This window comes from Xenopus laevis, chromosome 1L, assembly GCF_017654675.1.
Source record: "Xenopus laevis strain J_2021 chromosome 1L, Xenopus_laevis_v10.1, whole genome shotgun sequence".
In the NCBI taxonomy this organism is placed as follows: Eukaryota; Metazoa; Chordata; class Amphibia; order Anura; family Pipidae; genus Xenopus; species Xenopus laevis.
In genome coordinates this window covers 37,201,691-37,345,869 of record NC_054371.1, presented here as the reverse complement: position 1 = coordinate 37,345,869, position 144,179 = coordinate 37,201,691, and the positions used below count along the sequence as shown (strand labels likewise).

The 144,179-nt window shown below is 39.0% G+C and overlaps 4 protein-coding genes across 8 annotated transcripts in view; 2 read left to right on the top strand and 2 right to left on the bottom strand.

Annotated features, from left to right (window-relative positions):
* The window catches only part of rpl9.L (ribosomal protein L9 L homeolog), a 15,017-nt gene extending 12,671 nt beyond the window's left edge, over positions 1-2,346 (top strand). For all 5 annotated transcript variants that reach the window (NM_001087300.1, XM_041564840.1, XM_018225626.1 and 2 more), the window contains 2 exon segments: positions 346-455; positions 2,294-2,346. In NM_001087300.1, the coding sequence (NP_001080769.1) occupies positions 346-452 (107 nt within the window). In that variant the 3' untranslated portion in view covers positions 453-455; positions 2,294-2,346.
* A 17,177-nt stretch (positions 2,347-19,523) lies between these two features.
* On the bottom strand, positions 19,524-41,252 carry klb.L (klotho beta L homeolog). Its single transcript, XM_018229173.2, has 5 exons — positions 40,217-41,252; positions 29,676-30,156; positions 26,065-26,333; positions 22,250-23,378; positions 19,524-20,393 (listed from the first exon to the last, which is right to left on the bottom strand). The coding sequence occupies exons 1-5, from the start codon at positions 40,964-40,966 to the stop codon at positions 19,996-19,998; spliced, it is 3,027 nt and encodes a 1,008-aa protein (XP_018084662.1). The 5' UTR covers positions 40,967-41,252; the 3' UTR covers positions 19,524-19,995.
* A 16,172-nt stretch (positions 41,253-57,424) lies between these two features.
* rfc1.L (replication factor C subunit 1 L homeolog) lies at positions 57,425-100,014 on the top strand. Its single transcript, XM_018229167.2, has 25 exons — positions 57,425-57,591; positions 63,576-63,692; positions 64,341-64,416; positions 65,127-65,246; positions 72,398-72,615; positions 74,904-74,981; positions 78,061-78,132; positions 79,829-79,925; positions 81,124-81,416; positions 81,629-81,733; positions 83,844-84,023; positions 85,781-85,885; positions 86,443-86,848; positions 88,247-88,356; positions 89,265-89,379; positions 89,469-89,557; positions 90,505-90,642; positions 91,565-91,660; positions 92,773-92,871; positions 93,315-93,469; positions 93,551-93,668; positions 94,425-94,570; positions 96,630-96,843; positions 98,356-98,550; positions 99,576-100,014. Exons 1-25 carry the CDS (start codon positions 57,589-57,591, stop codon positions 99,672-99,674), a joined length of 3,444 nt encoding a protein of 1,147 aa, XP_018084656.1. The 5' UTR covers positions 57,425-57,588; the 3' UTR covers positions 99,675-100,014.
* Positions 100,015-101,882: 1,868 nt separating this feature from the next.
* On the bottom strand, positions 101,883-138,631 carry wdr19.L (WD repeat domain 19 L homeolog). Its single transcript, XM_018229159.2, has 37 exons — positions 138,525-138,631; positions 137,462-137,553; positions 135,871-135,936; positions 135,579-135,704; positions 133,790-133,905; positions 133,274-133,389; positions 132,506-132,586; positions 132,074-132,186; positions 131,724-131,897; positions 131,316-131,386; positions 130,527-130,699; positions 128,660-128,774; positions 126,709-126,815; positions 126,323-126,445; positions 124,904-125,053; positions 123,445-123,592; positions 121,406-121,610; positions 120,056-120,215; positions 119,623-119,733; positions 119,264-119,373; positions 118,526-118,583; positions 117,786-117,932; positions 116,566-116,648; positions 116,164-116,247; positions 114,980-115,126; positions 114,649-114,773; positions 113,620-113,732; positions 113,035-113,103; positions 112,686-112,763; positions 112,033-112,129; positions 111,012-111,136; positions 109,744-109,825; positions 107,381-107,531; positions 107,170-107,293; positions 105,240-105,316; positions 102,634-102,763; positions 101,883-102,098 (listed from the first exon to the last, which is right to left on the bottom strand). The coding sequence occupies exons 1-36, from the start codon at positions 138,528-138,530 to the stop codon at positions 102,652-102,654; spliced, it is 4,035 nt and encodes a 1,344-aa protein (XP_018084648.1). The 5' UTR covers positions 138,531-138,631; the 3' UTR covers positions 101,883-102,098; positions 102,634-102,651.
* Between the last annotated feature and the right edge of the window lie 5,548 nt (positions 138,632-144,179).

Below are 144,179 nucleotides of genomic sequence, written 5' to 3'. Positions count from 1 at the left end.
TTTGGTGTTGCCAGGCGTAGATGTGTTGTGCAGCAGGTTGGATTAGGAAAAACTACAATGGAATATATTGGTCTTTGGATTCCTATCAAAGCCTGTTAAACGCCTCAGTTAATCAACCTTGCTCTGCATTAAGACACAGATCAAGCCATGCTTCTTTCTGATCAAACTTGAAAATTGTTCAAGCTTGGAATATTAAATCACTCAAGTATGATCTTACTGAAATGTGACTGGTTAACATTAGACATTAATGTGTGGATCAGAATCCATGTGAGTTTTTAATCGGTAAAATCATATTTAGCCTTTCGTTGGATTTGTCTTATGCTACTTTTTTTTTTTTTTTTTAAGCTGCCTTGATCCAGCAAGCCACCACAGTAAAGAATAAGGATATCAGAAAATTCTTGGATGGTATCTATGTGTCTGAAAAGGGTACAGTCCAGCAGCTTGAAGAGTAAAAGGTTGGTGTTTGAACACTCAAAGGGCAAGTGTTATGTCTCCTACCTGATTGCGTTTGATTTTACTAATTTATCTACCCGAATGTGTCAGCTGCATAAAACCAGATAAAAATAGATACACCACTATGCGCATCTTGTAAATAAAAGCTTGGACATTGTGGTTTGTTGCAGATTATGGTATCCGCCATCGAGTATCCTTCATCTACAAATCAAAGCACACACTTGGTGGTTTGTGAGAAACCCTGCTGCTTTGAAACAGGCCTTTATAAAGGGGATTTTAGTGTGTCAGCTTAGTAATGGTGGCCATACACGGGCAGATAAAGCTGCCGATATCGGTCGTTTAGACAGATTTGACAGCTTATCTGCCCGTGTATGGGGGCTTCGGACGGGTCTTCCCGATCGATATCTGGCCACGATATCGATCCGGAAGGTTGGATTTTTACCCGACCGACCAGTCGGAGCCGCATAGCGCATCGTAATTCGATCGTTCGGCCATATGGCCGAACGTTCGAATTACCCCCGATATAGCCATGCAGTTTAGTGGCATATTGGGGAAAGTTCCGCTTGTTTGGCGATGTCGCCAAACGAGCGGATCTTGGAGTCTATGGCCACCTTAAGGAACATACTCTTTGAAACAATGTAAACAGCCAATGCTCTGTTTTCTTACACTTGCTTGTATTCTTCATTAATAGTATAGGTGACTAATTTCCTAGTCTTGTCAGTGGCATAAAAGGTCCGTTGCAAGTAGTCACCTACTTCTTGTTCATACAAGCAGTCAAAACAAATACGGATTTGTCGTGAAGTGCACTTAAACAGGTTGTAATGAAAGGGAGGGGCTTCTCGGACTGCTGACTTGTTTTGATTGTGCTCGTACAAACCAGGAAGTAACATATGACATTCAATATTTGTTTCAGCACAAGTCCAATTCACTAAGCTAAGCTATTTTTCTTGGGCAAATATATTTACTTGTGCTCTTCTGAAAGCAGATCCAACTTTTAACCCTTCCGCGCTACGTTTTGGACATTTTGTGCTCTCTATTTAGGCGTCTTTCCTGAGTGGGGGCTTAGTTTACCTAGGAAATAGTTCATCATTGATTCAATAGGTGAAAAACTCCCAGCAGTACACTACCAAATTTCCAAAGCACCAATCCAAAAAAAGCGCACATTCTGACATGTAAAAAAAACTCCCACCTGCTATACGTTCCTAACTCTAGCAGCTTAGTCAAACATTTAGAAAATATCAGCTCAAAGCTTGTACTTTACAAGCAAGATAAGATACTAAATATGAATGCCAGTGTATATATAAATGTAACAAGTATGTGGCATGTAAAGACTTGTCTGCTGCAGGGCAGTCCTCCCCCAAGACTTCTTGTTCCCCCACTGTGTTTTGCCTAGTATAAAAAGTGTAAAGTCTTTTCCATTATTTAACCACAAGCGGTCATAACATTTACAATCTACTGCAGATAAGTGGTTCATCCCAGTGTTTTATAGTAAAAGTATCAGGCCTGTTATCCAAACTGCTCAGGACCTGTGGTTTTGCTCTTTCCAGAATTTGCATCTTCATACCTTAAGTCTACTAGAAAATCATGTAAACATTAAATAAACCAATAGGCTGGTTTTGCTTCTAATAAAGATTAATTATACCTTAGTTGCGATCAAGTACAAGCTACTGGTTTATTACAGAGGAAAGGGAAATCATTTGGATTATAGTGGAGTCTATGGGAGACGGCCTTTCCGTAATTCAGAACTTTTTGGATAACCAATCCCATACCACCTTGTATAGTATTATTAATGGGCTTTGAACTGCTGTATACTAATATGTATATTTTTATTTTTTTACAGCCTGCAAAAGCCTGGTTCCTGTGCTGCTTTCAAAATAAAGTCCCTTTATCTAATTTCCTGACTTGTTGTTTTTATTGATTTAAATATTCATTTAATGACTACTTTGGGGATTAGATAAAGCATTAAACATGCAAGGGTTAATCATTAACTTTGTAAGTGCAAAATTTTCAGAAGCTGGCGTTGTTCTATATGGTAACACTAATACATGGAGTTTGACTGTGCCGCTGGTCATATTTTAAATGTCCATAGCTTTTCACATGCATGCCCACTTGCAAATGTTTAGACTGATTACAGCTTCAGTATATAGGAGGTGGTGTCAGACTCACACAGTGGATAAGTCCATCATTAAAGTGAGTTTTGGCTGCTACAACAAATTGTGAAAGAAGTACTATGAATATGATCATTGCTTGTCGTCTATCCTTGTGTTTTCAGAATAAACTTCTAAAAGTTCATATATTTAACGAAAAAAATCTGTTCTAAGTTATAAATTTTACAGGTTGCTAAACCACAGTACCTATATCACGTTTACATTGGTTAACGATGAATGACAGTTTGTTTGCATGTTAACCATTTGTGTGGATCAGAGGCAGCAGAAATACCCTTATTCAGTGCTGTCCATCTATTGTGCTGGAATTTTTCTGGCCTTTGTGGTGGAGGGCTGAAAATAGAAGCTGATGTTAACCGCTCCCTGTTAAAACCACACCCATGTCACCACAAGAATTTAAAGTAACATGAAAATAACTGCGTAAATAGGCTGTGCACAGGCCCAGATTTGTGGAAAGGCCATCTAGGCCTGCACCGGGGGCGGCATGCTGCCCAACCACACCCACATTGGTTCAAAAACACTGGGGATGTCCTGGAGATATAATAAATGTTTACATTTCCTGTGTGCCAATGAAAATTTGCATAAAATAAAGGGTAGGGTTCAGGGGCGACAAACGGTAATGGGCCTAGGGGCGCCCACAATGTAAATCTGGCCCTGGCTGTGCAAAAGAAAAAATGTTACTAATATAGTTAGGGAAAAATGTAATGTATAAAGGCTGGAGTGACTGGATATCTAATATAATAGCCAGAACACTACTTCCTGCTTTTCAGCTTTATAACTTAAGTTAGTCAGTGACTTGAAGGGGGGCCACATGGTACATACCTGTTCAGTGAGTTTGCAATTGATCCTCCGCATTCAGCTCAGAAAGCAATAAAATGACCCATGTGGCCCTCCCTCAAGTCACTGATTAGGTTACTATCTGGTAACCAGTCGTGTAAACCAAGAGAGTTGAAAAGCAGGAAGTAGTGTTCTGACTATTATGTTAGACATCCAGTCACTCCAGCCTTTATACATTATATTTTTGGCTAACTAACTATATTAGATAAAATTATTTTGCACAGCTTATCTATTTACCAGTTTTAATTTTTTACATTGAGCAATTTCTTTAAGAGCATGTCCACATTAATGGTGTTTGCACACTGCAAGGGTAGCCATATTAAAACATACCCTTAAATCCATATGCCTCCTCGTCCCCTGTGGATAACAGCCCCCCCCCCCAAGCACATGACTAAACACCTTGGTTCCAAATGCTAATAAACCCTACTGGGCTCATGTCCCAAAAAGTACATAGGCAGAATATGGCGCACACACAGGGAGCATAGGGCAGGCAGAATATGGCACACACGGAGCATAGGGCAGACAGTATGGCACACAGGGAGCGTAGGGCAGGCAGAGTATGGCACATACAGGGAGCATAGGGCAGGCAGAGCATGGAGCACAAGTTGCATAGGGTAGGCAGTATGGCCCACATAGGGAGCATAAGGCAGGCAGAGTATCACATGGGGAGCATAGGGCAGGCAGAGTATGGCACACACTGAGCATAGGGCAGGCAGGGTATGACACACGGGGAGCATAGGGAAGGCAGAGTGTGACACACACACGGAGCATAGGGCAGGCAGAATAAAGCAGGAGACAGCAAAACTTGGTACCACTCTAATGAACAGTTCATACTTTGCTACATACAGTGACAATGCTGGTGCCCCTCAAGCAATTTGTATGAGGTGTGAACAATGTCGGCACTTTCAGTCTGGGGTGTGAACAAAAGAGGTGTTACAGGTGGAACATTGCAGGAGAATTCTGCCTGAATTTGAGGTGTAAACAATGCAGTGGTGAGTTAATCTCAGTATTGATACCTTTTATAGATCACACAAGGTAACGTGTCACTGTCATGTTGGGGGGGTCACACAAGGGAGGGGGGGGTCACAGGCTGGATGTGGCCCGTGGGTGAACAACACTGCCCTAACATTTCAGTCAGTTATGGGGCCAGGTAATCTCAGGTTTTGTGCCAAATAACTCTTGTAGGGCCATTAGATGCCCAGCTCTGCTCAGTCAGCCCAGTATGGATAGGGTACTAACAGCAACAGAAAGGACTGGTTGTCCTTTCAAACGAAATGTTCCATAAATGTACAGTGAACCAGCAAGCTCAGGGTCTTTTTTTTGGGGGGGGGGGGGTTGTTAATACATATGTTGAATCAAGTGCATATCCTCTAGATAGAATAGAATGTTAGTTATACCATATGCCTTTCAAGTGTTTTTGTTAATAAGGCTAATCACTTGTTATGTGATCTTATGACATCATGTCACTCCCTAATGCTGTTTGGCCAATCAGTTACTAGTTAAGGTGGCTTAAATGACATGATTCCTAACAGGCGGTCAGGAGGGTCCAATGGACGCTGGTTTATCTTTCAGCTAAATTGATTGGGTTTCCTGATCAGTAAGAACAGAAAAGACACTAGTTGGGTACTAACCATTATTTGAGTCCCATGCTTCTCATTTGTGGATGTGCTCCAAGCAGTTTCTCATGTGACTGTAGTATAGAGGTATGGGCAGAAGAATAGATTCATATTTTGTATGTTTTTAAGTGGTGTGAATATAACATATGCTTTACATTAAACCAATATCTTGGCTCATACTCCTTATGCAATGCACTCATTACTCATCTGAAGCATGTGTGCCTAAGATCTTAATAAAAGTGCTTCTCTTACCTGTATAATCCAGCCATGTAGTTAGCTTTTTTAGTAGAAACCCATGGTTTTTGCAAACTAAATATCATTAAGGTGGAGTGATGGGGGAATAGTACAGCCACCTAAATGCTTAAGTTTTAATGAGCACACAGTTTATGCACAGGAAAAGGAAGCTTTGTAAATTACACTGAATTATAATTGCCAATTTCCTTGTGCTAAATCCTCCAAAGACGTTTATGATTTCTCAACCTTGTACATACAGAATCTTCATTAGCGTGCAGGATGTTAATTTTCTGCTATTTTGTGGATGGATTTGTGTGTGTGTGTGTGTGTGTGTATCTGTGTATATATATGTATGTATATGTATATACAGACGAGCAAAAAATAGTAGCGCACTCCTGGGTTTTCTCATATAAAAAATTAATTTATTAAGTCATGATTAAAAATGGTCAGCAATCGACGTTTCGGCTCGTGTCCAGAGCCTTTATCAAGATTGAATTGAATCTTGATAAAGCCTCTGGACACGAGCCGAAACGTCGATTGCTGACCATTTTTAATCATGACTTAATAAATTAATTTTTTATATGAGAAAACCCAGGAGTGCACTACTATTTTTTGCTCGTCTGCGTCTACTTTTTCCCAGGAGCAGCACCCGGGTAGATGCAAGTAATTGCCAGGAGGAGTGCGGATCAGTAATTTGTGATTGTATATGTATATATATGTATATGTATATGTATATATATATATATATATATATATATATATATATATATATATAGTCAAACACAAGAGTCCTCTGCACTCAACCCATTATCAATATATTAAAGACAGCGACATTTTGTGCATACTGCTACTAAAAAATGCCTTACCCTTTAAACAAAACAGGGATTGTTTGTCCATATATTGCAATATATTTAAGCTGGCCAACTACGTCAAAGTCATCCCATATCTGGCCAGTCCTATGCTTAGTTTTCATCTGATTCATTAAGAATTCTATTGCTTCATTATACATTTTACAAAGGGACTAGGTTTTACCTGCAACTTACTAGCTGCTTTCAAAGTAAACCTCCATACTTGGCTGCCCTTTTATTAGACACCAGTGGGATCACCTGACTATAGCTGGGAAGGGTGGGAGCTACAACATGGAGCTGGTCACTGCTCCTGTATAAACTATAACAAACAAGGGAAAGTTGTGCTCACCACTATTTTTTAAAACCATTAGGCGGGGGTGCAATGAGGCTGTGACCACAAAATACATATAGTCAAACACAAGAGTCCTCTGCACTCAACCCATTATCAATTTATTAAAGACAGCGACATTTTGTGCATACTGCTACTAAAAAATGCCTTTTTAAAAAATAGTGGTTTGCATATGCAAATTAGGATTAGGTATTCGGACGAATCTTTCACAAAGGATTCAGGGATTCGGTCGAATCCCAAATAGTGGATTCGGTGCATCCTTAATTTAAGGGAATTTTGTCATTTTTATGGTATAGTTTTTATTACTAAATTACACTGTGTACATGGCACATGTCATTCTACCATATAAAATTTTAGTCTTGAATCAGTCTCAGGGTGAACGCCTCCTTTTCATTTCTCTTCTTTCTGTACAATGTTTTTGTTTTATCTGAGAAAAAGAAAGTAAACCAAATAAAAGAATATGTAAAAAAAAAAAACACATTTTTAGTCTTGAACATTACATTTTTTTTTCGTTGTCATTTTGGTGTGTAGGCAGCTATCCCAGGTCATTTTGCCTGGTCTTGCTTTCAGAAAGAGCCAGAACTTCACATTAGAACTGCTTTCAGATAAGGTATTGTTTTTCCTACTTGATGTAACTGTAGGAGTTGCGATATGGGTTAACCAGACTTGGACTTTTGCTATTGAGTGCTGTTCTCTTATCTTCCACTAAGTGGGACATGGGAATCTTTTGTTTTTCAGCAATGCACTTCCCATTGTTCTGCTGTGGGGAAATCACATGACTAGGGAACCTGGGAAAATAACATGTTTCTTACCTGTGAATTGTCTTTTCTTCAGGTCCCCTCAGGCAGCACACAAAAGAGAGATAGGCCCTCCTCCTAGGGACAGGAAACAACATAAAAACACCTTCCCCTCCCACTGTTCCCCTGTGTTAGTTAACAAGATCCAAACACACAGAGGCTGCTTTAAAAGAAATGTAATCAAGGGGAGGGAAAAATGGTGCTGCCTGAGGGGACCTGAAGAAAAGACAATTTACATGTAAGAAATTCTAATCTTTCTTCAGGTCCCCAGGCAGCTCACCAAAGAGATATTGAAAAGATCAAGGGGAGGGAACAAACGCTGCCTGTAAAACTTTCTGACCAAAAGCAGCCTCCCTTGAAGAATATACGTCCAGCTTGTAATGCTTGGAGAACGTAAGCATCGACGTCCATGTTGCAGCTTAACAAATTTGTTCTGCCGATGCCTCAGCTCTATGTGCCCAAGTCGTCGCCACTGATCTGGTTGAATGTGGTTTAATTCTGGCTGGAGGGGAAAGATTCCTAGACTCATAAGCCAAAACAATAACTTGCTTGATCCATCTTGAAATTGGCCGCCAGCCCTCTAGATGGACCTGAAAAATTGAGGAAGAGGTTATTTGACTTCATGAATTGTGCTGATCTGGATAGATAGTAAACTAGGCACCGTCTAACATTCAACTCGTGAAGCTTGCGTTCTTTATCCCCCACTGGATGCGGAAAAAACGAAGGGAGCACAGTCTCCTGTGATGCATGAAAAGTAGAAACCACCTTAGGAAAAATGTGGATGGAAGTCTCATTACCACCCAGGAAATATCTGAAGATAAGGATCCTCCATAGAAAGCCTTTGTATTTCGCCAACCCTCCAAGCCAAAGTTAGTGCCACCAAAATTACAGTCTTTAGCGTTAGTAGCTTAATTTGTATTGAAGAAATTGGTTCAAATGGATCTTCTGACAGGACCGACGAGAAGATTGAGATCCCGTGGTGGGCAAACATCTCTAATAGTAGGTTTCAATCTACTTGTTGCTTTGATGAATTGCTTAACAAGAAGATTCTCCCCCAAAGCCATGCCCTTCACTGCTCCTAGGGAACTGCTGATGTCCCCCCCAAATAGGAATATGAAGGTAGGCATCCTGAAGATCGATCGTGCCAAGAAAACTCCTTGCAAATTTGAAACTGCCGATCTGACACCTTCCATTCTGAAACTAATCTTTTTCATGAAAGTATTCAAATAAACCAGATTGATTATCATTTGAAATTTCCCTGACCATTTGGGGACCAAAAAACTGAAGAATAGATTCCTTTCTTTGTCTCAAGGAACAGGAACTAAAACGCGGGACTGAATAAATTCTTGAATTCCCTTGAGAAGAAATGTATTCTTCACAAACTCTCTGGGAACTCTTGTGCAAAGAAAACGAGATTTCAGGTAAGAGGCCAACTCTAGTCTGTACCCTTCCTTGATTATACTTAGAACCCAAGGACCGCTGGTGATCTTTGTCCACTCGTGAAAAAAATAACAAAGTCTTCCCCCTACCGGTCCGAATGACCTGGCGACAGAACTTATCTGTCTTGTGAGATTCTGCCACACGAAAAAGGTCTTCTTCCTATCTTTCGATCCTTTGTACTGATTTGATGGACGAAAAAAATTCCTCTAAGGAAAAAAAGTCTATCCTGAGGCAAAAATGTCTTTGTTTCTCCTAATTTAGAAACCAGAGCCTCTAACTCCTTCCCAAACAGAAAAGGACCCTCAAAGGGCATAGCACGAAGCCTGTTTTTCGATGCCAAATCCGCTGCCCAATGTTTAAGCCACAGAGCTCGCCTTCCACCTACTGCTAATGCAGAAGATCTAGCTGCCATCCTAATGCTTTCTACTGAAGCATCACACAAATAATCTGTAGCCATTTTAATAATCTCTAACAAAGTCTTCATATCTTCCCTAGAAACACTATCTTCCATGTCTTGATCCAGCTGGGTAAGCCAAAGTCTAATCGAACGAATAACACAATCTGTGGCCACACCTGGCCTAAACCCTCAAGCCGCACAAGAACGGAGGAGAGAGGTGGCACCGACGACAGCTTAGAGTAGGTAATAGACAGACCCAACACCCTTCCTCCCCCCAGCACCCGCTACCTGCAACGCTGAAGTGCGTTCAAGGGGGGAGGGAGAGAGAGGAGCAAGCAGACTCCATGCCTCTCTAAAGTAAAATACACAGGATCCTCAGCACAGCACAAACTATGCTGACAAGCCGAAAACCCCCTCCTGCCCTGCAGCCCCAGCTAGAGCGCGATATAGATAGAGGGGAATAAATACTGTGAGCCCACAGCTAGGGGTGAACGGTCTACAGGACAACAACCTTGTCCTACCCACCGTCAGGCCATATATTAGGAATCCAGCTGGATCCCAATATACTTCCCTGGGACAGGAAATAAAAATGGAGGGAAACAGTGGGAGGGGAGGGTGTTTGTATTTTGTTTACTGTCCCTAGGAGGAGGGCCTATCTCTCTTTGGTGTGCTGCCTTGGGACCTGAAGAAAATGAATGCAGGCAGGGGCCCCCAAACTTTTTTTTACATGTGAGCCACATTCAAGTTTAAAAATAGTCAGGGAGCAACACAAGCATGAAAAAAATCCATGGGGGTGCCAAAAAAGTTCTCAGATTGGCCATTTGGTATACCATATGTGGACTGGCAGCCTACAGGAGACTCTGTTTGGCAGTACCCCTGGTTTTTATGCAATTAAAACTTTCCTTCAAGCCTGGAATTCAAAACTAAGCACCTGCTTGAGACCACTGGGATCACTGATATAGGGCAACAAATCTTAATTTTCACCATACAAGAATCCAATATTGTACCCTTGGTAGAGGCTACTGCCTCTGCTGGCTTTTGTAATGACCCAGTTGAAGACATGAATTTTTGTTTTTTTGCAATAAAATATAATGCTTTATTTTTATAGTGATTACACGTCCCAGTGGAGTTTATAATCTAAGGACCCTGTTACATTTACACACAATATGGTTTGTTTTTTTATTTTTAAGAAGCCAGTTAACCTGCCTGTATGTTTGTGAAAGTGGGAAGTGGAGTGTGGAAGGATATTGGATGAAAACCAACACAGAATTAGGCAGAGTAGATAATGTCCCTACTGGAATCAAATAGGCCCCCAGCACTGTGAGCTATTGCACCACCACAGTCACAATTATCTGTTACTTTGTTTAACTTTTTTTTTTTAAATCAAGTCAAGTTTTATTGTCATCTCAACTGTATACAAGTACGCAGTGACTACTAGAGACAATATACATTAAGCATTTCAACATACAATATACAAAAAAAACAGATACCATTCAGTGCCATTTGAGAGCAGTGTGCAAAACAGGGAGCATCCTTAATGCATACAAACATATTTATAATGGTGGTACAGTTTTACTCAGATGATTGGGATGTTGACGGCGCACATTAATTCTCTTCCCTATTTATTCCACCATATATTTCTTCTGTGCTATCATTCCCCAATAGCACTACCCGATGAAGTAACAGACAATGATACATATACTAAAATTAACCCCACAGGAGCTCCCCAACTACATGTCAGTTTCTATAACGAACATTCTGGCTTCCAGGTTTCACTGTTCTGATATGTTTTCTGATTACTCCTCCATTAAGCTCTAGAACAGTGATCCCCAACCAGTAGCTCGTGAGCAACATGTTGCTCTCCAACCCCTTGGATGTTGCTCTCAGTGGCCTCAAAGCAGGCGCTTATTTTTGAATTCCAGGCTTGGAAGCAGATTTTAATTACATAAAAAGGAAGTATACTGCCAACAGAGTCCCTTGTAGACTGCCAGTCCACATAGGGGCTACCAAATAACCAATCACGGCCCTTATTTGGCACCCCAAGGGACTTTTTAATGCTTGTGTTGCTCCCCAACTCTTTTTACATTTGAATGTGGCTCACGGGTAAAAAAGGTTGGTGACCCCTGCTCTAGAACTAGCACTAGAATACATCAACATGAACTGAGTGTCTAGAAACACGTGTTGCCACAGTTCAGAAAAGTCAGGGAGTAGTTTCTTTGTTTAACTTTATAACAACTGACCAATTATGGATTTAAAAAAAAAAAAATCTCTGAAAAAGGCAATGTCCATATTAATCGCTTGGTGAATCCAAAGTCACATTATGGCATGTTCATGATTACTTTGCCACCAGGGGGCTCTGTATCATTGTTTGAATGTGTTTGTGATCAGAGCAACAATAGCTGCCCCAACATATACCCATTAACAAATGTACACAATTAAGCAGAGTATTCATTCTGCTTAATATATATTTGCATAAAATGTGTTTATTAAAAAAAAATTAGGATATGCTTGTACTGGGCAGGGACACCCTTTCTCCTATGTTTCAGCACATGGCACGTTTGCAGCTCCATATATTTGTTTATTGCAGTTTTGTCCTTTCTGTTTGTATGTTTTTTCTACTGTAAAAATGTAAAGCATTGCGTATTATAATAGTGCTACATACATGAATTACTTTTTATACCCGCCACCAATATAAGTACATAAATGTTCCTTTAATATTATTAAAACACATTTGTGAGAAATGTGTAAATAACAATAATCTTTGTTACCAGAGGGATGGTTAAAATGTGCATGTGACTGGCTTCTTGCATTCTCTTGTCATTATGTGTCTAGAAGGCATGTGGAGGGGCAGCTAGAAGCTATGTACGCAGGGTGATAGCATCTTAAGTGGCAAATAAATCACTTAGTTTCTTTTGTGTGCAAAGTGTTGAATAATCACAAAGATACAAGATAGGACTTTCTCTTTCATGTTGGATTTGCCTGCTGATAAAAACTTGCACTGAATAACAAAAGTAAATAACAGCAGTAAACACACATTAGCCCAGAGCATGGGGCTCAGATGGAAATGCATGGACTCCAGCTATCACAGGAAAATATTTGGGATTTTCCAGTGACCTGGGGTCAACACACACCATGTTAAGAATGCCTGCCTGAACCCATCTTTAGGGCAGAGACAGATTCGGGGAGATTAGTCATCCGGCGATAAATCTCCTCTTCTTCAGGGCGACTCATCTCCCCCGAACCGCCTACTACGCCGGCTAGAATGTAAATCGCCGGCAGGATGGCACTTGGAGTGCTTCATTTTCCCGAAGTCACCCGAAGGAAACTTCAGGCAACTTCGGAAAACGAAGCACTCCGAGTGCAGGAAGAAAAGGGGATTTGTAGCCGGGACGACTAATCTCCCCGAATCTGACCGTGTGTCTCTGCCCTTTCCAAGAAAGATCGTTCATTTCAATACACACGTGTAGAGCTGAATTGTCAGATATACAGGTAGAAACAATAGAATTCTACCTGTATCTGACAATGCAGCACTAGCAATGGCTGATCTTTGGGTGCCTTCAAAGGAGCCCGATCAAAATTTTTCATCCAGCCCAATTGATGAGCCGACCGATATCCAAGTCTTCTGCCGATACCAGTTGCTCTTTTTCCACCATACACACACCGAATATTGTATGAAAATTTGTGTTGTACGATAGGGCACACGCTAAGACTCGGGGAGATTTAGTCGCCCGGCGACAAATCGAAAAGCCTTCTGCCGGCTAGAATCTAAATCGCTGGCGGGATGGCACTTGATGCACTTCATTTTCTGAAGTCATCTGAAGTTGCCTTGCTTCGAGTGCCATCCCGCCGGTGACTTAGATTCTAGCTGGTGGTAAGGTTTTTTGGGGAGATTAGTTGCCCAAAGAAGAGGTGATTTGTCGCCGGGCGACTAAATCTCCCCGAATCTTAGTGTGTGGCCTTACCCTTAGGCTTATTTTATACATGCCATTTTGGTCTTATCTCTTCTTTCCAAAAGATCTAGCTAAAACAACAGGTACAGAAAAGTGCCCAGTGTGACTTTATTGTAGAAGGCAGGTATTTGTCTCATTGTGTACAATATCCACAAGAAAGTCACCAGTATGCACTGCTTAAACTAAAATGTTAAAATGGCTAAAACAACAGAAACAAACAATGGGACCAAGCTTGGCTGGCTGAAGCATCATCAGTGATATTCCCAGGGCTTGCTTACAACTTTGGGCGACTGCGATATGTTGGTTTTACTGCCAGTGATTTCCGTTATTTCCTATGGAGATGCATTTTCGGGACATTTGTTGCTCGCAGTCCTGTATAAATAATCAGAGGAGATAAATCTTCCTGTCGGCCACTGCCCTTCAACGTGTCACCACCAGAGCAAATTACAGTAGATTGGATGGATAACATCAGACCATCAATTCAATGCTCTATGCTCCTTAAAGTAACAGTTCAGAGGAAAATTGGGTAAACAAATGTGCAAAAATATATTGTATAAAGGCTGGAGTGACTGGATGTCTCATATAATAGCCAGAACATTACTTCCTGCTTTCCAGCTGTAAAACTCCTAAGGTGGCCGTAGACACACCGATAATAAAGTACGAAACAAGTACGATATTTGGTGTGTGTATGATGGGAAACGAGACGACCGATATCGGCAGAAGATTTGGGTATCGGTCGGCTTGTCAATCAGACTGGCCGGAAAAGTTTACTCGGGCTCCTTTGAAGGCACCCCAACAGCGGCCACTGTTTGTACTGAATCGTCAGTTACAGGTAGAATTCTATTGTTTCTACCTGTATATCTGACAATTCAGCTCTAACGTCTGTATTGAAAACGAACAAAAAGGTGGTATAAAGGGGATTCCTTTATTGGCTAACTAAGATAATCATAGCAAGCTTTCAGAACCTTTTAGTTCATTTTTTAAGCTGAATGTCATTCATTCAGCTCGAAAAAGGAACTAAAATGTTCTGATTATCTTAGTTAGCCAATAAAGGAATCCCCTTTATACTAACTTTTTGTTTTTTTGTCCTATGACTTGCTAACACGGTACAAGAACTTTACCTAGTATTGAAAACCGCAATTCTTTCAATGATCGCAGGAAGATTGTGTCAGGAGCGCCCGATGGTGCTCCCGTCTCCGGCGGCGGCGCATCCAAGATGGCGGCGCCCATGAACCATGTGGGCTGATGCCGACGTGATGATGTCATGCGCCCATCGCAAAAATCAAAATAAAAGGATGCCAAGGACACCGGTTCGATGCCTGATTGTAGGTTTTGTTTTGAACATTCCTGGGTATTTGTTAAATCCTGTTATATTGATTCCTGGACTTTTGACCCTGCCTGAACCTCGACTTTGATATTGTTCTGCCTGCCTTTTGGTCTTTTGCCTGGACTTTGAGTACGATTTCGCCAGATGCTATCGTTCTGCAAACTTGGACTTTAACCCCTGAAGCTTCCTCCTTGGTCCTGACTACTCTCGCTGGGAGCCGATTGGCCCTGTGACAGATTGTTACATCTATGGCCACCTTTAGTCAGTTAGCGACAGGAAGGGGGGCCACATGGGACATAACTGTCCAGTTAGTTTGCTCCTTAGCATGCAGCTCAGATTCAAAAACAAACTAACTAAACAGTTATGTCCCAAGTGACCCCCCTTCCAAGTCATTGATTGGTTACTCACTGGTAACAAATTAGAGAGGTATTATGTATGATATCCATTCACTCCTGCTTATACACAGGCCTAGACAGTCCCGTGTGGCACTAAATGTTTCATTGGGCAATGCCAAACATAACAATTGGACAAAATGAAACATTATATAATATCAAAAACAAGAGTAAGGTTCCATTATACTCATTTGTATGAAATACTAAGAGGTTGATTGATGAAAAATAATTTTAAAAAAATGTAATTATTTTTTTTTTAATTGAAAGTACTTTCAAATTATTTTCTTCGGCCTATGTGGATATGTTTATTATAAGTACCAAGTTTCATGCCTTCAGTAGCTCATTTTCCATTTTTTTTTAATGTATCTTTAATCCAGTGTTGGATAAGTTTCATACCTAATGCTGCTTTGAGCCGTGGTGCCTCAGGTAAAGTCAGCATTGCCTCAAAGGTTTTTATTGTTTGTCTAGATTCATATTATACCAACGGATATGTTGTCTAGATTAGAACTGATCCATGGGACTACTTTCCCTAGATGAAAGTATATTTTCCAGCAGGTTAATCCTTTCCCCATCTAGAATTTCATATGTCATTAATCCTATTCTTAGGTTTATATTCAAGAAAATCCCACCAGTTTTACCTGGTGGAAATTGAGGATTTACAAAGTTCTTTTGTAATTATTAACTTCATATTAGAAGGATTATTCTCCTAATTAGGATTTTTCATTTTAAACCTATTCTTTTGAGTCCGTTGTAATCATACATGACAATGACAATATTCTTATTCATTCTCTCCCATACTTCTCAATTAATTAGCAGCTTATTATGACATTGGGCTTTTGTCTTCTTGATTTCATTTTCTCAAACCCTAAAGTTTTCAGATTTTATTACTTACTACTATTACTGTTAGCACTCGGTTATTAGTAGATGTCTTTTTTTTTCTGATGACTATTATTATTTTACTCAATTTATCCAATATACAGCTGTATGTATATATGAAAATAGAACTATAATACATTAAAAAAAATAATAATAATGTCATTGTCATTCATAACGGGAAACATCTAAAATTTGAATATAGCTGAGCAGTTTGTGGACAGTGCTCTAAGGCCGTATATTACCAGATTAGAATTTGCAAGGTGGAGCAGGATCCTGCATTGGGCAACCCTACACTCTAGGTTAAGTTGAGATGGCAGATATAATTAACACATTCTCTATTTTCTTGCCTGGAAACAAAGCCTACAGACCATATGGTGATGAAAGCTGTAATCACTGAAGTTGTTTATCAGTTGTGGACATCAGCAGATGCCCAGTTAGTTTATAAATGTGCAGAAGGCTCTGATGGCTTGGAGCTTATAATTCCTGTGTTATCTTTCAGTGCTGACTGAACATTAGCATGTTAAACCCCCTCATCTCTGCCATGCCTGGGATAACGCATTCACTTCAAACAAATTCCACTACAAAACTCCTAAAAAAACAAAAGAAGCAATACCTGAAGTACATGTTGCCTGATTTCTTATGTGATTTCTTCTGTTTGCAACCTTAATTTGAAAAAGAAGATTCAACTACTCAAGACATACAGTAAATATATATTCTGCTGCTATGGCTGTTGCATTTCCTATTATCCCTACACTAAGGGGCAGATTTACATATGGTCGAATATCGAGGGTTAATTAACCCTCGATATTCGACTGCCGAATGTAAATCCTTCGACTTCGAATATCGAAGTTGAAGGATTTACTGCAAATAGTTTGATCGAACGAAAAATGGATGGATTTTAATCCATCGATCAAACGATTTTTCTTCGACCAAAAAATAGTTAGAAAGCCTATGGGGACCTTTCCCATTGACATTGCACCTCGGTAGGTTTTAGGTGGCAAAGTTTTTTTTAAAGAGACAGTACTTCGACTATCGAATGGTCGAATATTCGAACGATTTTTAGTTCGAATCGTTCGATTCGAAGTCGTAGTCGAAGGTCGAAGTAGCCAATTCGATGGTCGAAGTAGCCAAAAAAAACCATTAGAAATTTGAAGTTTTTTTTATTCTATTCCTTCACTCGAGCAAAGTAAATGGGCCCCTAAATGGTGGATTGATCTCATGGCTATTATCTTAACTGAACAATAAATCACTTTGTGATGTTGGGGGTTAGGGATTAAATGTGGGGTATTTTATGGCCTGGTCTGTGCTTTGAAGTTTTGTGGAAAAAAACAGGAACATAAACCAACCCCCATTAATGATTTTCTGGCAGACATTCTCTTTTGATTTGTTTACAAGACATCAGGAGGCTGCAGATTTTCAACAAGGCCACACATACATGGGCTGGATTTCCATTGACATGCTCTACATATTGAATGGATAAGGTGATCAATTGGGTCACTCGGTTAAATTTCAGCAAAATATCTGTCCTGGAGGCAGTCGGGAAGGGCCTATACACAGGTAGATAAACTTGCTGACTTAGGCTTTGGCCACAGGCGTCCGATACCAAGAATCTTCTCCTCTGCTGCTACCCTATTGCACCTGGAAACATTACCTCCACTCGGGTGCAGGCAGACGCAAAATTCTAATTCTCTGTAGGCCGAGATTGAACTCATGTGACCCTAGCATTAGTCTGAAGGGGCTGAATCTGCATGTTCAGTCTGTGTTTTGTATGAGGCCTTAATCTTTTATCACATCTCAAAGGAGATTTACATAAATGACCTCACATTTAGGAATCTCCCTGCTCATCTCAGATGCACCAAAAATTAAGGAGTTAAAATAAACTATTTCTGGCGTATTATTATTTACAATTGTGACATAGTTGGATATGAACCTTTGCCTTGGTTTAACTGGACCTTTGCAGAGATATCAGATAGACCTGTGTCATGAGGAAGACAATCACCCCCTCCTGGTTTTTTTAGGCCTGAAATCCTATTCACACTAAGGGGCAGATTTATCAAAGGTCGAAATTCGACCATCGAATGGCTATACTTCGACTTCGAATATCGAAGTTTTTTCTACCGAATATGACCGTTTTGCGGTCAAAGTAAAATCATTCGATCGAACGATTAAATCGCTCGAATCTAACGATTCAAACAATTTCAGCGATCGATCGAACGATTTTACTTCGACTACAAAAAACTTAGAAAAATGCATTAGAAGGTCCCCATAGGCTAACATAGCACTTCGGGAGGTTTAATTTGGCGAACTATTGAAGTCAAAGTTTTTTTTAAAGAGACCGTACTTCGATTATCAAATATTCAAACTATTTTACTTTGAATTTGAAATAAATTCCAAGTCGTGGTATCCTATTCGATGGTCGAAGTATCCAAAGAATTACTTTGAATTTCGAATTTTTATTCCCTCAAATTCACTTCGACCCTTGACGAATCTGCCCCTAAATTATAACATGAAATAGGGTCTGAAAAATACCCAGAGTAGAGAATTATCTCCATTATGACATTGAATGAGTTTACGTCTGTAGGACTGCAATCACACCAATGTCAATTGAGTATTAGTGAGTAGGAGACCAAATATCATCTGTCCTGAAATTGGGCCTCCTTTTAAAATAATTGCAAAAACAAATGACAATTTTACTTATTTTATTTAACACAAGATGCAAACAACAGCGATTACTCCGATTTCGTTGGCCAACGTCAAAAAAATAGACACTATTTTCATAATATAATTTTTTTTTTTACATATTTAACAATCTACAAAACAGACAACGACAACAGCGTTTTCTTTTATATAAATAATATAATAATATTACAGTAGAATTTGCATATAAATTAAATTCTATGCACACCTTCTGTTTCCGTTGCAGTATGTCTGTAGTCAGGTGATACAGATGCGCCAGGTTTAGGCAAATAAGCTGAGAAACCAGTGCCAGTCAGGAAGCAGTGGAGATTTCTTGAGGCAAAGGAAATTATACATGCAGGACCCCCATAATACATTCGGGGGCCTGATACTACTTAGTTAGCAGTGCCCTCTCCTCTAACTAAGTAGAATGGGACCCCAATTAAAAAAAAATTCAAAACAATGGGCAACAAAATAACACTTCCACTTTCACCCCTAATCTGCCTCAGATGTACCCCCACTATGCCCAGAACCTGCTCAAACTCCATTCCTGTGCCCATAATCGACACCCTCTTGGTCATCTGCTGATTTTGGGCCCACCATTGTCATGGGGCCCCTGACTACACTTCTTCTGAACCCCCTGAATTCATGCCCCCCATGTATAGTTAAAGACCAAGGATTCATGGGTATGATGGGAAGATTAAAGGGGAACTATCATGAAAATGTATTATTAGTTTCAGCACACTGAAATAAGAAACATTCTAAATACAGTGAATTAAAAATTCTGTATAGTTTCGGAAATAATCAAGTTTATCTTCACTATTCCTCTCTCAGCATCTGTTTCTCCTCATTTTTTCTTCATTCAGGATTTGGATGTCAGATGAGTGATCCAATACATCTTATAGAGGGGCCCCTTTTGCCTAGAAGATGTATTAGAGCTCACTCTATTAAAATCACCAGAAATTCTGTCTCTCTACATGCAGAACTTGTGCAAAAGGCAGTTTGTACTGGAATCAGTTATTTGAGTGAGCTCTAATACATCTGCTAGGAAAAGGAGCCTCCCTATAAAATATATTGGATCTATCTGTAAATGAATATCTGACACCCAACTGCTGCATCTAGAAAGAATGAAGAGAAACAGATGCTGAGAGAGGGATAGTGAAGATAAACTTGATTATTTCAGAAACAATGCAAAATTTTTAATTGATTGTATTTAGACGATTTAGACGATTTCTCATTTTAGCATGAGGAAGCTCATATTAAATTTTCATTTTCGTGATAGATCCAAGCGAGGACGAGCAGATACCTATTGTCTTATATGCAGACTGAGAATGGCCAAGAAACTAATAACATCTAATAATTATTGCACAAACTGCCATAATGCAATGTTTCATTATGACAAATGCATTCATACCCAAGCTTAGGTTTAGGGGCCAGTGAGATTGTCCCACTGCCTTTCCTGCCCCATGGTGAGGTTTATATCCAAATCTACATTCTACAATGAGATCCGGTAATGATATTTTGATTGCAAATTAGCCGAGAAAACATATTTAACGAGGCAAAGTCCCGAATCATATAAAGTACTAGAACAAATGGAGTGAATTGGGAGATATACATTAGTTCCATTGAGGCTTGTGCTCAGTAGTGGCTGAAACTGTCTTTCCTTCTGGGTAGAACAAAGACCAACTGCTTTCTCTTCTCTGCACGCAGTTTTCTGCGTCTCTTTTTGTATTTCCGTGTAATGGTAACAGTCAGTAGAAGGACAGTGGTGGAAAAGAGGCAACAGCAGAAGAATATTAGGGCTTTCCTCTGTTCCAAAAACTCACAGAATGAACATTGAGCTCCACTGCTAGTCTTTACACATTTGTTATAGGACGGATCCAGTAGAAAGCCATTCCTGCTGATTATTGCACTATAAGCGTCCACGGAAGGCTTGGCTTTCATTGTAGAGCTGTAAAAGCCGTAACGCGGTACTGCAGAATCAGTCAGTTTAAAGGCATAGTAACCTCTCAGGTTTATATTTTCTTCACGGTAGGCTGTAGGAAATGAATGGAAATAAAAACATTAGCCTGATAACATTAGCCTTAGTAACAAAAACTTTTTAAAGGGGTTGTTCACCTTTGAGATAACTTTTAGTATGATGTAGAGCGCGATATTCGGAGACAATTTGCAATTAGTTTACATTTTTGATTATTTGTGGTTTTTGACTTATTTAGCTTTTTATTCGGCAGCTCTTCAATTTGGCAATCTGGTAACTAGGGTCCAAATGACCATAGCAACCATGCATCAATATGAATACGAGACTGGAATATGAATAGGACAGGGCCTGAATAGAAAGATGAGAAATAAAAAGTAACAATAACAACAAATGTGTAGCCTAACAGAGCATTTGGGGTTTTTTTTAGAAGGGGTCAACGACGGCCATTTGAAAGCTGCAAAGAGTCATAAGAAAAAGGCAAATAATTATAAAACCATAAAAAATAAGTAAAAAATAAGTAATTAAAACCAATTTTTAGAATTGGCCATTCTATAACATAAAGTTGATCCACCCCTTTAAGTAATAAAAATGGTAATTTCCTATAGAGTTAATATATTATAAGGGATATTATAAGTGAATGCAAAGGCTGCCAATGAGAATGTACACTGCACAAGGGGTGGTCTGTGACAAAGTGACGGGGTAATTATGCCAAGGTCAAATTGGGATCTGATTTGGTAAATAGCAATGGCATAACTATAAAGGAATCAGACCCCGCAGTCGCAGGGGGGCCCGGACTGGTCTGCTTCCTCTATAGCTAACAGGAGGGAGGATGGGAAACGGAGTGTGCTGGACCCCTCTGAAGATTTTTTTGCAGGGGGACCTGGCGCACTCTAGTTATGCCACTGGTAAATAGGGCAGGTGTTGTGAAAGAGGGGGAACTTGGACAGGAAATTGGGGTGGATCAGAAGTGTGGAGTGGTGGATGGACTAGCTATTGCAAATTTACATTTGTAATACCTCCCTGCCTTGGTTGGTTGGCAGCTATGCTAATTAGGGATACACTGAATCCGAATCCTAATTTGCATATGCAAATGAGTGGAGGGAAATCGCCTGACCTTTTTGTCACAAAAAATGATTTAAAAAAATGATTTCCCCTTCCCACCCCTAATTTGCATATGCAAATTAGGATTCGGTTCGGTATTCGGACGAATCTTTCACAAAGGATTAGGTGCATCCCTAACGGTAAAGCAATACCTCCCTGGTAGCAACCCTACTAGTTCTAGTTCTAAAAAAATTTTTTTAACTTAATAAATACGTTATATAAAGTAATAATTCAAGTTTGTGAGTTTTAGTGCAAAAAACTCAAATCACACTAAAAACCCAAATTTGAATGTTTAAAAAGCAGCCCCTTAAGGTTTGGAGATCCAAATTATGGAAATACTCCTCAGCATTGTGAATAACAGGTCCTATACTTGTCAGGCCCGGATTTGTGGAGAGGCCACCAAGGCCTGGGCCTAGGGCGGCAGGATTTTAGGGGGCGGCATGCTGCCCAACCACACCCACATTGGTTCAGAAAAATTGGGGATGAGCAGGGCATACAACAGTTTTTTAAATCTCCCATGCACCAATCCCCATTGCTCCGGTCCCGATGATGAAAATTTGAGCGAATAAAAGGGAGGGGATGGGGGCGACAACAGCGGGCCTAGGGGTGTCCACTATGTAAATCCGACCCTGATACCTGTGCAAGCAACTGCACACTTCACCCCTAATTCAAGGATCTGTTCCCCTAATTGTTACGCCTCTTGCCAGCTAATATATCAAAGGCCTTGGAGTAGCTTGGAACTAATGTATAACAATATACAGATTTGCTATCCTAATGTAAAAAGCACAAGAGCAGTTAAACAAAACTATTTACCTTGTAACAAATGTCTGCTGTATTGTTGCAGATAATATATTCGTATCTCATCATTCTCGGGTGCATGGTCGTCAATTCCATTTGCTGTGATATAGATTGGGGTGTCTCCATAATTTCTTTTTATCCATTTCAGTAGCTTTGTCATCCCAGAGGGAACGACTGCCAGTTTGCCTGGAGAATGTAAACATGTCACGTCAGTAAAAGGTTTGATGTCTTGGTCGAAATCGATGAGGGGCTGATGGCGCACCAGCCACGAGGTGAAATGATTAAGGGCAAAGAAATCAGCCGATCCTTTAACCAGGAGCTTTTCTTCTTGTGTGAAGTGAGGCAAGAAAGAACTGGACAGTCCCCTTTGTCTCTTGGCGTTTATGTACTGCCTCATGTGAACTGGATAGTCACCAGAGCCAAAAATCGGTTCTGCCAGCCAGGCAATATTAAAATCTAGGAATCTTTCTGCAGCTTCAGAATGGGATTTGATGAAGGGGTTAGCCGGTTCGGCCCAGTCTGCATGAAGAGCTACTGAAACGTAGCCATGTTGAATGGATCTATACTTTTTGTCATATGTGTGCCAAGCCATAGCGTGAGCTATGAGTACATTGTGCACAGCCTGGTAAGACATATTACTACTTCTGTATAACTGCCCCAGCTTGCTTGGCTCATTAACAGTGATCCATTGCTTTACCAAGTCCCCCATTTCCCGAAAGCAAAGCTCAGCATAGTCAGCGAATGCTTGAGTTATGGTTTTGTTTAACCATCCTCCATTTTGCAGTAAAGGTCCTGGAAGGTTCAAAGAATTATGAGTTGGGTAGTAAAGCATGACCATAGTCTTGATCCCATGAAGGTATGCCTCTTCTACCACGCACCTATAATACCTCAGTACTCCCCAGTTAATTACAGACAAATCTCCTTTGGGTAGAATCAAAGACCAGTTGAGAGCAAATTTGTAGTGTGTGACTTTCATTCTTATCAGCATTGTTATTTGCTTCCTGATACTGGTAAAGTCGGTGCACTGGGCGGGACGGGTCTTCAACTTCACTCCTTTTACTGCATGCAGGATGCCATCTCCAGTTATATTCCACACATACAACTGGCGGTCAATGAACTGGGGCGATGAGGGGTTTGATTCAGCCTAAGAAACAATTGTATAACTTTAATGCCTCATACATACAGTATATTTGGTCCTGTATCATTTGCGAATTCAAAAATCTGTCTGTTTATAATGCTCCATCCACTTGCATATACAGGTATGGGACCTTTTATCCAGAATGCTCGGGATCTGGGGTTTTCCGGATTAGAGGTCTTCCCGTTATTTGGATGACCATATCTTAATTCTACTAAAAAAAACATTTAAACAATATACAATAAACCCAATAGGATTGTTTTGCTTCCAATAATGATTACTGATATCTTAGTTGGGATCAAGTACAGGGTATAGTTTAATTATAACAGAGAAAAGGGAAATACTTTTTTTTATTTATTTTTTTCAAAAAATGTAATTATTTGATTAAAGCGGTGTCAAGTTGGCCTTCTCGTAATTCTGAGCTTTCTGGAAAACGGATTCCGTATCTCTACTTGTACAGGCTACACTGGTGAATAACGTGCAAGGGCATGTAAGGGAACCCTGGAATTACGGACAGCCTGAAAGTGCCAGTATTTCCATAGAGGGAAGTGCTACCTACTTGCAGCAAGCGAATCATGAGCTAATTCTGTTATTAACATCACCACATGTGACCCATTCTCACTCTGCAAATCCAAGCTAAAACTTATAAGGGCAGATACACGCTGCTATTCAGGCGACTTATCTCCCCAAACTGCCTTCCTACCGACTAGAATGTAAATCCAAGCTACAACTTATAAGGGCAGAGACACACACTGCTATTTCGGGAGATTAGTCGCCCATCGACAAATCGCTTCTTCTTCGGGCAACTTATCCCCCGAACTGCCTTCCCACCGACTAGAACGTAAATCACTGGAGGGATGGCACTCGGATCTCTTTGGCTTTCTGAAGTCGCCCGAAGTTCCCTCGTGAGGCAAATTTAGACAACTTTGGAAAATGAAGAATTCCAAGTGCCATCCCGCTGATGATATATGGCGGGAAGGCAGTTCGGGGAGATTAGTCACCCGAAGAAGAAGCGATTTGTTGCTGGGCAACTAATCTCCTGAAATAGCAGCGTGTGTCTCTGCCATTACAGATTCACAGAGATGCACATGGCAATTAGCTTGCATTACACATTACATAATTGCACTAAACACACAGCCATAAAAAAAAAAACTGTGTAATTCTGGGAGAAAATTGGAGAAAAAAAAACAGTGATTTGTGTTGGAAGATTACAATTTGCTACATTTGTAAATGACCCTTCTTATCTTTATTGACCATCTGGTAATGTCTATGTTATAAGATTAAAGCAAATGGCTGTTTGCCAATGAAGATGCAAAGTCCATAGACACAAAAACAAATATTTGAGGGTACCATTGTTATAGAAACTAGTTCCTACCTAACTGATTTTTCTTAAAGGAGAACTAAACCCCCCCAATAAGAAAAGCTCCTACCCACTACCTTAGATCAGTGGTCCCCAACCAGTAGCTCGTGAGCAACATGTTGCTCTCCAACCCCTTGGATGTTGCTCCCAGTGGCCTCAAAGAAGGTGCTTATTTTTGAATTCCAGGCTTGGAGGAAACTTTTGGTTGCATAAGAACTAGGTTCACTGCCATACAGAGTCTCAATGTCTGTTGACAATCCACATAGGGGCTACTAAATGGACAATCACAGCACTTATTTGGCACCCCAAGAACATTTTTCATGGTAGTGTTGCTCCCCAACTCCTTTTACTTCTGAATGTTGCTCATGGGTTCAAAAGGTTGGGGATCCCTGCCTTAGATAGTCCCCCCACCCTGCTTCCCCCTCGCATAGTTCATTACCCCTGAAAGTGTCCCAAATACACTGCTCACATATCGGTGTAGAGTAAGCGCAGCGGAGCTCATGGGTGCCATCTTCCGGATCTTCGCTCTTCTTCAGTTCCTCTTCCCTTCGACAAGTCACGGCACTTTTGGCGCATGTGCAGTTGCTGCAAACTGGGAGACCACTCCAACTGCACAATCACCAATACGGTGCTCCTTACAGATGAAAACCAAAGATCCAGAAAATGGCACCCCTGACCTCCCCTGCACTTACTCTGCATCAATATGTGAGCAAAGTATTTGAGACACTTAATGAACTATACCGGGGGGAAGCATATGGGGAATGTAGAATGTAGAATGATTTGTTAGCAAAACACCTGCGCAAAGACTCTTGTGATTGTTAGACCATGTTTGCATCCTTTTTTTGACTGATTACAGACCTCAACGACTTAATCGCAAAGTTTGTGAGCAAATGGCTTCTGCAAACCTTTGCAGTGTACGTAATAACATTTTGCAATCGCAAGGCATTTTTTTTTCCGACAAAATATTTAATAAAATTCCAGAGCAGGTGTTAATGCTAAACCTTTGCTTAACGATAATGCGCAATGTAATATTCGCCCGTGAATGACTTTGCTTTGCAACGCCATTTTAAATAACGCTTGTGACTTTTAATTTTGTCCCCCCTATAGAGTCATATACATTCTTATTCTCTTCTTTATGCCTATTCTGCAAATATTTAGCATCCTTTAATTATACAGCACCGACCCATTAAACAATAAACAGAAAAGTCCCAGTAGTATTGACTATACTTGACTATCTAGCAGTGTAGATGACATTTCAGCCTGTATAAAAAAATATATCTAAAGATATATATATCATATTAAATATTATATATATTATTTATAAATATGTCTTACCTTTAGAACAGATTCTGTTACCCCCCAGTTAAAGTCACATGGGAACTGACCAAACACTTCCGAGGCCGAGTCAACCTGGGGGAAGCCATTCTCTTGAACAACCTGCTGGTAGTAGAATGCTGAGGACTTGGGAATCATCTGTTTATCTTTGTTGTGAAAATCAACATAGAATAATCCACGTCTGAGTTTGTAGCCATTGTGCCATTCAAATGCATCTGCCAGGGACCAGGCGGTGTATCCAAACACATTTACAGAATCATGTTTAATAGCTGCAGACAAAGACAAATGAGACTTTTTTCCAATCACATTATTCTAAATGAGCAGTTAATGTAAAGGTATGTTCGTATAGCAAGATTTTCAGAAGACAAGGGCAGACATACTATTTATATAGCATGTTCTTTGCAAAAGATCTTGGAGTCCTTGAGGATGCCACCTACCTGATCTTTAGTAACAAGTTACAAGGGAAGTGATCTAAAGGGTAATCCTGCAGAGAAGCTCTATAGAGTAGACCAGCCACTTGCTGGAGAATATAAACATCAATACTATGATATAAGATGATGGAGACACAGGCATAGTAGGAGTGGGAGTGGAGTGTAAAGAGGAAGAAAAGGCTAAAAGAAAAAAGCTCCAGGTTGTGAGGGCAGAAGCAGCAGATGCATCAGCTGAAACACACAGATGAAGCGGGAGTTATTTGTTGTAATAGAATAGAGATCCTACCATACCATTACCCCTAGAAGTCAATCATTTATTTGCAACCAACAGATATCACCCAACATAAAACTGGTATTTAAATATGGTTGCCTAAGTTTGCCTTACCGATGCTCCAGTTCTAACAAATCTACACTTATCATTGGAATATTATGGGCATACAAGAATATTGATTAAACAATCTCTTAACACATTTGTTAATGTGCCCTTAAACAATGCACTCCCAAAAATTTTCTTTAATAAAACAATAGCCTTCTGCTTTTCATGCCTGGTTAAGGGCACTTAATCATAGATCTTTCTGCACTCATGTATTATGTGTTTCAATGTTCCTGCCTGCTTTATTAAAATATTGGTATTAATCCACTCCCTAAACTGTAACATCTGGGGCAATTGACCCTGGATGTCAATGTTCACCATGGTGCACCATGGTATTTACTGCCAATTCACTTCAATTATCCAGACATTGACTGGGGTAATGGGGTTGCTAAGACAGAAAAAGCTAGTAGGTTTGTAAATATGCTGAATGACAACTTTCTATTCCAGCTCGTTCAAGAACCTACTAGGAATAGCTCTCTTTTGGACCTTGTAATAACTAACAATACTGAACTCATCTCTAACATTTGTGTGGGTGAGCATTTAGGGAATAGTGATCATAACATGGTCTCCTTTGAGATTCTGTTGCAGAAGCAATTCTATAAGGGAGTAACTAAAACACTTACTTTCAGACATGCAAACTTTGACAGTATAAGGGCATCTCTGCAACATATAAAGTGGGAAATGCTTTTCACAGGGTTAAACACAGAACTATAATTGGAAGTCTTTAAAATGCTGCTTAATAAATATACATGTCAGTATATTCCCTTTGTAAGCAAGGAACGTCGTTGCAAAGCAAAACCTTTTTTTGGTTCAATAAAAGTGTTGGTGTTGAGGTGGGTAAGAAAAGACGTGCTTTTAAGGCTTTCAAGTTAGCTGGGACAGCCAAATCATTTATAGAGTACATTATAGCCAATAAATCATACAAAAAAAGCTATAAGGCAAGCTAAAATTGTTACGGAAAAGGATATTGCAGCAAGATGTAAAAAGAATACAAAATTATTTTTTAAATATGTTAATAGTAAAAAAATGAAGCAGGAAGGGGTGGGACCTTTAATATCAGTGGGGGTCAGCTGGTTGATGAAAACAAAAAAAAAAATAGGGCAGATTCTGAACATATATTTTTCATTTGTCTACACAAATGAGGAACCAGTTAATGAAGGTTTCCTTCTTGATGGTCCCAATTCTGGTAGTGCAACTAGTGATGCTTGGTTCACACATGAGGAAATTCAAAAGAGACTAGTTAACATGTTAAGATAAACAAAGGTCCGGGGCCAGATGGTATTCAACCCAGGGTAGTTAGCGAGCTTAGCTATTGTCAAACCTCTTTACTTAATTTTTCAGGATTCTTTGAGGTCTGGCATAGTGCCGAGAAACTGGCGAATTGCTAATGTGGTGCCGCTATTCAAAATGGAATCCCGTTCTCAGCCTCAAAACTATAGGCCAGTTAGTCTGACGTCAGTGGTAGGAAAGCTTTTCGGTGGGTTAATAAAGGATAAGATACTGGACTTCATAGCAAATCATAATATTATGAGTGTGTGCCAGCATGGTGTTATTCGTAATAGATCTTGCCAGACTAACTTAATTTCTTTTTATGAGAAGGTAAGTAAGGACCTTGATTCTGGGATGGCAGTGGATGTGATTTACTTAGACTTTGCTAAAGCATTTGATAGTGCCACACAGAAGGTTAAATTAAGGAATGTTGGCCTGGAACATAGTATTTGTAGCACTATAGAGAACTGGCTAAAAGATAGACTACAAAGAGTGGTGGTAAATGGAACATTTTCTAATTGGACCAGTGTTGTTAGTGGAGTACCTCAGGGCTCTGTACTAGGTCCCTTGCTTTTCAACTTGTTTATTAATGACCTGGAGGTGGGCATTGAAAGTACTGTTTCTATTTTTGCAGATGATACTAAATTGTGCAGAACTATAGGTTCCTTGCAGGATGCTGCCACTTTGCAGAGTGATTTGTCTAAGTTGGAAAACAACGTGGAAGGGATGAAAAATGGGTGAAAACATAATATTGCCTCTTTATAGGTCCCTGGTGAGGCCTCATCTGGAGTATGCAGTGCAGTTTTGGACTCCAGTCCTTAAGAGGGATATAAATGAGCTGGAGAGAGTGCAGAGACTAAGTGCAACTAAATTGGTTAGAGGGAGGGAAGACTTAAATTATGAGGGGAGACTGTCAAGGTTGGGGTTGTTTTCTCTGGAAAAAGACACTTGCAAGGGGACATGATTACACTTTACAAGTACATTAGAGGACATTATAGACAAATGGCAGGGGACCTTTTTACCTTTAAAGTGGATCACCATACCAGAGGCCTCCCCTTCAGACTAGAAGAAAAGAACTTTCATTTGAAGCAACGTAGGGGGTTCTTCACCGTCAGGACAGTGAGGTTGTGGAATGCACTGCCGGGTGATGTTGTGATGCTGATTCAGTTAATGCCTTTAAGAATGGCTTGGATGATTTCTTGGACAGACATAATATCAAAGGCTATTGTGATACTAAACTCTATAGTTAGTATAGGTATGGGTTTATATAATTTATGTGAAAATATGGAGGGGTGTGTGTATAGATGCTGGGTTTTCATTTGGAGGGGTTGAACTTTCAACCCGATTTAACTATGTAAATATGTCACTTCTGATGTTTCAGACTAAAGGGCTGATTTATACGTTTGAATTTGATTTCCCATAAATATTAGTGATTTCTCTGCAGGTTTTTTTTTTTTTTTTACATTTTAGTAGAAAGTTCATAATTCAACATCAGTTGCGTTCATCAATATTTGTAATTAAACTTCACAATTACAAACCTTGAAGGACATCGTTGATAAACTTCTTCATCATATATACAATCACTGTGTCTTCTGTTCTGACAGGGCCGTCTGAAAACCAGCCATTTTCCATGATGAGAATTCTAGGATTGTCGTATTCCACCTTAATCCAGCTCAATATTCCCCTCAGGTTTAGTGAATTGGCATTGTTTGACACATTGAAGTTGTTCGATCCGAAGGAGAGTGCAAAGAAGTCTGATGTCCCTTTGACAAAAGCTTTCTCCTCTTCTGTGAAGTTTGGTAAAATGGAGTGGTGTTTTGTCTTGAGGCTCTCTGGGTAGTCGCCATCGTAGTGGATAGGTTTGGCAAACCACCCAAGAACAGCTTCAATGGACTCCTGGCATTGCTCTATCGTGCTGTTTGCTGGTTTGACCCAGTGGGATCCCAGTGTTACTGATAGGAAGCCTTTCTGAAGTTGGCGAAAATGTGAGTTATAGGTGTGCCAAACCATAGCATGAGCCTGTAGGACAAACAATATACAGATTTGCAGGATTTGACTAACAAATTCAGATAATTAAATGGCTGAACAGTACTAAACAGAGAACATATTCTCTTCCAACTATAGTTGCATGCTTATATATGCTTTAACCAACAATGAGTTGGTTGAAGCATATCATTTTTCAACGTTTTATTAGGTTTTCATAAACACAACAAATTATGATTTACATATTAAATATGTCAAGATAAACATAGAAGAAGAATATACATTGCTACATGACATATCAAGGAATTGAACAAATAAGCACATATACTTACAAGTCAAAGATTGTTGAAGCATATATGGCATTTTTGTTGTTTGCTCTGAGGTAGGGGTTGTGGGAATTTCTAATGGCTTACAGGACATGTTGTGCATGTTGTGCAATAAGAGAGGAGCATTGTTGAGGCCCCTTAAAAAAAGTGAGAAATATCTGGGGTGTTGGGATGATTTAATGGGGTGCATTATGCACATTTGTGCTTTTGATCCAATTCCACGTGGACCAGCATAGCGTATTCTATAGTGAGGGGTTGCATCCATTACAGAGAGGCGTGGAAATCCACTGTGTTCAACATACTAAAAAAAGGTCATTTATCTTTCTTTTGTTATAAATGGAATGTCGATATGAATTTTACCCACTGAGTTAACCTGACTTTCATTTAATGGCTGTTCTTTATCAGTGTTATCTGTTTACTTTACATAAAGAAGACAATTAGGATCAATAAAATGCATTGTTTTGAACAGTCTGGCAACACACAAATGAACAAACAGTGTAACTGTTGTCTGTACCGGGAGGATGTCCACCCTCTGCACAGAACAGAACTGCAAGTGATCAATATAAGCTGTTTCTCTTACATACACTTAATTTTTTCTCATAGTTCATAACTGGCTGTATAGGGTCTGTACTGACTTCTACTGGTGTGTCAGAGCTCCAAGCCTGGGCTCCTCTTAATACAGTCGGGTAAGAGTCCTTGCCAGTAAGCAGGTCTGCAGTGGGACAGTTCAGCAAAGCCCTCCCAGATAGCTGCTTTGAGCTATGACCCCAGTTTGATCATGATAATGTCAGACAAGTTACACAAATACCAGTGTCTGAAGGTGCATGGTTCATCCAAAGCCCCGTACTTAAAACCTTAATGGGGCTATATAATAAGTAAAGTGCAACTTGCTACAAGTCTCATCACCTACAGGGTCAGACTGAGCCGGTGGGACACCTGGTATAAATCCTGAGGGGCCCCAGCCTTCATGGACCCGCCGCCAACCCAGATCCATTCCCTGTGGATGTTCAGCAAGCTCCCCCCGCTCACCTGAAGTTGCAAGTCAAGCAATAGAGGTAAAGTATATGTGGAGTAGGGCAGAGATGGTGGAATCCGGGAGGTGGTCCTTGAGATAACATGGGGGGCCCTAGACTTTGCAGCTCTGGTGTGCCCAGCACACCCCAGTCCAACACTGATCATCTATGGCAATCAACCAGCAGGTAACATTTACTGGTCAACCTATATAAAAGCAAATATCCTATTGGTTACCCATGTGCCTTTAAAGGGGTTGTTCACCTTCCAACACTTTTTTCAGTTCAGTTGGTTTCAGATTGTTCCCCAGAAATAAAGACATTTTCCAATTACTTTCTATTTTCCATGTGTGACCGTTTTTCTAATATTGAAGTTTCATTATACACCTTCTTAAGCAGCTCTGTGGGAGGAAGGTCGCTGACCCTGTAAACTGTTTTAAATTGATACATTTAGTTGATACATTTCTTATCTTTGTCCCTGCTGAGCAGAATCCCTGAGTTTCATTACAGGCAGTTGTTAGAATTGATACAATAGTTACTAATACTCCAGAGATGCTGCTTAGAAATGTATTAACTAAGGGACAGATTTATTAAGGGTTAAAGTGAAAATTCAAATTTTTTTGAAAATTTTTTTAGTCAAAAATCTCAAATTTGAATTGTGAATTATCCAAACTTGACTCGAGTTTTAATTTTAATTTCTCGAGATTTATCATACTCTGGCCCTTTAAGAACTCAAATTTGACTATTTGCCCCCTTAAACCTGCCAAATTGCTGTATAAGTCAATGGGACAGGTCCAGGGATCAATCTGGTGATGTTTGCAGCCTTCCTGACATTCAAGTTTTTTAAATTTGATTCTAGTCTTTCTAATTCGAATGGAATTTGAGTTTTTGGGTTGATTCAATTTGTCTGAGCTGAGAAAATTCGATTTTCATAATAAATTTCAATTGGTCGAATTTTGAGTTTACGGGAGCTTTAAAAAACTGGAACAAGATAGAGCAGACGCACACCCACGGCAATCTCCTGAAGATATCGCCTGGTGCTCAGTAATAGAGGGTACGGCAACCTCAAAATGTAGTCAAGAAACAAAGATACCGGCACACAAGGCTTGCTTGCAGGGAAACCCTTGCTTTAATTCAAAGTGCGGAAGTGCAACGTTTCGAGGACACGCCCCTTTCTCACATGCTTGAGAAAGGGGCGTGTCCCCGAAACGTTGCACTTCCGCACTTTGAATTAAAGCAAGGGTTTCCCTGCAAGCAAGCCTTGTGTGCCGGTAGCTTTAAAAAACTCACATGAATTCCAAATTCGACCCTTGATAAATGCGCCTCTAAATGTTCCAAAATTGGTTGAATTCTCCTTTATTTACATCTGAATTTCTTTCGCCACTGTGCACTGCTCTTGCACCTCTTATGCACAATGCAAGGGCCAGGTGTAAGTGATTGGTGAATGGCAATACACAAGTCATATATAGTAGCACCCCGGCAGTCATGCTTTGTAAATAAGCCCTCGTATTATTGTATCCGTGTAAAGGTTTCTGTGCATTTAATATAACTACATATAACAATGCATCACCAGATTTTCTGTTGGTTTGGAGAACTGATGATGACACAGATAGATGTGCTTATTTATTGTGAATATGTGCTTATATGAGGATTCTCTTTCATCAGTAAAAAAATGTGTCTTGTCCCAATGTAACGCCTTAGGCTACAGTGAAATGAGATTGCAGGAATAATATATTTAGTTAGTGCTATTTGCTAGGCCATGTGTTATAAGTATTAGACGGAGGATTGCTGTTAGCTAAAACCCTTAATCAAAACAAGTCGTATTCACCAGACTAAGTATATTTCATTCTAAATCCCATGAGATGACACCAAGCTACCAGTCCAAACTGCTAGTCATCATTTTAAAGGGAAACTACAGCTAAAACACATGCCTAATAACTAAACTCATTGTATTGTACAAGTTATGTGCTACTGGTCCTTTAAGGAAAGACTTGATGACTGATTGGATATCTGAGCAATATGGCCATACACGTGGAACCAGCGGATCAGCCCATGGCTCAGACTGACAATACCTAAATGTTACAATTTTGAAACTTGTCCAATTGTTTCCCCCATATCTGGTTGGATCATGGGTTGGGTTTTGTCATAATTGGAGTGGCTGAGGCAGATGAGAACTGTGGCCATGCCTGCGTGGGCCATTGTTTGTATTGCTGCCCCATCCTAGGTATTGGTAAGGCCTAGTGGTCCCAGGTTATATAATTGGGTCCCCCTGGGGGGAGGACCCTGATAACTTAGTAGTATGGGCTGGGGCCTCTCATTAAAGATGGCAGCACCAGTAACATTTATGGAGCCAAAGCCAATATAGAACTTTTGGAGGGAGGTTGAACAGTTGAAACAGTGAAACATTGCTCAATAAGTGATCAACTTGCCAATGGGTTGGCCCTTTCAACACTTCAATTATTACTGCATCTTTTTTATTCTATATTATTTAACAATGAATTAAATAATATAGGAATTTTTGATCTGCTGTCTTCCACACCTGCTAGTTTGTGCACTGACTCAGGGTTGGACTTTGGCCGGCAGGACACTGGGAAAAACCCTGGTGGGCACTGCCAGCCCAGACCCGATCTATATGGCCGCCTGACTCGGTGACGGAGTACACTAATCCTGACCTCCCCCGACCAGATTGTGGATGAATAATACATAAGAATGTATATGCTGGCTTTAGAGGGTTGTGGCTGGGGCAGGGGGTCTGTGGGTGTCGCATGTGGCCTGGGGGGGGGGCTGTGGGCCCCTGATGCGGATCCCCCAGTCCGACGCTGCACTGACTTAAGGTGGCCATACACAAGCGGATCTCTCCCGATATGCCCACATTGAGGGAGAGTGGGTGATATCTGGCTGATCTGATCATGGGCCCAAAGTCTAACGATCGGATCATAACGACAGCTATAAGGGTGGCCAGATCTCGGGACCACATCAACGAAGATGCGGTCGCGATCCAACAGGATTTTTAACTCTCCCCGATCGACATCTGGCCGACTTTCAGCCACATATTAATCGGGGAAGCCTGTCAGAGGGCCCCACAAACTAAGCTGTCGACTCGGTCTGTTGGCAGCTTTTATCGGCCCGTGTATGGCCAGCTTTAGGATCTGCACAGGGTCAGTCTGTCGATGCACACAGCTAACACATACCTCCCAACTGTCTCGTTTTTATAGGGACAGTCCCTCTTTTGACAGCTCAACCCGCAGTCCGTTTGTACCGTTTTTCTGTCCACTGAACAGCCAAAAAAAGAAACAAAGTTTCTAACTTAATTGGCTTTTGGCCCAGAACAGCCACAGCTGCAGATAAGATACTTTTGTAACAATTTCAAGATAAGTAATTGTAACAATATAAGATAACAGGTCCCTTGGGAAAAGTTAGACTCACACCTTGGCAATTCACCTTCATTAGCAAAACTGTAATAACTGGAAAAAAATAGAAATATGTTTAAACTTTCATAACCTGCCAAATTTAGTAAAATTAACATGGTAATTAGGAGGTGTAGCCAAAAAATTGGCATGGTCAAAAAAATATTTCCCCTCGCCTACGCGTGGCAACTTTTTTGTCCCTCTTTTTATTTCTAAAATGTTGGGAGGTATGCTAACAGGTTGATCCCGTGTCTGTCAGTAAATACACATACAAGGTGTAGAAGGCAGTGAATTCACATCTTTCCATTGTGTATAGCAAAAAAAGACCCATGCCTTGTTAGCCTTATAGCAACACATGGGCCAAGCATTGATAAGAACTGTCCTATAATTAATAGGGCTGTAATTTACATTGTATGCATAATGTGTATAAAGTGAGAAAATGACATTTGTGCAGGCTCAGAGATAGGGCTTATCTAGCTCCCTGCAGGGCACCACGTTCCTCTCCCTATAGTCATTGCATAGACTGTAGTATAGTACTAGTGGCATATGAGCGGGATCAGATAAACAGCCATTCTGAGTAAAGTCCTGCCTGGCAAACACTTAAAAACAAATAGTGTGTATGTGCAATACCTATAAACAAGCTTTCACTATTGTGTTGTATTTAACTCTGGATAAACGGAAGATCTTGTGGCCTTTATCAGAAAGCATGCTGGGACTTGATAGAAACTGATATAACAGATAGGGTTAACAGCAGATGAGGACCTTTATCCCTTCTAATCTATCTACCCTAACCCATCAAACATGATTTGTGATTTACAGATTGAGAAAATTGCCCCAGACTATTATTTTGCATGGAGGCTAAACGGGCATTTCTCTGGCTTAAATAGAAAGCTCTGGAATCACTGAACTCAGGGCACAAGACAGGTTTAGGAATTCACGGGGATCAATAAAGGCATATGTTACACTGCAGAATTAGCCTAGATAACAACAATTCTAAAGCAGTATATTGGTGCATGGGGAAGAACTGCAGCCTCTGGTAGAGGAATTACATGTCCTAATTTAATTGAATTGCTGTTCATCAGTTCCTCCCCCAATGGACAGGCCCAGACTGGCAATCTGTGGCTTGTGGCAAATGCCAGTGGGACTGCTGTAAAATGCCATAGACAGTCACTATTTATTGGGCTGGTAGGGTTTGGGGCTGATTTGTACTTGGGGCCTATTTTAAATCCCAGTTCACACCTGCCAGTGTAGTTTACAATCTAATATCCCTTTAGCATTCACACAACAAACTAGGGCCATTTTCATATGCAGACAACCTACTTTTATGTATTTAGAGGAAACCCACAAAATCATGGGGAAAACATATGAGGGGTAAGTTACAATATGCAAAGTATGGTACAAAAAACAGGTGCAAGCTGCCATGTTTTTTTTACCCTACTTTTTGGGGTTGCCACTTGGCCAGTATTACACCAGCCTAGGCAGTATAACACCAACCAAGCAATATAACTTCCAGTAAATTGTAATCCCTATTTATTCGACAGTGGACCACTGCACAGAACTACCCCAATCTCCTCACTTCCCTTCCGCTGTATGCTTCCAAACCCGTCCTACTCACAGAATTGCGTCTGCTTCTCTCCAGCCTGCCCCATGACATCACAACTCATCCAGTGACGTCGCTACCCCACCCCTTTTTGGACCTGCCCCTAGCTCTTGTGTCATTAGCCAGTAAGTCCTGAAAAAAAGCTGTTAACCCTACCTACTCTGCATGTAGAAGAATGCTACAGATCTTTCCACTATCTCCCCGCCACAATAAGGTCAGAAGCTAAGAATTGGGCTACATTGCATCCTCAGGAGCTGCACTCTGCACCTAACTCTGTTGTTATGTGTGAGTGTGCCAGATTCTGGACGCAAGTGTTTAAATTAGCCCTATGGGGTGCACTCTAGTCGACATAGTGCTCTTGTGCTTGCGACAGAGGTTGTTATGTCCGTCTATGTATTTGGATCTGTGTTACAGTGATCACAAGTAACACTTGCTATGCACCATATAAAAAAGATATACTTATGTATAGCTGCACAAACCTCTGGTTAGATGTGTCCGTTTGAGCAAATATAAAATTAAAACTGCTCCATGGTTCCTTGTATTTGATATATAGGATATCTGGCCACAACATGGAAAAGGTTGGACAACACTTTAGAAAAGTAATGTTCAATGAAATTCAAATATATTTGGGTGTACACATATTAAATGCATATTAAGGGCATTATCATCATACAGTAGAACCCTCATTTTACGTTTTTCAGGGGACCAGGAAAAAATTATGTAAAATCCGGGAAAATGTAAAAAAATGCACAGGAGTCCGTTTTACTAGGGTTATGATTTGCAGTGTTAATGTTACACTATGGGGGGCATGTGCAAGTCTCTCTGTCAGTCACATACACAACCTAAAGCAAAAGTTAATTGGTGCAGGACTGTATAAGGGGCAGACTAATTGCAATTGGCCACTTACAGGCAGAACCATGGCAAAATATACATCTGGTTTAGAATTTTAAACCTCTTTTTTTTTTTTTTTTTTTTTTTAAACTTCTTTTTATTGAGTTTTGTACAGAAAGTAAAATAATAATGCACCAGAAATAAAATGAGTTAGAATAGAGGAAAGGAAAGGGAGGAAAAAGAAAGAAGAGAAAAGAGGGAGGAAGTGCGGAAAAAAAGGGAGAGAAGGAGAGAGGGGAAACCTCTTTATTTCACAAACATTCATAGAGGAATAAAAGTCGTTTTGGGTACATCAGTACAAAATTTTGTTGTAAAATCCGAGAAAACATTACTTTAAATCGGGGAAATGCACCCATTGACATGCATTATAAATTGGTGGGACCACAAATAAAAAATTTAAAATGCGGGAAAACTTAAAATCAGGGTACTTAAAATCGAGGTTCCCTCTATTTGCTTGCTGCAAGAAGTTATTTATTCTTAATAATACTGCTAGCCTGTGTGACACTTCATAAACCTAGAGAAACAAGCTAAATTCTTGGAAACTCTTCTATTTATAAACTTGGTGTATACATCTCTCGTATATCTATTCTTAGAGGTCTGGGGCTTTTAACCTGTGAATCAGGTCCCAAAAATAGGTCCCCCATGCTGTTTTCCATGATACTTTTCATGCAATGACATATATCATTAATTAAAATAAGTTTCTTATTTATTCTAAATCTTACTTGATCTGAGTCCCATTGAAAAAAATTAAGAAACTCTGCCTTAAGGTGGCCATATATTAACCAATACGTTTCCCTAAACTTTTCTGCCTGTTTGGCCCATGGGAAAAAGAGTGGCTACTATACCTTCTACTGTATCTCCATATTATATTTTATTATATATTGTTTTGGGCTGTTGGACTAAACAATCTGAACTGCAGTGGCTTCAATGCACCAGCCAACATAGTACTTGACTGGCAATCAGTCTTCATTGGCACAACATGTAGGTGGAGTTATTATTGTAAGGTTTGATTCCAGCCATGACTGTATGTGCAAGTATTTCTATTTATTCCTGCGTACGTGTAAGTTTTTCATTCTACATTCCAAAAACATACAGCCTAATAAAACTCTAGTTCTGACCCTAGTGAAAAATGTGATAGGGATCTTAGACTAAATTCCATTGGGCCACTTTTAAAGATGTATGTTTCCCAAGGTGTATCCTCCCTAAATATCTGGCTTTATTCAGGGACCCAATTAGTTACTGCTGCCCAGTACTGGCTAAATCCAGAGACAGGGATAAACAAAAAGCCCGTCCCTGGGCTGTTAGATACAAGATACAGCAATCACAGGTCAAGGCTACAGGCAGAGCTTATCAAAGGTATATGGAAAAACATCCCTGCAGGAATCATTTTACTTTTTTTTCATCTCCAGGAGAAGTCAGGTTTTGTAACTGTGTATGCATCACCCTACAGCACCCAAATAATATATGCAACTTCAAGTGCTAATTTCATGAATGGATCTAGGGAAATCTCTTCAATGAAAACTGTCACATTTAATTGTACTCAGGGGCGATCCTGCCTAATTTGCCGCCCCCCACCTCCCCCACGTTGCTAGTGCAGAGAGTGCAATTGCTGTATTGCAACCACGGTTACCTTCTTAAACACCATCTCTACTTAGGGTACCCCAACAGATTATTATCCCAAAATTGCAATAAAGAAAGAATTTACAAAAAAAAAAATAACTCCCACCAGCAAATTCCCACAAACAAGTCTGGACTGGGAGTCAAAATAGGCCCTGGCATTTCAAGTACACAGAGGCCCAACCAGCCCCCCACCAGCCCACTCCACAGTGACTGTCTATAGAAGGGGTCCCCAATCATTTATACCTGTGAGCCACATTCAAATGTAAAAAGAGTTGGGGAGCAACATGAGCATGAAAAAGTCCCTTGCGGTGCAAAATAAGAGGGTTGATTGGCCATTTGGTAGAACCTACATGGACTGGCAGCCTACAGGAGGCTCTACTTGGCGGTATACGGTTTATGCAATTAAAACTTGCTTCCAAGCCTGGAATTCAAAAATAAGCACCTGCTTTGAGGCCACTGAGAGCAACATCCAAGGGGGTGGTGAGCAACATGTCGCTCACGAGCTACTGGTTGCAGATCAATGGTCTACAGAACACAGCAACCTCTCTGGCATTAGCCAGAACTCACAGATTGCCAGTCCAGGCCGACAAAACATTGTACATACTCCAATTCTCCTCCCAAACACCAACCCTACTAAGGATATCCCAACAAGCACCATCCTTACTCAGAATATGCCAACAAGCATTATCCCTACTCAGGGTATCCCAAACACCATTCCTACAATCAAAAAAAAAACCAAAACACCAGGTAAACACCTAAGTAAACCACCATAAATACACCCATAAACACCATACTTATGTCAGACACACAAACAAAAAACATACCTACTTGAAGTACACTGGCAAACACATGTCCTAGGAACACTCCAAAAATGCCATACTTACCCCAGACATGGCCACATAAACATTTCATATTACAGATATAATCACAAACACCATCCATATTACAGATAGTACACCTACAAATACAAGACTGGTGCTGGGTAGCCCCTCATACACTTTATCTTTTCTGGCCAAACTGACAAACACCACCCACATCCACAACAAGCATCACAGTTACCCAATTACATCCACCTTACTACTACACCACCAGTACAATTTGCCCCCACAACCACCTCCCTTAGCCATAGTACCCCTACAAACACAGCTACTCGGTAACCCCTGCCCTCCCTAGCGCACAGGAGAGTCGCGCAGAGTGAATGTCTATGCGGGATGGCAGTTAGTGCGTAGGCTGCGCGCTTACCTTGATGAGATTATGCGCCACTAGAGAAACCACCCGCATGTCCGACTTTTTCCAAGGTGCGTGGAGGCCTGTGCCATAGCCATGCCAGGCTATCAGGTAGGGATTGTGCATTGTGATCCAGTATTTCACCCTATCCCCAAAGCGGTGAAAGCAGAACTTGGCATAGTCATGAAACAGGTGGATGACAGTTTCGTTGGGCCAGCCTCCGTGCCTCTCCTGGATGGCAGCTGGTAAGTCCCAGTGGTACAGAGTGATCACGGGCATCACATTCTTACTGATCAGCAGGTTGATCATATTGTTGTAATATCGCACCCCGTCATCGCTGGGGGTCCCGCTCCCCTCTGGGAACAGTCTGGGCCAGGAAAGAGAGAAGTGGTAAAAATTCACCCCGAGAAACTGCAAGGCTGGTAGGATGGTCTGTGCCAGTCCGGGGGTGCTGTCAGTGGGCTGCTGCTGCTGGGTGTTGCTGCTGCTGATCTCTAACCAAGACTCGGGCTCTCTCAGCGATGTGTCCCAAATAGACTGTCCCCTGTTGGAGTGATCGCCCTCCATCTGCAGAGACGAGCTCCCCACACCCCACATGAAGTCTGAAGGGAAAGTGCCATATGTGAAGAGCTGACTTTGCTTTGTGGGGTGCAAGGAATGGTTTCTTCCCCATACACTCCTGCCTTCCCCGGGGCTGCCTGTCACTTCACACACAAAACTTATAGGCAGCAAAAGCAAGAATCCCGCCTGCCACAAGCCCCCCATTGTGCCCTCTCTGGCTCTTTCCTTTCATGTAGCGACAGTTCCATTCAAGTCGCGTCTGCCCGACCCTTCAGCTGCCTCCTGCCCGACTCCTGCTGCTGCTGCTGCTGCTGCACCGTCTTATCTCAGCAACTCCTCTGTACAAGTGGATTGTAAAAGTGCTGTCAATGATTAGCTTGAACTATGAGCCCAGGAGGGGTCGCTGAGAGGAGGGGGCGGTGATGTGTCCTTGCTCTCCTGGAAGGCTCATAATACAGTATATGTTACCTGTCCTGCCTGCAACTCTAATAACGTCACTGTCATTCCTGGCATAGCAATACTCTCATACACACACACACCATGCAATGAGCCTATAGGGACACACCATGGAGGTAGCTCGGAGATATGTCTGTGTATTTCTGGCCAGATCATTTCCAGCAGATATATCTTACTTTCAGGCAATAACGTGTGTATTTCATACAGTGGTTCAGGAGACACTTATCCCAAGTAAAGGTGGCCATACACTAAAACGAGCGGATCTTAACCCGAAATGCCCACTAACGGCTGGTCGATATCGGGTGAACGCGAACGTTCGGCCCTGGGATGACAATGCTGCGAATGACAACTGACAGGTCGCAGGACTGCATCAACTAGCCGATCCGGTCCTGGATCGCTGAAAAAAAAAATCAAACTTGACCGATCTGTATCTGGACGATTTCTTTTTGTTTTTTTTTTAGGTCCCTTCGGGAGCCCCCATACACGGGCAGATAAGCTGCAGAATCTGTCTAAAGGAACAATATTGGCCCGTGTATGGCCACCTTAATGCTACTCTGCAAAGAGGTACAAGACCTTTTATACTATGACCAGAGGTAAATAAGTTAGGGACCACCGTATGGCGTTTAACTTGACGTGGTAAGGTGGCTTGTCAATTTTATGATCATAACTTTAACTAAAAACCCGTGTTTTTGTAAATACATGCACTTGCATATATACTGAATTACTTATGAGACAGGGGACCAGGGAATGTGCATTGATTAATTGGCCAAATCAGTAGCACTTCCATTGTATTTAAACACATTTAAACTTTGCCTTGGAGTGCTCCCCTGCGACCAGGGGGTCTGCTGTATAAAGGTGGCCATAGACGTACATATTTACCTGCTATATCAGACGAATGATCCGATGTCCCAAACTCCCGACCGGCCACGAGGGTTGCCACCTTTTCTGGAAAAAAAATACCGGCCTTCGTATATATTTATCTTTTTTCCCTATTAATAACATTGGGATCAATCATCATTTTTACTGGCCAGGCCGGTAAAATACTGGCCAGGTGGCAAGCCTACCTGTTACTAACCTTTCAGATCAAATAAATTGTAAAAGGACAGATCAGCCGATGTTCTGCCCCTACAGCAATCGTAGGAAAGTCTCCATCTGATATCGTCAGATCGGCAACACATGCAGAGATATCGGCAGCCAACAGAAATCTTGTAACCTGTCTGATCGACTGAACGACTGATCGGCATGGCACGCCAAATGTCTGGACACTCCACACACAGTCCGGAAAATCGTATGAATCGAGGATTCATACAATCGGATGTTTGTGTCTATGGCCAGCTTAAGGCTCGTGGCACACGGTAAGATTAGGGGAAGATTGGTCACCCAGCGACAAATCTCCTCTTCTTCGGGCGACTGATCTCCACGCAATGCCTTCCCGCCGGCAAGAATGTGAACCGCCAGCAAGATGACACTTGGATTGCTTCGGTTTTCCAAAGTCTCCCAAAGTTTTCTCGTAAGGCAACTTTGGGCGACTTTGGAAAACGAAGCATTATGCATGCCATCCCAACGGCGATTCACATTTTTGCAGACAGGAAGGCATTTGGGGAAATTAGTCGTCCAAAGAAGAGGAGATTTGTCACTGGGCGACTAATCTCCACCTAATCTTACCGGGTGCCACCAGCCTTATAGTTACTCCACTGACTGACAGCCATGCACCCACCCAATACCCTCTGGCCGCACCAAACAAATGGTTAATGGTTAAGTGCTCACCACACCTTTTCTGATGAATTGCACACAAGAGTGCCCAGGGTTGGACTGGACCAGTGGGACACCGAGAAGAAACCTGGTGGGCCCCTCCAGCCCTGACCTTCTCCCCACCTGAAAGTTTTTTGCTCTGCTTTTTGACCTCCCCCTCCCAATTGTGGCGCAGAAAGATTACAAGGTACATATGGGGAGGCAGAGTCCCCTGAGGCAGGAGCCCCAGTGAGCCCCCAGACTTATTAAAGTATAATTTTACCTCTTTATAGATTCCTAGTAAAGCCTCACATGTGATAACACAACATTAAAGGGATCCTGTCATTGGAAAACATGTTTTTTTCAAAACACATCAGTTAATAGTGCTACTCCAGCAGAATTCTGCACTGAAATCCATTTCTCAAAAGAGAACAGATTTTTTTATATTCACTTTTGAAACCTGACATGGGGCTAGACATTTTGTCAATTTCCCAGCTGCCCCTGGTCATGTGACTTGTGCCTGCACTTTAGGAGAGAAATGCTTTCTGGCAGGCTGCTGTTTTTCTTTCTCAATGTAACTGAATGTGTCTCAGTGGGACATGGGTTTTTACAATTGAGTGTTGTTCTTAGATCTACCAGGCAGCTGTTATCTTGTGTTAGGGAGCTGCTATCTGGTTACCTTCCCATTGTTCTTTTGTTTGGCTGCTGGGGGGGAAAAGGGAGGGGGTGATATCACTCCAACTTGCAGTACAGCAGTAAAGAGTGATTGAAGTTTATCAGAGCACAAGTCACATGACTTGGGGCAGCTGGGAAATTGACAATATGTCTAGCCCCATGTCAGATTTCAAAATTGAATATAAATAAATCTATTTGCTCTTTTGAGAAATGGATTCCAGTGCAGAATTCTGCTGGAGCAGCACTATTAACTGATTCATTATGAAAAACATTTTTTTTCCCATGACAGTCTCCCTTTAAGCCAGTGTTTCTGCGTGTGCTTTCATGATTGGAAGTGACCCAGATAAGTAACAGCCATTCAAAAAAAAAATCATATTCACCTTTGCAGTGACATGTCGAAAGCTTAATTATATCTTGCGCCATTAATGTAGGGATGAACTCTGATTTGTAATTCACCAGGGCTAGAAGGTGCTCGATTGCAAGACTCACACTTAAGTTTTTGTATAATAATGGATTAAAGGATCTTTGTGCAGCAGATGCATTTCCCCTTTACAACTAAAGCTGGCCATACACGGCCGATAAAAGCTGCAGACAGACCGAGTTGGCAGTTTATTGGCCCATGTGTGGCCCTCCGAATGATTTCCCTGATTGACTCCATATTTTATTCAAGTTTACCTGGTTAAGTTCAGTACCATCACAAATTTCCTGAGCTTACTTAAAGTGGTCAAGAGCGGATCACATCAAGTTGCGTTCCACCTGCATTCAGCTCTTGTCTGCGCCTCAGTGAGTTCAGAGTAGTCACAAAGAATGGGCTGTGTTTCTTCCTGCTCTCCCCTGTGGTGGAACGCATGAAATATCCAGCGCACAAGTACAAAATGATTATTCTTGTTTATTTCATGTGGTACTATATATATTTTTTAAAGTGCAATTTTTTGGGTAATTTGTCACCTAACAAACCATTATAATCTCGCAAAAGCTTTTCATCATTGTTCCAAAATATCAATCAACAAAATGTTCTTATACTATTATAACGTTTTAATATTTTTAAACATTTTTAGTTTTTGTATTCCCTGTAAAATAAAAACATTGAGCCTTCTCCACAAAATAAATATCTTCAATTTAACCCCATGGCTGAATGGATATTTATTCACTATAATTTGGTGAGTAATTTTCCCTTTTTCATTTTGCAGCAGAAGACGAAGAAAAATGACCTTTGAGTTTTGAAAAGGACATTTATAGAAACAATTGCCCATTAGAAAGTGATGACAGGAATAGGTTTAATGGCTTTTTCTCAGAGAGAATGGAATCTATAGTCTCTGGTGCATATAGAATGTGCCCTGCAGGGGGGGTTATTCATTAATCTGCAGAAGTGCTGATTGGGGCACAACAAAAACTCCCATTGAATTGACAGTGCTATTTTTCTTTTTACTTTTCTTTTTTATCTGAAAAAGAAGTAGCTTGACTAATCATTTTTCACATTGTCAATTGTATTATTTACTTAAAAGAAAGTAATTAATTTCATAAAAGTAAAGGGATGTGACAATTTGCCTGACTGTATAAGCAGGGCCACCATCAGGGGGGCACATGGGGTACAGTCTTCCCAGGCTTAAAGGGGGGCTGGCTGTGTGGCTGGGGCCCCTGACACCAATTTTTTTCTAAATCTTTCATTGGGCATCTGGCTGGCCACCAATAATGTTTTTTTTTACTTTTATGAAAGGCCCTGATCACCAATTGTTTTTCTTAACTTGTAGGGGGACCCTGGCCACCAATGTTTTTTTTTTAACTTGTAGAGAAGACGCTTGGGAATATCTGGGGCGGGGCCTGGGGTGGGTGGAGCCCAGAATAGTTTGTCATATGGGGTCACGTGATTTCTGATGGCGACCCTGTGTATATAACTCAGGGTCTGGCCACACGAGCAGATTCGGGGAGATTAGTCGCCCCAGTGACAAATCTCCTCTTCTTCGTGGGCGACAATCTCCCCGAACTGCCTCCCCCCTGCCCTCCGCCGGCTAAAATGAAAATCGCCTGGGGGAATGCACAAGCCGTGCTTCATTTTCCGAAGTTACCTCACAAGGAAAGTTCGGCCAGCTTTGGAAAACTAAGTGCTGGGTGTGCATTCCCCCAGGCGATTTTCATTTTAGCCGGCTGAGGGCAGGGGGAGGCAGTTCGGGGAGATTGTCACCCCCCGAAGAAGAGGAGATATGTCGCTGGGGCGACTAATCTCCCCGAATCTGCTTGTGTGGCCTGACCCTAAAGCTCCCCATAGACGCAAAGATTTCTCTTGCCGAACGACCGATTTTAGGGAAGCCCGACCAAACCTTCGAAATTATCGAACATCTTACGATTTTTCGGCCGACATCTGTCAGGAAATTGATCGGCCAGGTCAAAAAATCTTTGTCGGTCCCAGTGCAATCTATCTATGTTTGCAGGGCCTAGTAGGCAGCTCCCCTTTGTTTTCCTGGCAAATTGGTCTTTTTAGTTGATGGTAAATTTGTACGATCGTGGTCACAGGATCAGGATCTGATCTTTTAAAAATCTCAACATCTATGGCCAGTTTAGATGATTCTGCATAGTTGATAAGTAAATAGAATATACAAACATTGACAGCTTGGTTGATGAACATGAAAGAACATCCTAGTATTGACAGTTTGGTCATTGGTGCCCTGCAAATTTGTCTTGTTCTTATATGCTTGATTAAATGTATTTTTTAATCTTAATTTCACGTACAACAGGGTAAAACCTGTAGCTCATATACAAAGAGCTAATCAATAAGGCCAAGACAGACTCAAGAAAATTATCCAACAATGACTGACAGGAAAATCATGTTCATTTCATGGAGGATAGAAACAATTATTCGTCAAACATAACATTTACTAAAAAGAACTAAGAATATATACAGTATATACATATATTGGCAATTAAAACAGAGGCAGGTCAAATAGTATAATCCCCTGTGAAATTGAACCAGGCAACTTTCATTAAAATCGATAGAAATGCTTGTGCTAAATACACAAGGCATAAAAGCATAGCTATTAAAACTAGATCCCTCTACCCACCCTTCCACAACTCATCAAAAACTCACAAGAAGATTAGACAAGATGATAAATGTGTTCTTCTCCTTCCACTTTAGGGAATCTCCTGATAGGGATGTCACCTCTAAAGAAATATATAAAATATGCGAAAAGCCATTGATTCCTCTTATATAAGCAATGTTCCAAAAAGTCACTATATCAGGTCTGTTCATCTGGGGGCTGGAGACATGGAGACATGGTTATGAGTCTTGAGTTGAAAAACTTAGTTTCAGTATAATCTATGTGACAAGTATGTGGTGTATGGGATAATCAGACTGTTCCTCCACTACCTGAAAGAAAATGTAGAGCGCTGTACCAAGGTGATCTACCAGATTCAATGAGGGGGATACTATAATTATTTTATCTTATTGCTGACAGCTGATATGCAAAAATATATGCAATAGAATGGCCCCATTGCCAACAATACACCATCCTGTCTTCCTTCATGACAATTCAGGCTGCACTAGATGTGTTCAATGCCTTCATTACAATAGACTGCCATTGGAAATAGCTAAGTTGAAGAGGACGAATATTGATCCTTATTTCTCACTTGAGAAATGGATTTTGTTCCTGAAAGATTTGGCCCAGTAATGGTCTGGAAGGCTTATCGTTGGGCCCCATACAGTAGCCAATAAGTTGCAGACTTCAGGGGTCATTTTTTTTTTTTAACAGTTTTTATTTATCCCTTTTTTGGGGAGGGGATACAGAAAAAAGGCGGTACAACAGCATAGCTTTATCAGAGTTAAGAAGTTAATACAACAATACAAGGTTTCATAGAACATGCCTTCAGGGCAGGTCCGGACTGACAATTAAAATAGGCCCTGGCATTTCAGGTACACAGAGGCCCAATCAGCCCACATAGAGGCCCAAACAGCCCCCCGCCAGCCCACTAAATACTGACTTTCTATGGGACCTTATAGCAGCCCCTCTGACATTTGCCAGAACCCACAGATTGCCAGTCTGGGCCTGCTTCAGGGGAATCCATTTCACTACCCCTTGTAATCCTGTGAATATTCCTCTTAGGAGGTAGCAGAGTTCCAATCCTCCCAAATATTATCATATTTATTGGGGCAGCCCCTAGCCAAATAGGTTAGCTGTACAAGTGGCTGGTTCTTGCGGACAATATCTAGCCAGTATTTGGTAGAGGTGGGCTGTGCATCCAGCCATTTCTGAGGGGTCATTAAAGGGATACTGTCATTGGAAAACATGTTTTCAGTTAATAGTGCTGCTCCAGCAGAATTCTGCACTGAAATCCAATTCTCAAAAGAGCAAACAGATTTTTTTTTATATTCAATTTTGAAATCTGACATGGGGCTAGACATATTGTCAGTTTCCCAGCTGCCCCCAAACCTGTCTTTGCCTCCTGCCTTAGAGGGAGGGACCAAATCTGCAGCTTTTGTTGGCCTGGGTATGACCACCTTTAGGAAAAGGGCAATGGAGTGCTGGCTCCATTGCTTTCAGCCTGCTTCTTTTTGCAGGCTGGGAGAAGTGGATCTGTTCTGTGACCCAGCTCTGTTGATCTGCACTGAAAAGGGAACCTTCTGCTTGAGTGTAGGCACATGCAGTGGAGTGGTTGGCAGGAAAATGCCTGCTGTGCAGAGCAACATTGCTGTGGTAGCGAGTGGATCCTCTTTTCCCAGCCTGCAAAAAAAACACATGCTGAGAGAAGTGGAGTCAACACTCTATGTACCCTTGCCATATAGTTGGCAATACACCGGCCAACACATTGGTCCAGATGCGAAAGGAAGGCTACTGCCAGTGTTGGGGCTGAAATTGACCTGCGTATTTTAGGAGTCTGATTTCAACACCCGTGTGGCACTAGCTTAATGCCTGCAGCCTTGGCTATGCCCATAGTCTTTGATCATTTACCCTTTAATCCGGTATACCTACAATGAAGCATACACATATATAACTCTTGTTTGATTGCACAAAAAGATTTGGTATCAACAAGCACAATAACCTAGTATAGAGACAAAAACAGCTAATATAGAGTTGATGTTCAGAAGGATTAAACATGAAAATTGCATTGGGATCGAACAGTCTACAGGAAAACGCTTAGACTCTAGGCAACATAAATGTGAACATCATTGTTACTGTATTGATTTACTGTATATCTTTGTTTTCAGCATAATCATAAGCAAACACTGATAACCAGACACATTCTTAACCCTTACCATGGACTATGGATTGGCTAGGGCCAGACAACTGCAGATCTAGGCCTGTGTTTCTCCGCAGGCCAAGAATCTGCTCCCCCGATGTTCCTCTGCTCCTGCTCTGTCTGCACTTGAAAGCATTGTTTCTGCTTGGTGCAGACAGACACTGCGGATTTTGGTGCTGAAATGCAACCTTTTGCATTTTGTGCCGAAATCCATCCTGCCTTCAGAATACAGGGAGAAACCTCAATCATCTCCATCATCTGGCCCTAGCCTCATAGTGTAGAGCTGTCCAACTGGAGTCCAATCGATAAGATGCAGTTATTTATTGCCCCCAGCCTGCTATTTGCTTCACATCATTATTTATTATTATCTTAATACTATCTGCCTGATATGTGGTATGTAAAATACCTGGCCCTAAACATGAAAAAAGCTGTATGGACAACAACACTCTACTAATTCATTTTGCTTCTTGCCTACAATGGTAGACCCATTAGAAGAAAAGGAACTAATATAAAATCAGTCTTTTTGCCGATGATATCATCCTTACGCTGACAGCCCCACAAACCACGCTTCCAAACTTATTACAAACTCTAACACAGTTCCAACTCATTTCAGGATACAAAATAAACCCTACCAAATCGCACGCATTGCCACTACATATGTCCAAGCCAGAACTTAAACTATTACAACTTAACTTTGACTATAGGTGGGAGACAGACTCATTAGAGTATTTAGGAGTGTACCTTACTCCTTCCTATGATACCCTGTACAAGGCTAATTACCCTAAACTAATTGATAATCTAAAGAGAGATCTGGACAAATGGCACTCATATCACCTCTCATGGTTTGGTAGGATGGCAGCTATTAAAATGACACTATTACCTTGGATACTTTACCTCTTTAGAACATTACCGATACACTTTCCCGAAAAAGTAGCTTCCTCACTTCAAAAAGCAATATCGTACTTCATTTGGGGGGGAAAGAAGCCCAGAATTAAGGCAGCTATCATGACAAAACCAAAATCATTGGGAGGCTTGGGAGTACCCCATCTATATAGATATTACCTTGCTAGTAGGATGGAAGCAATGGTACACATACATGCACCAACTGAGGAACCCTGGAAAACCATCGAAAATCATTATTCAGCCCCGCTACAGGTCGCCCATTTATTTTGGATTCCTAAGACGGCTAGGGACTCCCCTCCACATCTCCTTCCCCCGTCACAGCAAACATTAGATCTTTGGGACTCCATAGCATTCAAGATGAAATTAAGCAACACTACCACAAAATACAGGACTATTTTTAACAATAAAGACTTCCCCCCGGGAAGCACTCCCATAGAGTTTCAAATATGGATTTCTGCGAATCTGACAACCTTACTAGATTTCGTCACTGGCGGGACAGTTAAATCTTTCCAACAGCTTAGGGAAGAATGTAGTATCCCCCATGCACAATTCTATCGATATTTGCAGATAAGGCATTATGTGGTAACTGCTTGCAAATCCCAAACGTCTCAAACCCTTACATATTTTGAAAGGATGCGTCACAAACACTCATACCCAACACACCTTATCATGCTTCTGTATATGAACCTCGCGACAGACAATACAGACACACGTCAACCTTACATGCTAAAGTGGGAAGAGGATTTAGACCTCACAATTTCTGAAAAGTCCTGGACAGAAATTTGGGAAACGGCCAAACGAACTTCAATATGTGCAGCCTCTAGTGAGAGAGCTTATAAAATAATATTTCATTGGTACTACACCCCTACACGCATTGCTAAACTAAGCGGTAACCAGGATCACTCACAGTGCTTTAGAGGATGTGGAGAGAGGGGTTCCTTCCTGCACACCTGGTGGACCTGTACAGTAGCTCAGGAATTTTGGAGGATGGTGGCAACTTTGCTCTCTGAAGTTCTACATTGCGCTGTACAACCTTCCCTAGGTAGCAGCAAGATCTTTATTGGCAGCAAATTGGAAAAGACCTGCAATTCCGGGCTTACAAATGCTGATATCAAAGGTAAATTGGATTAGAGCGATGGAATCCATACGATACAGACTTCAGGATAGAAGTTATGAAGGGGAGCTGGAGTGGTACCCGTGGGCTCAACATCTGGAGGCTTTGCAACTTCGAGGTAGCGTGCAGTAATCTGAATTTACTACATCGCCAGACCTAGTCAGACCTGTCTACCTTTCTATTTTTCTTTTTCTCTGTCTACCTTTCTACTAAAACTTCTTTCATTTCCATGAGGATTCATTGTTTCGTTATTGCGATATCCATTTTCAGGATATGATGCATAAGTGTTGATTGAGCTAATTGAAGAGTTATATTCTGTTGTGAAGCATCTGATACAGTCACTTGAATAATTTCTTGCATCATTGTTGTACTTGTTATCTTTCTTTGGAAATGAAGGTCAATAAAACGTTAAATTACAAAAAAAAAAGAAGAAAAGGAACTTTGATCTTATTTAAGATGTGACATTTATTTTCAACAGTGTTTTGGCCCTGTCTGCAGAAATATGCCATTTCATTAGGGGTCCTCTAATCTTGTGTCCACATTTGTCTCTTTGTTTGTGCAACTCTATCACAAAAGAATATCTCAGGAGCAAGGAAGGTCACAATGTGCTTGCGTCAGGCTCAGTGGAACAATGGAAAATAAGAACAAACACATTTAGCTACTTTAAGAACTACATTATCAAGAGAATGGGCTACATAAACAATCAGTGTTCCGTGTTTCATTGTACACATACGAGTAAAATATTCACAGTATTGTCACATTGCTAATGGAAAATGTGCCAGTTGTAGTTTGTGAACAAAATATTCAAATATCATGGGAGAGCTCATGCTACCTCTACTCTCCATGGGGCATATTTACTTACCTTCGAAGTTGTGCAAGTGTTGGCTTCGCCCGAACTTCGCCAGGGCACCGCTAATTCACTAAAATCCGAAGTTGTGCTCAGGGAGGTGAAAGGTAGCGAAGTTGTGTTACTTCATCATGCAAAGCGAAGTTACACTAGCGATTCACCAAGTTAAAGTACAATGGACGTATTTTTTTAAAGCAAGTCTTATCTACTCTATTGCACTTGCCTGGTCTCAGGTGGCTAAGTAAAGTCTGGCGCAAGAGGTAACATTCAGTAAAATCCGCAAGTTAGTGAATTAGCGTAGTTACGTCCCTTTGCCATAGGGCAACTTTGCCTGGTGTAAGGGTGCGAAGTAGTGCTAGAGTAGGTCCACTTCGCTAGTGAATTAGCGCAAGCACCCGTTAGTAAATTGGCGAAGTAATGAAATTATGTCACGCTGGCGAATATTCGCTAGCGTTAGCCACTTCGCCCTTTAGTAAATTTGCCCCCATGTGTCTCTGATTATGAATGTGCTCTGGATCCCACTATAATGGTGGTGGCATACGCTCCGATTTGGGGAGATTTCCTTGGAGGCAACTTCAGACGACTTCAGAAAACGAAGTGATCCGAGTACCATCCCACCGGCGATTTACATTCTAGCTGGCAGGAAGGCATTTCGGGGTGATTTGTTGCTCAAAGAAGAGGAGATTTGTTGATTGGCGACTAATCTCCCTGAATCGGAGCATGTGCCACCACCCTAAATGATATAGAATGATCATCACAACAAAGTAGCATGTACTATCAAGTATGTAAATAGAATCACCATAGTCCACCAATACCAAACCATGCCTTGTGTTGATAGAAAAAAGTAGGTATGCACCGAATACAATATTTGGGATTTGGCTGCATCCCCAAAACATTCATGAATGAAGTGAACGAATGCAAATTTGTATATGCAAATTAGGGATGGAAAGGGAAAAAATGGGGGAAAAAACCCGATTTTTACTTTCTTGTTTTGTGAAAAAAAAGTTACGTGATTTCCCTTCCTGCCCCTAATTTGAATATGCAAATTCAGATTCGGTTTCGGCCAGGCATGTTGATCCTGAACTGAATCCTGGATTTGGTGCATCCCTAGAAAAAAGCAAATCAATCAGGAAAATAAGATTATTTTGTTTACATAGGACTCTATGTAAATGTCATGCCTGTATATTGGAGCCTTTTGGGTTGAGAGACGTGCTCAAGATGGCCTGTTTAGCAATGGATATTACTTCTTGTATTGGGAAAATCAATTGGTTTGCTCACACAACATAACCAGCTATAGATTTTTTACCTTGGCATGCTGGAACATGTTAAACTCACAAAGATATGGAATTTACCTCTGAGCTAGGCAGGCATGCTGTGGGCCAAACAGGGGCATATATTAAAGCTGATCTACACCCACAAAAATAATAATGTTCACAGATGAAACCATTGAAATAAGTTTAATACTTTTCAAATTGCATTTACAAGGGGGATTTATAAAATTGCCTCCAATATAATCAAAACTATGGAAATTCCCCACCTTGCCAAAGACTCAATTCTTGTAGATAAAACTTTTTATGAGTTATTACTAGTTTGAAAAAAAAAATATTTATATGTTTTATTTTGGATATGGTTTTAATAGATTCCCCTTTTTTTAATTTTGCTATTTGAGGAAGGTCTCCTCCTGTGCCAATGCTGAAGAAGAGTACCCAGCCTGAAAGGAGTGATAGTTGGAATTAACTTAGTTACTGTCTCAGCTTACCTTTAAATAGATGAGTGGCTATTACAAATACAGGTATGGGATCCATTATCCAGAAAGCTCCGAATTACGGAAAGGCCATCTCCCAAACACGTAATTTTATCCAAATAATCTACATTTTCAAAATGTATTTCCTTTTTCTTTGTAATAATAAAACAGTGCCTTGTACTTGATCCAAAATAAATTATAATTAATTCTTATTGGAGGTAAAACAATCCTATTAGATTTAGGGATTTATTTATCAAAGGTCAAGTTGTGTTTTCTCAAAAATTCGAGTTTTTTTGACGGTAGCTTCACTTAAAAAAAACTAAATTTTTTCTAGAAAAAAAACTTTTTGACATTTATTATTTATTAAGCTGTTAAATGCCTTAATCCAAAATACTTCAGCTAAAACCTGTCGAGGTCATGGAGATGTCAATGGCAGAGGTCCCTTTAACCATTTGAAGATGTTTTTGCCTTCATGATTTTACGGTGGTTTGCACTCAAAAACTTGATAAATTCAAGGTTATTTAGCCAATAAACTCAATACATTCGAGCTGAAGCACTGAGGGCCCACTGGGGCCGCAATACTAAGGGGCCTCCCGGTGTCCCACTTAGGGTTGCCACCTTTATGTCTGGCTGAGACCGGGCGGGGGGGGCGGGTCAGTGACATCAATGTGCGGACCCGTGCCGTCAGTGGGCGGAGCTATGACGCGGCGATCAGCAATTGGCCGATCGCCGTGTCAATCAAGGGAATCCCGCCGGGTTTTACTTATTTGGAAAACCGGGCAGGAAGTATAGACCTGGGCAGCCCCTCAAAATACCGGGCTGTCCTGGTCAAAACCGGACAGGTGGCAACCCTAGTCCCGCTGGCCCAGTCTGACCCTGTTATCCGGTAAGTGCCAGGTCCCAAGCATTCTGCATAACAGGTCCCATACCTGTACTTCTATCTATCTGTAACCCTCCAATTTTTTTATTATTAAACATAATTTTATTTATACAGCAGTGTCATGGTACACAGTGCTTTATAGATATTAGTATTCATTAATGATGCATGGTTTGGCCGGGTTCAGGCTAACTCCTAGCATTAATTCAAGTGGTCACCTCAATCACAAACCTCCAGCAGAGACCCTTCCTACTAGTAGGGTTGCCACCTGGTTGCCCACCAAGTTTTTTCTGGGTGTCCTGCCAGCCCAGTCCAACATTGTCCTGAAATGGAAATCAATAGAATTGTATTTTTTAATTTTGCTTTTCTCGGGTATACTGCAAATTAACAGCAGTCCCTAAAAATAAATGCGGCTTAAAAATGCCTTATTTTATGTACCAAACTTATTGCACCAGCCTAAAGTTTCAGCTTGTCAATAGCAGCAATGATCCAGGACTTCAAACTTGTCACAGGGGGTCACCATCTTGGAAAGTGTCTGTGACACTCACTTGCTCAGTGGGCTCTGAGCAGCTGTTGAGAAGCTAAGCTTAGGGGTCATCACAAATTATCAAGAAGAAAATGAGGTTTGTCTGTAATATAAGCTGATGCTACAGGGCTGATTATTAAATTCTGGTGCTAATTGCACTGGTTTCTGTGCTGCCATGTAGTAATTATCTGTATTAATTACTAATCAGCCTTATATTGTGACATTTCTATTCTATGTGTACTGTATATTGTGAGTGGGTCCCTAAGCTCAGTAAGTGACAGCAGCACAGAGCATGTGCAGTGAATCAGCAGAAAAGAAGATGGGGAGCTACTGGGGCATCTATGGAGACACAGATATTTACTGCTAAAGGGCTGTTGTTGCCTTGGGCTGGTAGCACAGAAACCAGTGCAATTAGCATCAGAATTTAATAATCAGCCCTGTAGCATCAGCTTATATTATAGACCAACCTTCTTTTTCTGATGGATAATTCGTGATGACCCCTAAGCTTAGCTTCTCAACAGCTGCTCAGAGCCCACTGAGCATGTGAGTGTCACAGACACGCCTACCAAAATCAAAGATGGGAAACTCCTGTGACAACTTTGAAGGCCTGGTTCATTACTATTATAGAGATGCTGAGCCATCAGGCTGCTTCAATACAATCATTATATAATATGACACGTCTATCCATATTAATTTTTAGGGTTTAATTTTAAAGGAACAGTTCAGTGTAAAAATAAAAACTGGGTAAATAGATAGGCTGTACAAAATAAAAAATGTTTCTAATATTGTTAGTTAGCCAAAAATGTAATGTATAAAGGCTGGAGTGACTGGATGTCTAACAGAACAGAACACTACTTCCTGCTTTTCAGCTCTCTTGGTTTCCACTGATTGGTTACCAGGCAGTTGAGGGGGGCCACATTGGTCATAACTATTGCTTTTGAATCTGAGCTGAATGCTGAGGATCAATTACAAACTCAACAGTTATGTCCCATGTGGCTCCCCTTAAAGTCACTGACCAACTCGGAGTTAGAGAGCTGAAAAGCAGGAAGTTCTGTTTTGTTCTGTTCTGTTCGACATCCAGTCACTGCAGCCTTTATACATTACATTTTTGGCTAACTAACTATATTAGAAACATTTTTATTTTGCACAGCTATTAACCCAGTTTTTATTTTTACACTGAACAATTCCTTAAAGTATCCATTTTATAGGGGAAATACCATGCTGCTTGCTAGTTTAAGAAGCAACAATTTAACAAACTGTATATCAGAACTGTGAAAGCCCTTTTTTGTACTCAGGATGACAGACCATACAAAGTATGTACTATGCTTCAAAATTCCTATAAAAATCTCCAGTGCAATATACAGACGCTCATGACCCACTAGAGTGAGATTGAAGATAGTGTTCTATAACTTAGGTTGCACTTGGGTCGTATCATAGGTTATCAAGCCTAGTTGTTTATGTATGGTGCCCCACTGTACCTTACCGATATATCCATGTACCATAGCTATTATGGAGCATCTAAAGATGACATTTTATAACCTGCCTGATTCCAAAACCAATTAATAGCTATGGTACATGGATATATCGGTACGGTTCAGTGGGGCGGCATACATAAACAACTAGGCTTGATAACCTATGATAAGACCCAAGTGCAACCTAAGTTATAGAACACTATCTTCAATCTCATGGTGCATTGTGCTTCAACCATGGGAACAATAGGAAGGTGGCCATAATGTGTGTGTGTGGCTCCTAATAAGCTCTCTCTCCATTTGGCCTGTGAGATGAACAACGTATGTCCATCTTTAAGCCTATGTAAAAGGGATTCCCCTATTAAATGAGAAGTAGAGAGATAAAGTGCCACTTCTGTCTCGTGCCAGCAACTCCCAGCTCACGTATGCCAAGGTGTAAGGTCATAACAAAGCTGGGGAGTCCTGATCATGTCAGTGCACCTGCATCAACGTTATCGTGCTCATACACACTGTACTATGGACGTGATAGCATTCTGGGTGTAAAATTTAAATATTTAAACACCCAACAATGCCGGCTCTTGCTCGGATCCTTGCAGTGGACCTAAAGACGGACAAACACAGGCCCAGACTGGCAACCAGTGGATTGTGACAAATGCCAGAGGGGCTGCTGTAAGATACTATTGACAGTCATTATTTACTGAGCTGGGGAACTGTTTGGGCCTCTGTGTACCTGAAATACTGGGACCTATATTGATTCTCAGAGTGAGGCAAACAGTAAGTCATACATCAGACCCCAAAACCAACCTTTAAAGCAAGAGTCTGCTGTGTGTTGTTTATGTGACTACCATAGAAGTAACTACAGAGAAAGTAGACCCAGCTCTTTGGTATTACCCGACCTGACAGCACACTGTTTATACTGTTTATACTAAGCCTTAAAGTAAAATCACACAGTTATTAAACAGTCTTTTATTAGACTTGACTCTGCTGGCAGCTCTCCAGCTTTCTGATCAAAGCACAGTTATTATCGTTCGGATTCTGAGAGTTGTACTTGAGAGGAACCATCAACACACGGTTCCAAACATTCTACCCTGCGCTTGTTTCCACGTGAGCCAGTCCGGGCTCGCACAAGTGACGTATAGAGGAAGGGGCGCGGCTAAGGTTTGCAGCGCAGCGCCTGAACTGTGAGAGTTGGCGCCAAGCGTTGGGTGCAAGTGGATCTCGCTGGCGGGAGAGCGGGAAGGTTCGGCTTGGAGTGATGGTAAGGAAGCACAGGGACCCCGCTCTATGCAGGATCTAGGTTGCTAGGGGATGCGTTGCGTGGTGATGCGGCCTGTTCTATTCTGGTGCAGCGGGGCAGGGGTACAGTGTGCGTGCAGGGCAAGTGATGTACCACCAGATAACTGTCACTCAATGACAACTTCCAGAGTCGTGCTGGGGGCATTTCAGTAGCTGGAGGGAGTCCCTAACTTGCCCTCTCACTACTGCCCCTTTCCATAGGCCCTTCCTATTGCATTCACTCCCCCAACAGTCCTTCCTTGCCCCCAGCCTCACTTATCTTCCCCTGAGGCAATAGTGTGTTTATTTGCCAGACCCCCCCCCCCCCCAGATAATGGTACAGTCACTAGGCCCTAAAGTACAATCCTATTAGGGGCCCATGTAGGCATATTTAATTAAATGGCCGGTCAGTCTGGGCTCATAGAAGTAACTATCTTCTTCCTCTATTATTCCTCCTCCCCCCAGCATCACAGGGGCTGTTGGGAGAAGTAGTTAATAACACAAAGGCCAAATTATATTGTGAATAAGTTTTACCTCCGCAACCAGTACAACTGCAGCTTCTGTACAAGTCAAACCGCTCGTATCCTTCCAGCAGGCTTTGGCTTGTCCATGATTGGGGGAGAAATATGGTTACCTTACACTTCTTGTGTTGCCCCCCACCCCTAGAATAGAATTAAAATACCAGTCGTCCAGCAGTGATGGGTTGGTTATGGCACACACGGTGTATTCATGAATTAGTGAGCGGAGAGCTGATGTATTTGCTTAGGTGCTGTACAAGAAGAGAAACCATAGTAATCAGATGTTTGGCATTGGTAATCTCAGGAGCTGACAACCTGCAACTCTCGGAATGTTGCTAAACTGCAATTCTCACCATCAGTCCAACACATGAAGGAGATGATGCCGGGTGCAGATAGTCAGCTGGATCGTGGAGCAAATGAAGGAATCCACATTGCACTTCCATTGGGCTTGGCCAATCAGTGGTAGAGGCTGGCTACCATAGGCCATGTACCAAGTTCACATGTGCAGGATTGTGCAAAAAAAAAAAAATGACTGGGACAGTTACTATCTGGGCCCATTCACCACTTAAAGGAACAGTAAGTGGTTACTATTCCTTTAATTATGCAAAACTACAATTCCCATAGCAGTGCACATAGCTCATGGCTTTACTTAGAACCTGCGCATAGTTAGTATAGGGCATCCAGATCCCAGGGGCATTGTGGGTAACTGTCCTTTCTTGGCCATATCACTTAATGCTTAAAGGAATTGTTTAGTATAAAAATAAAAACTGGGTAAATAGACTGCAAAATAAAAAATGTTTCTAATATAGTTAATTAGCCAAAAATGAAATGTATAAAGGCTGGAGTGACTGGATGTCTAACATAATAGCCAGAAAACTACTTCCTGCTTTTCAGCTCTCTTGGTTTCCACTGATTTTATACCAGGCACTAACCAATCAGAGACTTAAAGGAGTGGTTCACCTTCAAGGAAACTTTTAGTATGCTATAGAATGACCAATTGGTTTTCATTATTTATTTTTTATAGTTTTGATTTTTTCTTTTGACTTTTTGCAGCTTTCAAATGGGCTTCACTGACCCCTTCTAAAAACAAATGCTCTGTAAGCCTACAAATGTATTGTTATTGCTACTTTTTATTACTCATTTTTCTGTTCAGGTCTCTCCTATTCATGTGCCAGTCTCTTATGCAAATCAATGCATGGTTGCTAGGGTAATTTGGACCATAGCTACCAGATTGCTTTAAATGCAAATTATAGAGCATCTGAATAAAAAGCTAAATAATTTAAAAACCTTAAATAATAAAAAATGAAGACCAATTGCAAATTGTCTCAGAATGTCTCTGGATGCTATGCTAGACATCTGCTCACTCCAGCCTTTATAGAATACATTTAACTATATTAGAAACATTTTTAATTTTGCACAGCCTATCCGTTTAACCAGTTTTTATGACCATATAAAACTTTTAATAGCCTCATATTGGGGGTACTTTGTTTTTTTTTTTTTTATAATACACAAATTTCAGTGAATCCTGTGACAGAAATTACATCAGAATTCACCGTTTATAACTGATGATAAATATAATTTGCAAGATATTCATAGCTTTTGTGTATTTTTTTTAATATATATATCACACACACACACACACACACACACACTCTCTTTTTTCATACCTCAACTCTACTAGAAAATCATGTACGGTAAACATTAAACCCAATAGGCTGGTTTTGCTTCCAATAAGGATTAATCATATCTTCATTTGAATCAAGTACAAGCTACTGTTTTATTACAGAGAAAAAGGAAATCATGTTGAAAAATTAAAATTGGGATAACATGGAGTCTATAGGAGATGTCCTTCCTGTAATTTGGAGCTTTTAACAAGTTTCTGGATAACGGATCATTATATAGATAGAGAGAGATAGAGAGAGATAGAGAGAGATAGAGAGAGATAGAGAGAGATAGAGAGAGATAGAGAGAGATAGAGAGAGATAGAGAGAGATAGAGAGAGATAGAGAGAGATAGAGAGAGATAGAGATAGATAGATATAGAGATAGATAGATAGATGATAGATAGATAGATAGAGATATAGAGAGAGAGAGAGAGAGAGAGAGAGAGAGAGAGAGAGATACTAGTGCTTACAGTGGCGCATGTGCACTGATGTGACAATGTGGTTTGTGTGGGCTGCTGGCACCATAACTGAGTAATACCACAACAAATCTACAGTATGTTACAGATAAGGAAGATAGACAGGAGACCTGTAATAATATTTCTGCAGGGAATAGCAACATGTAATGAACATATCCATCAGAGCTGAAAATGATGGCTCCTTCTGGTGTGGATGATGCATGGGTCTGTAAGGAGAATTAAGAAAGAACCTATTTTTTCATGCAGACACATTTTAGAGCAGCACCAAAGCTAAATTTCAAGGCCAAATGTCTGATACAAATACGTATAGAGTGTGTGTTTGTGTCACAGGAGCATAAGTGGTGCTTGTTTTGCATGGCGAGGATATAACTGTGGTTAATATGAAAGGGAAGTACTAATTCTAATGACTTTCCCTTTTTCACATTTAGTACTCCATCACTTTTTGTGTCACTGGAGATTCTCGTTGTTATGGTGCATTAGACCTGGGGTCAGATGTGCAGATATTCACCTTGTATCTTTTCTTGAGGTTTTTCAGCTGATCAGTGAGTGAGTGGACATACTGCATGCTTAAAGGAACAGTAAGACCAACAAATGAAAGTGTATTCATTTAATTAAAATATAATGCACTGTTGTGCCGCACTGTTAAAACTGGTGTGTTTGCTTCAGCAACTCTACTATAGTTTATGTAAACTAACTGCTGTGTAGCCATGGGGGCAGCCATTCAAAGCTGAAAAATGAGAAAAGGCACAGGATACACAGCAGGTAACAGATAAACTCGGTAGTATACAATGGGATTCTATTTAGCTTATCTGTTATCTACTATTTGGCTTGTGCTTGAATGGCTACACAACAGCTTGTTTATATAAACTAATTGTGTTTCTGATGCAAACACCCCAGTTTGACCAGTGCAGGGCAACACTACATTATTTATTCATTACTTAAAACACTTTAATTTTTTGATGTTACTGTTCCTTTAAAGCAGGAGTGGCCATACTTTACTAATGCGAGGTCTACTTTTAGTCATGATTTCCCATTACGATCTACATCCATAAAAGCTTTGTTAGCATTCTGTTCCATGGAAAATATTACTTAAATATTGATTTATATCTTTGATATAAATGATTTATGAAAAATGAATATTTAACAAAAAACTATTTTTTTATGTAACCTTAACATAATAAATATGTGAATGTGTGATTTAGACAAGCTGTTTGTTGACAGTATCTTGAGATCTACTGATCACCAGCTAAAGGTCTACTGGTAGAACCCGATCTACCTTTTGGGCAGCCCTGCTTTAAAAGGCTGGTTCTCCTTTAAAGGGGTTGTTCACCTTCCAACACTTTTTTTCAGTTCAGTTGGTTTTGGATTGTTCAGCAGAAATAAAGGATTTTCCAATTACTTTCTGTTTTCTGTGTGACCTTTTTTCTAATATTGAAGTGTAAAGTGTCATTTTTCACCTTCTAAAGGAGCTCTGGGAGAGGGGTCACTGACCCTGTAAACTGTTCTATAAGTGATACATTTAGTTGATACATTTCTTATGTTTGTCCTTGCTGAGCAGAATCCCTGAGTTTCATTACAGGCAACTGTTAGAATTGATACAATAGTTGCTAATACTCCAGAGATGCTGCTGAGAAATGTTGCAAAATTGTAACTGTTAGAGTCTGCACCAGAATTACTGAGCTGCCAGACTCAAACACCAGAGACATGAACATTAAACTTAGATTTTGGAAAAACGATAAAAAAAATGGAAAGTAATTGAAAAAAGTGTTTTCTGGTAAAAAAAAAATGTAACTGAAAAAAGTGTTTGAAAGGTCAACAACCCCTTTAAGTTAACGTTCAGTATGTTTTCGTTTTTTAAATAGTTGCCTTTTTCTTCTGAATTTCCAGCTTCCAAATGGGGGTCACTGACCCCATCTAAAAAATAAACATGCTCTGTAAGCATGTTATTGCTACTTTTTATTACTCATTTTTTAATTGACTGAAATTGCAATTTGTAAAGGGCAAACTCCTTATTTTAATTAATTGGAAGAACTGGGGTACACATGCATATGATACTTTGCCAGGCTCCAGCTGGCAGATAATACGTTTAATTAAATGATCTGTTCAGCAGTGGGAACTAAGTGATAATTGTTAAAAATTTTTTTATTTGTTTTTAAAATAACCACAAAGTAACTGAAATCATTAGTGACTTTTGCATACATTTTTGATACAGGTATGGGACCTGTTATGCAGAATGCTCGGGACCTGGGGTTTTCCTGATAACGGATCTTTCCATAATTTGGAGCTTCATACTTTAAGTCTACTAGAAACTCATCTAACATAAAATAAACCCAATAGGCTGATTGTGCCAATACGGATTAATTATATATTTGTTTGGCTCAAGTACAAGCTACTGTTTTATTATTACAGAGAAAAAGGAAATCATTTTTAAAAATGTGGATTATTTGGATAAGATGAAGTCTGTGAGACGGCCTTTCTGTAAAGTCTGAGCTTTCGGCATAACGGGTTTCCGGTTAACAGATCCCATGTAGTTCTGAAGAAAATTACATAAATAGACAGAAAGCAACATCCCCATTCATATAGTGCTATACTTGCTCTGCTCAAGCAGGTGCCTGACCTATATATAGCAGATAAAGCGCATGCTTCCTGTTTATATGTTCTGCTGTTGGTAAAACATCTGTTATAAGGGTGGCCCCCCGTATATACAACATGTTGGAGAATCGAAACGTGGTTCAGGAGCATTGCAATATTGCTGTACAAAGAAATAAGCCCATTATACTTTGAAAATATTTGTTTGCTGGTTCTGCTGTCCATTATAATTTCTGATTATAGATGTTGCTTGTATCATGTGATTCATTGCAACATGCCTATAATAAGAAATACAGTGCACCCAAAGTCTGACTCAGGCCTGGACTGGCAATATGTGGGTTCTGGCAAATGCCAGAGTGGCTGCTGTAAGGTGCCATAGAAAGTCCGTATTTAGTGGGCTGTTTGGGCCTCTATGTGGGCTGATGGTCCTCTGTGTACCTGAAATGTCAGGGCCTATTTTAATTTTCAGTCCGGACCTGCTCTGACTCCCTGTTTTCCCATGCACTGCAATTTCTAGCATCCTACAACAATAAAAAAAAAAAACAACTTCTGATTATTTTATATTCAGTACTTCAGCGGTATGCTTTATCTTACGAGCAAAGCCTCTGAAGAACACCTGCATCCGCTTGTCATGTAAAATAAAATTGGGTCATGTGGCTAAAACATAGAAACACCTGTTTATTAATCATGTTCCCCCCACTTTTTTTTTGTGCTTTACAAGGATATCCGAAATTTTTTTGGGGTTAAACCAGTTGCGAAGAAACATGGGACCGAAAAAACAGACATAAAAGAGAAAAAGAAAAGTCCAGAAGCGAAAAAGAAACCGAAAGACAGTAAAGTAAGTGATACTTTTTGTGTTCTCTAATTTCATACCCAAGGATTCATTTATGTGATTTTACGACTATAACTAAACTAATGATCTATCAGTCACAGTACGACATTGGATAAGGGATATTTTTATATTAGCCAGTTTCTTTGTATGTTATAGAATGACTTAGCAACCTTTCAATTGGTCTTATTTTTTCTTTCTTCTGACTCTCTTCAGCTTTCAAATGGGGGGTATTGTTATTGCTTTTTATTACTCCAGTTATATAGGTACACCACTTCAAAGCATTCCATCTGCAATTTTAAAGTCTTTGTCAGACTTGGGTCGGAAAATTGCTGCGTGTTGTATTTGGATTGTGAACAATCTGGTTTGATTTCTTTTTTTTTTCCTCTCCCTTCTTGGCTAATTCATGCCATGCTTTAGTTTTCCTTTAAATGGCCTGAAACAGATTAATACCTTATGGTATGTTTCTCAAACTGTTGAGCTCAGTTCTTAATGAAGGGGTGCGCTTTGTATTGTAGTGTCCTTAATAATATATACTATGACAAACATTATTACATGTGCAAAAAAAGAAAAAAAACTAAACTTGAGCCTGAACACATAATAAAGGGGTAAGATAGTAGCGTCCCTTTAATTTCTGAGGGCACATTTTTTTATCAGGTAAAAAGTCCCAGTAGTGATGACAGCTTGAAGGGTATGAATGTGAAGAAGAAGAAAAGGATCATCTATGACTCTGGTAAGTGTCTTATGAGTTGAATAGATTATTGGTTTAGTCTTACAAATACTCTCACATGTAGGCCAGTATTTATCAGCAGCCAGTTTAGCCAGTTGGATATTTTGGACAGAGGGAGGAAGGCAGCACACTTATGTCACGTGATGATTTTTTTGCCGGTTGGGGAAAAAAAAAACGGTCACTGATGAATTTGCCTTATTTTTTAAGAATTAAATTAAATTTTTTTGTTACGCTACCGTTTATGTTATTATAGATGACTTTTGGACAAGTGCTAAGTATTTCTCTTTAGTTTCAATGAACTGTCCAAATTTGTAGAATTCTACCAGTATAGTGTGGCTATTTTTTTTTTTTTTTTTTTTTTTTTTTAATATATCTTTGCTCACGTGTAAAAAATGACCAGAAACCGTTTATTTCAGCAATTTTGCCATTTTTTCTCCTGTCACTCGTTGTATTACAAACCATACTTTTGACTCTGTCATGTAAGTAGTGATTTATTTTCCTATAAGTATTCTATTCAGTTTATGCTTTCAGAGGGTGAGTGCCTATTGGAATCACACTTTGCCCTGTGTTTTGTTTTTTGGATTCAGCTTTGAAGTGGCTTCAGCAGATCAAACATGTAGTCTTTCAGGGCACTTTGTCTTACATGAACTGCAACAGAATGTAGTGTTCAGATAGAAATGCCATATCAACAACCTAAATACTTTACTCTGCAGATGCAGAAGAGGAAAGTCCACCAGTGAAAAAAGCAAAAAAGCCATCTGAAAAATCCCCACCTCTGCCAAGGCCCCACAAGATTCGCAAACCAGACCCAGTAGTGTTTGTTTCTGACACTGGTAAGTACAAAATGTGACTCCGATTGGAAATGGATTGTCTGCACTGTCTCTGTTCTAGAGCCAAAACTTATTTTAATAATTACTTTAGGTTCCGGCATTAAAGACATTGAATAGTGAAAGTCTGAAAAAGGTAACGGAAAAGCTCAGTTCTCAGGAAACGTATTTTAATAATATTAATTTAGGCTCGGGCATTAAAGACACTGAATAGTGAAAGTCTGAAAAAGGTAATGGAAAAGCTCTGTTCTCAGGAAACTTATTTCAATAATTACTTTAGGCTCCGGCATTAAAGACATTGAATAGTGAAAGTCTGAAAAAGGTAATGGAAAAGCTCAGTTCTCAGGAAACATATTTTAATAATATTAATTTAGGCTCTAGCATTAAAGACACTGAATAGTGAAAGTCTGAAAAACGTAATGGAAAAGCTCAGTTCACAGGATATGCTGGTGAAACTAGAATCTACATCAGTGATCCCCAACCAGTGGCTCGCGAGCAATATGTTGTTCACAAACCCCTTGGATGTTGTTCCCAGTGGCCTCAGAGCAGCTGCTTATTTTTGAATTCCTGGCTTGGAGGCAAGTTTAGGTTGCTTAAAAACAAGGGAAGACCAAATGGAATCCGAATCCTAATTTGCATATTCAAATTAGGAGCGAGAAAGGAAACGTTTTTTACTTCCTTGTTTTGTAACGAAAAGTCATGTGATTTCCCTTCCCTCCCCTAATTTTCATATGTAAATTAGGATTTGGATACCTTATGGCCATGCACAAGGATTCAACCGAATTCTGCTGAAAAAAGAAGTACCCTGGCAGAATCCCAAACCGAATCCTGGATTCAGTAATGAAAACAAGATGTACTGCCAAACAGTAGGCTACCAGTCCACATAGGGGCTACTAAGCAGCCAATCACAACCGTTATTTTGAACCCCTCCAGAATGATTTTCACGCTTGTGTTGCTCTGTCAAGTTTTTTTTTTTTATTTTGAGTGCAGTTCATGGGTACAAAAGGTTGGGGATCCCTGAGCTACATGAAAGAGCACAGACAGAGTGGGATACACACTAGTGCTGGTGAAAAGTTGCACTCCCAGCACCGTAGTATGCCACCCATGGGCTGGAACATACAATAATCCTCTATGTTCATTGAAACAAGTAAGTACTGGTACATCATATGTACATATGCAAACATGTACTGGTGTTCCAACATAAATGGGTATTTATGGGTGCTCATGTAATATGAGGTTTCTGCTGAGCACCTCTCAAACACACAATTAAAGACAGTGTAATATAGCGTATTAAAGGGATGGTTAACCTTTTAGTATGTTATAGAATGGCCTATTCTAAGCAATGTTTCAATTGGTCTTCATGATTTATTTTTTTATAGTTTTTGAATTATTTGCCTTCTTCCAGCTTTCAAATGGGGGTCACTCGCCCCATCTAAAAACAAATGCTTTGTAAGGCCACAAATGTATTGTTGTTGCTACTTTTTTAATTGGTGCTCTCCCCTATTGATATTCGTGTCTTATTCAAATCAATGCACTGTTGCTAGGGGAATTTGGACCCTAGGAAACCGGATTGCTGAAATTACAAACTGGAGAACTGCTGAATAAAAAGCTAAATAACTTCAAAAACACAAATAATACAAAATGAAAACCAATTGCAAATATCACTCTCTACATCATACTCAAATTATATTTAAAGGTGAATAATCCCTTTAAGGTAATAACCATGTAAAATTTCAGTTGCCTCCTCTGAAGACTGAACAGAGCTCACCTCATATCATCATTGTGTAGATTATTTCAGGCTAAAGAGATTTTTATATATTGTATCTCTTCTTTTTAACCAGTTTGTACAATTTTTATTTTTGTGATTCCCCCCCCCCCCTAATCAGCGCAACCCTGAGCCGTGTCTTTGTTTAGATTATACTTCCCTGCGGTGCTGCAAGAGCAACATGTAATATTGTTTTTGTCTGATGTCCCAAATAAAACGGCTGCCCGATGTCGCTTCTGTTTTAGATTGGATTAAAATGAGATTGTAGTTAATGAGGACAGAATCCTTTCATCCACTTAGTACCATTTATTACTGTAATGCTTTCCATGCCAAGCAACCAGTTAGTGATGACAGCCGTCACATATATTCTCTGGAAGTTCTGACGCCAATCAACTCAGAAAGCCACGTTATCTTAATTGCTCAGTGTTTCTGTTTACTCTCTTTCAATTATTTGGTTTGCCATTTAATGAGATGATAGCAAATATAACTGTGTAAATTTGGAAATATTAATGGAACATGGACATGTTGAATAATTAACAATTATATATGTGTATACCGGTATAGTATCCCTTATACGGAAACCCAATATCCAGAAAGCTCCGAATTACGGAATGGCTGTCTCCCATAGACTCCATTTTATCCAAATAATCCAAATGTTTAAAAAGTATTTCCTTTTCCTCTGTAATAATAAAACAGTAGTTTGTACTTGATCCCAACTAAGGTATAATGAATCCTTATTGGAAGCAAAACCAGCCTATTGGGTTTATTTCATGTTTAAATGAATTTCTAGTAGACTTAAGGCACGAAAACCCAAATTACGGAAAGATCCGTTATCCCCAGGTCCCGAGCATTCTGGATAACCGGTCCCAGAATACTCGAGACCTCTCTCTTTCTCAAAAAATTTTTCAACTTTTTTTCAACCAAAACTGTCAAATTCGACTAGGGAATTGTTAAAAATAGGTTTGATATTTTTTTTTTTTAAATTCAATTTTCAAGATCTATCATACTCTGGCCCTTTAAGAACTTGAATTTGACTTTGAATAAATTTCGATTGGTCAAATTTTGAGATCATGGGAGTTTAGGGGAGTTTTTAAAAACTCCCATGAATTCGAAATTCTACCTTTGATAAATGATCTGTTAGGGGGTTATTTACTAAAATCTGAATTCTCATAATTAAAATAAAAAAAGCTCGACCAAACTCCCATGCTTGGTTTTGGCTTAATTATTAATAAAATACCTAGATTAAATCGGATTGGGAAAAAACCCAATAAAATTGTTTTGTTTTTTTTCAGACTTTTTTCTTACAAATTTCTGGGTTTTTGGCCAAAAAAAACAAATTTATCAGATTATTGGCTAAACCCAGCGTAAACAATGATATCTTCAAATTAGGATAGGGACCTCTTTCCTTTATTTTAAAGAAATAAACACCTGTAACAGATGTCGATTCAGGTATGAGATGATTAATCCAAATAGTTCTAACCTTGGTTATTTATTGCTGTTGTGCAACAGATCAAACTGCTGTAATGTGGCCTTGGCTTCTGTTTAAATTGGCTCAATCCTTCTATTTAAACAATGCAGAAAATGTATCGTCGTTCTAAAGCTATTTTATACAATTATTTGTTTATCTTAGTGGGAGCTGCCATACTGTTGAGCAACAACTCAAAATTGATCCCTGGACCTCTCCCACTGACTTAAACAGCAAGTTGGCAGGATTTAGGTGGCAAATACGGGTTCTTAAAGGGCCAGAGTATGATAAATCTTGAAATTCCAATTCTTTTTTTTTTTTTTTTTTTTTTTTTTTTTTAAAAAACTTGAATCGAATTTGAATAACTCCCTAGTCGAATTTGACCATAAAAAACTCTTAAATTCGCAGACTCGCAGACCCTTGATAAGTCTGCCCCTTAGTATGATGTAGAGAGTGATATACTGGACAATTTGCAACTGATTTTCGTTTTCATTTCATTTTTTTTAATGTTTTTTGTTATTTAGCTTTTTATTTAGCAGCTCTCCAGTTTGCAACTTCAGTAATCTGGTTGAGTGCACATTACCCTAGCAACCATGAATTTATTTGAATAAGAGACTGGAACAGGAATAGGAGAGGGTCTGAAAAGAAAGATGAGTAATAAAAAGTAGCAATAACAATAGATTTGTAACTTTATCGAGGATTTGTTTTTAGATGGAGCCAGTGACCTTAATTTGAACGCTGGAAAGAGTCTGAAAAAGAAGGCAAATATATATATATATATATATATATATATATATATATATATATATATATATACATACATACATACATACATACATACATACATACATACATACATACATACATACATACATACATACATACATACATACATGGGAGTTTGGTATTTTTTTTTTTAAATAAAATAATGAGATAAATTCAGAGTTTATTAAATAACCCCCTTGTAGTAGAAGAAAACAACTGTCTTTCAGTAAAACGGTTTATGACACAAAGCCTGCAGGTTCTTGCAGATTGCTGAAGGGGGTGGGTAAAGGAACAGTAACATCAAAAAATGAAAGCGTTTTTCATATAAACACACTGCAGAGTAGCAATGGCGGAAATTGGAAAATGGCTCTATGGCACTTTACAACAATTACATTTTTTGATGTTACTGGTCTATTTCTTCTATTTTAGACATTGCAATTGAAAATCTATTCTAAATCTATGGAAGTTTTAATTTTTTTTTTTTTTAAGATTTCTTAAAGTTTCATAACAGTTCTTAAGTGGCATTGTCCTGCTTGCCGCCCATCAGCTTATGCTTGAGCTTAATGAAAATCTTGAATGGGTCCTGCTAAATTGTAAATTATAACTATATGATTTACACAGTTGCTTGGGACTGGTCTCATATTTTATTTTTAAAGCACGGGCATTAATGTCCTCAAATGAATTGTGTTATAACGCATCATTTAGAAAGTAGTGATGTCAGTAGAATGTATGGCTTTGCTATGTGGAATCCTGCGTTTGCACGTATGCAGCAGGATGAGTTTAGCAAGCCATGGACACTCGTATCTAGCTGATGATACAGGTGCATCGGTCAAGGCTGTCTGGCACTGGTTACAATCTTGATTATGTCGAGCCCAAGGTTAGTTTGTACTAGCTCTAGTTAGGTACACAAAGATTAAAGTGCTAATGACACCCACACATAGGAATACTAACCTGCACTACTTTCATATCTGTTCTTTTTGAAAAGCAGCTCATTCCCACAATCTGCCTCGTCTCTCTTCTTTGGAGTGATTGTGTGTGAGCCTTCCCAACAAGATGCAACACAGGGCAATTTCTAATGGTTTTCATGTCTTACTTTAAACACACAAAAAACCCTCCAAGTGATTGACTTCCAATATTTTTTATAATACAGGTAGTGATACACCGAATCGACTATACTGGATTTGGCCAAACCCCCGAATCCATCTCCAAAGATCCGGCTGAATACCGAACCGAATTCGAATCCTATTATGCATATACAAATTAGGGGTGGGAAGGGGAAAACATTTTTTACTTCCTTGTTTTGTGACAAAAACGTGATTTCCCTCTTTACCCCTAAATTTCATATACAAATCCTGGGTTCGGTGCATCCCTAAATAGAGCAGGGGGTACATCATTATAATGCACAAGTTGGGGACGTTGATTTAGCAAGGGTCGAATTTCGAATTAATTTGTTTTTTTTTGCATGAATTCAATTGTACTCGAAGTTCAATTGCTCTGAAAAAAACTTTAATGTCAGGAAGGCTGCAAACATCTCCAATTTGGTCTCTGGACCTCTCCCATTGACTTGTACATGAAATTGGCAGGTTTTAGGTGGCGAATAGTTGAATTTCAATTCTTAAAGGACCAGAGTATGATAAATCTTGAAAGTTGAACTAGAATTTTTTTTAAAAAACTCGAATCAAGTTTGGATGATTCCCTAGTCAAATTTGACAGTTTTGACCATAAAAAAAATAGAAAATCCGAATTTTCAATTTGACCCTTAAAAAATCTGCCCCTGAATGAGTCAAGTGACAGAAATGACATCACTAAGCACCGATTAAATTGGATGACGGTTTATATGGATATAATTTACAGGAAATTCATTGCTCTTGTGTATTATATAGTGAATAAAGTACCCCCTCTTGTAAAATATAAGGATTTTATAAGTTACCGAGGCGTTTCATGACCATATACATATCCATTTTATACAGGTCATGGAACTCCGAGGTAACTTCTAATATCCTCATATTTTGCAACAGGGGGTACTTTATTTATTATAATACACAAATTTCAGTGAGTCGTGACTGAAATGACATCAGAACTCACCGTTTATAACTGATGACATCAGAACTCACCGTTTATAAGGATATAATTTACAAGATATTCATGGCTTTTGTGTATTATATGATTATAATACACAAGAGTCATGAATATCTTGTAAATTATATCCTTATAAACGGTGAGTTCTGATGTCATCAGTTATAAACGGTGAGTTCTGATGTCATTTCTGTTGCATGACTCGCTAAAACTTTTGTATTATAATAAAGTACCCCTGCTGCAAAATATTAGGAAATTAGACGTCACCATGACCTTTTATATGGTCATGGAACCCTTCGGTATCCTTATATTTTACAATAGGGGGTACTTTATTCACTATATAAATTATAGGTATGGGACTTGTTAACCAAGATGTTCGGGACGTGGGTTTTTCTGGATAACAGATATTTCTGTGATTAGGATCTTCATACCTTCAAGTCAACTAGAAAATCATGTGAACATTACCGTAAATAAGCCCAATAGGCTGATTTGGCTACCAATAAGGATTAATTATATTTTATTTGGGATCAAGTACAAGGTACAGTTTTATTATTACAGAGAAAAAGTAAATCATTTTTAAAAACTTGAATTATTGAAAATGGAGTCTATGGGAGACGGCCTTTCCCTAATTCGAATCTTTCTGATAATGGATTTCCGGATAACAGATCCTATACCTGTACTGGTTTTATCTTTGTATTGATAAAGTGCTAAATGCTATTTTTAGAACTAAATTCCTTAGTTATAAGTATCATGCTGAAAAACAGCAGAAAATAGCATTTTCTGTAAAAGCATCACTTCCAGCAATTATTTAGAACTAAAACAACACAGGCCAGGTCCAAAGTACAAATGATATTTTTGTAAGCTTTAATGCATGATTATTCTAAACAAACTATTTTGCACCTCTTGTGTTTCATTACAATAAATATGTTGTAGCGCATTGTTTGCGTATTAGCTGTATATGCTTTGTATATGGACACGATTAGTGATGGCTAATTTACCAATTTTTAAAGGTAGGCGTTTGGATAGCTGTTAGAAATATAGGAATATTATAAACTTGAAGTGATTGCTATTTTTGCTGTTTTTAAGATGAGGAAGACTTTGATCAGAGAAAAAAATATCGGAAACCCAAGGAAAATGGAAGTTCAACAGTAAGTTCTGAGAGGCAGCAGGTTCCTGCCAAAGTGCCGGCACAAAGCAAGCCCATCACTCCAGAGAAAAAAATTCCTGCATCTTTGCTGGATTTCTTTGGGACGGACAGTGTGAAACGCTCAGACAAGAAGCTAGTGGCAAGCAAACGGAAAGCAGTGAGTTTTGCATGTGCAACTCTGTCCTCTGTCTGTAACAAAGCTGGTAAACCTTGTACTATAACCTGGATATTCATGCAAACTAATATTTAGCATGTGTGCACTGATCAATAAGAAGCACTCATGGGAAAACTGTAGCATCCTTTATTAGAACCACAAATCTGTGTATTCTACTGTGTTGGCTGTAGAACTAATCTGTACTGCTACAATGCTAGCCTGTTCCCATCTGATCTATCCTGGTTTAGAAATGGCCAAATTTCTTCCCTTCCTAACTTTAAATCGTCTATATCTGCCCAGAGCTGTGTAGTCCGAGTCAGGAGCCAGTTTAGGTATCTAGAGTTAGTCGCCATAAATATACTGACTCTGACTGCTAATAACTTTACATACAAGCACTGAAAATAATCAAATCAGATGTAAGAGCTTCTATGAAGGAGGATATGGCAGAAGCAATTCTGTTTCTAAGAACAATACTTTAGTTAATGTTGGATTCTATTTAACAGCTATATGCCAAGTTTAATTAATATATAAGTTGTTTTAGGTTTTCCAATTGTGCTTGGTTTATGTATTTTTACTTCGAAATGGGTTTAGAATTAACAAAGGATATGGTTTATATTTTTGAGCTTTGGCAGTAATAAAATGCCATGTGTGTTGTATACTTAGTGATACTGACACTCTAACTTGCAGTAAAGCGGGATTGAAGTCTGTCAGAGCACAAGTCACATGACTTGGGGCAGCTGGGAAATTGACAATATGTCTAGCCCCATGTCAGATTTCAAAATTGAATATAAAAAAAATCTGTTTGCTCTTTTGAGAAATGGATTTCAGTGCAGAATTCTGCTGGAGCAGCACTATTGACTGATTCATTTTGAAAAATTTTTTTTCCCATGACAGGATCCCTTTAAAAACTACTTTTTAAAATATAAATGAAAAGTTATCTATAGGTCATGGTCATCATTTTATGGTAAAAGGCCTGCTTTGAAAAGTTATTGTAACTTGAAGTTCCAAAACCTGACTTTTTTTCAACCTGTCACCTATAGCTTCTAATGCTAACGGACTACACATATGGCAGCCTCCTCACAGAGGAACATGGGTGGGGGGGGGGATCATGGGTAATGTAAAACCATCAGGCAGATACTTCTATGGCAAAATTATAAATTGCATGCATAGACAATTTTATTTAAGTTAAAAAAAAAAAGGTTTTAATTTCTGGTGTCAGTATCTCTTTAAAGGGCATGTAAAGGCAAATAAATAAGATCCCATTTTTACTTTCTTTAATGAAAAATAAATATCTCCAATATACTTTAATTAAAAAATATGTACCATTTGTATAAGAAACCTGACTTTATGCAGTGAAATTCCCCCTTCATTTACTGCTGTTGATAGGAATTGTCAGACGGTCCCTAACTGCTCTGCAGGGAAACAGTCATACTTATAAACAGCAAGGGGAGCCCCCGCCTTACTTCCCAGCCAACTCAAGCAGTCAACATGGAAATTAAATTAGGAATAGTAACTGTGTAGCCATGGGGGCATCCATTCCAGCTGCTGGGAAAAAGGAGAAAATGCACAGTTTACATAGCATGTAACAGATAAGCCCTGTCCAATACAATGGTGTTTTATCTGTTATGTGCCTTTTTCCAGCAGCTTGAATGGCTGCCCCCATGGCTTAACAGCAGCTTATTCATATAAACTGTATTCTTTCTAAAGCAAACACCCAGCTTTTACCGTGCATGCTAACAGTATATTATATGTTACTTTAAAACACTTACATTTTTTTGTGTTACTGTTCCTTTAAAAATAGAGGAGTCAGAGGTACCATAAACTGAGGAGCTTTATGTAGTGACTCCACAGCCCTGTATCTGTCAGATGCCGACCATTCCATTTCATCACCAGGTTCTCTCAAACTAATTCTAACCTGTTGGGAGGATTGTCAACACTAAACCTATTCATTTATTATTATAAATAAGTTCACTGTATCCATGTTACAAGCTTAAAGCTTGGTCCTTTCAGAAAGCTCTACCATACTAACAAGGCAGAAAGAAGGGTTGGCAAAATGCTAAAACCAGTTACTCACTACTTCCAAAGCCCATGCTTGCTTACTTTACGGTGTGCTAACTGAAGATTAAAGGGATATTGTCATGGGAAAACTTTTTTTTTCCCCAAAACACATCAGTTAATAGTGGAATTTCATGTGTTGTGTGTTTTTTTTGTTTTTTTTTTATCAAACCCAAAAGTTTGCACAAAAAGTTTTCCTCAAATAAGAAAGTACAATACTGCATTTTCCTTTACAGCCGTGCGAGAGCCCAGGAGACTCCACACAGGATGATGAGTCCATTGCCAAACAGCTGCAGCTTGAGGAAGATGCGGAGGTGAGTGTTCTGTACTTGCAGCTTTTGCATGGTGCATGCTATTCTTAAATATGCATTAAACACGAAGTGCTGTGACTAACGTTTCGGCTAGGTCCCTAGTCTTTCTCAAAGTAACAAACTAAACATTAAACCGCCTTAAATATACACTGTGGCGGGAACAAACAGCTGGTAAAAGTCACATGATCAGTAATTTAAATACTATTAGTACATTCACTTTAAATATCTAAACACAAATAAACCAAAACTAGACAATATACCGTATATATCCCCTAGTTCATTTCAATTACAGTTAAAAACAAGACATTTGTAACCACTGTTGTTTAACTATTTAGTTACTCTAACATGAAACAAATTAAGATTGTTACAATAATGTCCAAAATTTAGAGTATATTTGGCACTATGTATCAATCTACCAAACTATCATGGGCTATTGCATCCATAGTTAATTTAATTTAATTCTATTATAAAAGTTCTATTTCCCCATTCTTTGGATGCTCTCTATATGATAAGGTGTCAATGGTTGGACTATTACATATCCTTGTTAAAACACACCTGTTCCTATTTTGCTCTCTGGAGAAAGGAAACTAATCTGCACGATAATTTCGAAGGATTGGTCGGACTTCCCTAAAATTGGCAAGAAGAATCGTTGCGTCTATGGGGAGCTTTAGACATATCGTCAGACAAAACTGTGTACAAGGATACTGTGTTTTATACGTATTGGATCCATTTATAAAACCAATAGCATGCTATATGATCTCATAGGGACAAGACCAGGGTTTGGAACCCATAATTTATACAATAATATTCACATGTGGATGGTGTGGGAGTATGTCCCGCCTATAAATCTTTTATGATATAGATATCGCCCCACTTATATGAATATATGTGCAATAGCCCCATATGTGCAAGTTAAAATAACCCCGTGTCAATATTGATGATAGGAAAATGTGTGCCAATATATCAAACCTGTACGATAATTACTTACTCCCCAAACCATACCTCAGGGTAAAAAAAATCTAACTTTAAATAAGTGAAGACAATTTTTGCCAAAAAATCTAAGGATAAAAAATAAAAAAATAAAGAATTAAAAAATGCTGAAAGTCTATAAGATTATGCAACACCATGTAAGTGGTTATAACTCCCTCTATGAACAAGAAAGTTCCATTCTTTGAAGTAGTGTCCACCTATTCATCCAGTGAAATGTCAACTCATGCATGGTCTCTTTAGTGTGCACTAGCACACTCCCTAAGCAGTTTCACAAATGTGGGGAGAGAAAGTCTTCATGTGAAATCTTTGTGCAGTATTGTTACCTCCAACCGCAACCTGTCACTCAAGCGCCTTTACGAACGAGTAATGGATAATTTATTGGCACTGCACCCAGGCAAATTTAAGTAACTTTATCGAGAGTGCTGGCAACCCTTGGACATGTGTGTGTATGTACACACGCACACACCACAAAATTCACATAGACAAATACAAGAGTCCTCTGCACTCAACCTATTGATATTAAGGACATTAATTTGTGCCTTAAGCTACTAAAAATGCCCAAAACAGGGATTGTTTGTCCATATATTGCAATATATTTAAGCTGGCCAACTACGTCAAAGGCATCCCATATCTGGCCAGTCCTACGCTCAACTTGCATCTGATCCATTAAGAATTCTATTGCTTCATTATACATTTTACAGAGGGACTAATTTTTACCTGCAACTTACTAGCTGCTTTCAAAGTAAAACTCCCAAACTTGGCTGATGGCAATTATTAATCTGTCGTTATATATTCCCTGTAAAACAAATGGCCAGAGAGGAAGCTGCTGACAAGGTGTGATTTGTAACACAGAGCGAAGTTTAATAACAATAAACAGGTTATAGCTGTGTTACAAGGTTGTGTGTTCTGCCACTCTGCAGACAAGGATGGGCTCGCCGTGCTGCTAATGTGTCCGATAGTTAGAGCAGGTGAATCACACAAACAAGCTCAGAGACAAGATAACCCGTTTAGGGCTTAATGGGACTTTGAAACATTTGCAATGGATTAGCCAATACATTTAGCCCCTGGCTGGTGGATTTATTCTCGGTAGATATTGCTGTGTAAGTGTCCTCAGTAGCGGTTTAGTTGTAACGTGTTTTCTTCAGTGTGGTTAAATCACTTTGAAACACAGCATTTGCAATGGGGGACTGACTAGCATCCTCCAACTTACAGCAGAGCGTTTGTTGTTGCAGCCCAGGCCTTATAGTGTAATATCTCTACTATATTACTTTATGCAGAAATCCAAGGTATTTTGCTTCCTGATAAGCAGCTGGTTGGGACTCCATGTGGGGCTATTGCCTCTGCTTCACTAGTAAAAAGAATGATTACCTTCGCCTCAAATATTGTCATTATCTTATTAAATGAACATCTGGTACAAATGCATAATTATGTCGTTATTAAAGAGGAAATATCGCGAAAATGAAATGTAATACAAGTTTCATCACACTGAAATAAGAAACTTTCTAAATACAATCAACAAAATATTCTGCATCGTTTCTGAAATAAAAGTTTATCATCACGATCCCTCTCTCAGCATCTGTTTCTCTTCACTCTGACTTCATTCAGGAATTGTTTGTCATATATTCATTGACAGTTAGATCCAAAATATCTTATAGGTGGGCTTCCTTTCATAGCAGATGTTTCAGAGCTCACGCACATAACTGATTCCACTAAAAACAAAATCTAACAAAATAACTGCCTTTTGCACAAATTCTGCATGTAGAGAGACATGATGTCTGGTCATTTTAATAGTGAGCTCTAATACATCTTCTAGGCAAAAGGAGCCCCGCTAACCGAAACTCAATTCTTAAAATCATGTGACTTTTCATCAAAAAACCAGCAAGTCAACAATTTTTAGCCACCTCCCTGATTTGCATATGCAAATTAGGGTTCATATTCGGTTTCGTAAGTTTCCCAAACAATTTGAGGGTTCGGCTGAATCCAAAATAGTGAATTTGTTGCATCCCTGTGAAATTTTACAGATTCCTTTTATCCCAGTGGTTACATGACAGGAAAGTGAGGCCTTAGATTGTTTCTGCTTTCTTTCATTTAGCTGGAACGACAGCTTCATGAGGATGAAGAATTTGCTCGAACTCTGGCAATGTTGGATGAAACTTCAAAAAATGTAAGTTATTGATACACAGAAAATAGGTACAAGTAGAAAGGGGTAGAGCTGGGCTTGGCTGGGAATATTTTAGATATACCCATAGACAATATATTTAAAACTCTTAGAAAAAAAACCCAAAAGACATACAAGTCAAAATGTAAAGCTAGAGGTGAAACAAAATGATTGTTGTGGTTTTTTTTTGCCATTGCCCCCCCCCTATTCAAGTAGCAACAGTTTATGGAGAATGTATAATGAATGAATTAGTACCCAAGTGGGCGAAGGGCATTTATTAATTTGTCCCTTTCAATAATTCTTAAAGGGTAAGTAAACCTTAAAAATAAGTGAATGTAAAATTGATGAGGGGTCTGTTCTAAGCACTTTTGTAATGTACATTAATTTTTTCATTTATTTTTAATTCCAAGATATTAAGGGATACATGTACTGTTAACATCAATTCATTTTGTACAACAGCGCCACCAGCTGGTCAGTTTCTCACCAGTCTGACCACCAAGTAGTCAAGGAAGTTGTCAGGAGAAAGAAAGATGTTCTTCTGCTTAGGAATGATGTGAGAGTTTTTTAATTGTTTTCCTAAGCAGAAGAACATCAGAGCAGCCTCTTTCTTTCTCTTGACAACTTCCTTGATGTCATCAAGTCATTACTATTGCTTCTTTAGCCTCAAAGATACTCACTTGAAAACAGCATGTAGGACATTTCAGGCAAATGTAAGGAGGTTATTTATTAAACTCCCAATGGCAAAAACCCAAAAAATGTGTTGTTTTTTTTTTTTTTAATATATATATATATATATATATATATATATATATATATATATATATATATATATATATATATATACTATAAAATCTGAATTTTTAGTGGGGAAAAAAAACCCCCACATTTTTCGGGATTTATTATACCCCGAGGTTGAAAAACGTCTGAATCCGAAAATTTCAGTCCTGCTGAGGTTGCAAATAAGTCAGTGGGAGATGTCCCGAAGATAGCTTGATCAGCGCTGGGTTTCTTGCAATAATCCAAAGATTTTGTGGTTTTCGGGCAAAAATCTGAAAAAAAATATCAGAGTATTTGGGTGGAAAATCCTAAAAATTAGTTTTTCAGGTATTTTTCTTGCACAGCAAATTTTCGTTTAAAATGTACTGATAAATAAGGGGAAAAAATCCGTATGGATTTGGTCGGAGTAGTTTTCAGAAAATGAGATAAATTGGAACTTTGATATATGGTCCTCTATGTGTTGTGGTATTGGGATTATATGAGTTATGTGCTTAGATATATATACCCACCTCCTCTCTATTCATACACACACCAACTACTGATATGAATCTTTCGCACTGCATTTACATTACTATCCTAACCAACAGGATCAATCAAATTTGGTCTATCTTGATCTTAGAGCGTAAGCGTTTTGTGAACAGGGCCCTCCCCCTATTGTCTCGTAAGAATATCCAATTGGAACTCTGAATGAATTTTGGTGAAAAGTTTTGTCTGTATAAGTATACTGTTTGGTGCTGTACTTGTATCCCTTTACTCCATAAAGCCTCTCAGGGAGCAGTGACGCTATATAAAGAATAATATTAATAATCGGTAGTATGTTTAGCAGCTGAATTGACTTCTTGCATGCTCCTTTTATAAATTTTTATGAACACACAAGTTGTTCTGAACAAAAACTAAGGCTGTTTGATTTTGTTTTATTGTGTAGAGTCAGAAGAAAACTGGAGAGAAGCCAACATCTCTGACTTCCAAAAAAAGCCCAGTAAAGGTGGAAAAGAACGACAAACATTCCCATTCTCCCTCAGGTAAAAGATTATATTGAACTGCACATTGCTTTTGTAACTATCTGTATAAACAAAAACATTATCTCTTCAAAGTTTGTCTCTTTGTTGGTTAAGATCTCTAGTTGTGCTGCTAAGAGCATCCTATTGGCAGTAGCGGGCCAGACCCGATTCCAGGTCTCCCAGTGGTAGATCCTTAAAAAACTTTAGTAGTTCTTCTATTTACTGGGTACCTTCATAAACACAATTATACTTCTCTATAGATGAAAGGAATGCACTTTTTAAAAGATGCTCTTTGCACTACTTTCATGAAAATCTCCCTTAATAATCACCCATCTGTTGACTGCTATTTCCAAATTATGAGCAGGCCCGGACTGGCAATCTGTGAGTTCAGGAAAATGCCAGTTGGGCTGCTGTAAGAGGCTATAGACGGTCTCTGTCTGCAGGGGGCTGTTTGCAGGGGCCTTTTTTAAATCCCAGTCCAAACCTGGAGCTGAATCTGCATCTTTTAGTAGTTTGCCCTCTAGGATGTTAGCCAATAGCAGGAAACTACTGTATATTACTGCAGGTAATGTAGGTGTGTAGGCAGAACTGTGATTGGTAACTCACCTCTCAAGCTTGCCATACAAAGCAAGAATGTCACCAAATAAGCAGATCTCTCCCCAATATGCCCACCTTCAGATGTGAGATATTGGGCTGATCAAATCATAGGGTCTAGGTCCCTTAGAACTAGCCATTCTATAACATACTAAAAGTTAACCTAAAGTTGAACCACCCCTTTTAATTTGTCTCGTGTAATAAGCTTAAGGCTAATTCTGGCAAAGAACTGTTAGCACAGGCTTTCTAACAGGCTGCATTAGGCCTGAAACATTGCTGTTGTGTCCTTGGTCCAGAATTAAAAAAAACTTTACTGATACACTGGCTATATATTGGCTTAGTTTCATTGTGCTGTACATGTTTTTCTCTTATGCCTTTTAGTCTCCAACGAATCTCCAGGTTGCAGTGAACGGCCATTATGTGCTTTGTGTTTGTGGGCGAATGTACGAATGCTTGTGACAGCCACGATTGGCCCAGCACATGGGTGCCCAGATCTGCCATGATCCATTAAACTGAAGACCTTTGTGTTTATGGGCAATTTTTCATTTCCACACCCACTTCTGGCCCGCCCTCTAGGAATTACCACTAGCGATGAGCGAAATGTTTTGTTTTTTTCTTTCAACAGAGAGAGCAAACAGCTTGTCAGATGAGTGCAAGAGCAGCAAGGCAAAAGATCATACCAAAGCTGATCACAAGAGGCCCTGTTTGTCAGAATCCTCAACTGGACATGTAACAAAGTCGTCCTCCAATAAGGACTCTCCCCTGAAGACCAGCTCAAAGTTGGCTCTCATGAAACAGAAGGATGAAGCCACCAAACAAAAGTCTTCTCACCAAAAGTCTTCTCCAGAAATAAAATTCAAGCAAATTTCACCAAAGAAGGAGCAGTTCACACCAGAGAAATCGCCACAGAAAAATGAGGTAAGAATTCTTATTTCGATTGATTGATAAATCCTTGTTTATTATTATTATTATTATTTTTTTTTTGTTGCTTGTTACAAAGTTAAGTTGGCATGCCGGAATCTGATCATTATTGGAATCTTATGCTTATTGATTATCGGCAATACTGTCGCACATATCCCCCTGTTCTATTGCAGAACCTTAATAAATCCGAATATCTTTTTCTTTCAAAGTCAAGTCCTGAGGACTCTGAGAAGAAACGTGCCAATTTTAAGGCTTACCAGAATTTTCTTAATCGGGAAGGTCCAAAAGCTCTGGGCTCTAAAGAAATTCCCACAGTAAGTGATTGTTTTAATCGCTTCTATTGGTAACTTTTAACTTCTTGTTATGCAGTTTTCTATTTATATAGTGAGTGTTCCAGGCTCAGTGTTCCATCGTATTTTACGTGCGTGAGAAGCAGCACATTAAAAAGTGTATTACAGCAGGACTAAACCCTAAAAACCAACGTGGCTAGAAATGTCCTAAATTATATACTGAACTTTTTGATGCACCCTAAAGGTTCAGCATCTGTTTAGGAGTAATGATTCAGGCATTTCAAGTTTCCACAGGAGTTTGCCATCTTGGATTGTGTTAGGAGTGTCAGTGACACTGCACATGCTCAGTGGGCTTTGAGCATCTGTTGAGATTTTAGGAGTTTAGGAGTCATTGCAAATCAGCAAGCAGAAAATGAGGTTTTGCTGATGCTACCGATGCTGATTATTAAAGGAAAACGATACCCCCCAAAATGAACACTTGAGCAACAGATTTATATCATATTAAGTGACATATTAAAGAATGTTACCAAACTGGAATATATATTTAAGTAAATATTGTCCTTTTACATCTCTTGCCTTGAGCCATTTCATGATGGTCTGTGTGCTGTCTCAGAGATCACCTGACCAGAAATACGGCAACTCTTAACTGGAACAGGAAGAAGTGTTGAAGCAAAAGACACAACTTTATACTTCTTAGGTCACATGAGCCAATTAGAAGACAGTTTGATTGTGTGCACAGTGAATCCTACGATCTCAGGGGGCGGCCCTTATTTTTGAAAATTGCAATTTTCTATTTATGATTACCCAATGGCACATACTACTAGAAAAGTATATCATTATGAAAATTGTTTATTTACCTGAAGCAGGGTTTTACATATGAGCTGTTTTATGCACTATCTTTTTATATAGACCTACATTGTTTGGGGGGTATAGTTTTCCTTTAAAGTCTGATGCTAATTGTGCTGCTTACTGAGTTGCCATGTAATGAGAATCTCAATTCATTACTAATCAGCCTTGTATGGTGACTTATATTTTATGTCGGTCCCTAAGCTCAGTAAGTGACAGCAACACGGAGCATGTGCAGTGAATCAGAAGGAAAGAAGATTGGGAGCTACTGGGGCATCTTTAGAGACACCAATCTTTACTGCTAAAGGGCTAAGGTTACCTGACAGTGAACACCAAAACACAATGTGCAGTATTTTTAGTGCATTTTTTAGTTCTCCTTTAAGAGGATTGTACATGGGCTGGTTTACTACACTCTCCTACCTAGCAGCCCAAGGGCCAAACAGCTGACGACTTTACAGGGGCCATTTATTCGCCTATTTTATTGTCCTGATCATTTGTTCAAAACATACAAACGAAGGATTGGCAGAAAATAAGGAGGATGAGCTGCAGCCCCATCACTTCCTCATCAGCTAATGTACCATGCACTGGCTGTCATTGTGTATCAGCAGATGAAATGTCCAAATCTCCTGATCCCCAAACCAAATTATATCCTTAGTACTTTAATATTTGTCAGTTTTGACAGCCCAGAAGGCACACACTTTGTTTCATATGATTTTTTATAGCTGCCTTTACAGCTGGCCTTCTTTCTGTTATAGGGGTGTGTCACCTTAACTTTTAGTATGTTATAGAATGGCCAATTCTTTTCAATTGGTCATTTTTTTTTAATAGTTTTTTTTTAATTATGTGCCACCTTTTGACTCTTTCCAGCTTTCAAATGGGGGTCACTGACCCCATCCTCTGAGGATACAAATGTATTGTTATTGCTACTTTATTACTCTTCTTTCTATTCAGACCCTTTCCTATTCATATTCCAGTCTCTTATGCAAATGCATGGTTGCTAGTAATTTGGACCCTAGCAACCAGACCACTGAGACTGCAAACCTGTAGAGCTGCTGAATAAAAAATGTAAAGTATATAGATAAAGTATAAAGATGATAAAAGCATAAAATGACTGAATTAAAATGTAAAATTGCATGTGGGTAGTGTTAGTGAGTGTATAAATAAGGCAGTTTTATGTGTGATAACCAGAAATGAAATCTCAACCTAAAAATGAATCAGTTGACCCATATGTGGTGCAACGTGAAGAGGCTGTAAACACAAATAATAATTCTTCTTGCCCTTTTGTCAGGGGGCAGATAACTGCATGGAGGGCCTGACCTTTGTGATCACTGGTGTTTTAGAATCTATTGAAAGAGATGAAGCAAAGTCCTTGGTAGAAAGGTACGGAGGAAAAGTAACTGGCAATGTGAGCAAGAAGACCAACTATGTCATCATGGGCCGTGACGCTGGCGTCTCTAAACGGGAGAAGGTAAAACATTTGTGTCTAAGCTGCCGGCGTCTTGCCTTGAACCTTTATGTATAACACTTATTAATGTCACAGTCCTTAGAACAGCTTTTGTCTTGCATTGTGCAATTCCAGGACCATCACAACTTAGCAAGTATTGGGTCAGTCTTAATAGGGACCCTATAGAATCACTGATCTGAGGTGCAGCACCTGATGGTTTTTAGTGTAATTAGCATGTGCATCAATAACAAATAGTTCCCTTATTCATATAGTCCTAATCCAGAACTGTTCTCACTAGAACTGGAGTGTGTAAAGCAGTGTTGCTAATTTTATTGCTATGACCTTGTTATATGTAAAGCAAAACTCAAAGATGAGGCCATTTCAAATAGAATGAGGTTTATTGAGTTTAACAACAGAGCATAGAATGGTTTTGCTTTGGGAAAGCTGTCAATGTGACACCGAAGTGTAACACGAGGGCTTTGCCAAAGACACTCCCCTTGTCACAAGCTTTTATAGATTAAAATGGATGTGCACATACATACGTTGTATAACTTGAACCCTCCCAAAATGTTTTAAGAGAACTGAATGTTCTTATCTACAGATATTGCAACAGTTTTCCTACTGACAACTGTCCCTCAGCCTTGTTATTCTTTACTTTATCTGTTAAAAGCAGACACTGTGATGAACTCAGCAATGAAGAAAACACTTCTGCACAAGGGGCCCCATCCAACATCTGCTGACACTCTGAATTCTGTCAGTAGCTTACAAAGTGGACTCTGATCACGGGGTGTCGTTTACAAGAGAAATAATTAATGGGGGAACATTACCCCTCCCTGCACCTACCTTGCTATGGGCAGTTGGTATTGCAGCGTCAGAATGATAAGGGCATTTGGTATTAGACTTTATTATTCTTACACTCTGACACATAACCATTTGTCCGTCATCGGAATAGGCTGTTCTCATATAAAAATATATTATCAGCAGCTATGTTTGCTCAAATTAGGGATGCACCGAATCCAGGATTCGGTTCGGGATTCGGCCTTTTTCAGCCGGATTTGGATTCAGCCAAATCCTTGTGCACGGCTAAACCGAATCCAAATCCTAATTTGCATATGCAAATTAGGGGCGGGAGGGAAAATCAAGTGACTTTTTGTCACAAAACAAGGAAGTAAAAAATGTTTTCCCCTTCCCAGGGTTCGGTATTCGGCTGAATCTTTCGTGAAGGATTCGGGACTTCGGCTGAATCCAAAATAGTGGATTCAGGGCATCCCTAGCTCAAATACTAAATGACTTTGTTCTTTGGCACACCACTTACTTTTCACAGGGTGCATCCAATCCCAGGCCACTTCCAAGCCAACTGTAACTACTTCTTTAGGGAAGGGAAATGACGCACCCCATTATTTTCGGCTCTTGCATTGATTGCTTTCAGGGACAACCCCTTCCTCAGGTGCATCCTCAATGCACCTGAGAAATAGGTTGAGCCCAGAAACTTTTCTGCTGCAATAAACACTTTAAAGGCAAGAGCCTAAAATAATGTTGTGCTTCATTTCCCTTCCCTAAAGAATACTCAATACTACTTTAGTAGGTGCCTGTGGCAGACATGTTGACAGTTGAAATAAGGGTCCCTTTATTCTCTATATTGCTACCAAATTAAATAATGGACTGCTGTATTTTCTGCACTTCTTTCCATTGTTATATAAATAGTTCCTTGGTGAGTTAAATAAGTTATAAGTAAATAAGCTAATTATAGTTGATGAACCTCTTTTGCCCCTTCAAAATAGGCAGAGGCACTCGGAACAAAGGTCATTGATGAAGATGGACTTTTTCATTTAATTCGAACCTTGCCCGGCAAGAGGTCCAAGTATGACATTGCAGCAGCAGCTGAGGTTAGTATTGATGGCTGTTTTTAAATTCGTACAAGGTACCCCGATTACTGAACAGATCACTGAACTGTACTCAAATAATCCTTTATTTATCCTTTCTTTTGGTTGCAAGCCCTGTGAGCTTAAATTCCTCTCCCAAGAGGCATAGCCCTGATAAAAACACAAAATAACTCTTCCAACTGATTTGTTTTCATCTTATTTAATGCTTCCTGTAGCCATCGGCACCCCACTTTTCCATTTGCACCCATGGATTTTTTAGGGCTAGCTTAACGGAAACAATTTTTAAGGAAAATATGCAAAATGATAGAAAAGCCTACAAATGTACCTGTATTTATTTTCTGTTGGGAGGCTTTCAAGCCCTAAAATGTTCAGGCAGCTAATTTACTTGAAAAATGTAACTCCGACACAGATCCTGACCCAAACTACCTCCCTTCCTATGCCTTTCCCCCTACTCTCCAAGCGCCCCCCACCCCCCTTTCCGTCCCCCTCCCAGTAATGAGACATTAGAAAAATTTGAGGGAAAAAAAGTAATTCTAATTTTATTCTGTGCTGTGATTCAGGCAAAGAAGGCAAAAATAAAGACAGAAAAGAGTCCAGACAAAAAAGAACAAGTGACTAAAAAGCCAAGCCCAAATAAGAAAACATTAACACCAGAAAAACAAACGGGAAAAAAGCCCAGCCCAGCTAAGAGGAGATCCACTCCAGAAAAAAAAGAATCCTCAAGCAAAACAGACATGAACGACGAGGGAAAGACAAAGGTTGTTAAGAAGGAGCCGGAGGAAGTGCAACCAACCTCTACCGATGGGGACTCGCCCTGCGAAAGTTTATTGTGGGTAGATAAATACAAACCTGTGTCTATAAAGCAAATCATTGGACAACAAGGAGAGCAGAGCTGTGCTAATAAACTAATGAAGTGGCTCAAGAACTGGCACCAGAACCACTCTTCTGATGAAAAGAAACCTGCTGGTAATCACACTAATAAAAATTCAGTCATGTCTGCTGTGTATATACATTTTTTTTTTTCGTGGCTGTCTGGCATTGGGTATCACCATTCATAATGATTGATGCATGTCATTAGGACAGATCCACTACAGAATGCTAGTGTTGATAGAGACATTAAGCACAAATATATTTGAACAATAAAGGGGAAGTAAAGTCTAAACTAGAATAAGGCTAGAAATGATGTATTTTGTATACTAAATATAGACATGAACTTTCTGCACCACAAGCCTAATCAAACAAATAATTTATACTTTCAAAGTTGGTTACAAGGGGTCACCATCTTGTAACTTGTTAAACATCTTTGCAAGACTAAGACTGTGCACATGCTCAGTGTGGTCTGGGCTGCTTAGGGATCATCCGAAATTATCAAAACAGCACAAGTCAAATATCTGCCAGAAGCCAATACAGCAAGACTGATTAATAATCAGAATAGACAGACTGCACTGGGTTGTGTTGTCATGTAATCTAATGTGGATTTTATCGTTTTTTTATTGTTTAATACAAACTTTCTTCAACGCTGCAGAACCAGTGACTGCAGCAAAATAATCCAACAAATAGAATCCTAGTTTATCTGTTTAAATCTGGCCCCATGATCTTTGTCCCTGCAGCTGGAGCTGGAAACAGTAAAGGGGATGTAAAGGCAAAAATAAAATTCAATACAAATCTCTGCACAGTTTCCGACTGCTCTAAAAGGAAACAAACAAAGCTGCTTGATTTCTGCATGGCTGGGAAGTAAGGCGGGGGCTCCCCCTGCTGTTCATAAGTATGATTGTTTCCCTGCTCAGCAGTTAGGGACCATCTGACAATTCCTATCCACAGCAGTAAATGAAGGGAGAATTTCACTGCATACAGTCGGGTTTCTTATAAAAACGGTACACAATTTTAAATTAAAGTATATTGGAGATAGGTTTCTTTTTCATTAAAGAAAGTAAAAATTGGATTTTATTTTTTTGCCTTTACATGCCCTTTAAACAATTTTAAAATTGCTAGAACTAGACCAATTATGGCTGATTTTTTTTTTTTTTTCTACTTGTTTCCCCATGGAGGATCTGTACCATTTAAATGCACAGATACTCCACGTGTGAGAGCAAACCAGCAGTTGGCTAATTTTTGCAGTATGCTTTTAGCAAATGTTTGGGGCATCTAGTAATTACCATGCGACCCACTGCTATTAGAATATTGGGTTTTTTCCCTTCCTTTTAGAAAAAAATAATAAAGCAGACCACAACAAATACAATTGTATGTAAATAGTTAAATATAATTATAGAAGATCTGAATGTTCGGTTTAAATTCAAATACTATAAAAATTAATTAGTAATTAGGTGGTAGAATTTGTTTTGATGTAAATGGTTTGTATTGCAGCAAAGTTTAACAAATTTGGAGGCAAAGATGACGGCTCTTCGGTTAAAGCTGCCCTGCTGTCAGGCCCTCCGGGTGTTGGCAAAACTACAACAGCTGTGTTAGCCTGTGAGGTACGTTCTAATTGTCAGCATCTTATTCTGTACATGGTCAGTATCTAGCAAAACAATGAATAATGTAGGAAGCTGCCTGTTTGCTGATAGTACAGGTATGGGATCAGTTATCCAGAATGCTCGAGACCTGAGGCTTTCTGTATAACTGATCTTTCCATAATTTGGATATGACCTATGTACTGCTTATATTTCATGTTTAGGAGCATTGGTGGATTTCAATGTATGCTCAGGGAGGCTGTTTCTTTAAGTCTTTCCTGCAAAACAGAGATATTATACACAGTATTGATACTTTGAGTTGATCCTGCCATGTGTTGTGGGTTATTATACATGAAATACCCTGCATTTATCCTGCCATGTGTTATACACAGGACTGGCTCTGGGATAGTATGAAGGAATCTGTGTATAAAATGTTCCAAACACATCACCCACCTATTTTTAAAAAGCCACTTTATCATTGGCTAGTAATAATCTGTCACTACTAGAAAATCAGAAATGACCTAGAAGCAAAGTCAAACAAACAAACAGATCAGGATCAGAAGATCAGGATGAGAGGCATGTGCACGAGCCAGAAACATTTGGATGCATGGGTGTATTTACCATGTAGGGCAAAGAGGCCCTTTTCCAGGTGGCAGGAATTACTGTGGCAATTCAAGCAAGAGACATTGGGGGTTATTTATAAACACTGTGCAAATTCGCACCTGGGCAGTAACCCATGCCAACCAATCATATGTTTGCTTTTACTGTTCAACCTGCGGCTGGCTGACAAAAGCTAATCACTGATTGGTTGCTATGGATTACTGCCCAGGGGCAAATTTGCCCAGTGTTTATAAATGAGCTCCAATGTTTTTTTTATTTTTTTATTATTGTATCCCAAAGTCAATGATTATAATGTGTTGTCTGTGTGACAGGAGCTGGGCTACAGCTATGTAGAACTCAATGCAAGTGATACTCGCAGCAAAAACAGCATGAAGGAGGTGGTCGCAGAGTCATTGAACAATACAAGCATTAAAGGCTTCTATTCAGGTAAGACTTTTATGGAATGATATAAATAGTTATGCAGTGTGTGCAGGGAATTAGTCCCATGTATATTTTTTTTATTTGTGTTCTGTTAGGAACATGCAAGTCCGTCAGCTCCAAACATGCTCTTATCATGGATGAGGTAGATGGAATGGCTGGTAATGAGGACAGAGGTGGAGTGCAGGTAAAGGAGCTTTTTCATCTCTTCTGCTGTGCATGTGGTGTTGATTATTTAGGCATATTTATTTATCCTCTAGAGCAGGGCTCCCCAAACTTTTTTTATTTTTTACCCGTGATCCAAATTCAAATTTAAAGGAGAAGGAAAGCTCCAAGACAGTTTATTGCCAATAGAATAGCCACAATAGTGCAAGCTAGAACGCTAGATTTATTCTGCAGAATGCTTTACCATACCTGAGTAAACAGCTCTAGACGCTGTCTGTTTGTTTAGGATAGGAGCTGCCATATAAGCTTGGTGTGACATCACTTCCTGCCTGAGTCTCTCCCTGCTCACTAACAGCTCTGAGCTCAGATTACAGCAGGGATGGGAGGAGGGAGGGGGAGAGGAACAAACTGAGCATGCTCAAGGCCGTGCCCTGGAGGTTTAAGCTGAAAACAGGAAGTCTGATACAGAAGCCCATGTATACACAATAGAAGGAAAGAAATGCTGTGTTTCTTTTGACAGAGGACTCAGAGCAGCATTACTTTGAGGGTTTACTGGTGTATTTATATAGACCTTTCTGATAAAGCTTACTTACTTTTAGCCTTTCCTTCTCCTTTAAGAAGAGTTGGGGAACAACACAAGCATGAAAAAGTCCATGGGTTGCCAAATAAAGGCTGTGATTAGCTATTTGGTGGCCCCTATATGGACAGGCAGCCTAAAGGAGACTCTGTTTGGCAATACACCTGGTTTTTATGCAACTAAAGCTTTCCTTCAAACCAGGAATGCAAAAATAAACACCTGCTTTGAAGCCACTTGGAGCAACATTCAAGGGGATTGGGAGCAACATGTTGCAGAGAACAACTGGTTGGGGATCACTACTTTAGAGAGAATATCTTTGAAGTGGGGGAATAAATGTATAGAGAATACTATCTGTATTGAACAAATGTATTTTTCATATCCTTTTGTTTCAGGAATTAATTTCCTTAATCAAACAATCAAAGATCCCTATTATTTGTATGTGTAATGACCGCAATCATCCCAAGATTCGCTCTTTGGCAAACTACTGCTTTGATCTTCGTTTTCAGAGACCCAGGGTGGAGCAGATAAAGGTAAGGTTTCATTTTGTTTGTTTTGTTATGTGTCTCAAACCAGATGTAATATGGCCAAGGTCACATGACGCTCAGGCTGAGAGAAGCAGATCAGATTCCTTACACACCTATATAAAACTGCACTGACAAGTACAGCTTCCGCCTCCGATTGGCAGCACAAAGCTGAGCCTCTTCTTGTAGCTGAGCAAAGGCTGAAGCTGTACTTGTCAGTGCAGTTATACTGAGCTGTGTAAGGGAGCAGATTTGCAGCTTTTTTTTCCGCCTGCAAAAACAAAAAACCTAGGCTGAGAGCAGCAGAGCCAACATTCCATGGGAAGAGATGATTCAAGGAAACGTCTGTATCACATATTTCTATTCGCAAAATACTTCTAGCCAAAAGTGCATTCTTCTGCTCCAACAAGTTACAGTGTATTCTCCCTGCACAGCCCAAATGTCTTTGCATTATCAATGCATACTATGTAATTAACTATGTAATGTCCAATGCATTGAAGTTCAGTGTGTTACACAGCCCCTTGATTTCCCTGCTGCATTTTGCCCAATGTGATATAAGTGCAGCGCACGGGTCAGGAAGTGTAGCAAGTGTTCTACCAGCCGTAGTATATCTCATAACATCTGCATGTATATAATCAAATGACCCCCACTCCCTACCTTTTTCTATTTTGTTCACAGTGACTGTGGGCACTGGGCCTCTGTGTATAATATAACTGTATATTCATATACAGTTATTGGCATCTCAGGAATTCCTACGTGTCTACTTAAATTTCCATAATCCTTATATTATTGGTGATAAAATATGTTTGTTACATCAGTTAATAGCAGAATAGGCAGAATTACATTTCAGCATAAATTGCTTAAAGCAGTTCTTACAGCCAATTGATACGGATGTGATTTTGCTGGTGCTTTTATTGTTGTTGTGCTGCAGGGAGCGATGATGTCTGTGGCATTTAAGGAAGGATTGAAGATTCCGCCTCCAGCTATGAATGAGATCATTTTAGGGGCAAACCAAGACATTCGTCAGGTAAGTGATGCAGCTCCTTCTTTTCCTCTCTAAACACCATGCAAATTTTTGAAAAGGAAGGTCCTGGAGTGACACGAGAATAAATCTAAGGACCCAGTGAAATAAAAACCGAGCTGAATTGAAGGGAAACGGGCAGAAAATACAAATCTTCTCATCCATTAATTTTTGAGGGGGTATTAGTAGTTGTAGGTTAATATGATCTGAAAGGTCTTATCTTGGCCATCTCTGGGCTCCACAAAATGGAATGCATGGTAGAAGGAGAAAATAGCGATAAGGAAAAGGAAGTAGGACCAAAGGATCTACACAGGCTGGATACAGCAGGCAAAGGATAGCAGAAAAAAATTAAAAAAAAAAAAAGATAATTGAGAGTCATTAAGCATTATAAGACAACTTCAACTCTGGACTGAGGAAACCAGTAGCAAAAGTACAGATGGAGGCAGTGGGTGTTGATGGAAAAGAAGACTAGGCAAATGAAAAGACAGAGGCAGTAGAAAGGATAGACAATAGAAATGGAGATGCTGGTTAATGATGAAGTGAAAAAGAGGTAATAGATTGCAATGGGTGGTGGTGTTTGTGAAGAGGCAATGGGTGGTGTAGGTGGGGAAAGGGGCAGTGTGTGTTGGAGAGAAGATGTTGGAAAAGAGCCACTGGGTAAGAGAAGCAAAGGTAGGCAGGTAGGTGGTGGAAAGAGAGGGCAAGAGATGGAAATTGAGACGGGTGAGCAGGTAAGTGAGTGTTGGGGGAGTCAAAGAGATGGATATATAGGAACAAAAGCTGCATGCCCAGCCTATATATGGATGGGGATTGGTCAAGTATTATCCTGATTAGGTTTGGGAAAAGGTAAAGTGATTACAGCATTGGGTAGTTGATGTGTTCCTCTGCAGCCAGGTCTTCATGATTTTTCTCTGAATGAGGGAAGGGATTGGCTCCTCCCTATTTAGCCCACCTCCTGTGTGGCCAGATCAGGACAAGATGTGCTAGTTTGGTGACCTGAGCAGACCTTTCCATGTTGCCCATTGTACTTGGCTACCCGGTCAGGGTACAGGCATCTAGGGTCAAGCCTATCCCGTGTTCCTCCAAACTATTTCACCTGTGTCCACTTGCTTTCACAGGTGTTACATAATCTCAGCATGTGGTGTGCGAGAAGTAAAGCCTTGACTTACGATGAAGCCAAGAGTAACGCAAACCGTGCTAAAAAGGACATTAAAATGGTGAGTAATTGGGACACGCATTACTTTCTTCATTTCCTGCCTTTGCTTTAATCACTAATATCCAGGATTCCGCTGTGAAGCTTCTAAATCAGGGGGTCCCCAAACCTTTTGTAACTGAGTCACATTCAAATGTTAAATGTTAAGGGCTGGTGAGCAACACAAGCTTGAAAAAAATCTCTTGGGGTGCCAAATAAGGGTTGTGATTGGCTATTTGGTAGCCCCTATGTGGACTGGCAGCCTACAAGAGGCTCTACTTGGCACTATACTAGGTTTTTATTCAATTAAAACTTGCTTTCAAGCTTTGAATTCAAAAATAAGCACCTGATTTGAGGACTCAGAGAGCAACATCCAAGGGGTTGGAGAGCGTCATGTTTGGGGATCACTGTTCTAAATCAATGTGCACATTTAATTTTTTTTTTTTTTTTTAATTTCTTGTTCTTAAGGGTCCTTTTGATGTCGTCCGAAAAGTATTTAGTAGTGGGGAAGAAACGGCTCATATGACTCTTATAGACAAGAGTGACCTTTTCTTCCATGATTATTCGCTGGCGCCTCTGTTTGTGCAGGAAAACTATGTTCATGTGAAGCCGGCTGCAGCAGGGTAAGGACCCCCAGTTCTATTCTAGTGACACTGCATCTTGTACACAAGCTTATCTCTGCTATTTTGTGTTTGCGGATTTAGTGGCAACATGAAAAAACACTTGTTTCTGCTGAGCAAAGCTGCTGACAGTATTTGTGATGGGGACCTTGTCGACAGAATGATCCGGAGCAAACAGACTTGGAGCCTTCTGCCCACTCAGGTACTGTACGTATGGGAGTGAGTAACATTATCACCCAATGATAAATAGCATTGCTTTTATTTGCATCTGTGTTTATTTAGTATAAGGTCTATTCCTGCTAGCTCCATGAGCAATGTTACTTATTACTCGTGTTTTTAGAACTCTTTTCAAACGTTCTACAGATGTGTCCAGTTACCAGAAATTTGGGCCTGGCATTGCAAAACTAAAAAAGGCAGATATTGTTTGACTTGTGCTGTTTTGATAATTTATGACGACCCCTAAGCAGCCCAGACTACACTGAGCATGTGCACAGTCTTGGTCTTGCAAAGATGTTAAACAAAGTTACAAGATGGTGACCCCCTGTAGCCAACTTTGAAAGCATAAATCATTTGTTTGATTAGACTTGTGGTGCAGTAAGTTTTTATGTTTACTATACAAAATACAGCATTTCTAGCCTTATTCTATCTTAGAGTTTACTTCCCCTTTAACCTTCTCAGTTGGTATTTAACCCCTTCTCAGTTGAACTTGATAACTATTTTATACTTTACTTCCCCTTTAATCACTGATAATGAGACGTGGGGCTGGGCATGTTCGTATAGCTCTGAAAGCACATGTTATTATTATTATTATTGCCTATTAAAGCTTTCATTAGCTGTTGCATTATGTCATGTAGCAGCAGCACAGACCCATCAGTGGAGGCAGTCACACAGTATAACACTCACATCGATGGAATGTTGCCGTGCAGTCAAATGAAAATATTCTTTGTGTATTTCCCAGGCAGTCTATGCCAGTGTCCTACCCGGGGAGCTGATGAGAGGATACATGGGGCAATTCCCTAATTTTCCCAGCTGGTTAGGGAAATATTCCGCCACGGGGAAATACGACCGCGTCACGCAGGAGTTAACCATGCACACGTGCCTCAGGTGAGAGTCCCAGGAGTATTGGCTGCACTGGGCTTATGAGCCTGTTACTGAGCTAAATAAATGCAAGACTTGTGTAGAGGTCTCCACCTGCTCTACATTTGTCATGTCATCAGTATACAGCTGTACGAATACCTAGAAATACAGCCAGTTGCTATGGTGATTTGGTATGATGCAACAATGGAGTCAGTCTTGGCTGGTTCGCAATTCCCACCACTTTCTCCAAGACTGTTAACCCCGTTTAAAAATAAACAACTTTGTATTAATTTTTTTTAAAATCTTATGTTAAACATACTGTGCTCTCTCACTTTAAGGGCATTTCCTGGGGGAGGGGGTGATTTTTAGTTTACCTAGGAAAATTATACATTGTTGGTTTTTTTTTTTTTTTTCTGGAGAACATGAGCTTTTCTAAATCGGCAGGATTTTTTGTGTATTTCCACTTCTGGAGCAAGATTTAGAGTTCTAAATACCAAAGAATAATTAAAAATTTATTTTTTTTAATGATTTAGGGTAGAGATGCACCGAATCCAGGATTGGGTTTGGGATTCGGCCTTTTTCAGCAGGATTCCGATTCGGCTGAATCCTTCCACCCGGCCGAATCCTAATTTGCATATGCAAATTATGGGTGGAGAGGGAAACCGCATGACTTTTTGTCACAAAACAAGGAAGGAAAAATGTTTTTCCCATCCGGCCGAATCTAATATAGTGGATTCGGTGCATCCCTAATTTAAGGATTCCAGAAAAATGTTTTATTTTAAGCCCAAAAACTCAACTGATTTGGAAAGCCTCGTGTCTCTCGAACGTGCCAATGGCAGATGTGTTTTATGGACATTTCGGACTTCTATAGATCAAAAACTCCCAGCAGTAAATTACTGAATTTTCAAAGCAATTTGGCGTACTTTAGATTCCAAAGCCAAAAATCCTGAAACAGTCGGTTTACCCCAGGAAAACATATATTTTTGTAAAGTACACATTCTGCCGAATCCAAAATGGGTAACTATGTCTTACTCCTTCTACATCAAAGCTATTCTGAACATAGCCGTTTTTATAAAAACATACATTTATAAAAAATAAAATCACTGTGCAAGTTTGTATCTCTCACAAAGCATAAGGTAACAAGAAAAAACATCCTAAATATGAATGCCAGGCGTCCACTGAACAGTTTGCTGCCCATTGTGCAAAGTATCTGGCGGTTAGAGAAAGGGATAAAAGCAGAAAATTAGTAATTCAACCCAAAAAATGTATATATATATATATATATATTTACAAGAACACATTTTGAAGAATCCAAAATGGGTAAATACGTCTTTCTACAGCAAACTACCAAACTGCAAAGCTATGATAAACGTAGTGGTTTTTATGACATTTCTGAAAATTGTCACAGAGCTTGCATTTTACCCCATTGTATACCCAAAATTTCGTAAGGGACCAGCAAAAAACATCCTAATTATGAACGCCAGGGGTCTGCTGAACACTTTGATGCCCAGTATGCATAGATTTACCAAACTATGTGGCATGCAGAGACTCCCAAATGGAAATATAGACAAAATTTCCACCGGCAAAAACGAAGAACAAGGCGGAATGCAATAAAATCACTTAAATTCAATAAAACCATTAAAATTAACACTTTTTTTTCTCTTGTCTAGTGTAATATGCGGTACCTACAGCAGACATGTAATTGGCATGTCTGCTGCTCTTTAGGGGCCACTCCTCGGTGATCGCGCCCAGGGGCCCCGCTCATTCCCCACTTCTGCTCGTTGCCTTGGGGTAGAAGAACGAGTGGGGAGCAAAGGCGCAGATTTATGTCAATTCTCTTCTCCCAAACCAGGAAGTTACTGCAGAATGTACTACGTATTACGTTCTACTTTCTGTGACACTTAAAGGGTTAAGGGAAAGAAGATTGTTGGGTGAAGGCTGCTGGGAGTTGTAGTTATGAAAGGCCGGCCTATCAGAAATGAATCCTGGTTTGGGTGGATGACAGTAGGTTCAACGAGGTACCAGGCAGGTAAATAGATTGTTACTACACTTAGCAAGGAATTCAATTGTTTCTTTTCATTCTAAGAACGAGAACAAACAAGGGGGCCCTGAATCTGGATTATCTGTCGTACATGAGGGACGAGCTGGTGAGGCCATTGCATCAGTCTGGAGCAGAGGGGGTGGCCGAGGTGGTGGATTTTATGGACAATTATTACCTGATGAAAGAGGACTATGATAACATCATGGAAATCAGCTGCTGGGGAGGGAAACCCAGTGCCTTTTCCAAACTGGATCCCAAGGTCAGATTCATGTATTTCTTCCTGTTGGTACAAAGCAGTGCAGGACCTCGCACACCCTGTAGAAGATAAGAGACGCCTGGTGCACAAGGGTAGAGGCTCGGCCACCTCACGACAGGATACAAATAAACAAAATCCGATGGCAAGCAAAGGGGATTTTTATTCCCCGAAACGTTGCATTTGCAATCCGCTTTATAATAAAAATTTGGAAGAATTCCTGTAGTCCTGTGTGCCATCGGATTTTGTTTATTTATTTTCTTCCTGTTGGTGCATCTCAAAATATTCCACTGTCTGAATTCATGAGTCCGCTGCCTCAACAACTTCATTAACTGATTAACAAATTGCTCTAAAGAACCGAGGGAGTCAATTCTCAATTCACAATATAAAAGCAGATGTTTATCAAATAATTCTCTATTGATCTCCAGTTAAACATACCGTATAAGCCGAGGTACCTTATTTTACCTCCAAAAACTGGGAAAGCTTATTGACTCGAGTATAAGCCTAGGGTGAGAAATGCAGCAGCTTCTGGTAAGTTTCAATCAAAAAATTGAGAGTCTGCTCCCATTGGAGGTGCCGGCGTCTCGTTTTTGGATGACGGCGACCATTCTTGGAGACTATTCTTGGACGCCGGCGACTATTCTTGGACGCCGGCGACTGTTTTTGCGCTTGACCCGAGTATAAGCCGAGGTAGAGTTTTTCAGCATATTTTGGGGGCTGAAAAACTCGGCTTATACTCGAATATATACGGTAATTTGCTTTATTACAGGGCCCCTATCACCTAAAATTAGTTTCCCAACAGGGACCACACTCTGAATGCGGAATCGTTTTTTAACAGAACATCCTCTTTCACAAGAGAAGGGTTTTCTGTAAACGATACTCCTCTTAGCCGGCACCTCTGGTCCAGGGGAACAATTTGGTGATGGGAAACCTTTAATCTCCTAATATTTCATTTACATGGATACTAAGGCAAGATTTTTTAAAAAAAATCAAATGATGGTGGCTTTAAAGGGGACACATAGAATGAGTGAAACCCCCCTGCTGTTATAGGCAATATTGAATCATTTATTGGAGCTCCATATAGATCCATTAAGGTCCATGTCCATGTTTCAAATGAGGGGTGGGTGTGTCCTAACGGTTCCTGCCAGAAGCAGGCGAGGGACAGCCCTACACAAGTAAAGTCAGACGTCGGTTCCCTATCAGGTCCTGCTAGCAATTGATTGGTTCCTGTTCTACAGTACTGAGTGCCGCTGGCTCCTCTGCACAGCCTGGGAAAGGAGGCAGCAAGAAGTGGACTTTCCTTCTATATCTAAGAGTATAATGCACTGGCACATTCTTGTTTTTTTTAACATAATCTGTCTCCTTTAAATCCCCCCGACTTGCCAAGGCTTGGGAAAAACAATCTTAAATTCACTTCTATTGCCGACAGATCTGAAATCGGCATCATGGGGGGGTTATAGTTAGATTTGTTTCACACGCTGGTTTTGGTGCAGTTTAACCTGTATCTTCTTCCCATAGGTCAAAGCTGCTTTCACCCGTGGCTACAATAAGGAGGCGCATCTGACCCCATACTCCCTGCACGTGGTTAAAGCTTCCAAGCGAGCGACTGCATCAGTGGCAGACTCTGAGTACAGCGAGGAAACCATCAACGAGGAACACAATGAGGAGACAGAAGAGCAAGCAGACAGCATGGAGTCCGATGCAATGATCAAGGTGAACGATATTTGTAGACTTGTCATAAGCAATTCATCCTATCCCAACCCTTACAGTCCTGTCATGCACAACTTAAAGGGGCAGTTCACCTTTGCGTTAACTTATTTATTATGTTACAGAATGCCCCATAATTAGCAGTTTTGTTTGCAATTTTTCAGTTGGTCTTGGTTTTTAATTTACTTTTTTCCCTCTGCCTCTTTCCAGATGTTAATTGAAGGGGGGGCTGGGAAGGAGGTCATAAAAATATTGATCTTGTAAGGCTACAATTTTATAGTCATTATTAATCTGAAAAATTGCAAACTGTCTCAGAATATCACTGTACTACCATACGAAGTTAATTGAGAGGTGAGCTTCCCCTTTTATGATTAATGTTTAGTATCATATAGAATTGCTAAGTGTACGCAACTTAATTTTTTCTTTTTTATAGTTTTTGAATTATTTGCCTTTGACTCTCTTTCCAGCTTTCAAATAGGGGTCACTGACCCTATCTAAAAAAAAAACCAAATGCTCCATAAGGCTACACATTTATTGTTATTGCTACTTTTTATTATTCTTCTTTCTATTCAGGCCTCTACTGTTCATATCCCAGTCTCTTAATCAAATCAATGCACGGTTGCTAGGGTAATTTGGACCCTAGCAACGAGTGCTGAATTTCTAAACTGGAGAGCTGCTGAATAAAAAGCTAAATAACTCAAAAACTACAAATAATAATAAATGAAAACCAATTGCAAATTGAAGACTTTTAATCTCCAGATATTTCATTTATACAGATCCTAAGGCAAGCTTTAAAAAACAAAAATCAAATAATGGTGGCCTTTAAAGGAGACACATAGAATGAGTGAAGCCCCCTATTTATAGGCAATAATGAATCATTTATTGGAGCTCCGTAGAGATAGCTGAACAACCCCTTTCATAGGACTCCAATGGGGTCTTTACTGTTGCCCCAGACGCAAGAACATTAAGGGGAGCAAATTGGGATTTTGGTTATTTTGTTAAAATCAGCCATTTTGTTTTGGTCTTTACAGGCAAAAAAAGCCAAACCAGCAAAGCCAACCAAAACATCAAAGACAGAAAAGGGTGGAGAGAAAAAAACAGGAAAAGCAAAGGTGAAGAAGGCAAAGTGATCTCATTGGCTGATATGTAAGAGACTATAAGCCACGCCCCCACTGATTGTGGGAAAGAGGAAACCCAATCACATGACTTTACTCCGTCGCCCATTGGTGCTGAGATGTAACACACAGTCGGCGTCAGGAGGGAAAGGGTTATTTGGATCTTTTTTATTGAGATGTAGAAAATGTGTAAAGGCACTTGTCAGGATTCAGTCCATTGTCGCTGGTAACTGAAGAGCAGATTTTATAGTGTGTGTCTTTCCCCAGATCTGTACATAAACACTCGACTTTTCCTTTGTATAATAAGTCAAATGTAACTGTATAAATCTACAATTAAAATTAGTTTATCACAAAAGCAATGCTGTGTGACTTCTGAGATCTCTCGTTCCTTCCACTTCCCAACCCTGGAGGACACCACGTGAATATTTCAGGCGTAAGGGGCGGGAACTTTACACACACGACTAATGTCTGTCCTTGCACAGCCTCTTATTAACCCATTAGTGACAACACTCAGGCCAGTACATGTGATCTATTTGGATTTTGCCAAAGCGTTTGATACTGTGCCTCACAAACGACTGCTTTCTAAACTAAGGTCTGTTGGGCTTAATGAAGTCGTTTGCACATGGATAGGAAACTGGCTACAGGATCGGGTACAGAGGGTGGTTGTTAATGGTACATTCTCTACTTGGAGTAAGGTTCTTAGTGGGGTCCCCCAGGGCTCAGTATTGGGTCCACTTTTATTTAACTTGTTCATTAATGACTTAGGGGAGGGTGTTGTAAGTAATGTATCTGTGTTTGCAGATGACACAAAACTATCCAGCCCAATTAATTCCATCCAGGATGTGGCACTTGCAACATGATCTTGACAAACTGGCAATCTGGGCAGGTAAGTGGCAAATGAGATTCAATGTTGATAAATGTAAAGTCATGCACCTGGGATGTAAGAATATCCAAGCCACTTATACCCTTAATGGGACTGCACTAGGCAAATCCATTATGGAAAAGGACCTTGGAGTCCTTGTAGATGATAAACTTGGCTGTAGCAAGCAATGCCAGTCAGCAGCATCAAGGGCAAATAAGGTCTTGAGCTGTATTAAAAGGGGCATAGAGTCACGGGAGGAGGGGGTCATTCTTCCACTGTATAGAGCACTTGTAAGGCCCCATCTAGAATATGCCGTACAGTTTTGGTCTCCATCACTCAAACAGGACATTATTGTATTAGAGAGGGTACAGAGAAGGGCAACTAAGCTGGTAAAAGATATGGAAAATCTTAGCTATGAGGAAAGACTGGCCAAATTGGGGATGTTCACGCTGGAGAAGAGGCGCTTAAGGGGTGATATGATGACTATGTATAAATATATAAGGGGATCATATAATAATCTCTCTAATGCTTTATTTACCAGTAGGACTTTCCGGCTGACACAAGGTCACCCATTCCGATTAGAAGAAAAGAGATTCCGCCTAAATATTAGGAAGGGGTTTGTTATAATGAGAGCTGTGAAGATGTGGAATTGTCTCCCTGAATCAGTGGTACAGGCTGATACATTAGATAGCTTTAAGAAGGGGTTGGATGGTGTTTAGCAAGTGAGGGAATACAGAGTTATGGGAAATAGCTCATAGTACAAGTTGATCCAGGGACTGGTCCGATTTTGGAGTCAGGAAGGAATTTATCCCCCTCTGAGGCAAATTGGAGAGGCTTCAGATGGGTTTTTTGCCTTCCTCTGGATCAACTGGCAGTTAGGCAGGTTTTATAGAGACTTAAATGGTTGAACTCGATGGATGTCATATAGCAACTTACTAAGTCTTGAGAAAATGTAACATTTTGGTGGTTTTTGTTTTTGTTTTTTACATTTTTTCCTTTACTCTGGGGGGGACCCAGGAGATATTAGAACTCTGTTTTTAAAGTGTTTTGTCCAAAGGAGTTTGGACCCATAGTTCTCCAGTGAGACCCACTGAAAGGTTGGCCAATAGCTTTAACAGCTGGAGCAGATCTCCCTGTAGCCATACATTAGCCCCCTGTGTGGGAACACGCACCCCTGGGGTCAACTCTCCCACCGTTACAGATAATGATGCTGAGCCACTCCTCCCCCTTTAACCTTTTGGCTCCTCCTCTATGACATCACCAGTGAGTTTGGTGTGAACCTTATATAAATGGCAGCACACACGCACTGGTCCTGGTGTGGCTTATGTTCCTTTGTCTTTAATATAAATCACAAAATAATATTTATCCCAAGAGATTTTAATGCATTTTTGTGAAACACAAACCAAAGCAAATAAACGTAAATTTAACATTCAGTATTTAAACCATTCATTTATAATAAACTTGTTTACAAAAATCCCTTTATCTGAAAATATATTTACATTTTCCTTTTTTCTCAACTCCTCTTTAAAAAATAATCTGTGAATATTTCTTATAGCAGCCCGGCCTGTACTCGAAGCCTGAAAAACAAGACATTTATTATTCACACGGGGAAACACGTGGACTCGGCTGATAAATTGCTGCACTTAATTAGTAGACATAAGAATGAAGGGACGATGTGTGTAGATTTGGCCTGGAATGGGAGTATCGAACATTTTGGAAAAATCTATTCTAGTTTTCCAATAGATATTTTTTCTCTTTATTCACATTCCAACATGTACAGTAAAGTGAAAAGCTGAAAAAGGCGACTATTTCACTCGATTGCACATGTGTCAGCCCTGGGGTAGTGAAGAAAGAAGAGGAGGATTTCTTTGTGGTGTTCGCTGTGGATCAGGGCAGTTTTCTGCTGATAGGAGCACCGGCCTGGGGAATCATGTAAGTAAATACAATGGGGGGGGCCTAACTATTGGCATCCCCAGTGATTTCTTTTCCTTTAAAAGCATACACATGTATAGTGGAAACTTGCCTATATAGAACCCCCAATAAGGTTTTTTAGAGGATCAGAAAAAAGTGGTGTAAAATCCAGGAAAATGTAGCCGGGGAAATATTACTCACACAAGAAGCAATAGAGTATTATTCCTCCTGTTCCTGCTTGAGGTACTCGGTACAATCCTCCACTCTCTTCAGCTGGTTGGCAGACAAGGGTTCTGAGCACATGGGACAAGTTGTTTCCGTTTCTAGCAGCCTGTAGTCATGAGGGAACAAGTTAAGTTCAACAGAGAAAGGGTTAAATATCAATGAGAAGTGGTTAAATACCAGGGATAACTGCTGAGCGGGGAGATGAGGACGTGATTCAGTAGTTTCATATAAAATATGTTGATGGTGTTTCAGCTCATGACTCAGTGTAGTAGCAGGGGAATTCAGTGTGGTATTAAAGGCAATTCTAACCCTTATAGAATATGAATGTAACTTTGTAACCTGAGCACTTGTGCACCTGACATGACTTTTCTGGGCTGCCTGGCCACCAAATAGTTAACAGACAATGAAAGTAACATTCCCAGTAGGTGCCACAGTGTAATATCCAGTAGTGACTCCAGTAAGTCAGACATAACACACACACACATACCGTATGTACATACATACATACATACATACACCGTACATACATACATACATACATACATACATACATACACACACACACACACACACACACCGTACATACATACATACATACATACATACATACATACACACACATACCGTACATACATACATACATACATACATACATACATACACACACATACCGTACATACATACATACATACATACACACACACACATACCGTATGTACATACATACATACATACATACATACATACATACATACACCGTACATACATACATACATACATACCTACTTACATACACACACACACACACACACATACCGTACATACATACATACATACATACATACACACACATACCGTACATACATACATACATACATACATACATACATACATACATACATACACACACATACCATACATACATACATACATACACACACATACCATACGTACGTACATACATACATACATACATACATACACACACATACATACCGTACATACATACATGGATATCATCACATACAAGGTTTTGTTTCTGTACATTGAGCAAATGATCAGGAGAGACATGATAGTGTCACATGGAACATTGTGTTGTGTCCCCTTATTTACATAGTTATAGTTAAATCGGGTTGAAAAAAGACAAAGTCCATCAAGTTCAATCCCTCCAAATGAAAACCCAGCATCCATACACACACCCCTCCCTACTTTCACATAAATTTTATATTCCCATACCTATACTAACTATAGAGCTTAGTATTTGTACACAGAGCCGGATTTAGTGGGCACCCCTAGACTCGCTGACGTTCTTCGCCCCGGTCCCCTCCTTTTTATTTCAGATTTTCATCATCGGGACCAGAGCAATGGGGATTGGCGCACAGAAATGTAAAAACCTATAGTATCTCCTGCTCATCCCTTGTGTTTCTAAACCAATGTGGATGTGGTTGAGTAGCATTCCGCCCCCTAAAATCCTGCTGCCCTAAGCTCTGGCCTTGGTGGCCTCTCCACAAATCCGGCCCTGAATGTAACAATAGCAGTGTGATCTCTCCAGATAATGAGGAGATATAGTCCAACTTCTGTCTGATACACAATCTTCTCTCCAGTGGTAATTGCCTTCATTACTGACACAGCAAACAGTTGTGATCTTATTTATCAACACTGTGTAATGTTAGAGGGGTTTTTTTTTTACTTTGAATAAACTTTAATTTTGAAAACAAAAACATGGGTGGGCTGCAATTTTTACTCTTTCTTTTTCAACGGGTTGAAAAGTTTTCGAAAAACTTGCACTGAAAGAAAAAACCATCTTAAAATGGCCATAGACTACCACTGACTTCTACATGAACACTGCAGCTTTTAGATGAAGTTTTACATTTGAGCTCTACAAATTCTTTGCGCTTAATAAATCTCTTATATACACGTTCTTCAGAGCATAGTTTACATTTGCCATCTTTAGTGCATAAACATTTGATTGTGTGACCATAGTCTAATTCAAATGTTGGTAAAACCACCCCCCCTCCAACCCTTTGGCTCCACATCACTATGTGTAAGTAAATACACGGCTGAATTTAGATTTGAAAGTAAATGCTGACTTCTCAATGTGGATTTCACTGTCGCCATGTTCTGTATGGAAATATCAGGTCCTTTCAGAAATGTGACAAGAGGGGATTCAAGGTCAGTGTGGGGTCTAGTTGCTCCACAGTCAACTGAAGAAAATGCATCAAGGGCAGTGGAACCGATAATCAAATATTCACACAGAAAGAATTTCACTCTTAAGGGCAGATTTATCAAAATGTAAGATTTGAGTTTACTGCAGAAAAACTCACCCTCTTTCTATTCATTCCTATGGGATTTTTGGAGGTGCACTTATCCATGGGTGAAAGTTAGAGTTCACCATTTGATAAATACACTTCTAAAAATCCCATAGGAATGAATAGAAAGAGGGTGAATTTTTCTGCAGTAAACTCAGATATCACGTTTTAATAAATTTGATAAATCAGGCATCTGAATCGTAGCTCCCACCCACACAATTCCCTGTTCAGCCCCCACTTTATCAATAGAATCTTTCTCAATCCCCAACTTACGATATGAACTCTGAGTGCAGGGCTGAAAATCCACAATGAGCACAGACGCACCAGTTCTCTTTAACCATGTGCCGACCCTGAAAAATATAACGAAATAACAGAAAAGGATTTGATACATTAGAACAGTGATCCCCAATCAGTAGCTCGCGAGCAACATGTTGCTCTCCAACCCTTGGATGTTGCTCCCAGTGGCCTCAAAGCAGGGGCTTATTTTTGAATTCCAGGCTTGTTTGGTTGCATAAAAAGCAGGTGTCCTGCCAAAGAGAGTCTCCTGTGGGCTACCAGTCCATTTAGGGGCTACCAAACAGCCAATAACAGCCCTTATTTCACATCCCCGTGGACTTTTTTATGCTTATGTTGCTCCCCAACTCTTTTTTACATTTAAATGTGGCTCACGAGTAAAAAAGGTTGGGGACCCCTGCATTAGAACATCACACCCATTTGCTGATGGAAACACCCTGTTGGTTTAATCACACACTGAAATATCTGCTGAACTAAAAACCAAAATCCTCTGAGGAGATTGAGCTCTGATCAGATTGTAATTGTGATGTTATTGGACAACCAAAGCTTTGTCTCCAAAACGCCTTTATGTTGCAGGATGTGTAGGTAGGTAAATGTACGTCTCTGCTTCTGGTGGGGTTTTACTATATCTAATGGATTTCCTGGCTTTTGATCTAGATCTGTGACTGATCTGGGGTTGACCACCACTAGCTAAAGGTGATCATACACTACAAGATCTGCTCATTTCACCAACGAGCGGATCTTTCCCTGATGTGCCCACCAAAGGCAGGGAGATATCAGGCTAATCTGATAGTTCGGCCCTAGAGACAAATGATCGGTTTAGAACGATGGCAATGGGCATGGCCTGGACGAGGAACTCATCAACTAGCCGTTGCAGTCCTCGATCAAAGGAAAAATTAAACCTGCCCGTTCGATATCTGATTTTTGGGGAGGCCCGCTGGAACGCCCCATACACAGGCAGAATCGGTCTAAAGGACCAATATCGGCAGCATATATCTGTGTATGGCCACCTTTAGTCACTTACTTGGACCTTGCACCTGCTTTTATCCTGTTAGAGATCCTGTTTGTCTCTCCCATCAGCCTGAACCCGATTATGATACTCTCTCCAAACCCAACCTTGTCTTGCCTTATAATTCCTTCTTGTCCAGCCCTCTGTTTTCAGAAAAGCCCTGCAGCTTTTCCTCTAGATCAGTGATTCCCAATCAGTGGCTTGCGAGCAACATGTTTCTCACTAACCCCTTGGATGTTGCTCCCAGTGGTTTCAAAGCAGGTGTTTATTTTGGAATTCCAGGCAAGTTTTGGTTGTATAAAACCAGGTGTACTGCCAAACAGAGTCTCCTGTAGGCTGCCAGTCCTCATAGGTGCGACCAAGTAGCCATATTTGGCACCCCAGGAACTTTTTTCATGCTACAACTTTTTTTACATTTGAATGTGGCTCATGTGGAAAAAAAATGGGCACCCTGCTCAGATGGTGCATTCTGGGGAATAACATTATCTGAATATACTTGTCAGGAGGGAAGAGGACAACACTGGAAGGAAAGGTCTGCTTGGAAGAGTCGAATGTATTGGCAGACTATACTGAATATAAGTTGCTTTTACTATGAAACCAGCAGGCCCAGTAGGAGTCTGCTAAAATGGCAGAATTTGTTTTCTAAAATGAACTTTTATCATAATGCAGATAGTGTTATTATGTTTGAATCGTGCTACAGCCCGTCACCTGGATATGTTTGTTGCACCTTATCAACAACGGAAAAGTCTGAATTCCAAATGGCAGCTAGAAAGCTCCAATCCAAATGTCAAATAATAAAAAATGTAGCCCAGTTGTATTAGAATACTATTATGGCTATCTTACTGACTTGTGACTTTTCACTGAACATTCCCCTTAGTAAAGCCTTTGCAATCTACTCACAGTTGCTATACAGTAAGGGAGGTTATTCTTGCAGCCAGGGCAGAGAAGTTCACATTCTGGAAGTTGGAAACTACAAAATGGACACGGGGTGTTTTCCTCTTCTATCTCTGTGGAATCATGACGCCTGGGAACAAAGAAAAAACAATGTTATTTCACTATATATTTAAGGCTACAGAGAAAGAGTAAAGACCAGGAAAAAAAAGTTCCTTACCGCACCATTGCTTCAATCTTTTTCTTGTACTTAATATCTATTTTGTTGCGGTACTCTGGCCTCATGAGCATGGCGGCAAAACTAAATGCAGAATTCTTCAGCCCTGCCCTGTGGCACTCAATCACTGTGGAGGTGAGGATTGGTACAATGTCTGTGAATGTCATGATGGAGAAAAGAACAGATTAAGTACCTTCATCGTGTCAACTTGGTGAATGTCCACTTTTTTATCTTAGTATATCCATATATTATACAGGTATGGGACCTGTTATCCAGAATGCTCAGGACCTGTGGTTTTCTGGATAATGGATCTTTCTGTAATTTGGATCTTCATACCTTAAGTCTACAAGAAAATCATGTAATCATTAAATAAACCCAATAGGCTGGTTTTGCTTCCAATTATATGTTAGTTTGGATCAAGTACAAGGTACTGTTTTATTATTACAGAGGAAAAGGAAATCATTTAAAAAAAAAATTGGATTATTTGGATAAAATGGAGTCTATGGGAGACGGCCTATCTGTAATTCTGAGGTTTCTGGATAATGGTTTCCCCATACCTGTACTATTATAAACTATACATTAGTTTGCAAATGGTCTTTTTTTAAAATAATAATAATATTCACCCTTCCTCCTGAAATCTGGTTGCTATGGTCAGCAATGTCAGGCAAGCACAGGTTGCAATTGGATGCTTGAGTCAGGCTAGATTGTTAGTTAGCTGGAAGCAAACCTTAATGCTACAGTGCAAAATAACAGACTTGACTATTTCATAATTTGCGGCAACAGTTTAGGGAAGGTTCTTTCCTATTTCACAACTGTAATGCTCTTGTGCACAAAGTGAGGTCCATATAGAATGTGATTGGTCACATGGGAGTGTAAGACATGACTGGGCTTGTATGTGTCACACCTCTGTGATAAATCAGAATACTAACCACAAGCCAGTGCTTATCCCCAAGGTCAGTGCCAAAGAATGAGCCCACAACCCTGTTTAAAGGGGAACTATTGTGAAAATGAAAATTTCATCCTGAAACAGAAAACTTTTTAAATACGATCAATTAAAAATTCTGCATTGTTTTTGAAATAATAAAGTTTATATTCACTATTCCTCTCCCATCATATGTTTCTCTTCATTCTGTCTTCATGCAGCAGTTGGGTGTCAGATGAATGATCCAATATATTTTATAGGGGGGCTCCCTTTGCTAGCAGATATATTAGAGCTCACTCAAATAACTGATTGCAGTATAAACAAAATCTAACAAAATGACTACCTTTTGCACAAATTCTGCATGTAGAGAGCAAACAAATTCAAGCAAACAAAGCTTAAAGGGATCCTGTCATCTGAAAACACGTTTTTTTTCAAAACGCATCAGTTAATAGTGCTGCTCCAGCAGAATTCTGCACTGAAATCCATTTCTCAAAAGAGCAAACATATTTTTTTATATTCAATTTTGAAATCTGACATGGGGCTAGACATTTTGTCAATTTCCCAGCTGCCCCCAGTCATGTGACTTGTGCCTGCACTTTAGGAGAGAAATGGTTTTTTGGCAGGCTGCTGTTTTTCCTTCTCAATATAATTGAATGTGTCTCAGTGAGACATGGGTTTTTACTATTGGGTGTTGTTCTTAGATCTACCAGGCAGCTGTTATGTTGTGTTAGGGAGCTGCTATCTGGTTACCTTCCCATTGTTCTTTTGTTTGGCTGCTGGGGGGGGGGGGAGGGAGGGGGGGTGATATCACTCCAACTTGCAGTACAGCAGTAAAGAGTGATTGAAGTTTATCAGAGCACAAGTCACATGACTGGGGGCAGCTGGGAAATTGACAATATGTCTAGCCCCATGTCAGATTTCAAAATTGAATATAAAAAAATTGGTTTGCTCTTTTGAGAAATGGATTTCAGTGCAGAATTCTGCTGGAGCAGCACTATTAACTGATTCATTTTGAAATTTTTTTTTTCCCATGACAGTATCCCTTTAATTGATGTCACTGTTGTGGGTTTTATTTGAATAAATGGAAGAATTCAGCCAAGTGTTATGATGTTCTTTTACACGCTGCCTTTAAAGTACTCGCCTACAACTCCACTTGCTGCATGTGAGAGGCTCTCAGCCCTACCAGCTATGTGTGTCTCTTGATCCTTCTTTGCTCTTCATCTAATTTTATTCCTACTCTCAAATGTCTCTTGTATGTGGCAGACATGTGGCTTGAAAACGGTGTTAGTAGCATTTAGAACACAAGCCAGCTACCTGTTTCTGCCTGGGCAAATGTGAATCTCCAAAAGAACAATTGTTCTTGAGGTTTAATTGAATCTAGAAAGGAATTAGTACCTTATAAATCTGAACTTCTTTTATTACCCCACTTTATGCACATACTTACGTGAAGGAAATTTGCTAATATTATTGGCAACTCGAATCAGCATTCTAGCACCTTTCATGTGGTCGCCACGTTTAACATGGATCTATAAAGAAATAACAATGCGTAAAGAACATGATCGTAGAAAATCAACATTTTAATAAATGCAATCCCTACTTTATAGGGTTACTATCCTTACATAAATCCCCTTTTCTGCTCCATTGTTTTACATGTTTAGTGGTAAAGTATTCTATTACAGGTATGGGACCTGTTATACAGAATGCTGGGGACCAGGGGTATTCTGGATATTCCATAATTTGGAACTTCAAACCTTAAATCTACTAGAAAATCATGTAAACATTAAGGGGCAGATTTATCAAGGGTCGAATTTCGAAGTTGAAAATACTTCGAAATTTGACCATCGAATTGAATTACTTCACCTTCGAATATCAGAGTCAAAGTTTTTTTTCATCGAATTTGGCCATTTGTGGGCGAAGTAAAATCGTTCGATCGAACGATTCAAAGGATTTCAGCGATCGATCGAACGATTTTTCTTTTGCTTCAATAAATCGATGAATCTTAGATAGGATCTGTGATTAAATGCTTTGTTAAAAGCATATTTATAATATCAGCCATAAGGCATGAACAAACTGAAGTTTTACGGAAAATAAAGGTAGGAAACTTAACCAGAACTAATGATTTTTTGTAGAGAAAGTAAGTAGACAACAATCCACATACATATTCCTTAAGAACTGGAGAGTTGGCTTTTTTGCAAATCCTACAAATCTACCGTACATTACCCAGCATGCATAGACAGCAGAAATGAATTACCCTCGGAAAGGAAAGAACCTTGTTTGTGGCTGCGTAATTCCTTGTGTATAAGCGTTCTCCAATTTCCTGAACCTACTTCGGTTCTCAATATTTCCAACTTGATATCTTCTAGATTCAAAAATGACTGATCCCACAATATTCAGTTATTTATTCAAATCAATGACTTATCACCTCTATTAATCATATGTTGATTGTATTCTCAAATTATATTATCACCCCAATCAATTCCACTTTTAATTAATTAAGAGATCAACAATCTCTATTGATCCAGAGTTTATATCAATTATCTCCTTAATTAAGGATAAGAAAATGGAAATTAATAGTTGGTGGAGCTGCTCCCAATAGAATCTAGCTAAGCTTTTTTTCTATTACTCCTATTTTTAACTCTGAGGAGCAAGGAGATATTTTTAATTAAGAAGAGTTAATCCCTCCTTTCCCCTTAATAAACAGAAATGAATTACCTTGACTAAAATATAGCTGTGCAGTATCATTAGGTTGGTGGCCATTTCTGATGGGATTTTTATTTTCTGTGCTTTTAGTTCAGTGTACATGCTGAATAGCACATCGTGTGCATTGCGATAATTCCCTGTTGAGAAAAGAAGGGACAAAAAGATTAGCAGTAACAGTTTTAGAGAAGCACAGCATCAAACATAAGGTACAAATTATATCATACATTTAATAGGACACATTACAAGTGTATGCTGTACTACTGGAAACAATATGTAGAAGATAGATGTCTCTTTATACCCCCAAATGTCATAGTGAAGTTCTGAATATCATACATGGGAACGAAATGAGAAGAAAATGATAAAAGGAATGGAGAAGAGTGAGGCGTGGCGGGGGGCGGGGTATTGAAATTCCACAATGTGTCCCCTATAAAGACAAACCTAAGGCTATATAAAATATATAAAGTATAAAATAGGTCATCTTAATAAAACTACAAGGATCAGATGCTGTTGAGTTGAGTTTAAATCCTGCATGGAACTCTGTCCACTAGCACAGGCTCTAACCATCCATTTAGTCATCAGAGTAAAGTGTACTCTGAAGTTAAAGGGATACTGTCATGGGAAGAAATGTTTTTTTTCAAAATGCATCAGTTAATAGTGCTGCTCCAGCAGAATTCTTCCTAGTAGAATCCCCCTGAGGTGTGTCCCTCATTGTTCCCTAGGTGGAGGCACTGTGCTGTAATTCCCAGTTCCCAGTACTTTTCATACGCAAAAGGGACTCAGGGCCCCTGGATTGCCAAGGGTAAGTTGCTATTTAAAGAGACAGTAACCAAATTAGGGTTGTACACATATTTCCACAAAGTCAAGGACTCGTTGACATAGAGTGGCAGGATGATAGGACCAACAATGTTTGTGATCAGCTGGTTATTATAGGGGTAGACTATGCTGCAAGACCAGACACCACTGCTGTTAATATAGTAATCCTCCAGGCCAAACATAGATCCCCCATTATTAGTGCAATGTTTGATACACCCACCTGCTGACTGTTCTTCTCTGGCAATAATGATTGCAGTCCTGGCAGCCTCCCTGTATTGCTTAAGTGCCATGTACAAACGGAAAAGATATTTGGCATCCTAGAAAGAAAATGTATTTTGGATGATTTGTTCTGAAAACAGGTTTAGAAGCGGAACAATGAAAGCAAATGATGAGGTTACGGCGTTTTCTGCTACTGCTGCACTGCAGCTCTCAATATCTTCCACCAAATGGCATCATGCCGGGAAGTTTGCCAAAAATTAAATGAAAGTGTGGAATCACTGATTCATGCATTGAAGCAAAATATATAATGAACATTCCCAGTGGTTATTTGATACCTTTATCTTGGGGTGTATCTTATATTCTTATATATCTTATATTTAACAAAGCTCTGAGAAAGCATAATCATCACCCCCCCGAATGAAGAATGTAGAAATATATAATTACATCTTTATATTTATTTCCTGCATATCTTCTTTCCTGCACAAGGGGAGGTTGCAATGCTGCTTGCTGCAGCTGAGGCACAAGTATTGGACATAAACAGGCTGTAAAAGCCAACATTTTTTCTAAAACAAGCAGCAGTGCAACTCCCAATTCTATGTACATATTAAAAATACATGAGACATGGACTAATTATGAATATTCAGCCAAACTTACCTTAGGCATACCATCCTTCTCCCCCATAAGAAAGTCTATGAGCTGAGTGGTCAGGAGGTCATCTTTTGCCCGTCCAACCTGTTAACAACAATATAAAATGAGCAAATAAAGAAGAACACATTTAAATTTCTCTTTTATCTTACTTCTATCTCCCCTCATGAACACTCCTCTTAAACAGTAGTGTAACAAGAAGGGGCCGCCATCTCTAAATACTGGGGGACCCTGATCTGTTTTGGAGACATATACTGAAGTTAGGACAACCCCCCCACCAATCAACCTCTACTGTTAGAGCTGTATTGTTATGCCATAACTAGAATATTCTCACTAGCACAGAAACTATTAGCCTTACCGTTTCTATTGCCATTTCAATGGCCAGATTATCCTCTGTTATTGGACATTTTATAAAGTGCTGCAGAGCCTGTAACATATAACAAAGGATAAAAATAATCGGAGGCTACAAAACTGAAATATAAATGGGTGACCAAATTCATTTGTGTGTGTTACTGGTCCTTTATAAACAATTCAATTCTTGAGATGTGACATTTCCAAATTGTCAGGCTGTTTCCATGAGCCAGGCTGGGACATGCTAATTAACACATGCCAATTTGTGTGTTTTTATTCTACATGTTTGCTTTTAAGACATTACATACAAAAAGGAAAGGAGAGGGTTAAAGAACAGTAACAGTCCAAACCAGAAAGGGTTAATACAATGAGTGGAATTGGATTCTAGTAAGAGACGGAGAAAGAAATAAAAGTTTAGTTTTTCCCTTTCCTACTCCAAGGACAACAAGGCAAGGAAATCAAAATTATTGTTGGGAGAAGGGAAGAAATCATCTCTACTTAAGTCTGTTTGTTACATGCGTTATACATAAGAGGATAAAGTACTTAACGGAGGTCGTGCAAATACAAAACATTGTAAAAGCCGTCCACTCACCCGCTGATATTGTCCACATAGCAAAAAAAATTTCCCAGCCTGGAAATGCTTCTTCTCTCCCTCAAAGTATAAAGCAATACTCTGATAATCTTCATTACTGGTGTTTTCAGATCCTAAATGGGATTCAATACACCATTATTAATTTCAAATTTCAATCAGCAACTTTAGGGGGGTTATTTATCAAAGTCTGAATTTATCTCAATATTTTATGCTACAAACTCAGATCAAATCGCTCAGGTTATTATGCTTATAAATTACATTTTCCCAAAAATTTGCGGGAAAAAAATCCCATTTTCACGATTTTTTAGAATTTTTTTATCCGATTTTCATGATTTTTCGTATTTTTTCATCTGATTTTGGTGATTTTCATATTTTTTTTGCAATTTTCACCCAAAAACTCAGAAAAATTTGGGGTATTGCACGAAACCCAGGGCACATCAAAAAATCATTTTGACTTCTCCCATTGACTTATTGGCAACCTCGACAAGTCTTTTCCATCCCTGGGGTTTAATAAATTCCAAAAAATGTGTCATTTGTTTTTTAAAGTCCAATTTTATAAAATAAAATCACAAATTTTTCATGATTTATGCGTTTGGAGTTTAGTAGATAACCCCCTACATGTATTTATCTGTATTAAAGGTACAGGGGGTGAAATTGTAGGACATCTACATTTTTCCCCCCTTTCGAAGGTCATGGACACAGTGAGCTACTGGGTACTCTGAATGCTGAGTTTTCAAAAAGCTGCAAAACACAGTGACAAAGTGTCTGTAAGAGCTGACACTGACATTTGCCTGAAAACACCGTGTAATTTAGAGCGCAGTTCAGGGGACAAAATATACCACAATTTCCTAAAAATTTTTTATGGTATGTATACTTGGATGTAAATTAAATGTTAACCATATACCTACAGCCAATTTTTTTTGGTTAGAGCATATATTCTCACCTGCAGTAGACTATGGGCAATGGCACAGGTGTTGTTTAGCAATGATAGTAAATTAGCCCTTATATTTTTACAGTGTAAGTACTTACCAATAATATCAGCATAAATCTCCATCTGGTTGTGCTGTTGTGCCAGTTGAAAAGCCTCATCATTGCATTTAGACAGGACTAAAAACTGGATAGCAGAACCATAATCACCAAGCCTCAGAAAGAACCTGATTGATAAAACAAGGTTGGAAAAAGTATTTTTATTGCTATGGGGGCTCTAAGGACGAATGTATAAACCATTGGTGTCTACAGAATTCAGTGGCATAAACTGAAAGTGAGTCTTTTTTTTGTTTTAAGACATGCATAACATAACAGAATATGCCACTGCACAATGTAGATTGCGCACTCTTGACTCTTCAGCAGCATCAATTACCTGGCGACCATCTTGGCTCCTTCAAGCGACTGTGTCTCTTTCACTATACTCACTGCTTTCTCAGGGTTGTTTAAATGGTCTAAGGAAATACGGATTACATTATCCCAGTCTTTGGCATTTTCATAAGCAAAAACAGCCTCTTTATACCTGGGGAAAGGATACATCACAGCTCATGGTCACGAACAGCAGAGTTATTTAACAAGTGATGATGGACTTTAAAGCAACAATAATTTCTTATTTAAAAAATTGAAATTTAGTTGTTTTTCTGGCCTTGACTTGCTTACTGAGCTAAGACCACAGTTTTGGTAAGAGTAAAGTCCTTTGCACTAGTGAATGGTTTAATAAACAAAATATCTCATGCACTATGTAAAAAATATTGATTCTATTTCAGTGTGTAACCAATGATTTTAAGTAAACAAGGTTTAGTGACAGATGCTACGGTTGCTTCTGCTCCATATGTGATGGAAATTGTTCTTTATTATCTAGACACAATCAGCTAAATGATCTGATGGTACACATAGGTTTGGCCTTTCACACATACAGACTTCCATTACACAGGTCTTACCCTATAGATAATATAGGAGTATGAAAATCTCACACATAAAGTTAAATGAACAATGATATTGTTTATAATGACTCTGGACCCAGGTCATCAAACATGTTTACACTTCATTAAACAGTGTTTCTTTCTAGTGGCCTTATACACTAAAGAGGCAGGCTGGGTTACACAAAGAGCAATTCACATCTGGGAAGTTGTTATGCTAACCTGCGTGTTACCTTCCACAGTATAATGTATTGTTATGTTGAAACTGAAAAAGTCTTAAGGAGGCCATAGACGTAACAATTACGATCTTTCTTGGAAAAGATCTTTCCAAGAAAGATCGTTCATTTCAACACACACATGTAGAGCTAAATCATCAGATATACAGATAGAAACAACAGAATTCTACCTGTATATGACGATTCAGCACTAACAATGGCTGGTTTTTGGGTCCCTTGAAAGGCACCCGATCAAAATTTTCTGTCCAGCCCGATTGACGAACGATATCTAAGTTTTCTGCGGATATAGGTCAGTTCTTTTCCCACCATACACGCACCGAATATCATACGAAAATTAGTTTTGCACGATATTATCTGTGCGTCTATGGCCACCTTTACCAATAGGGTTATACAATTCTACTTACTTTCCATCTGCCTCCTTTGCCTTTGCATACTGCAAGTGGATCTTAGGAGATGATACGTGTGGAAGCAATTCCCCAACCTTTGCCCTAAAAGCCAAAAAAAAAACCACACTTATATGAACAGTAGACAGCATGAGAACAAATAACCCTTGTATTTTAGGACTAATTTGTGCATGTTGTCATTGCGTAATGTGCTTTACTGTATATACCAATCCAAGACAGTTTTAGTAATTGGCCTATTATCCATGATCGTATTATGGAATAATAAGGCATGTGTTTTATTCCAACCCATAGACGTGCACACAACACAGCCATAAGTGGACTATCTGTGGAGATACCCACTGCCCAGGTTTAATGGCACATAATAACTAAAATATAAACTGTTAACTAGGGAGAATGTCTTACCAATTCTTGCATCGAATGTACACAGAGGCTGCTTTGTCAAAGTACTGTCCCTTCTCATACAGCTGGGCTGCTTCTGTCAGTTGCTAAAGGGAGATAGGAAAATATGTGTATTGCTATAATAATAATGCCTTGATTGCTTGAGTAGAAGTGAATATTAATAAAAGGCTAAACTAATAAAAGGCTAAACTAATACTAGGCTAAACTATGCTTTCTGCTTTATACCTCTAACAGAAAGCTTCAGAGTTATAAGAAAAAATAAGTTGGTTTTAAACTCAGACATTATTACTATTTGCTGTACCTGCATGTTAGTGCATAGAAAAAAATATCACATGGGAACATGGGAATAGTCTTGTATTATTCAACAAATAAAAATGTATACTAAACAAGTATATGAAAACAATGCTAATGGAAAACTCTTCTATTTATATGAGTAAACCGTACAAATTCTTGGGAGCTCATTCACTAAACTATATAGTACTAGTGCAGTTACCCATAGCAGCAAATCAAGAATTAACTTAGAACATTTAGGGGGTAATTTACTAAAATCCGAATTTATCTGATTATTTAAATTAGACCAAACTAGAATCCACTATTTGACCTTGTTTATTATTTAAAAAGCTTGATTTAATCAGTTTGGGTAAAAACCCAATATAATTGAGCGAAAACCTGAATTGTATGATTTGTTAAAATGTTTCGTATTTTTGCCTGAAAACCCCGAAATAGTCGGATTTTCGGGTTAATTCCAGCACAGACCACATAAACTTCCAAATAGGATAGGGACCTATCCAATTGACTTACAGACAACCACGGATGCAGGATTTCTGGACTTTTTCCATCCTCGGGGTATAATAAATGGTGAAAAATTACAGGTTTTTTGTTTTCCATTAAAAATTCGGATGTTATAGTAAAAAAAAAAAATAGAATTTTTCGGGTTTTTGCCAGAGTTTAATATATAACCTCAAAATGTAAAGTGGAAAAAAAAATGTAAAAAAGTGAAAGCAAAAGTTAGATCGTCATAAAGTGAGATATTTGCTGTGAATTACTATAATTGCTTTAATTTTGCAGCCATGACATTTTCAATTTAGTTACGGTTTCCCTTCAAAGTGCTTCTATGAGGGACTGTTGAAAAGAAAGCACATGGTAGCAGACTTTTCCATAAATGCATTAATATTGTATTCAAACTTAGTAAGTTACATTTGTACAAACAGCACTCACAGTACCTTCATACTTTCCAAAATGGCTCCACAGTCTTTCTTCAGGGATCTGCTGGGGTGCTTGAGAGCTTGGTTAACCCCACGGCGAATATCTCCCATGCGAATAGACATGCGAGCTACTCCAGCCAGACACGTTTCATCATGTTCCTGAAACTACATTATTATACTGATATAATTATACTGTTGTGTGTTTTTACCGCTTGCTTATAGTACTTAAAGGGATTCTGTCATGATTTTAATTTTAATTTTTCTAAATTACAGTGTTTACACTGCAAATAACTCACTCTACAATATAAAATTTCATTCCTTAACCAGCAAGTGTATTTTTTTTAGTTGTAATATTGGTGTGTAAGCACCATCTCAGGTCATTTTGCCTGGTCATGTGTCGCAGTGGGACCTGGATTTTACTATTAAGTGCTGTTCTTAGATCTACCAGGCAGCTGTTCTCTTGTGTTAGGGAGCTGCTATCTGGTTACCTTCCAATTGTTCTTTTGTTAGGCTGCTGGGGGAAAGGGAGGGGGTGATATCACTCCAACTTGCAGTACAGCAGTAAAGAGCGACTGAAGTTTATCAGAGCACAAGTCACATGACTGGGGTCAGCTGGGAAACTGACAATATGTCTAGCCCCATGACAGATTTCAAAATTAAATATATTAACTGATGCGTTTTGAAAAAAAAAAAATTTTCCCCATGACTGTATCCCTTAAAGAAAGCTGTTGGTGTATTATGCTCTCTTTAGGTCTCACCTTGTTATCCCCTGTAATTCCTTTTTCATAGTGAGCAAGTGCATTTACATAATCACCCCTGCAAAAAAAAAAACTTGAAAATAAGACAGAGAAACACAAAATCAAAAGAAATTGTTAATATGCACTACTTTAAAGGAAAACTATACCCCCCAAACAATGTAGGTCTCTATTAAAAGATACTGAGTAAAACAGCTCATATGTAAAACCCTGCTTCATGTAAATGAACCATTATCATAATAATATACTTTTTTAGTAGTATGTGCCATTGGGTAATCATAAATAGAAAATTGCCATTTTAAAAAATAAGGGCCGCCCCCTGAGATCGTAAGATGCACTGTGCACACATACAAACCACATGTAAGGTCACATGAGCCAATTAACAGACAGAGTTCTGCCTTTTGCTTCCTCACTTCTTCCTGTTACAGTTAGTGCTGTAGTATTTCTGGTCAGGTGATCTCTGAGGCAGCACAGATAGTCACGAAATGGTGGTTCAAGGCAAGAGATGTAAAAGGGCAATATTTATGTAAATATATATTCCAGTTTGGTAAGATTCTTTAATATGTCATTCAATTTGATATAAACTATCTGTTGCTTAAGTATTCATTGTGGGGGTATAGTTTTCCTTTAATCCCCTTTATCTGTGCAAGGAAGATATTAACAGAAGAGTGTGTACTGAGTGTCCATGACCTGGAACATTACAAATAAGTGTTTATGTGCACATGTGTTGGTGGAACATACGTGAATTCCAGCTGCATGGCATACTCCTTTGAAATGAATGGAATCTGGTCAGGAGCCAAGCGCTTAGCTAGCTGCAGGGCACTGTCCCAATGCTGCAAATCTCGTCTCATCTGGGAATTTAAAAAATGCAGTTAAACTTCAGTTAAAGATTGGAAAGATTGGCAAGATATAAATGATTTGTTAACATATTTTACAGGATAATGTCATTCCAAGAGATTGCTATGGTATTTTGTTGCAACTTTCCTCATTTTTAAGAAAGGCTAGAACATGCAAATACAAGTGAATCTGAAAAGGATTTGCTTTAAGAAGTTTTCTTCTATTATTGGCCCTTGAGGATCTCTTTGCACAAAGAGTTGTACCTCTAAAGCAGCTGCAGGAGAACCTGATGCCAGATAGAGATCCTGAGCAAGGTTGAAGTCACCGGCAAACATAGCAAGATGTCCAGCTAAAAGGTTGTGATCTTCGATGCCCTAGCAAAAAAAAAAAAAATCATACACTGATTTTGTATTTTCTAGGGGATCTTTAGTTGAATAACAGCAGGAAGGCAGCAGGTTGCATTTCCAGCACAATGACAAAAGGCTCCCCATTAAAGCATTCACACAAATCCCAGCAATTCTCTCTCTAAAGAGCATAATGGAGGCAGTAGTTCAGCAACAATTGGGGAACCAACAATTCTTTACCTTTTTAATAAAAAAGACGGATCTACTGATTGGAAAACTGCCATTTATTAGTTTCAGAATGGAAACAAAATATTGTTTTGATTTGATATACCTTTCTAAATACAATACCTACCTTAATCTGTTCAAGGGACATTACCATGCCCACGTTTCCAATGGTTCTATAGACTCGGATTGCAAACTCAACTTCCATATGGTGCAGACAAGCTCTGGCCAGCTCATTCCAACCTAACTGGTCATTTAACGTCTTGCACAGGTCCCAAGCATCAGAAAATCTAACCAAATAACAATCATGTGAAAACATCAAACGTCATATTTTCTTAAAGGAAAAGTATACCCCCAAAATGAACACTTTAGCAACATATAGTTTACAACATATTAAGTGGCATATTAAAGAATGTTACCAAACTGGAATATATATTTAAGTAAATATTGCCCTTTTACATCTCTTGCCTTGAGCTACCATTTATTGATGGTCTGTGTGCTGCCTCAGAGATCACCTGACCAGAAATACTTCAACTCTTAACTGTAACAGGAAGAAGTGTTGAAGCAAAAGACAGAACTCTGTCTGTTAATTGGCTCATGTGACCTAACAAGTATAGTTTGGTATGCTCAGTGAATCATACGATACCAGAGGACGGCCCTTATTTTTAAAATGGCAATTTTCTATTTATGATTACCCAATGGCACATACTACTAGAAAAGTATATTATTATGAAAATGGTTTATTTACATGAATCAGGGTTTTACATGTGAGCTGTTTTATGTAATATCTTTTTAAAGAGACCTACATTGTTTGGGGGGTATAGTTTTCTTTTAAAATTAGATTGCATCTCAAAACATACAGCAAACTAACCACATTTTACATTTTACAATGGGGCTTTATTTACTATAGTGTAAATAGATCTTTCTTGATGCTCTGCTATTTTGTTTGCTGCTATTTTCTTGCTGGCATAAAGTGGGGGATCCAGTGTGTGACAATTTTTAAGGGTACCCAATTATTACAATGTAACACTGACAAAATGACTCCTTGGACATGTGCACCAACATCTGTGTGGTTCAGTAAGGATACTGTGCACAAAGGTATTGCACCACAATAACCAGACCTGTGGCTTGTTGCCAGGCATAGTGAAAGTCCCCTAGATCCGTGATGTCCAACAAGATAGATATGGGCAGGAGGAGCCAATGAAATGCCAATGGCTTTAAACTGGCAATTTGTCCATGTAATGAACATGCAAATAATAAGAAAGTGTTGGAGCTATGGGGAAGAAATGTGCTCTTCTTTGTTACTGCTGCTGTTTTGCTACAATACTTCACAAGATTATTTTACCCCCTCTTAAAACCCTGCAGTGATACTCTATAAGGTATTCTGTATAGCACCCACAACTGGTATCATAGGGAACCTACCTGCAATTGGATTGACTGCTTTAACAGTGCCAATGGATTATTTATAAGAATCACCTACCTTCGCAGCATTAAAGCCTGGGTCAACATTTGTTTCAGCTCAGTGGCCCCTGCATCTCCTGTACTGCCAAGAAAGCTATGGGTGCTCAAATTTATGTTGTTTAATTTGCCGCTCTGAGTCTGACAGGTTAAGTCTCCATTGTGTAGAAGAACTGGCTTATGTGAGAATGGTAGCTTGGTTCCCCCAGCAAAAATAACCTTTGATCCTGGTGGAAACAATGTTATTACATGGATGCTAAATAATAGCATGCAACCAGTTTAAGGACACAAAAAGAGAAAGAAGAAGTTGGTCAGTGCACAAAATCACTTGTATAGCAATCATTTAAAGGGATCCTGTCATTGGAAAACATGTTTTTTTCAAAACGCATCAGTTAATAGTGCTGCTCCAGCAGAATTCTGCACTGAAATCCATTTCTCAAAAGAGCAAACAGATTATTTTATATTCAATTTTGAAATCTGACATGGGGCTAGACATTTTGTCAATTTCCCAGCTGCCCCTGGTCATGTGACTTGTGCCTGCACTTTAGGAGAGAAATGCTTTCTGGCAGGCTGCTGTTTTTCTTTCTCAATGTAACTGAATGTGTCTCAGTGGGACATGGGTTTTTACTATTGAGTGTTGTTCTTAGATCTACCAGGCAGCTGTTATCTTGTGTTAGGGAGCTGTTATCTGGTTACCTTCCCATTGTTCTTTTGTTTGACTGCTGGGGGGGGGAAGGGAGGGGGTGATATCACTCCAACTTGTAGTACAGCAGTAAGGGCTGGGACACACTGGGCGATTTGGGGAGATTTAGTCGTCTGGCGACTAATCGCAGCGACTTTTCTCCCCGAATGCCTTCCCTCACTCTGCGCCTGGATAAAATGAAAAATCGCCTGCGCTAATCACACACGGCGATTCGTTTTCCGAAGTCGCCCGAAGTTGCCTCACGAGGAAACTTCGGGCGACTTCGGAAAACGAATCGCCGCGTGTGATTAGCGCAGGCGATTTTTCATTTTAGCCAGGCGCAGAGCGAGGGGAAGCATTCGGGGAAGATTGGTCGTGGAAAGTCGCGGCGATTAGTCGCCAGGCGACTAAATCTCCCCAAATCGCCCAGTGTGTCCCAGCCCTAAAGAGTGATTGAAGTTTATCAGAGCACAAGTCACATGACTTGGGGCAGCTGGGAAATTGACAATATGTCTAGCCCCCATGTCAGATTTCAAAATTGAATATAAAAAAATCTGTTTGCTCTTTTGAGAAAAGGATTTCAGCGCAGAATTCTGCTGGAGCAGCACTATTAACTGATTCATTTTGAATTTTTTTTTTTCCCATGACAGTATCCCTTTAACTAATGAACAGCAATTGCATAAGACTCTCTCTATATACAGTCGTGAGTTAAAGTTTGTGAACCCTTTAAATTTGTTTATATTTTTATATGAATGTGATCTAAAACATCATCTGATTTTCAAACAAGTCCTAAAAGTAGATGAAGAAAACCTAGTTAAACAAATGAAACAAAAATTATTATATTTGGTCATGTATTTAACTAGGTTTTACTAGTTACTACTTTTAGGACTTGTTTGAAAATCAGATGAAGTTTTAGGTCACATTCATATAAAAATAAAGACAATTTTAAAGGGTTCACAAACTTTCACGCACGACTGTGTCTGTATATACAGTATATATCAAAATGTAATTATATATATATATATAATGGCAAATTGATTATGGTTTAATTATGGTCATCTTATGGTTTATTATCAATGTGTGGTGATACAGGATTAAAATCAAAATAGTTTATGAAAAGCACTGTTAAATTCTTCACGTTACTTTAATTCCAACAAATAATACATTATATTATAAAGGGAAATATATATTAAAGGGCACCTGTTGGGTAAAAATGTTATCCTCAACCAAAGGTATGGGCTAATAGAGCCCGCAGTCTGGTTGGGGATAACAGTAGATTTTTTTTTTTTTAACAGTGTCCCCCGCCAGCGCTATGATACCCGATACAATGCAGAATAGTCTCCATATAATAATTTAGGGACATATGTCAGTAGCTTTACCTTGTATGGTGTCCTTATGAAAGACGTAAGTGTACAATTTATCGTCATCATAGGCAACAAAGACACTCCTGTCCATTCTCCAGTTTTCCCATAAAATTCCTTTAATGGTTGGGGAAAAATTTGGAATCTCATACAGATTATCATTCAGCTGTAAATCAAAAACACAAATATAACAGCACACACTGGAAGAAGTAAAACAAAGGGACTGCAGAAGAATGGGAGTTAGACTATTCTGAACAGCACAGGTATGGGACTGGTTATCTGGAAACCTGTTATCCAAAAAGCTCTGAATTACAGAAAAGCAATCTCCCAAAGACACCATTTTATCCAAATTAAAAAGTGATTTCCTTTTTCTCTGTAATATTAAAACAGTACCTTGTACTTGATCCACACTAAGATATACAGGCAGTACCCACGTTATGTACGAGATAGAGTCTGTAGGTTTGTTCTTACGTTGAATTTGTATGTAAGTTGGAACAGGTACATTTTTCTATTAAATGCAGCTTAAACAGTGTTTGTCTTTACATAGTATTTATTTTTACCTTTTGGACAACACACATCAGAGGGGGTTGGGGGCAGGTGGTTTATTAAAGCTAAATGCTAATAAAGACCAAGGAAACTCCAGACCCCCCCATGTCCCAAGCATTTTGGATAACAGGTCCCATACATAGAATTTAATCCAATTGTGTCTGCACTTTCCCCACTGTGCCTGGTAAGTAAATACACTATTGCTGGTTAAAGGAACAGTAACACCAAAATATGAAAGTGTTTTTATGTAATGAAAATATCATGTAGTGTTGCCCTGCACTGGTAAAACTGATGTGTTTGCTTCAGAAACACTACTATAGTTCATATAAACAAGCTGCTGAGTAGCAATGGCGGAAATTGAAAAAAGGCTATATGGCACAGGTTAAATAGGGGATAACAGATAACACCATTATGTTCTACAGAGCTTACCTGCTATTTTCTGTGTAACCTGAGTCTTTTTCCCTTTGAATGGCTGCCCCCATTGCTACACAGCAGCTTATTTATATAAAAAATAGTAGTGTTTCTGAAGCAAACACAGCAGATTTACCAATGCAGAGCAACACTGCATTATATTTGTATTACTTTAAAACACTTTAATTTTGTTTTGTTACTGTTCCTTTTAATGTGTCAGCCCCTGTTGATCCACAAGCTATTGGCAAGAAGGTATGCTTGGGATGCAAAAAATATGCACAAGAATTATGTACTAACTGACCAAATTTGCACCAGTTTTATTAATTATAAGATGCTTCTTTCATAAATGTAATTAACGGACAAGACTAATAACAGCTAACTCCTGGATGTTTGCTACTGTTTACTAGATTGGTTGCTAAACTTCCTGGATTGGGCTGCTCAGTTACTCCATAACATCATTGTATAAAATGCAATAAATACCTGGTTTACACTTCAAAGATTCAAAGAAGCTCATTCTTACCGGGCAGTACACAAAGCCTTCCGTTTTCTCATCAATCAAAACCAATGTGGTGCCAGTGGCATCAGGAAAGATTTTCCGTATGCTTACAGAATGCCGGTATTCGTTTACATACTGCCAGTCTTCCAAGTAGAAAAACTTAATGAGCCCAGTCTAAAGTGAAATAACAACAGTTACATATTTATGTGCTATCATTATTTACTATAATAGCGATACTATTGTTCATGATGTCACAAACCTATCACATCTGAAAATATTTGCTTATGAGTGATGCTTAGAGGCCCATTTATCAAAGGTCGAATTTTGAATGAATGTGAATTTTTTTTATTCGAATATACTCACAATTCAACTGGGAGGTTATGTAAGAAAAAATTATAATATTCTAATCTAAGTCTAATATTCGATCGAATGGTTCCAACCCAAAAATTTGAATTCGTATGAATCAAATCATTCACCAGAAAAAAAAGCTTGAATGTCAGGAAGGCTAATAACATCTCCAAATGGTTTAATGGACCTCTGCCATTGACTTGTACATGAACATGGCAGGTTTTTGGTTGCGAATATTCGAATTAGGACTACTTCCATGGTCGCGGTGTGATAAATCTCACATTCTATTTTACAATTGAATAAGGGGATTCAAATTTGAATGTGTGAATTTTGATACTCAAAAATTCCAAATTGAATTTGAAATATTCGACCCTTGATAAATCTCCACCTTAATGTTGTCATAATTTATATGATGGTGATACCATTTCTGCCACCTAACTCAATAAAACTTTAAATGAGGAAGATATTTGAAGTTCCATGAATTCCAAAAACTATATTGTGATGGGGTTTCTCAGATTCTTGAATTTTAAAGTAGGAAGTAAATCATTCCATATATAATGTATTGCAAATAATTTTAACTATGTCACAGACAACAGAAAAATCCAGCAAGGCAAGGACTACATAAGGCTTTAGATGCACAGAATAGTATGTGTCACCCATATGATCTAATTTTATAGGGAACTGATAATATCAGCCAGAATTGGCCCATTACTTGAATGGTCAGATTGGAAAAGTTCAGCAAACTAGCAGATATACACATGCATGGCCAGCTTTAAAGTATGGACAGCAAAATATGTGAAAAATATGCCCATAAGTGGGGCGAAACACAGGCAATGAGTGGCCATGATGATTGTGGGGTGGGGCACAAAAATACACTTGCAGGTCCAACTACAGCTGAATTACCAACATTCTTCAGCCCTATTCTACACCAAAAATTGGTCACTCTATTTCAGCAGACACTATTTTCCTGTCTAAATAAATCTATAGTTTAATATTAAGTATCTAGTATGCCTAATAAATAAAAAGCAAAGATAATGTACAGAACATTTCTGCAATACAGATATCTGACTTGATTTAAAAGAAATACAAACTTACATTTGTTGCATAAATCAAGAAATCTCCAGTCAAAGCATGGCAAAGAATTCTGCATTTATCATCGGATGCTGGAAAAAGTCTGGTTTCCCTCTCTTCTTGAGCATCCTCATCTTTATTCTCTATCTAAGAAAATATTGTAAGTACAATCTAAAACATGCCAGTGGTAAAAAATGTAAATTCATATGAATTTGAAACTGCCTATGACAGAACTTGGTGCTATCAGTAGGGATAACCAAACTATCCTTACCTGACTTTAAGGAGTTTTTTTACCATAAGAGTAGCCCAAAGAGAACATACAAAACACTGTGTGTGCCACAATTAAAGCGTGCTACTATGAATATAATATATCTATGGGGTAATTTATACAGAAAAAATATAAAACTTACCACATGAAGCTGTACTTTTCCCTCAAAAAGTGCAGCAGCATAATCAGAATTCAAGCACATGTTGGCGACTGATCCCAGGTATTCCATGTCCATCAGCTTTTCTACACCTAGAGCATAGACAGTTTGTTACTTAGTGAGTACAGATATCTGTTCATTATCCCTGATCAGCAAGAAAACAGCTTTCAATAAGATGGTATTTAATTTAGAGTTTAATTTACTATAATATGACAATATAATTTGCAGGCATCAGTAATGAAATTAAATTAATTATCTGCATATTATAGTTATCAGCTACCATATTGCTTGTCTCAGCTGAGGCAAATACATACTTCACTTAGCTGGAATATAATATATACTTTGCTCTATTAGGAGTGCTATTCAGTTTAAAGTGAAATGTCATCTTAAAATTACCATCTAGTACGAGTAGTGTCAACATTTAAGACACTTTGCGACTTTTCTTATTTCTCTACATTTTGGACTTTTCTAATTATTCAATTAAAGGTATGGGATCTGATATCCAGAATGCTCAGGACCTGGGGGTTTCTGGATAAGGGATCTTTCCTGTAAATTGGATCTTCATGTCTTAAGTCTACTAGAAAATCACAACATTAAATAAACCCAATAGGCTGTTTTTGCTTCCAATAAGGATTAATCATATCTTAGTTTGGATCAAGTACAAGCTACTGTTTTATTATTACAGAGAAAGAAGAAATTGTTTAAAAAATTATGGATTATTTAATTATAATGGCATCTGTGGGAGACAGAATTTCCGTAAAGCTTTCTAGATAATGGGTTTCCAGATAACGGATCCCATACCTGTATGACTCTTTCTGACCTGAAATTTTTTTTAAAAAAGTTTTTTTATTTATTGGTTGCAACTTCAGCATACAGAAATAAAGGATATTAATAGGTAAACCACAGTAACCAAAAATCTGAATTGTATTTGTAATTACTATTTTTAAATAATTACTTATTCCTCTATAAAGCTCCTTGCCTTATCCTTATTTTCTAGTCAATCATTCCAGTGCAACAACCACTTTAAATTTAAAGAAATAAACTCAAATAAAACAACTGCAGAGAAAATAACATTAAGGGGCAGATTTATCAAGGGTCGAATTTCGAAGTACAAAAAACTTTGAAATTCGACCATCGAATTGAAAAACTTCAAATTCGAATATCGAATTTGAAGTTTTTTCACAGAATTTGGCAATCCTACGATCGAATAAAAATCGTTCGAATCAAACGATTATAAGGATTGTAGCGTACGGTCAAAGGATTTTTATTCGATGTGTAAAGAAAAAGTTTGTACAGGGTCCCCATAGGCTAACATAGCAATTCGGCAGGTATTGAAGTCAAAGTTTTTTTTAAGAGACAGTACTTTGATTATCGAATGGTTAAATATTCAAACGATTTTTACTTCGAATCGAAGTCGAAGTAAATTCGAAGTCGTAGTATCCTATTCGATGGTCGCAGTTTACAAAAAATTACTTTGAATTTCGAATTTTTTTACTTCGAAAATTCCCTCAAATTCACTTCGACCCTTGATAAATCTGCCCTTAAGTCTTTTTCTTACCATACCTATACCAAAGATTATTCATAAAGTACATTTTAAGTTGAACATCCACTTTAAGTTGATGGTTAATAATAAGAGCATATTTTCTATTTCTACTGCCAAATAAAAGAAGGTTCTCGGAATTAAATTCTTAAAAGAAGTTGCCCACTCTTTGCAGTTCACCCTGGAACATCATTATATGCAACAATGTTAAACGATACTGACACATCCAGGCTTTAACTGATGAGCTTTAACAGTGAGCTTAAGATGGGAGAATGAAAAAAAGCTTGTGGGCCACAGTGAGCCAAGCATATTAGCTCTTTGTCCCACCCTCATAAAGGATGTCATTCCTGGGTCAGAGAAAATTACATTATTATGCATCCCTTTAACAGGGCTTACCATTTGGTGTAAGTGCATAGAACCAAGCTCTGTTGTTCATGCCAACAGCTAAATGATATTGCCCAACCGCAACAAAATTGGGTTCCACTTCCACAGAAACTGTTATGGGTAACTCCTACGAAACAAGAGACACAATGGTTTATAATCTGATTCACAGAGAGACATTAAGGGGCAGATTTATCAAGGGTCGAATTTTGAGTTTATGGGAGTTTCTAAAAACTCCCATAAACTCGAAATTCGAAAGAAAAAAAAAAGACCAATTGAAATTATTCAATTAAATTTAATTAAATTTTTTTTAAATTTGGGTGTATAGGATCAACCTGCATAGTCAAATTTGAATTCTTAAAAGGGACAGTAAATGATACATTTTGAAATTTGAATTTTGATTTATTTTTTAAAATTGAATCGAATTTGGACTATTACACTAAAATAAACTCGAAATTCGAATTTTCAATTCAATCCTTGATAAATCTGCCCCTAAAACTAAGCTGTCTGTATTATGCAGCGGTGAAAGTGCCTTTGAAAAACAAAATAATCATTCCAGCAGTTATCTCTAGTTCTTAGATTTATATGAGAAGGTAATGCTGGAAGCTGACTATATGCTAAATAATACGTTTGTTTGGTGATGTTCCCAAATAAGAGGATCTTTGCATTATTTGGCAGCACAGGCTCGTCTGGGACAACAATCAATCAATTGGAAGCCCTGGGAAGACTCATAAGGAGAAAATCCCACATCCACGACACAATTATGTTTACTGGGACAGAATGTAATTGTACTTTGTGTTTATTATTGCAATGACCGCTGCTGCAGCACTGTGTACATAAGTAAAACTAAACAAATAAAAATATACGTGCATAGTACAGCTAGTAAAGCTCTGCTCAAACCCAACTACATATTAGTTGGGGAGGCTGTTGCTTTGCCTGCATACACATATCAATATGCTGCAGACTTATGAATTGGTGGAGTTGGTAGGTAAAGTGGTATTGACTTAGGACTTTCATATTAGGTGCACATTAATTATATGGAGTCAGTATTTTAACTTCATTTTTAAAAAAAAAAAAAAGGCTCAGGAGCCTCTTAAAATTCTTGTTGAAATTAATGTTTTAAAGATACAGAACTAATATAACTCCAGACTGAAAAGAGCTAGGAAATAAATGTCAAGGCTTGGGCCAGACAATGCATACGACAAGCAGAGAATCTGCTGCTCTCCTTGTTAAGAGGCAGGATAGATTTTGGTGTTTAATGCAAAATGTCATGTTTCGGTGCTGAAATACAGCGCGTCTGCCTGCACCATTGTGAAAACGGGTGCAGGCAGTGCAAGAACGGAGAAGCAGTGGGAGAGCAGATTATCAGCTGTGGAGAAACACAAGTTGAGATCTGCAGTCGTCTGGTTACATTGACAACTTTTACTGAATTCACTTTCAATTATTTCTTTCAATGTTGTTATTATTTAAAATACTTAGCATCCACTATTAACTTAAATAATCTTGGGATCTAAAACCATAGGGTGAGTTGAGGCAACTGAAAGCACAGAACATGCACCCGTTTTGTCTCTGTCGTAAATATTTAGAAAACGTATGAAATCTAATTATTTGACCTTGTGTTTATGTCAATGCTGTCTAGCATTTCCATGTAGTAGGCATACTAATATAACATGTCTGTGGACCAGATAATCTAAACATGATGATGCTATACTACATAAAATCCCTCAGATTTAGAAGACCTCATTCAGCCCAGGGCACCCCGATCTGGATGGCAGCATAGGCTACTGTAAATTCATATGTTCTCTGACCTACATTATATATATATATATAAATACAAAGTTTCATTGCTACTGAATTATACACAGGTTAAGGCTTCACATACTCCATCCACATTGTTGGCCACGGTGACCTCAAGCAGAGAGGTGAGATATGCAATTTTAGTACCACAGGTATCCCCAAGAACTGGAAGTTTTGTTAAGAAAACATTGAGGGACCCTCTCTGTGTAGATACAGCTAACAACTGGCCATCATCCGTCCAAGAAAGGGTGTCTAAACCTACAAAAAAAAAACAGTATTACAATTGAGTGAGACGTGAACAGAGTTTATTAAACCCCACAGAGAAAAATAATCTACAGATGTATGTACATAGCAATGCAGTCTAATATTGTATTTATATACGGAACTGCTAGATAACTGGGATGGAGCTGATATCAATACCAAGCCCAGTTCAGACAGTTTCAGTGCGAATTTATCACACAATACAGACACTCGAGTCAAGACACATTTTAATTCCTTGTGATCCTGCAGCTTTTATAACCTGTGATGCATTTCTGCACATATTTACAAAGATTGCCAACAAACATCTGCAGCTTAAATTATTCAAACAGTGTGAAGCAGTGAATAATGGGTGTTAGTACAGGAACAACCTCACTGTAAGTAAAATGCACAACGGAAATTATCTAAATTTAGTTACAGACACAGGTGCTAAATTGCACCATTGCAATTACCCACAGCAACCAAGCAGACTTCTTTTATTCTGTATTTAATCAACACTCAGTAATCTTAAATTGCTACTGGCATCTGCCCTTTAGTGCCAGTGTTGGGTAGAAAACTAATTTATCTTGTAACAAATAATGCAATTATGGCTTTAATATGGACTGGAAAGAATCACCTTTAGTTTCATCATCCAGGTTTATGATGGCATACATTTCTTTAAGTTCAGTCAAGTCATGGATTTTGATGCTACAACAAAATACAGATTATTATTACTATTATATATATATGTATATCATAACATAGTATGTAATGAACAACAGTATTAGCAAGAATAACGAATGATAGTTGGCAAGTCCCTGAAGAGTATTCCTACAAATGTACATGTATGTATGTATAACGTTATTTGTAAAGCGCTGTTAAGGAGCCGCAGCGATGTATAGTGCATAAAAGTACAATCTATATATTGTAAGTATATAAAAGTATACACAGGGAAGACAAATCCCATAATAAATGTATACAGAATCAAATCAGGACAATGCATGCACATAACCAACTCTGTAGGAAGCCGTTTTGTTTTACTTACACATTGTCCCCACAGGAAGCTGCTTTGCCCAATGACTGTGAAATGGCAATGCTTGTTAGGCTGTCCTTGTGGTTATGGGCCTGGAATAACTCTTGGCCAATTTCACGCATGTGTGTGGAGATCACAACAAAGAATCCATGAGAGAAGCCAATCATGATATATCCGTCCCCGTACCTGTGTACAATTGCAAAAAAAAAAAAAACATTTGCAAATGTGCTTGTATGAAAGATCTGAGATATGATAGGGTAAGGAATTTTCCGTATTGAAAACTCAATATAAAAAAATAGGGAAAGGTAAATAGGTAAAGAATAAAGCAGGGTACTTGCCTGTTACTTCCCATCCCCTCTTACCATTTGTGGGACACAATAGTGCCATAGCGAGGCTGGAAAGCCAGTTCTATAGGGTTATCTGGATCATTCAGGTTGAAGAGAAACAAGGTTTTCCTCCCTACAACAACACTTACCTAAAATGCAATTATTACCATAAATATGTGCATAAAACAGCATAAAAACACATTCTCTTGGTCAGAAAAATGTTCATTATTAATTGAGATACAAACAAAAAATATCACTCTTATCGTTCAAAAACCCAAAATAAATAAAGATAAATTGCTTAGATTATGTCATCTACAGTATACTAAAATTTAATTTAAAAGTGACTATTCATTTTAATTTATGGTCTAGATTACTGATGACGTTTGTTAAAAATAAAAGTTCTTAGTAGAATATGTTAATCTGTACAATATAGTTTATTCTAAACCTGGTTACATAGAAACAACTTACTGTGCTTTCGCCTGCTGATGCTCGCTCATCAGTCTTCATAACTGAAAACTGGATATCACTGGGATCCATCCTCACGGAGGTCTGCACGGTAAAATGGGTTTAATTCAATGAAATTATTATATATGAATACAGTGTTTGTTAAGTAAAATATAACATAAGTATTCACTAAGTGGGTCAGTTGATAATTGTGATTTGAAAGTAAGTATTTTTGGATTTAAACATGGCACTGGACTTCAGGATTTCAACTACAATATAACCCTAAATGCCATATAACACTTATGGGCGCAAAACCCAAATATGTCCTGCTAGCAGAGCACACCTACCATACAACAGACCAGTAGAAAATAAGTTAGTCACTGATGAAAATGAGAAACAGAATTCTATTCAGGTATTCCAAACTAGCTTTGAATCATGCATAATACAAACATTTATATTTAAAATAAAGTTGAAATCACTGGGGATGACAAAGGCTTCTTCAAAGGTCCCAGGACTCTGCATGCATAGTAGTGTGTTTAGTGTATTTGTTTGGCTTTTCACTCTACTGCACATGTACACGCGATGAGAAGGAAGAAGAAAGATTGCTCAGTGGTGCTGGATCAGAAGTACCCAGTGCCAGTGCAATTTTCTCCTAACAGGAGCACAGGTCTAGGGTATTGAGTAAATAACTAAAAGCACTGGGGAGTATCTAATATTTGGCAACCCCAAGTGATTTCATCTTTTTTCACCTCATTCAGCAGGGTAAAGCACATGGATCATAATCAGGCTTACCTGTCGAATTGTGTCTCCCTCCTGGTTGCTTACAGTTATCATTTTGTCCTCACTGCCAAGTGCTAGCAAATTTTGTGAGCTCCAGCACCCGCATGTGACCCGCTTTGTGTGCTTACCTGTCAGAAAACAAATGAAAGATGAGGGTTTCAGGATACTACTTCTTCCCAAGAACAAGTACATAATACAGTACATTAAAGGGCTGCCTCAAAATTGCATCTATGCCTGATTTTTTAGGAGCAGGCCACTCTTGGAATCCTTGCGCTACTAACTACTTTCAGAGGTGGCAGTAGCTCCAAGGTTTTCTTGTGTCAATAGTAGAAAAGCACACAACTCACAAGAGGGAACATGATGGTCCAAGCAGCGCTGAGTCCATCCTTGCACAAAGTGAAAGGAGCGCTTGAAGAACCTTTAATAATTTGATTTTTTTTTGCAACTGTAAATATGCCCTAATATCTTCATTTGCCCTAAAAATGTTTAATTTCACTAAAAAAAAAAAAAAAAATCGAAGTAGCTTACCAAGCACAGGCACTTTGCGAGAGGTTTGGAGGTTATAAATCAACAAACTTCCTTTGGATGTCCCAACAGCTAGCAATGACCCAGCCTTTGACCACAGTAAGAAAGACATCTGATCTCTGCAGTGTGAAAAGAACCATTATTGTTTGTTTGTTTTTTACTTCAATCGTAGAGATTAAAGTAAAGCAATCTTAATTATTAAATATGAAAATATTAAAAATATTGTATGGTCAAAAACATAATAGAATTACCATCTCAATGTCAATCAAAATAAAATGACTAAGGGGCAGATTTATTAAGGGTTGAATTGAAAATTTGTATTCTAGAATTTTTTCTTATGGTCAAAACTCTTACATTTGAATTGTGAATTATCCAAACTCGATTCAAGTTTTTTATTTGGATTCGAATTTCGAGTTTAATCATACTCTGGCACTTTAAGAAATCAAATTTGACTATTCGCCACCTAAAACCAGTCGAGTTCATGTATGGGGCAGGTCCAGGGACCAATGTGGACATGTTAGTAGCCTTCCTGACATTCGATTTTTAATAGGAGGAAAAACTAGAATCGAGTTTAGTCGAATTCAATTAGTGTTTTCGATATTCTATTTTTTTCATAAATAACCCCCAAGTCGAATTCCGAGTATATTTGAATTTAATAGATTTTTAAAAAAACTTTCATGAATTCGAAATTCAACCTTTTATAAATGTGCCTCTAAATGTACATGCAGCACCTTTTTATCACCAGTTCAGCTGAAACAGAACTTACATACCCTCTCTACATTATGGTTTGCATTGACCTACTTGAATCAAGTTTCTCTAGTCTTCAGTGACACTTCTTATTTTTTAAATCATGGGATATGGAAACAGCAGAATACCTGCTAATCAGTGCTTTATTGTGCGACCACACGACATTCTTATTTTTTAACTACTCCAGAATCCCTATGAACTTTATACCTAAAATGTCCTTCTTGTTCTTTATCAGTGACCCACAGAGAGGTTTGATTGCTTTGTAGTGCCATACAAAACTCTCAGAATTGTTGTGGGTTGCTTTCAGCTGAGGCCAAAAGGGAGAGCTGTGAGTTTATGTGAAGCCCTGATCATAATCTAATTCAGAAACCTGTAGTATTATACATGTACATTTTTATATATACATATACACAACTAATTGGTCTCAGATATCAAAATAAAGCAATTTATGTAACAGGTCATGTCTATATATATATGAATCCTTTCCAAATGCATTTCTTGGGGTTTCATATATGTTTAAGTGTTCAGAGTTTGGGCAGGGTAAAAATATAAGTGGCTATATAAGAAGCTGTGCTCCACCATGCTCTAACTTCTTCAGGATAAACCCTTAATACTTCTTTCAGATACCACCGTAAAGTATGTGCATTTACATTAACATAAAAATCTCAAATATCTAAGTCGAAAATAAGTACTTCTCTCCCCTACGTGAACTCTTTCATCCATTGAATTGGTACTCATGATGAGATGTTTGTATAGAAGTGTGTTTTAATGGAAGCGAGTGCCTTGCGGGAGTTTACAAGAGGAAAATGACTTTTACTTTGTGGTCTAAAATTATTCAAATTATTTTTGTCTATAGTCTAATTTTGTGTTATCTAGTTAACTTTGTCAAATTACGTCAGTCTATCAGTGGCCAGCCACCTTTTTTTACCTACACATCTTAGTACAGTTAATACTATAACTAGCAAACTGGCCTGGTTTTGTTAGCCTAAATTTTTTAAAACATCACAGAATAAAACAGAGAAAAGATCTATAAATATCGCCTTACCTCATACCGCTGTCTAATTGGCTGGTTTTGCAAGTATTGGGATCCCACATGTAAATGGAGCTAGATTTATCAGCAACCATAGCCAGCGCATTTCCATCTTTATCCCAGTCCAAAGCAAAGCACACTCTACAAAAAACATTAATATATTTAATATTATTTATTACCGTTATGCAGCACTAAGATAAACATTCATAAAAGAAACTAACATCTACACAACTGACAATTTTAACAAACTATATTTCATTATATATTAAAATAATATACACACAGTGACAATATTAATGAAACTCACCCAGGTAAATTAATTTCATCTTTCTTTTGTCCATGGCGATCATATATTTTAACAGTATGGTCAACACTAGAAGAAAATAGAATAGGCATCTTTTCCAAAATATCAAAATGCTATTTACTTTAACCCCAAATAAATACCCAGTGCTGTGTGGAGGTACAGTAGGACAAACCAACAAAAAGTGGGCCCAGTTCCACCAGATACAAACGAAAACAGAGAAAGTCTGCATATTTTTAAAATTGTATAATTACTTATTTTAATTGGAATGGAGATTATTGGAATGTTAACAGATTTTAAATCAGATTCTTTAGATTCAGATGAAACAATATTGTAACTTTCATCCTTCTGTTAGTATATAAAACTGTTCCCTGTTCACCAACAAGCAAAATCAGGCTGAACAATATCTAATCTGTGTGGTTGCAAGTCCATCATTCAGCCAGTTTGTAGCCAGTTTAACAAATATGAGAAGTCAAAAGGGTCATAGTAACAGTCTTTGGGCTTACAATTGTGTAACCCTGTCTTTTTGAACCCCTATCACAATTTCTAGTAGATCACATTGCCCAAATAATTCAAGTCAGATGTAACCATATAAAGTATATACACTTCTCAAAAGGTTACACTACCGAAAAGGGTACAGGCCCCACCCCTGCTGAAATACTCATCTTGGCTTCCTATTACACAAAGAATAACTTATAAACTCCTTCATAACCTTCAAAGCCCTTCACTCCTCTGCACCTTACTAAATCTCATCTTGTTTCTCTATATGTTCCTGGCCTAAACCTCCGCTGCTCTCAAAGCAACCGATTGGTTGTACCCCCCACTACTACTGCTGTTTCCCGCGTCAAACCTTTCTCTCTTGCTGCTCCTTATATTTGGATGCCATTCCTGAATCTCTCCTGAGAGAATACCCCTTCAATGTCTAAACTAAACTCAAAGACTACCTCTGGGAGCACCTGGATAACACTTAAACTTGCACTTATATGACAGTGTCACCCACTGTAACCTACAGCACTTTAATACCTCTCTGAATTGTGTCTGTAAATGACCCGCCCATTTAGACTGTAAGCCCTTTGGGGTAGGGTCCTCCATCCTTTTGTTTGCTTGACACTGAGCACTTAATCTGTATTGTAATTATATTTTATATGTATGTGAATTGTATTTCTAATAACGCACTTATTGTTACTTTTTATTCCAATGACCCCTTGTTTGTTACTACTAATTTATTGTTTTGCTGTACAGTGCTTTGCCCTCAAGGAGCGCTATACAAATAAATATACATAAATAAATAAACATACATAAGCTGACCAAGTTGGGTTTGTTTGTATTGAAAATGTTGGGGGGAAAGATGTAAAAAGAATGGGATATGTATAAACATACCTCTCTTTTTCAACATAATTAAATAAGAACATTGTAGTGTAAATACTTTTGTAGAGAGTTCTGTAAATATTTAGTAACTGTTCATCTTTACCACATATTCAGCCTGCAACCTCACATGAAAGAGGAGCCTGTTCATAGTTATTAGATGGGCAGCCCTAAAGATGCCCTGCCTATTCAGCAACAATATGAATGAACATGAATATGAATATTTACCTACCCTGTAACTGCAATGTAGTTTCCTAAATTCCTCTGCCAGGCATAATGGATTGGATATCCCAGCAAGCTCTTTTCCGTTAACGAAAATACACGCTAGAAACAGAAAAAGACCAAGTAATGAAAAAAATGTTATCAGATATACCTAGTTTGGTTGTACCTAACTTTGCTTAGCTTTCTGATCACATTAGTTCAGTTATAAGCTCTGAAACCTATGGCACATTAGACATTTTGGAAGAAATGTGGATGTATCTCTTTCCCTGCCTGCAGCTCACCAGAAACCCACAACTACAGGTGGACAAAGGTGTTGTCAAGTTGGTTATTAAACAAAAATGAACATTCCCTGCATGACATCTGCAGATGCAGAACAGTACTTTGACCGTAACAGTTTTCATTGAAAGAACCATGGCAGTCCTAATCTCTAGTCTGAAGAAGGCAGTGATTATAACAGATGGTGATAGGACGGCAGCTCCTTCAGAGACAGGACACAAACACAATATTAAACTACATTAACCTCGTTCAAGCTCAAAGGGGATCTGCAAACCTATTATCCATAAAGCTCCCAATTACGGAAAGCATCTCCCATGAAGTCTTTTTTAAGCAAATAATTCTAATTTTTTAAAAAAGACTTTTCCTTCTTCTCTGTGATCATAAAACAGTACATTGTACTTGATCCTAACTGACCTACTTGAGCCATATTGGTGGCAACACGATCCTATTGGGGTTATTTCATGTTTAAATGTTACAATCTCCTCCATGTTTGTTAATCAAGTGCTACATTGTCTCAGAAGTCAGTCAGACAGACACTGCTGTCCCTGGAAGATAACAGACTGGGCATCCCTTCATTACTCATATACCGTAATTACTGTATTATATTGCAAGCAGGGAGCAGGACCCCAGATCTGTAAGGTGGGCACTGCTAGTTATTAAAGGAAGTTATTGTCAGTCTTCACAAATACAAGCCTGGCTGTGCCTTAAAGAGCGGAGCTCCGTTCTCATACAGAATACGCATATTAACCCTCACCCACAACTAACAGCGTATACCCCAAATCCCCGGCCTCTTTTACCTTCATCCTCTCGCCTCCCGTCAACTCTTTATGCGCATGCGCGTCTCCAAAGCAACCCTTTGCGCTAACTGGCGCGTAGCGTCACATAATTCCATGACAACGGTGCAGCCAATCACTATACGTGTATGTAGGAACGCGCGACGCTCCCCTTTGACGTAATTTCTCACGGAATACTGGAAGACCATGTTTCTTAAGGGCATTTTCTATTTATGTCGCTTTGCCCTTATATCCAGGAAGAGATTTATGTTCTTATATTCATTATGTTCGAACAGTCTAGCTGAAAGCCTGACAATATGGTTTGATGTATTTAAAATTAGGGTGGCGTGGAAATATCTCTTCTTCTGTATAGATATTCTCTGCTGGTTGATAACCTTTCATCCTTCCTGGGAATTGTAATTACCTGCTGAAACCTCTGTAATCACTACAGACATTTGTGTTGACCTTCAATTAAAGGGGAACTCCACAAAAACATAACTTAAGCTTTTTGAAAAGTAAACATAATTTCAAGCCTCTTTGCAATATACATCAATTAAAAAATATGCAGACTTTTCATGATTTTTAATGGTTTCTGACAGTTCCCTAAGCCTAGCCGCCTGCTGATCTGACTACTTTGCTGAGCTGACTGACTACTGTTACTTTGTATCAGCAGTCATCTGTCCTCAGCCTGCATCCTCCAAACCCCCAATTCCCTGCACACGTGATTTCAATAAGGAAAGGAACAAAGCAATGCATTGTGGGTTATGTAGTTCCTGCATGCGGTCTGTAAGATGTGGAGAAGTTGTTACAATTTGTAACATCAGTGTTTAGTCCCTCCTTCCCTGCCAGAATTTCAAATGATGCAGAAAGAGAAGAACTGTTAAGCAGCTGGATTTCAGCATAGAAAATGGCATTTATTCATACTTTTTGAAGAAACAGGTAACGGTAATGTGTATATTAGGGGTTTCTGTGTTGTGTAGGCCTCTTTATCAAATTTTAGTTTGGAAGCCGGAGTTCCCCTTTAATATAAGATGGGCTAGGCTGAGAATCAATCTTGATAAAGACGGTCCAAATGTCGATCTGAAACAAAATAAAGACTTTTTCCAATTACTTTCTATTTTCTATGATACCATTTTTCTAATTGATACATTTAGTTGATGCATTTCTTTGTCCCTGCTGATCAGAGTCCCTGGGCTTCATTAAAGGCAGCAGTTAGAATTGATACAATAGTTACACCAGAGATGCTGCTGAAAAATGTATCAACGAAATGTTGCAAAATTGTAACAGTTCAGAGTCTGCACCTGAATTACTGAGCTGCCAGGGACATTCAACTTACAAAACTGTAAAAAATCAAAAATGGAAGCTAATTGAAAAAAGTCTAATACCCATGTGAACAGTGAACAGCCTCTCTGGCATTTACCAGAATATTGAGATCACCGGCAAATGTATTCACATACCTTACCTGCTAGTGGGCATGCCTCTTGCTCACATACTAATAATGCTAAAATATTTTTGTCTGATTTACATCTTCAAATAACATGTTTCTTGATCACATGTAAGATGATGTATTGGGGCCATTAATGACATCTGATGAGCGAGGAGCAATGTTTTTCGGCAGGCATGGATTCACAGTAAAATTTTGCTGCAAAAAATGCCAAAGAAATATGCTCCAGAAAAAAAGGCCTATTGTCTTAAATACAGTTTGCTTAAAAAAATGCTGTAGTATATTTTGTACAAAAAGTCAAGAAAAACTTCTCATGGACTTCAGTGAATTGTGTGGGAAAGGAAAAGCCTAGTAAAAAAACACCCATTGACGTCAGTATATTTTGCATGGAAAAAACACAGCAAAAAATACTTATTGACCGTGTTTATAGTAGGAAGTAGTTTTCTGTTAGACATCTGCTCACTCCAGGCTTTGTACATTACATTTTTGGATATAACTATATTGGAAATATTTTTTATTTTGCACAGCCTATTTACCTAGTTGTTATTTTTACACTGAACAATTCCTTTAAACTATCATTATCCTTTCTAAAAAACAAAACAAAACACAAAAGTTACATGAAATGAATTTTTTTATTATAAATAATATTCTGTAAAACATACATTTATGATTTATATAGAAATATAAAATATGCAAAACAGCAACAGTGTCACATATAAGAGGTGATTTTGTCCTTAATTCTGAATTTGTGAGCACATCAATGAATACGCTGCAAATAGACTGACTGTGTTCAGACTCTTAGAGTCTTATTGATTTTTGGGTCAGTGTACTACAAATACCAGTACACAAAGCAGAGCATATTTGGGCTAATGATATAGAAAACTCTATACTTGGAGCTCTGGTATATCTCGGTGTTGGACAATAGTATAAGCAAGGCACAAAGTAAAACATACATACTAAATATAGGCCTCAATGTAAAGTCAACATTGTACAAAATGGAAACAATATCAAAGATACAAGGTTTTTGCATCATGTGACCTTTTTAACTGTAACAAATAGATTTGGAATCAACAAACTATTTTCACAAAATATGCCAGGCACAAAACCACGTTGTGAAAATATTTACAGGGATGCGTTTCTGCACACACGAATATGATATTGCACAAATCCAACATGAACCTCTTCAATCATTATTTGGTAAATTACTTTTACGGTGCTTTTAAAATATCCAATGACTACTTAGTAATAGTTTCATAGGTCTTAAAGAACTCACGTATTCTGTGTAGTTCCTCAACTTCCTAAAAAAGATCCTAGGGGTTATTTACGGATTCACACGATGCAAGTGCTAGAACACTAAAGTGCATGCCCCATAGTACTCACTCAGGCACCCAGGGCTCCATACAGCACTCCGCTCCAGATTAAAAATATGGTGCATAGAGAAGCGCCCTGCAGTAAGGAAAGAGCCCCATTGCGACCTGTACCTCCTGCCATTCCTTAAAGGGATTCTGTCATGATTTTTATGGTGTAATTTTTATTTCTAAATTACACTGTTTACACTGCAAATAATTCACTCTACAATATAAAATGTCATTTCTAACCCAACAAGTACATTTTTCTTGAAATATTGGTGTGCAGGTGCCATCTCAGGCCATTTTGCCTGGTCATGTGCTTTCAGAAAGAGCCACTTTAGGATAGAACTGCTTTCTGGCAGGCTGTTTCTCCTACTCAATGTAACTGAAGGAGTCGCAGTGGGACATGGATTTTTACTATTGAGTGCTGGTTATCTTGTGTTAGGGATCTGCTATCTGGTTACCTTCACTTTGTTCTGCTGATGAGCTGCTGGGGTAAGGGAGGGAGGTGATAACTCTCCAAATTGCAGTACAGCAGTAAAGAGTGGCTGAAATTTATCAGAACACAAGTCACATGACTGGTGCACCTGGGAAACTGACAATATGTCTAGCCCCATGTCAATTTTTAAATATTAAAAAATCAGTTTGCTCTTTTAGAAAAATGATTTCAGTACAGAATTCTGCTGGAGCAGCACTATTATCTGATACATTTTGAAAAAAACATGTTTTCCCATGACAGTATCCCTTTAACATAGAGGTAGGTAACGCCTACGTGCCCCCACCTCCCCAGTACTACACCGACTAATGCAGTCAGTGCTGTTTTAGTCTGGGAAGTGGTAAGTCACTGTGCCCTGAAATGGACCTGCGGCCATTCCGAAATAGAAAAAAGTGTACAAAGAAAAAAAATAGCCAATTGCTGCCTCGTTGCACAGCATTCTGTTTTGTAAATGCCCCCTGTAGTTTTCCTTTGTGATTTCAGCAAATAAGTAAGCCTACTAACAGGAAAAGTTGCAATAGAGGATGGCTTTATTTTGATACTAGTGTACAAGTATGGGATCCATATCTGGAAATCCGTTATCCAGAAAGCTCCAAATTACGGAAAGGCTGTCTCCCATAGACCCCACTTTATCCAAATAAACGAAATTATTAAAAATGATTTCCTTTTTCTCTATAATAATAAAACAGTACCTTGTACTTGATCCAAACTAAGATATAATTATTCCTTATTGGAAGCAAAACCAGCCTATTGGGTTTATTTAATGTTTTAATTATTTCTAGTAGACTTAAGGTATGAAGATCCAAATTACGGAGAGATCAGTTATCCGGACAACCCCAGGTCCCGAGCACTCTGGATAATGGATCCTATATCTGTACTAGTTTTGCTCACTGAAGTGCCAATCAGTATGTGAAAAAAAATGCAATTGAAGATGATTAAAGAGCAGAAATACATTATCACAAGCTATATTGGAAAGGGCTCTTTAACTCTTGTATAGGTTATTGTTTGTATATAATCTGTATACACCCATTCACTGTACAGCGCTGCTAACTATCTTGGTGCTTTATAAATGTGTTAATAATAATAATAATTCTAATATTAATAACAATTATAATACAAAGCAGTGTTCCTTAAACTGTGAGGCCAGCCTCACTTATGAGCTTTTTTTTGTAATTCTGTTGGTCTGAATCAACTTTTTGCCCACTCTTGGTTTACAAATGTAAACTAAAATGGTGAATTTTCTATTACAAAACACAGTATTCCAGTTTATCGTTACCTGTAATTTCAGTAGCAATGTTTCAAATGAGACCTGGTTATTGACTATTAGGGGCATATTTATCAAGGGTCGTATTTTGAATTCAAAAAGACCAACCAAAATTAAGTCTAAGTTTTTTTTTTTGGTCGAATAGGTCCGTATTCGGACGAATTAGAATCGTACAAAACGAAGGAAAGCTCATTCTATCGAATTCGATTCTAAGTTTTTCAAAACTTGGAGGTCCCTTATAGGCTAAAACAGCGATTCAGCGGGTTTTAGTTGGCGAATGGTCAAAGTCAAATTTTTAAAGAGACAGTATGGGGCAGATTTTCTAAGGTTTAAGTGAATTTTCGAAGTACAGAAAGTTTGAATTCCGAAGTAATTTTTTGGATACTTCGACCATCGAATAGGATACTACGACTTCAAATTTACTGTATAATTTTATTAAGAACAAAAGAACTACTGAAGGTAAGGATAATTGTAAAATTTAGAATAACACTGGATATACTCTCTGCATACGTGGTATTATGAGAATTAGGTGGTGCTCAGTATAAAACCACAGAATAAAAATGTACTTTCCAAAAATATATAAAAGTGCTATGAAATATATTTGAGGGTTCCAACAAAGCTACTGTATTTGCTGAATGATTTTTATTTTTCCCTCTTTAGGAATGTTGTAATCAGTAATAATATGCATCACATACAATGCATCCCATCTCTATAAGCCCGGCCATGGCCGCCACATACAATGTTTTAGCTGCTGGCGCGTAGCCTGACCTGCAGGGGCGTAACTTCATGGGCCTGGGCACCTACTCGGGAAAAAAAATTCCAGTCCCACACTGTGGTCCCACGCCTTGTACTCCCGTTGCAGTTGACTGTCGCCCCCCCCAAAAAAATTGTAGGTGGCTACAGAGAAAGCAGACCCCCGATGATCCCCTGTGGTGGTGGGGTCTGCTTCCTAAACAGTAAGGACACTGGTGACCTGCCCGTCCTTATGACCACACTACAAACTTTCTAATGATTATTCACTTTCATCTTTCCTTGACTTTTTTGACTTTCTGATCTATTGGGTTCATTTATCCCACTGCTCAACATTCACATTTTCCACTATGCTTCAGATTTCTGAACAATCTAA

Coding starts and splice junctions, on each gene's coding strand:
- klb.L (XM_018229173.2), bottom strand. CDS start 40,966: ATGGGGGGCTTGTGGCAGGCGGGATTCTTGCTTTTGCTGCCTATAAGT. Junction 30,157..40,216: donor TGGCGCATAATCTCATCAAG/GTAAGCGCGCAG, acceptor TTTGTCCTACAG/GCTCATGCTATGGTTTGGCA. Junction 26,334..29,675: donor TATCAACGATGTCCTTCAAG/GTTTGTAATTGT, acceptor CTTTGTCTGCAG/CTATTAAACATGATTCTGTA.
- rfc1.L (XM_018229167.2), top strand. Junction 74,982..78,060: donor AGCTTGAGGAAGATGCGGAG/GTGAGTGTTCTG, acceptor TCTTTCATTTAG/CTGGAACGACAGCTTCATGA. Junction 96,844..98,355: donor TTTCCAAACTGGATCCCAAG/GTCAGATTCATG, acceptor TTCTTCCCATAG/GTCAAAGCTGCTTTCACCCG.
- wdr19.L (XM_018229159.2), bottom strand. Junction 119,734..120,055: donor TGTCCCTTGAACAGATTAAG/GTAGGTATTGTA, acceptor TTTTTTTGCTAG/GGCATCGAAGATCACAACCT. Junction 107,294..107,380: donor AAGATTGAAGCAATGGTGCG/GTAAGGAACTTT, acceptor CTTTGTTCCCAG/GCGTCATGATTCCACAGAGA.